We start from the raw sequence: 110,953 nt of genomic DNA, 5'->3' as shown, positions 1-110,953 counted from the left end.
GGTCGTGATTTTCATAACAATTTTTACAAAACAGCGCAGGCTAAGAGAAAAAATTGTACACTATACTCGGTGGCTACGCAATATCTTTTTTGTTTTCAGAAATCGTGGTCAAATGCTCAGAATGTATTAAATATTGTTTGTTATAGCGAAAAGCAAATTACGTTTCTGGTCCAATTTTTTTATATACCATGGTTGCCGTTTAGACAGAATTCTCGGAATGCATATTCTATCCACAGGGTATATGCATACCTACCAATGAGACTCATATAATGTTATTACCAAAAGCTAAAACTATTTGGTTATATTTTTTGGAGGCACAATGGTCAACTTCCCTCCTTTTTGCCATAAGCCCGATTAAAACATGTTTTCTAATAAATGTTTGCAAAGACAGTAGATATGAACATCGGTTATGTTTTACAGCAATTAAAATACATATGTTTTCTCCTACATATATGTTAATATAAGAGCCCTATAAGATTATTATTTGTTTAAATTGTATGATTTTTACATTTTGGGCCAATTTTAGGGTTTGTTTGTCACCCAAAGTTACCTTGAATTAAAAGGCGATAAACTTTGTTTGGTTATTTAAAGATAGTTATAGACATCTGATCTCGTAGCTCTCAGCAGTTTGCAATCCAGATTTGTTTTGAAAAAAATATACGTCGCTCAACGTTTCGCTTAGTAACCAAGTACAGTGAACATTTGTTCCTGTCTGCGCTATATTTTGTAAAAAATGATATAAAAATAACCACACTACAGCAATAATACTATCTTAATCGAGAGGTATTTTGCTTCCTGCATTTACCAAATGTGACGTCACAACCCATGGTTTGTCCACACTGTACACAGCAGCCCCATATCAATCGAGTCTGTTGCATCACATCACACATATGCAACAGTATCTACCATACAATTAATGACAGTTCACGATTCGTATTCATGTTCTGTGTCATTGTTGTTTTTTTCTTATTCCTCATCTGTGAAATGTATCATTTCCACTGAAAAAATGCCAAAGAAAGATTGAGGAGTGTTTTTGTTGTTTTAGTATGCAGTTTTAAATAATTCCATAAGAAGTTTTTTTTTTAACCTAACTATCATACCATGTCCACCAAAAACTATGATTTAACATGAACTTGTTAAAGATCTGTGAACGTTTAATTATTCAATCTCATATTTATAGCTGAATTCACTTCCGATACTTACTTGCTCTTTGTACCCCGTGTTTGTTGGTTCTGCTTTCACAGTGACAGTTGGTGTAGTTTGTATGGGCCTGTCTTGTGGTTCTGTTACCACAGTGCTAGTTGGAATAGTTTGTTTGGGCGTGGTCGTCTGGGAGAGTAACGGGCTGTTCATATTTCCTTTACTCTTTCCCGGTCCCTTGCCTTTCTCCCCAATTCGGGCAGGTTGGCTACAGTTCATATTTGTAGACTGGATTGTCCTGGTCGAGGAAGGGCTTGATACTTGTTGGCTAGGAGTCTGCAGGCCGGCAATGTGACTAGCCTGGTTGTTTGTTCTCTGATTGTTCTCCTGTTTCGACTTCTGTAATGAAGGATTGGTACCTTTGTTAAAGTTAACAACGTTGATAACGTATTTTTTGTTAATTTTCAAATATTTGCTGTTCTGGAACTATAATGGATATGAGAGTAATCTAAAGTATTTCTAACAAGATGTGAGACAACTATTAAGCTGTACTTATATTATACTAAATATTTTACTTTTATAAATAAACAATGATGTCGTTGATCACGTTATTCACTTTAACACAGTTTTGAACAACCGTCCCATACTGTCTGTGTGCACCAGTAGTAGTAGTCGTGCCAATCGTGGTTAGAATCATCTATGTCTTATCTTGATAATGGGCAGTATGTGCAAAAGTTGTACGTGTGTTACTAGTGCCCATACTGCAGGGCAAAATTATCTGTTGTACATTTGGAAGCTTGTATAAGATACCATACTTCTGTTAACCAGGATAACTACTATTATGTTGCTGTATGCTATTACCACCAGGCTTTAGTTCATTTACAACAGGAATGTTTGACATAGCTCCTGGTGCTTTTCCATATACCTTGATTTATCCTAATCACATAAGAGCCTGCATTACTGTCAGGCCCTTTTACAATGTTTGTATTCTGATTCAGTACAGTCATTTGTCCAGTGGTCTGGTCTACATGACATATGTCCCCTATGTGTACTGGATAACATGACTGACCAGGAATGATTATAGGTATTACTTTTGCTGGTGGTTCGGAAAACGTAGCTGTTTCATCGGGTTCTATTTTAGGTAATAGTGACACGGCCGCTGGGCTGTCCTCCAGAGTATCTTGATAAACGTCATTCAGAGTCTGTTGTCCAATTGCCATAAGGGGTGCCTCAGTGCTTGCTGTGTCTGGAAAGAAAGATCAAATGCAGTATTAATTAAATATATTTTTTTTCTAGCGAAACAAAATGTATACTGTATAATATTGAAATGAAGGAATGAAAATCATTTCAACAATGACAATCAATAACGTTTCAAACTATTTTAGTACTCAATGTAGCTAAGTCGAACTCCGGAGATAATCATTTTAACTGGCCAATGATATTTGATTAAGAAATATAATATATTGCTTTGATGACAAATCACCTGTTGTCTGTGTCGCCTGTTGAATGCGTAGTGTTTGACAACGGGAGTAGGGAAAAATGGATTTTGAAAAGTATTATTTATGTTGTATATACACTGCATCACAATAAAGTCAATACAGTTTGCGCCTTTCTCCACATGGGCCAGTATTAACACCAAGTTACAAACATTTGTGCGCTTAAATAATATGTTTTTCATTTTATATCATAATAACCTGTTTTAAGTTCACCATGATAACAAATGAAAATATGTTTTCTCAAAAATCAAAACTAGTATCCCATATCTGTTTATTTTTCGTATAAACGTTTTACCATACGAAGTGTCTTCCATCTTGTGAATTGTAGCAGTGTATGTCGGCCACTCTGGTTGCCTGGCAACTGTGGAATCTCCCTGTACCCTAGCTACAGTGGTAACACTGCTGGACCCCTGGGCAGCACCACCAGAGTGTCCCCGTCTTGGGGCAGGGAGTTTGTGCCCATCTTTCTGTGTTCTGAATACCAGCTTCTTGGTAAATGACTCGCATTTTGACTGTAAACTCATCAAGAACTGAAATAGAACGTGTTAAAACCTAGCTATTCATTTGAATCATTTAAAACTAAAATTTCAAGTGCACTATACAGTGTATACATGTATATGATTTACACCTATTTTGCACTGAATACACTTCTTAACCTAAAGACCTTTTAACCTATAACCTCAACTAATAAGTAAGTAAGTAAGTAAATTGTTTTTTTCCCGTGAAATGTGTTATATACATCAGTAAATGGATTTATAAAAACAAAAGGAGATCACCTATAGGTCACCGTTATGCAAAGTTAGCTAAAGATGTACAATTATTATCACCATCATTATATATAATACAGTCGATACGTTAATTTGGCATTGCAATACAATTCGCATATCAGATACAACATGGTTATTGTTATGTAATTTATTCTTATTTTAAACATGACCTCATATTCCGCGTCTCCTAATAGCAAACGCTTACACTAAGAATTTTGCATTTTTCTTAAATTTGGAGCTCTAGTGATTGGATAACTGAAGGTCATTCATGTTCGATTTTACCGCACTGCACCAATTGTTCGTGTGCGGGTTATCATATTCAATTCCAAACACCCTTTTTTATAATTCTACTGCTGACCATAGGTATGAGACTATTCCAAAAACGGAACATATTTAACTTTCTACGCGACTGTAATTGGAGCCATCTGATGTCACAGAAAATGGCAGCAGAGGGAGCGAAACGATGCACACCCAAGAAGTAACGTATGGCTCTGTGTTGAACATCATCACTGGCTTGGTAATGTTTAAATCCCTCAAATACTTGAGCAATAATCCAGTATTGGTACAATACAACTGTTGAATAACTGTTCATATGAAATAAAGCCAAAGTCTTTAAGGGTATGTATTTTGAAAATAAGGCTACCTAGGGCTCTTCCTGTTCTGCGGGTAAGCGCTTGAGCGTGAGATACAAAGTTACCTTTCTTTGTCAGGATTTCTCCAACATGTCTTTATTCAGAAACTTTTTAGGACATGTTCTCAACCATCTGGAAACGCAAGTCTGTTTATCTCGAACGTGGACGCCGGAAATGCATGCACATTTTTTTTTTGAGGACTCGCCGTTCTTGCACCAAACGTTAAGAGTATTGAGCAAGGTCTGTAAACTTCTGTTGTATGGCAATTAGCACTGTATTATCAGCATAAAGTAATATGGACACGGGATGATCACCAACTTGCACACCAATGCCAAGGCTATTAATTACAGTGACGAGGTTATTAACAAATGCGGCAAAATTTGTCGGCGACAAATTATTTCCTTTGGGTACTCCAGACTTGCAATCAAACGATTCTGTCAACTTGTTGTTAAATTAAAATTATAATTATAAATTGACTTAATGCTGTTATATTTGTTACCGTCGACATAGTTTGTAGAGCATCAGGTCCCTGTCCACAAAATCAAAGGCCTTCTTCGGGTCGATAAAGGGGGTAAGCACATTGGCGTAATTCTTGATGATTCGGTAAAGGTTGAAAATGTGGTCCTCACACGACCGGTGTTTCCAATATTCATTTTTGTTCGGGGGGTAATTTTATGGCGTCCTTTTGTCCGAACTAATATTCTATCTCTGCATAACAATTTGTGTCTGCTCATTTCTAAAATGCAAAATGTTCTTACCTTTTGCAAATGCCTGTCGGGCAACCAATGACTTAGATGGGGCCTCCCACAGGGGTTCGAAGCCCCGCCTCAAGTCTGTGATGAGGATGTCTTTCACACTCTTAACATCCTGAACTAGTTCTGTCTAGAACAAAAAAAACAAAACGTAAACAACATATAAATGCAATATTTATTTTCATAGGGTTTATTTTAAACTTCATTTGATATACAATGATTGTGAGGAGAGTTGCGTAAACTTATGCTACGGTACTGAAGTTGGCACGACGTTCCGCGAGAGTGTGGTCTTGTGTTGTGGGGGTAACCGGAGAGCTTGGAGAAAACCCATTAGTTCAGCTTGGTGACCACAAACAAAATTTACATACACCCAAGCCGAATAATGTTTTATTGTGTACGTCACTGAGAAAAAGAAAATGAATACGAGGGGCAACATTTGCACCAAGGTTCATTGGAATATCTGGAATGTTTATCAAAGGATATCAAAATGTTTCGACATTTTTTCTTTGCAAAACTGATAAGCTAAAAATCACCATCACTGACTCATACCGCCACCTATGTCAGAGTCAGGAGCCTTGATGATCATATAGTTAGACGAATTGTTAAAGAGTAAACAAACGCCGTTCAAAAGAAAACTTCCTTACTCAATATTCATTACAGTTAAGTGTTAAAATTCAGTCCTTTTCATGCTTGTAAGTCTTTGCTTTTATGCATGCAGTGTTTTCGTTTATTTGCAGTTTCCCTGTCAAGAGATTGATAACCTTTTGATAGGTTCAATTATTCCACTATTCATTACTATCAGACAATTAAGAAAGACGGTACAGCACTATTTACCCGCAGTTTCATCAGTTGTTCCATGAGCATCTGTTTTGCCTCGTCAAACATGGAGCCCCGCTTGTTGTCGATACCCTGTGCCATGTACATCTTCATGCGGACAAACACCCCTTGCCGGAGTCAGCTGCACACTGCCTATACTCGTCAAGCATCATTGTCTGTATGTGGGGCGTCACAATGCGGGAAATCCCGCTGCCAAGGCGTGACCACGTCCTTTAGGTTGGTTACCATCTCCGTCAGCTAAATATACAAGGAAAGAAAACGTAAAGGTGAAAGTTTCAGAACTGTCTCGAGCACTTTTAGCTACTGTACAAGTTCGAAAAAAAAATAGTAGTGAGTGTAAACTTGTGAGTTAAATTACTTCGTCAAGACAATTATTGTTAACTTAATATTTGTTACATGTTTCTAAATCTGATAACTATTGATATAGTTGGGTAATTAGAACAAGGTAGCAAGAAACATAGTTTTTAGTTATGGTACCATGCTTCTGGAATATTCGCAGTTTCATATCACTCACACGAATATACTGATTGGAAATGCCAGGCAAAAGGCTGTTTAAATATAAAAAAATATCATTATCTTAAATACACTTTGGGAGACATATACATGCCAGCCTACCTTGTTGTTTGCAGAGCAAATGGCCTGCGTAGCGAGGCGGTCAGTCCGCATGGCCGAAATCCCAAGTAACTCAAGCTGCTTCTGTAGCCTGTCAGTGAAGTCCAGTATCCGGGCCACTATGTCAGTATGCAGTTCATCCACCACCCGCCACAGCGTCTCACTGGAGAATTGCATAGATGCACATGTAACAAAATAACAGCTAATATTCTGCTTGAATTTCATGTTTACATTGTTAAACTGTATACCCAATAATCGGTGCTGTATGCAATTGTTAAAAAGAGCTTGTACAATACTCTCTTACCTGCTCAGTAACAATTCTGACATACTAAGTTGTAAGAACATAAACGCTATTGTAAGCAGTTAAGTGTCATTCAGACAAGAAAAAAACGCCTTAAGTAATTCAACGTGAAAGGCATTGCTATACATGTGTGTTTTGTCTCTTGCAAAACATGTACCAACAGCACAAGACAACACCTCGCCCAAAACCGTGTCAACGAGAATGACTTAGTAAAGATAAAAACAACTTGTAAAGATTGTTGTAAAATAAATACAGTTTAAACTAAGTTAATTAATGGTATTTTATTCTCGTAAGAGAGCGACTTCGGCAAGTAAGAAACATTATAAGGTCTTTGTAAACGCCAACCTGAATGCCGTATCCCAGACAATGGCCATGTTCCGATACATGGGTGCAGCAAGGTCCTCATTGAAATCAACTGGTCCAAATGTGGGTGAGTAATACACCCCATTCCGACGGGCGGTGGCTATGTAGGTTTTACAACTGAGACCTCCTTCACGCCTGTCCTTGGTTCTATCTCGAATAGCCTGAAAACAAAATGTGTTTGTCACGCTTTTGTTCAAGTCAGAAATGACTTCGTTGTCCAATTTAGTTTAAAAGTACCATTAATGCAGAATGTTTCAATTTAAATATTATTAATTCATGATCTCATTATTTTCCAGCGTTTTCTTTTTTATTTCTATCAGAAAGAAACACTTGCGGTTTCACATGTTCATATAGATCTTGAGTATCGCTCGACAAAAAGTTATTACATACTGGCGCACCCCACTTGGCACATGTATTGTTAGCCTCCTCATAGGCACTGGACGCCCTTCTCAATCTTTGGTCTAAGACTGCCGTCAAATATATCGTCTATGTCGGCAGTCAACTTCTGTAATGCGTTACCCAGGTCGTGTCCAGCCTCTCTAGCTCATCTTCAATGGCACTCCCGGCAGCTTGAACGCCTCTTTCAATCTGGTTAAGGGCATTGTTCAACCAATAAAACATACTTTTAAAGTTTTGTCTTTGACAGTGGCAGATATTTAACATTTCAAACTGGACTTTCAATGGTAACTTAGTGTTAGACGGACTAAAGCGAAATACACAACTCTGTGATTTATAATTCTATTTGTTTTGCGCAGATAGCAGTAAAAATCGTGACTGTACTTTCATTTATCATGGGAACAATTCCATGAGCTATTTAATAAAATAATTGAAATTTGCAGTTGAGTGACGTATTTTAAACTTTGAACTCGAGACACTAATAACAGGATTCCCGCTTAACGTGCTTCACCATACGAAATGTTAATGTGCATGTCGAACATCAGGCCGCCATACCGTTTTAGCCGTCGGAGATGTAGATTTGCATGCCGAAAATGAGCCTGCCTTGCCGTTTTTAATTCTCAGAGGTGTATACTGTTAAGTCGAACATGAGAACGCTTAACCGTTTCAACCCTCAGAGGTAAAGATGTGCTTATCGAAGATGAGCACGCCTTGCCTTTAAACCTACGGAGATGTGGATCTGCATGTCGAACAAAAATCAGCCTTGCTGTATTTGTACCTACGGGGTGTAGATTTGTATCTGGAACATGAGGCCGCCTTACCGTTTTTATCCATCGGACGTGTAGATGTGACTGTCGAAAATGAGCCTGCCTTGCCGTTTTTAATCCTCAGATATGTAGGAGTTAAAGTCGAACATGTCCTCTCTTTGCGGTTTTTAAACCCTCGGACGTGTAGATGTGCATTTCGAACATGTGCCCTCCTTACCGTTTCAACCCTCTGAGATGAAGATGATGTCAAACGTGAGCCAGTATTACCGTTTTTAATCCTCGGACGTGTAGATGTGTATGTCGAACGTGCGCCCGCCTTGCCGTTTTTATCCCTCGGAGATGAACATATGCATGTCGAATATAAGCCTGCCATGCCGTTTTAACCCTCGGAGGTGTTGATGTGCATGTCGAACATTCGCCTACCTTACCCCTTTTAACCCTCGGATGTGTATATGTTTTTTCGAATATGAGCCCACCTTACCCTTTTTAACCATGTCGAACATGAGCCCACCTTTCTCTTTTTAACCTCGGGGGTGTATATGTGTATGTCCAATATGAACCCACCTAACCTTTCATTAACCCTCGGAGGTGCAGACGTTCATATCAAACCTTGTCGTATTAAACCCTCGGATTTGTTGATGCGCATGTCGAACCCATCTTACCTTTTATTTACACTCGGAGGTGTAGATGTGCATGTCGATTATGAGCCCACCTTACTCTTTTTTTACCCTTGGAGGTGTTGATGAGCATATCAAACATGAGCACGCCTGGCCGTTTTCAATCCTCGGAGGTGTAGAGGATTAATACGAACATGAGGACGCCTGACCGTTTTTAATCCTCAGAGATTTAGATGTGCATGTCGCACATGAGCCCGCCTTGCCGTTTTCTTATCCTCGGAGGTGAAAATGTTTAAGTCGAACATGAGCCCGCCTGTTCGTATTCCCCCCCCTCGAGGTGTTGGGGTGCATGACGAACACTAGCCAGCCTAACCATAGTTTACACTCAGATGTAAACGATGTGCATGTCGAACTTGAGCCTACATTATCGTAATTTACCCTTGAAAGATATACACGTCATAAACGAGCCCGCCCAAGCGTATTTTACCCTCCAAATTGTATGTGTGCATTTCGAACACGAGACTACCTTACCATATTTACCCGCTCTGATGTGAAAATATTTATGTTAAAAAACGAGCCTGAATTATCGTTTTACCCCTAGGAGGAGTAGATTTGCATGTCGAACATGAGCCTACATTACCCTTTCTAACCCTCGAAGGTGTTGAAGCGCATGTCGAACGTGAGCCAGTCTCGCGTTTATAATCGTTGGAGGTGTAGATGTGCCCTTGCAACGTTTTATATCATCCTGCCTTACCGTATTCCCCTCCTTTATACATGTATGTAGACATCCTGCCTTACCGTATTCCCCTCCTTTATACATGTAGGTAGACATGCTAGCCGAACACGAGTACGCCTTACCGTGTTTCCGCCTCCGAGGTGTAGTTATGCATGTTTTGCATGAGCCCGCCTTACAGTTTTTTCCCTTCGTGGCGTAGCCGAGCTTGTTTAACACGAGCCCGCCGTAACATGTTTCCCCTTTCGTGGTGTAATTGTGCATGTAAAACACAAGCCCGCCTTATCATGTTCTCCCTTTTTAGTGTAGTTGTGCATGTCTAACACAAGCCCGCCTTACTACGTTTCCCTTTTTATAGTGTTGTTGTGCATGTCAAACACAAGCCCGCCTTACCGTGTTTCCTCCTTCGTAGTGTAGATGATAATGTCAAACACGGGCCCGCTTTACGATGTTCTCCCTTCGTTGTGTAGATGTGAATGTTAAACACGAACCCGTTTTATCTAGTTCCTCCTTCGTGGTGTTCTTGTGCATGTCAAACACGAGCCCGCCATACCGTTTTCCCATTAGTGGTGTAGTTTTGCAGGTTTAACTTGAGCCCGCCTTACCGTGTTCCCCTTCGTGGTGTAGTTTTGCATGTTTAACATGAGCCCGCCTTACCGTGTTCCCCTTCGTGGTGTAGTTTTGCATATTAAACACGAGCCCGCCTTACCGTGTTCCTCTACGTGGTGTAGTTTTGCATGTATAACACAAGCCCGCCTCACACTGTTCCCCTTTCATTGTCTGATTGTGCATGTCAAACACGAGCCCGCCTAACCGTGATTCCTCCTTCGGAGTGTAGTTGTTCATGATGAACACGAGCCCGCCTTACCGTATTTCCCAAGGATTATTTTATTTATGTAAAACACGAGCAAGCCTTATCATATTATCCTCCTACAAGACGTTGATAAATATGTAAAAGCGAACCTGCCTGACCGTATTTCAACCCTCTAAGGTGTAGATATTAGTATCAAATATGGGCCCACCTTACCGGATTTCCCTCCTCCAATGTGTAAATATTTATGCAAAAATACGACCCTGCCTTACCGTATTTCCCCCTTTACAACGTTTATATTTATTTCCAATCCCAGGTTATCTTTCATTATTTCTCTCCTCCAAATTGTAGATGTTCATGTAAAAAACGGGCCTGCTTTATCGTATTTTCCTCCTTCTGGTGTGTAGATTTGCAGGTCAAGCACGAATCTGCATCACCGTACTCAACCTTCCGACGTGTAGATATCCTTGTCACACAATAGCCTGCTCTACCCCACCACCTTGGGGGCGTAGATGTTCATGTAAAACTCGAGCCTTCCTTACCGTATTTCCCAATCCGAGGGTAGATATGCACGTCAAACATCAGTCTACCTTACCGTATTCCCCCTCCGATGTGTAGATATGCACTTCACGTTTGAGGCTGCCTTACAATATTTCCCCTCCGATGTGTAGATATGTACGTCACGTTTGAGCCTGCCTTACCGTATTTCCACTCCGATGTGCAGACATGCATGTTAAACATGTGTCTGCCTTACCGTGTTTAACCTCTCAGAGGCGTAGATGTGCATGTCAAACACGAGCCTGCCCAGGTTGTGTATGAGCCTCTCCAAGGATTGACGCTGCCGGTTGTACGTCATCTCGTGTACGTAATTCCGCAGGGCAGGAATCTGGGTGTCCGTCAAGTTACTGAACACCTGGAAGTCAGGAACATTGATTAAAGTGTATGATTCCAAATTGTTTTGTTTTTGGTTCGTCAGCTTCTTCACTACGACAAAGGTGCCAAGTTCAATTGCCAAATCATTTTTATGTTTTAATCAAATTGTCTGCTTACGTTTATCTTTAATTCAGAAGAATCTGTACCGCTAGTCACCAAGTTTTCATAAACTAAATGTATTTCTTATCAAGAAATTTTACATATTCAGCATGTTTCCACACCTGCGGAGGCCCATCATACGCGGGCAGGTTTTTCATCTTCTGATACTCAGTGGAGCTGCAGCAGAATACCCGTAAGTTGTTAGTACTGCCATCATCGTCGTCGCTGTCATCAACATATAGGTCTTCTTCCTCCTCGGGGTCTTCAGTGTTCAACATCCCATTCTGACGCTTCATCTCCTGCATAGGGTAGATATAAGGGTGATAATATATAGATTAACTTATCCATTTTGCCACCCTCTCTAGAGCATCACTCTCTGTGCTGCTAAAATAAATGTGTTGACTTTTACGACGATGTAATAGTTACGGCACCCATTACCAGTGTTACTGAGATTTTACATCAGCTGGTGTATAATCAAATAAAAGGGTTGCGGGTGAAATAACTGTTTTGTGTTGTGTTGTCAATGGCACCGTTAGATAAACAGCGTAAGGTATGCGTAACAGGCATTATAATATATGCACAAATCAGTCATAGAAGGCTCATTTTACTTGTTACCGTTTAGATATGGGAGTTCATGTGTAGACGGAAGCAACTAAAACTCGTTCAAACATGAAGGCTTATCATTACCCAGCTACCTGATAGCAAACGCTTTTGATAAAAATGAAAGCTTTGTTCTCAAGTATGTCAGGGTTGTCTCAGGGAAATTGTCAGCTGTGTTCTGTGACCTCATGCATGACAAGTTATGTCACATTTATATAAACAAAATATTTCCTTTTTATCATTAGCAGACATTTGTATCAAAATTGTTGTCTAAAGGTTACCGTTTAGACAATTTTGACATTTAAACGATTTGATTGGTTAACAGAAGATTTTTATAAACATTGACCACTTTATTATACGCATTTTGGCATACAGTTCTGAATACTGTAACTATTCTCTTATAAATTGCGTTTGATATCCATTTCTAACATAATGTCACATATTGTTCATTTTTCTAGCCTAAATACGTAACATTAAACAATCAGAAAAACAGCAACATTTAACCTACTCTTAAACCATCCTTGAAGTCTCGTTTGATATGTGAGCTAGAGTAGTCGTTCCTAGCCAGGGCGCAGATGGCGACTATCTTATTCCTCTCTTGGGAAATTGTTTTCTCCAGGGACGTTTTCTGGGGATAAAAGGTCCGTAATTATGCAAACAAATATCAACTGTTCTTGTATTTGCTAAGACATTAATATTGTACTTGTATTTAGTGTTGCTTAGAAATACATTTTCCAGTTGCTACAATCTGTATCAATACGGACAAAGCTGACGAAGAACTTACACTTTTTAAAACAATACTGTCTCCCTTTACTACTCTTATTGTATGATCAATATACTCAAAACAGACCCAGTACATTGATGTTCTTGCATTTGAATGGTTATACAAAGAGGTATTATTCATATGTAAGTCGGTTGATCGATGGTGTTGTATCACTATTAACTAGCGTTAACCCCAGTAGACCCGTGTGCGAATACACTCGGGTTTCACAGACCGTTTCAAGGAAGTAATCTCAACATTTATTGGTAAGCTTTCAGATGCATGTGTAGTATTTGTATTGTATTGTGTTTTAGTGTGTATGTAGTGTTTGTTCGTTAGTGTTTCTCGTTCAGTGTCGTTTGACCCTAATCGTGTGCCTCTAAACAAGGTTTATATTTAAATGTTTGGCTTGTCCCTGTTATATTCATTGTACTTTTATATTCAAAAGGTTTTGCAAGCAAATGTTTCTCTTTGTTCCATTAAACTATTAATTCGGCAATCTGGGCACAGTCGGGCGCAGACTTTTTTAAACACCGAACATAATGTTATCCGTCTTAGTTTTGAGCGCCATATACTAGCCATTTGTGTCAAAAAGATTAAAAAAAACACTATTCTACATTTATTATACCTTCTCACAGGCCTCCTTTTGCTGCTGAAGCAGTTCGTGTCCCGGTCCTCGTTTTCCCTGATCAGGGCATCCTTGGTCTTCAACTCTTCCTTATACTCCTGAATAATCTCCAGCTCCTCATTCTGAAACATAAAAGTCATCTATATGTAGCTTGATAATGTAAAGATCGTCCAACTGTTTCCCCTTGGTCGACAACGCCCCTCAACCTCCTGAAGGGCCTCCTGTTCCTCTCTCTCTAAATCATAAATGTCACCTTCATGTATTTTGATCATGTTTATGTTCCCTTATCAGTGCGCGCCTTCTAAGTCATCAAGTCTTCATCATACTGCTCCTGACTTTGAAAGCAAAATATGATGTACATACTAGTTTTAATTTTAAATGTTCACTATCAAGAGCCTCTATGTTCTACCTTTTTCCGTTTACTTCAGCAGGTACAATTACGCTGTCCTTTACAAAGTACCTGCGCACATCTCCCCCATGTTACAGCAATATTCGCCTCACCCTTAAGGAATTAAACAGAGGGAAGGATCTAAAAATAAACAACTTTTTAAAATTCAGAATACAGAATCTTCAAAAGTATGCAACCTGGATCAGCTTAAGTTCATAAAATACACATTTACACATACGTGTTACATACCTGTACCTGTTCTCCTTCTGCTGGTTCGAGCAGGGAGTCAATATTAGCCAGAGTGTCCTTCAGTTCCCGGGCTTCATTTTTCTGATCCTCTATACTCTTTCTAGTCCACCAACACGTTGTTGACGTTAGCGATCTCTTTGACAACAGCGGTCTTCATATTTTCCATGTTTTTCACGTTTTCCTCATATTCTTTTGTTTTCTCATTTAGATTAAGTGACCTTGAAAAAAAATTAATGAACAATAAATCCTGCAAATGAAAACTCCCATGCATGCTCAATTTTTGTTTATTCAAACCCTCGTGTACTTACAGGCAAGTCTTACTTCGATCCCTGTTGATAAGAATTTTTTTTATATTATTGATTATACATGAACAATTTACTTAAAAGCACATGAAGGAGCAAGTTTGTGATTTGAATTATTAAATTCTTAGATGTACAAGGTGCTAGTATACAGTCATGCAACCTGTTATAACAACTGATCGTACTTTGAAATTGTATGTTCTACCTGATGATTTCTGAGGGCGTGATGACATCAGTCTTGGTGCATATGAAGGCGATACTGCCGTACTGTCCATCCATGAGCAACTGGCGCCGGAAATTTTCCCCAAGCAAGTCTTTGGCCGTCTTGTCATCGATGGCTCGGTGGATACTAGACACAACCCATACTGCCGTGCAGTTCTTCAGGTACTGTAAGAGAACTCACTTTAGATTTTGTTTCTAGATCATTAAGACTTATGAAAGGCCTTTCAATTGTTGAATGTCAGACTGGAAGTGATCGTGACACTTAGCAATGAATAAGAACGAATATAAAAAACTCAGGAATATGGAAGGTATGACATGCAAGGGTTTAATTTTCGTATGGATATATATTTAAAAGAATATAGTTTAACTTCCATTGTTCTGAAATACTTGCTATCATGTTAGTAGCAAACACTTGCATAACATGTCTTGTGATTAAACATTTACAATATCTTATTGTAATTATGATCATGGATTTTCCTTACATTCTTGGCAATCTTATCCCTGGCAGCATTCGAGTCCCTCACCCCCGGCAGATCGACCAGTGTGGTCCCACTACTGCACACATCACAATGGGGCATTCGTAGTCTTACGTGCTTCACTATCGGCCAGTATTGACCTCCGGTACGTGAGTCCAGATTCGCAATGTACTTTTCTATTTGGAGGCGGAATTCCTCGGGCTAAAATATGTGATGGCATATATGATTGTATTCTAAGATGTACAAGAATATACAGTGAATGTCCATTAACAAGTTACTAGTTTCAACATATTAAAAGGTTTAATTAGTGCACTCAACTGCACGCAACTTCAAATCACTTTGGGTATACTGCACATTTTAGATTTGCATTTAATCATCCTCATTATTTTACTCACGTCATTTTCCTGGATGTGAATAATGCTGCCAAGCATGTTGGTAACGTCGGTTATTTCAGACAGGATCTCGAATGAGCCAATCCGACCATACACGGCCTTCACCTTGCAGTAGGAGGCGGACGCATCATTCTTCTTGTTTGTGTCGTCCTGTAACTCTTTCAGCAGTATCTGTAGCTCGTCAAACCATTCCTAAAACACATTTTACCGTTAGATTTAGTTAAGTTATAATGTAACAGACGTTCACATGTTATGACATGTATCTTCATCAAATAAAATGTTCATGTTTTTCCTTTAAATCAGGGATGACAATAGACCAAAAATACCAATCGTGAAAATCTGTAAATACGTTGATTATGAAGGGCTCTGAGTATAGTGGATTTGGCTCTTGTTTCCAACGTCATTTATACCACCAGAATTTCGCACCATTTTAAATGTAAATATCCAGCAAAAAAACAACACCATTTACAATCGTATGATGGCCTGATGTTAAAAGCTCATAACCCTGAACTTCATTCCTATTTGTTCTTATTGCCCGGCATTGAATGCTTGAATATATTTACAAATAAATAAGCAGGTAATTGACCAGTCGCCAGTTCTCAATCAAATAATATGTTATCAATAATAGGATTATATTTGGTAAATAAATATAAACACTTGATTGCATTATTCTAATAGATTGCATGGTAAACCTCCACTAAATGATTTCGACATATTGCAATTATTACTTTGGCGGCAATCTATTTGAGTTACAAACAATCCAAAATTTGTCAAAATAAATACTTTAAATACCTTGCTCTGTAGTAACTCGATATCTGCCTCGAAACTGTTGCTAGTTGTATTCTGATCAACCTCTACCACGACAGCTGTACACGCCCGCAGGCCGGAAGTAGGCAGGACATTGCCATGGTCGAGCACTGCGTTCATCAGGCTGGACTTTCCCTCTCCTGTGTTCCCTACCACAGCTATCACCGTCCTCGGGAACGTCAGTCCCTTCTCAACGTCAGCTAGCTCTTGCCTGTATACATTTGAAGTGATCACAAGACTAATACTGAGGCAAAGAATCAAAGACGTCGCAAATGTTTTTGAAACATGAATAAAAAGTAGCAGATGCATTAAATCAGGATACCAAGTTTTATGTATGTGGATATAAGCATTCTTCAGTTATTGAACGACATAGGATTTTAAGCTTAAGGTCACCACGACCTCGACCTTTGACCAACTGACATAACAATAGTTAAGGTACTGGTCATGTTTTAGGGATCTCTACAAAGTTCAAGGTCTCTAGGCCTTAGCGTTTTTCATATATCGATCGGAAACCGATATTCAGCTGAATGTTAGCTTAAGGTTATCACGACATTGATCTGAAGGTCCGTAAGTCGACCATATATCATTATCCGGAAGAGGTCCCAGACCATATTGATATGAAAAGTTCGATTCGACATTTTTATTATATATTTATTTTTTTATTTATTTATTAGTTTTTACAATAAATATTTATAATTAAAGGTTCAACAATATGTGTTGTTGATATCCCTACTCCAATGTGAGCAAAAATCTAAGAATTAAATCATTGATAATGTCATGGAACTTTACCAAACTATGATTTACACACGTTTAAAACGTTTTTTTCTGAGGTTTGATGAATCGGGTCCTAAGGTTCGTAAACCAAGATATAAAACATCCGTAGCCTACGAGTTTGAGGACAAATTATTAAATATCAATTACATTTGCACAATAGTTGTAATAACGGTATAAGACAACGGTATCTTGATGTTTCCTTTTTCTTTAATCAGTTTATACATTTGTTTGTTTATGAAGGTTATTTTTTTATCAAACATATTTTATAGTTTTATTTTACAATAATAATGTTGGCTGGTCCATTTTGATCACGTGATCCTTCATGATACAACATTGATACCTATCGCAAACGACGTCAATAACAGCAAAGCGTGTGAGGCTGAACATCTAACATGTATCAGGGTAATATTACCGGGATATTTAAATATTGTTTGATGAAGTTAATATGATAAATATTGTTTCAACCATCTTGACATGTGAGGAAAACAATATCATGAATATTTTAAAATCTATAATATTGTTATTACCAGTTTTCTGAAGAATGAACACGAAATAACTATTATTGTTGCTTTTAGAGAAAATGACAAACATCTTAGACTAACAAAGGTGAAATTAATACATTTTTGTAGGATTACGAAGACAGGATTTCTTTACAAACCTCCATGCCTGCTCCCTTGGAAGGGACAGGGCTGGGTGCCCATCAAACAGTCCCTTCACGTCGGAGATCATCGTTCTGCATCTGAAAAAAGGTGTTGTTCTTGTCAATGTGCATTAAAAATAAATAAACACTTTAAATTGGTCAAATACTGTTCACATCAGAATTAATAAAAATCAAAGCTCAAATAACTTTTACAAAATAACTCGAACAAAATATCAAGATAATATTCATAATCAACAATACTACACGTCTTATGAAATAGCATATCAATTATCAACAAACACAGACAAAAACAAAGCCTCTTTACCTGTTTACATGTTTCTCCACGTTAGCCAGATCCCTCTGAGCCTTGGTCACGTGCCTGTTGTATATATTCGTCTCAGTACTGGGCCCAGGGTTGGGATTCAAACTCGTGTAGTCATCGTCCCGTCTCTCCTCTTTCAGCTGTTTCTTGGCTTTCAACTTTTCCAGCAAGTCCTTGACCTTGACCTTTTGTGCCTTATCTTGCTCAGTGACTTTTGTCATCGACGGGTCATCCATATTAGTTGTCTGCGTGCTGTCAAACAGTTGGGTGCATGGACTATTCGGGGAATCGGACGATGTGTTATGTTCTGTGTTAGACATAAAAATAGATTGTGGAGTTTTAAATTCTGGAAATGAATTTATGCTTTTATTTATGTACTGTGGTTGAATGTAGATTCATTATCTAATCGTATTGCTTTCAACAGTTTGTTGGAATTTCATTATTCTCATCATCCGAAAATTGACAAGTAAGAACACTTATAGTATCTTCTAGATCAATTTTCTTCATTACTTTAATTGGCGTACTTGAGCTAATTCTGTCAATGACTGGAGACGTTGTTATCTTTGACATTTGACGTTCTGCATCCATACAAAAATGACATATTTTGATAGCAAAAAAATATTATAATAGAAAGTGCTAAAATTCGTTGTTTTCGCAGCTGTCGAAATACTAAAAAACAGGCAAAAACTGGTCGATCTGCAGTTAGTCGGGTTAATTTAGAATAATGCTTTTCCTATGAAAAAAAGAAGTATCGTCTGTTAGTTCTCCAGTTGGTAGACTTAAAGAGCACATATCAATGTGGTGTTTGGCATCCGAGGGCCGATACATAGTTAGTATTGTTAAAAATGGTAATGGATTGCCTTTAATCAGGTGAAATTGTTGTCAAAAGGAGCTATTAAGCAAGTCAATTAAGTACCAACAGTGGTTAACTTACTCACACGTGAGGGGCATAATCCAAATTAAGGTGAATGTAGAAACATTTATCCACATTGGCGTCTTTTCAAGGGAAACTTTGAAGATATAAAGGTTGTAGAATGTTTGTTTAAGCCATGTTTATATTATATTTACAAACGATCTTTAAAGTGGACATCATCATATTGATAATTGTAAACCCAATATATAGGGGGTATTCATGGGTACTCGAAGGACAGAGAAGTAGTTTCTTCCATTCGAAATCAAAACGACAGGACATATATGTTTACGAAGCGTGCCAATATGTTGAGTAGGGTCGGGGATGATGATGACTGGTTTATTTTAGATAGTTTGATTTGTTATATAGCCAGCAAATGTGGTCCACAGACAGTAAATTGTTTTGCTTCATCAAATAATTACACATATAAGCGTTTTAACTAAAAGTGGTAGTACCCGACATTGGAGGGATTGTTGTTTTTAAAATGATTTGGAACGATGACAATAACTGAAAAGTTCACATTGGTTGTACCGTATTGGACAGCGGTGCCATTTGGGTCATGTATTGTTAGAAACAAGAGTTGAAATCATGTTTTACAGATTTCAGGATATTGCCGCGTTGTTTGTCAATTAAAATAATACAATGGGTTATTGCCAGATTCCCTTTGCCTTAAAATTTAATGTCAAAAACTTTTACATTTTGCTTAAATATCTAATTTTTCGTTGCCTATATGTAATAACCTAATATCGACAATTAAATGTCGGGGTTGATCCAGCGTAGTCTCAGAATGAAGCAAATATCATGAAGGCATATTAAAATTATACGACAGAAAAGTACACTGTGAGGTTAGAGTATTTCTTTACTTTTTGGAACATTTGCTTTATAAAAATAAATTATTTCAGACGAAAACAACAGCTGAAACATAAATACGATGTTAAATCGTCGTTAAAATATTTGTTTGAAGTGTTTGTCGTTGTAAGAGACAAAACGAACTTCCGGGAATATCCACAACACAATTTACAGATAACTGATGATTTCGGTTCTAACGCTTCAAAAATTGTTAACAACCTAGCGTGGGCTTCACTCTTTACCAACGACATGAATTCAAGTTAGTTAGATTGGTCTCTGTTGAATGATTGAATACCCGTGTATCTTGAAACAACTTCTAGAACTAAAAAAAATGATTTTATCCGACACGTTCAACCTTTCAAATTACATTCAATAAATGGTGGCGTTGTAATTTGGTCATGTTTTTATACCCTGTTTAATTAAAAGCACTTTCTAAGAAGAAAACATTGCAAAAAGATGTGTTGTTTTAGCTTTAACGTCCTTGAAAGTATCAAATTCTCACTTCCGACATTTGTAAACAACAGACTGGCCGAAGGTTTTCCTTCAAAAACTTTTTTATTCCATAACCTAGAAGCATGAAAATTAATATAAAGCCAAGTAGGCATTGTTATTGTAGAGCCGTATGCGCGTCATGATATTTTGGAAATATATAATTTATACTACTTACAAGGCAGAAACAGGTTCCAAAAAATCCTATTTTGTCATTGTTTCTCCGCCATCTTGCATATCAGACTCCAAACTTAAACCGTTGCAGATTCGGAATACGTGTACCCCCCTGTTAAAGGTGAAAACTATTTTTCTCTTAAACAATACCAGGAGGCTGTTACCCCCCGTTTTGGTATTGCATATTCCCGGCCAGTTTGGGCGGTTTTAGGATGTGGACGCCGGACTCCACGGAAAGAGCAAACTGGATTTGGATTCTTTGAGAGAACAGGTAAACATTACTTAGGATACTAAAATAAATTTCATTCACAAACTAATCGTCAATATGGAAACATTGTAAAGAATAGATAATATTATTTGAAGGACAGAGGTCTAAACCCATGTAGCAAGTTTAATTATATATCATTTGGCTCATAAGGAAAGGCATTCTACAAGTTTGATACCCTAAGACACCCAACGTCAAATCTACTTCACGAATATGAACCCTTATATTACAGAAAAGGCAAATATGGCGAAATAAATATAATCACATGTACGAAAACGAAGCAATACTGGCACGTTTTATGCGTAATTTATGTTAATTGCAATGTTAACAAGAGTGGGCGTTTATTGCTCGATCAAATGTCATGCTCGTTTTGTTATTTGGAATTTAACTAGCTGACTCAAGGATGATAAATCTACACCTTGTGCATAACATTCACAATGGGGACACGGAAGTTATTTGTTGAATACAGTCATTTAAAATTAAAATGCATCCTTAACATAAAGGCTGGAAAGTACAACGAATTTGGAATAAAATAATTCAATTCTTAAAATATAATGATATTTGTGAAGACTTAATTTCATGAAATAAGAACTTTCGCAGATTATTCAGTCATAAAAAGCACATACTGTGATAATATTATTGTTATATTGATGAAACCATACATTTATGATAAAAAAAAAAACAGAACAAACTCCAACAACAATAATTTAAAAATGACATAAAACCGTTTATGGAAATGCTTTCAGAAGGGAGTTGGGGCTTCCATCGACGAAGATTCATTTGCAATATATAAAAGCAAAGCGTCAGTCACCTGAATAGTCTTTTCTCCCACCTTAGATAAGTATATCCAAATATTAACCATGCTAGAAAGTCTTAACTGTCCAACGGGCAAAAATAAGACAACTAACAGAATGGAACTTCTTTTTAATGGTCATCACATTGTATTTACCTCCCTTGTTGAAGACTGTCGTCTGTAGCATCATAGAAACAATGTCTTGTGGCAATATTTAGAATGCTAATTAATTATTTCCCGCTTCAAATGTCACCATAAAAAAGTTTTCATGCACCTTACAAGAAATAATGCTTTACTCCCATCAGCACTATTTAAAGACCGATTTGACTATCAACATAATCTGAATTACTGCGCGCATATCCATAACAACCACGACTTATCACATATCCATACGCATTTAGTTTTACTACGCACAAAAGAGATTCAGCATTTTGTTTTACTGAACTTTTTTTTAACTGAGGTGGGAAAAAAGCATCTTTCATAGCCGCTCGTGTCAAGATAGGTTCAATTCAAACCTCGTTTCACAAAAACCCTACGCTCGGGTCGGGATGAACCTATCTTACACTACCGGCAATGACAGATACTTATGATCAATAATTTATATAAAAGAAAGCATGTACCTGTCAATGGATAAAATCATATTTCAAGCAATAACAAAGCACAAAAGACCACTTGCAAAACAAATAGAATGATCTTAACAAAATTATCTAGCGACAATGTATATGCAATATATATCATAGTATTAACTGAATGTGTGAAGCAAACGGCAGTCAAAACTGAATGAACTATTTAAAAAAAAATCATGGAAAAACAACCTTATATAATGGGTGCACACAAAGTGCTCGCTGTCCCGACAGATTGAGAAAATTTCAAACTAGCCGGTCATAATACTTAAGATACTACCTATAAAATAATAATGGTAATACATACATCTGTCAAACACATCACATGTTTACCCAAACATTCAGTGTATATAATACAGCTTGAGTTAGGCTTTTATTTACATAATATACCATCAATATCGTAATTTCCAAGAAGAGTTACACGTATTTGTTTTAAAAACGTTATGAAAATCCATTGAAATACCTTCATTAACTTTATATCTTCCGGTTTATGATTTTCTGAAAATCGAATATTCTGTTTTCAAAATTATGTGCGCATTCGTTTACAATAAACTTTACTATTAATCTCAATGTCGTGATACGCTGGAGGTGTTTACTACTTTTAAACCTGGTTAATATAGACTTTCGGAGCGGAAAATTGAAATATACCATTTTAAAATCTGATATTTACATTGCACATATGGCGATTATGAATTATTTATGTTAACCTTTAATGTGTGATTATTTGTAACATACGAAGGCCGAAAGTTGGCAGTTTCCCGTACAGATCATATACTTTTTAGGATATGGTACCAGGTCACACATTGGGTGCCTTTTTCACAGATTGTGAAACTGTGTTACAAGAGCGCGATACGTTTAACCAAACGCTCTTGAACATGTTTGGCACACCGCCAATGAAAAAAAGCAAACTAACGTTATTTCAACCCCAGTACACGCATTCAACACAATTGTACAATATTCCGATGTTTATTCATCATATTAGCTTACGTCTGGCCGTCGAACAAGATCGGCGATTGACAGAGACCTCGGAGTGAAACATCATCGCGTCACATGTCCATCCCTGTGTGGGTATCCATGGGAACTTTTAATAAACCTTGTGACGTATTTAATAACCAGTTTAGGTTTACGCACCGTCAGTTTTAATTGACCCCCCCCCCCCCCACAGTCGTATTCAGATGGCCTTCTCTCGTACAGAACAGATAGAAGACATATTTAATCGTCCAGGCAGAGAGTAGCGACTACGTACCTCAAGAAATGTGCTGATATAACTGAAATTTGATTGAGCCATTTTGTTATTTGTGCACAGTAACAGGAACTGTATTAGTTGATCAATGCATGATTATTGATGTGCAAGATACTAGTTGTTGATTGTGCACCTTCTAACAGTTTGATTTAAGCTATATGTGCACTGAATGTTTGAGTTTACCTGTGATTTGTTTTATTGTATCAGGGCAAATACAGATAAGTCTGTTTGCATTGTTATTTGCTTAGTAGATAAAGTAGCTAGATAGTGCACGCGATAGAGGATACATTATAAACTTTGTGTATGTTTGCAGTCTGAGTTAAAGCTGTTTTGAAGTATTATTTAGTTGGTATTAAGGTTAAAAGGTGTGTAATTATACACTATCCGTGTAACTGTACTCTTGAAAGTGTTTATTAGAGATCTTTCAGTTTGCATGGCAATAATGAGAAACTTAATTGTTGACGATTGAAGAAAGTATTAAAAAATACCACAGTTTAGAAAGGGGGAATATATAACATATGTTGTTAAACGTGTAAATAAATTCGTCTTCCAAATTTATTTGTTATATTTCCGTCATGATTGGTTAATCAATAGTCAAAAATAAGAAGGAGTGTACAAAAGCTTTATTTTTCTTGTTAGGTACATAAAGTTAGTTGTTATCACATATTAACATTTGCATTTGGGAATAGCGTTTACAAGCCATATAAACAGCCACAGTGTACTCAGTCAAATCTGTCAGTGTATACCTGTATTAAGTTGACTGACGCTTTGCTCTTCGCATGTTAATATATACATACGCATGGGAAGTGCGCCTTTATATAGATTAACTTTACGTGGATAGTATCCACTATAAACACTTGACACATATATATTAATAAAACGCGGATAGTATCCGTTACAAGCACCGAACATATGTTGGCAATATTATGTACGGTGCAAAATTACAGGGTTCTGAAAGAGGGACACAAACGCAGACCCGTTGCATGTTCGATACGTCGAAATGACGACCATGAAAGTTAAGTGTTGATATGAGTGCATCTGAGAAATGAAAGTTTATGAGCTCTATAGTGATGCGATTACAACTGCAAGCACCATTTTTCCAGACACTGCAGACATTCCTCTATCGACTGTATACAGGGTTATGAGAATTATTAAGGATTGTCTGGTTAGCGCAGTGGTTAGCGCACTCGCTTCTCACCTAGGCGACCCAGGTTCGATTCACGGCTTGGGCGCATGTGAGTTTGGTTTTATGGTCACCGAGACGGACAAGTGGTTTTTCTCTGGGTTCTCTGGGTTCTCCAGTTTCCCCCCACAACACAATACCACACTCTCGCGTTAAATCGTGCCAATGAGAGGAGTGATTAATATAATGTTGTAGTAACTTGTTTCACAATCGTTGTAAAATAAATATGTTTAAACTAAGAAAAATTGAGAATGGACAGGGAATAGAGCATACGAAGGCAGCAGGTAGGCCTCGCAGTTTGACAGTTGGTGATCCGAGGAGGTTGGGTTAAGTTACATCCCAAAACAGGAGATGAAGTACTTCCAAGATCAGAAGTGAAATGATTTACAGGGTGACTGTGCCGGTATCCAAAGAAACCATGAGGAAAGAGCTTCATTCCATAGACTGCAACGCCATCCCCACTCATAAGGCCAGAGCAAAAACAGAAGAGGTTGGATTCGTGTTTGCGACACAGAGACTATAACTGGGATAATGTGATATTCTCTGATAACAGGAATTTCTGGCTCTACCAAAATGGAGTGAACATGTGGACTAAAGACGACAAATCTCCACTTTACCAGCGACCAAAACACTTCTCAAGTTCCGTGTGTGGGGTGGGGTAAGTATGTTTGGAGTGATGCCACTGTGTGTCTTCGAAGATAATCTTACCAGTAAGCGGTATACAAATATTCTTCATGGACATTTGCTTCCAACAGCCCAGGGTTTGTATTGAAATGAATGGGTTTTGCAACAAGATAATGACCCAAAACATGCTGCCCATCATGAAAAATCCTGGTATTTAGTGGAGGAAGTGACCGTTTTGGCGTGGCCAAGCTACAGTCCTGATCTTAATCCTATTGAGAACATTTGGGGGGCTTACTGTAATGTATCTGATAACGATTTAGGCATTCTAACATGTTTTATTCATTCTTAATTATTATGATATAAGCGGTATTCTTAGAATCGTGTATTGTACAAGATGTAAGCGACCTCTCAATAAATGGCGTCCTGCATATAAACGTGTTATTTTACATAGTGTCAGGAAATCTAAGGATTTCACGCTGCATATTGCCAATCGGAACGTAACATTTGAACGTAGTGAATGCAGAGACATTATTCTACGGTGTTAACGTATTATTTTTGTGCAGGACACATCAAATCTGTGGCAAATCGGTGAAATGGCCAGTGGAATGAATTTTGAGCATCCAAGCCTTAATTGGGGTGCATCGGATATGTACCAGGAATATTGTGCGCTTCAAGCAACACGTGGAGTTTACGTTCAAAAGTCCGATCGCGACTACAGACAAGAAACATAAATGCGGTTGGCTTGGAATGTGGATTAACCAGCAAGGTCGGGAAATATACAAAACCCTCAACTTTCAGAACGATGAAGAGGAAGATCCCGCTATAGTCTTACAGAAACTTGAGGAATACGTCCGCCCGAGGAGAAATAAACGTGTTGCAAGATACCGTGCGCAAGAGCGTAAGCAAACTAATGGTGAGACATTTGATAACTTTGGTAAGATCTTGAGACTTTTAATAATGGACTGTGGGTATCCGGAAACGGACGATGTTCTTGTTGACTTACAGCAAAGTCCAACAAAGGCTATTAAATCAAGGACAAAAACTGACCCTTGATAAGGCAATCGAAATAGGCCAGCAGTTTAAGCTGTCACAGTCACAAATGAAGGTTATGCGTGGAGAACAGGTGATGTTTGTAAAGCAACATACAAAGAAAAGCAATTTGAATAAACCCAAAGCAAACCAATCTCAGTACAAACATGGCTAACATTCGAAGTTGTGGACTTACGGCAAGAAAACATAATTTCTGATGATATTGCGGAGAAATTGAGTCTGCTGCAGAGAGTGCACAAGCTAAGTGAATTATCCCTAGAACATGAGCTATCCCGTGACTACCCTGAAATAGTGAAAACAACTGGTGTAATGCCAGGTGAACACTCAATAACATTGAGTGAATGAGCTAAAGGTGTAAATCACCCACTAAGAAGGCTGCCAGCCTCATTGAAAGAAGGAGTCATTGAAAATATTCATGGAATGGAGGAAAACGAGCACATCGCACCAGTAAGAAAACCAACAGAGTGGGTCAGCTCAATGGCAGTGTTTTTAAGAAATGATAAAGTTAGAATTTGCATAGATTCAAACGATCTGAACAAAGCAATAAAGAGGGAACACCACCCAATGAAGTGTATAGAGGACATAGCTTGTGAAATAAATGACATGAAAGTGTTTTCTGTATTAGGTGCTAAAAGTGGCTTCCTGCAAATCAAGCTGAATGAGAAATCATCATACTTGACAACTTTTAACACCCCATTAGGGAGATATAGGTGGCTGCGTTTGCCAGTTGGGATCAAGTCGGCTCCACAAATTTTCCAAAGGAGTATGGACAAAATGATAGTAGGTATTCCAGGTGCGTTCGCTATCATTTATGACATCCTGATTGCTGGAAAAACTGTCGAAGATTATGACAAAGTCTTCCGACAAGTAGTAGAAAGAGGGAAGCAGTACAACTTAAAGCTGAACTACGACAAGTGTCTAATTAGACAGTCAAGTGTACAATATATGGGACACATAATGACTGGAAACGGTCTTAAAGTAGATCCGAGCAAAGTGAAAGCACTAATGGACATGCCACGACCAACTGACAAGGAAGATGGGAGAAAAATACTTGGATTCGTATAGTATTTGGGTAAATTGGTACCAAAGCTGGGCCAGGTGGATGCGCCATTAAGAACACTAATGAAATCAGACATTGAGTTTCACTGGGAACATGAACAGGAAGATGACAATAAAGAAATTGTGCTGTACCCCACCAGTACTAGCATACTATAACGTCCAAAAACCAGTGGAAATTGAATGTGATGCCAGTAAAGATGGACTAGGAGCAGTTCTTATGCAAGAGTGAAAAGTTATAGCCAACGGGTCGCGTGCACTTACATCTGCTGAACAACGATAAGCGCAAATTGAAAAAGAAATGCTTCGCTATCGTGTACAGCGTAAACAAGTTTCAATGGTATGTGTTTGGGAAAGAAACAACAGTGTACACCGACCACAACCCGTTAGAACAAATTGCCGCCAAACCTCTATCATCGGCACCAATGAGACTACAGAAGATGCTGTTGAAACTCCAGTGGTATGACTTGAAAGTGAAGTATCGGTAGGGTACAGAGATGCACATCTCAGATGCACTCTCAAGAGCCTATCTTCCACTACAAAGCAGTTATAAAACTGAAGAACTTGACAATTCGACGATACACATTATATCAGTTAGTCAAGACAAGTACTGTGAATTTCAGGAGAAAACGAAGCTGGAACTGTCTGTGCTACAAACAGTTATTCTAGCTGATTGGACATACACAAAAAGTGAATCCCAAATTGAAGTCAGAAGCTACTGGGACTCTCGTGATCAGCTGACAGTTGCTGATGGAATCATATACAAAGGGACACGATTAGTTATTCCACCCAGTCTCCAAGAACATATGCTTAAACTCATACATTCCACACATCTAGGCATAGTGAAGTGTAAACAAAGAGCCAGAGAAGTAATGTATTGGCCGGGAATAAACGCCGATATCGAGTTAACTGTGAAAGACTCTGGAAAATCTGCGGAACTTCAAAATCAACAAAGAGCTGAACTGTTGAAACCTACACCAACACCGGAAATGTCGTAGGTTGTGACCTGTTTGATTTCGAGTCGAAGAAGTATGTCTTATTAGTAGATTGCTACTCCTAGTACATTGATGTACTCAAGCTGCAAACAGAATCCACAAATTCAGTGGTACAAGCTCTGAAAAGTGTTTTCGCATGTCATGGAATTCCTAACCGACTGAGAAGTGTCAATGGGCCTCAGTTTAACGCAAACGAATTCAGACTATTCTGTAAATCGTATGGTATCCAGCATGAAACGTCAAGCCCACACTTCCAGAGTTCAAATTGTGAAGCAGATAGAGCCATACAAACCATCAAGAAACTATGGAAAAAGGCTTAAGACAAGCACATGGTGCTTTTGGACTACCGTACAACCCATTGGCTGGAGTTAACCTATCCCCGTTATAACTGCTGATGGGTCGCCGCCCGCGAAACAAACTTCCAGCTGCTATCGAATTACTTAAACCACAAAACAACAACGCTAGTGTGGTTAAGGGACATATTGACAAGCAAAGGTGTACAAAAAACACTAATATGACAGGAGGAGAGGGGTTTAAGACCTACAACCTCTAAAAGACAATACACTTGTATGGATGAACAAGGGAGATAAGCCATGGAAACCTGCAGTCGTCACTAACAAGTATGACAAACCAAGGTCATACATCGTCCAAAGTGGTGATCGCTTATACAGGAGGAATCGGCTCCATCTTCGCGTATCGAATGCTGCCGATCTGACAGAAGGTGATTCGACCGACTTCGATGAAACTCTGGACGACCCTGTATCGCCGCCACAACAGCAACAGAGGACATCGACTTCAAACAACAGCGACGAGCCATACAAAACGCGATGAGGTCGAATTGTGAACAAACCTAAGAAACTTGACTTGACACTGATAAAGAAAGTTCATATATTTCAAGTTTTATTTAATTGTCATGTTTTCTTTTTATTTGTCTAGGCTGCAACTGTGCTTAAGGGGTAAAACCCGTTGCGCCTTAAAAGAACAATTAGTTCTTTATATCCAATTTCAGTATTAAATGTTTTTTGTTTAAACGAATCATTATTTGCCAGCTGGTTAACTCTAGTCATTATGTATCAGTTTATCATTTATTGTTTATCAAGTAGACAACTTGACTTTATAGGACTCCATACATTCAATTTGTCAACTTAGAAATGATGTGAACAGTTTTCAACATGTGGATTTAATAGTTATCAACAGTATGACAATTGACTATCGAACAAGCTTTAACAATATTACTTATTATTTATCATTTGAAGAAAAAGGGATGTAATGTATCTGATAACGATTTAGGCATTCGTACATGTTTTATACATTCTTAATTATTATGATATAAGCGGTATTCTTGGAATTTTGTATTGTACAAGATGTAAGCGACCTCTCAATAAATGGCGTCCTTCATATTAACGTGTTATTTTACACTAACGAAGAACAATATCAACCAGAAAACCCTAACCACCATATATTCTATGAAGCAGGTGTTAGTCAGTTTCTGGGACACTATGGGCCCCAATTTGATAGGATGTCCTTGACCTTGAACTTATGTGTCTGAACTTATAGCTGCTCAGTGACTTTTGTCATCGACGGGTCATCCATACCTGTCTGCGTGCTGTAAAACAGTTGGGTGCATGGGCTTGTCGGGGAATCGGACGATGCGTAATGTTCTGTGTAAGACATTAAAATAGACTGTGGAGTTTAAAATTCGTAAAATTCTGGAGTTGAATTTATGCTTTTATTTTTGTAGATTCATTATCTAATCGTATTGCTTTTAACAGTTTGCTGGAATTTCATCATTCTCATCATCCGAAAATTGGCAAGTAAGAACACTTATAGTAACTCCAAGATCAGTTTTCTTCACTTTAATTTAATTGGCGTATTTGAGCTAATTCTAGCAATGACTGGAGACGGTGTTTGCTTTGACACTTGACGTATTTTAATAGGAAGAATTTATTGTGTTACAAAATGCTAAAATTCGTTTTTTCGCAGCTGTCGAAATAATGAAAAGCAGGCAAAAACTGGTCGATCTGCAGTTAGTCGGGTTAATTTGGAAAATAATGTTATTCCTATAAAAATGGAAGTACCGTCTGTTCGTTCTCCAGTTGGTAGACTTAAAGAGCACATATCAATGTGGCGGTTGTCATCCGCGGGCCCATACATAGTTAGTATTATTATAAATGGTAATGGATTGCCTTTAATCAGGTGAAATTGTTGTCAAAAGGAGTTATTAAGCAAGACATTTAAGTACCAACAGTGGTTAACCCACTCACAGTGGCGTTTTGAGAGGGGCATAATACCAACAGTGGTTAACTTACTCACACGTGAGGGGCATAATCCAAATTAAGGTGAATGTAGAAACATTTATCCACATTGGCGTCTTTTCAAGGGAAACATTGAAGTTATAAAGGTTGCAGAATGTTTGTTTAAGCCATGTTTATATGTATTTACAGACGATCTTAAAAGAGCATATCATCATATTGATAATTGTAAACCCAATATATATGGGGTATTCATGGGTACTCGATGGACAGAAAAAGTAATTTGTGTATGATTCTCTTCCATTCGAAATCAAAACGACAGGACATAGGTTTACAAAGACACGTCGTTGGTAAGTTAAATATCTCCTTACAGCAGGACATAATTTTGTGATGTTTTAAGATGTCGATATTGAAGGTAATATCAATTAAACGAACGCTCTAAAATCAAGTCATGGTGAACGGCTAGGGTAGGTGTAAAATTATGAAAGAAACTGTTGTTTACCTGAAGGAAACAGGATTTGCAGAATTGAGACGCTTCTTTGACAGGCTTTGAGCCAGGAAAGGTTGGATAAATTTAATCTACTTCCAATTGGATATTTGATGTCAATAGTAAGCCAACTTTTATAGCTGCAGTTTGTGGCCGGCAACACAGGTTTTTATACTTGGAATTCTCAAGTCATTGTTTCGGATATGGCTATAAGTAAAATGATATTTTGGCATAAAACTGTTCTGAAATAAAACAATGCTGGTGAGAGTATGTCGACTTTGTAAACTTTTCAAATTTTCTGTGATGCCAGTACAGTTGGTTATGTGATCACATCGAAAACACTTATTCCGAGTTAAAGGATGTAGAAGTGAGTATAGTAGTAGTAGGCTCACAGAAGTGAGATATATAAGGTTCCATGAAGTGAGCAATGGTATGCTCCCGGAAGTGAGCGGAAGTAGACTTCTGGAAGGTAGCGATAGTAGGCTTCTAGATGTAAGGGATAGTAGGCTCCCGAAAGAGGGCAGTAATAGGCCCCCGGAAGTGAGCAGTAGTAAACTCTTGACTGTGAGATGTAAAAGCTTCCATCAAGTTATTGGTAGTAGGTTCCTGGAAGTCAGCGGCTATATAATCTTGGAAGTGACAGACAGTAGGCCCCCAGAAGTGAGCCGTGGTTAACTCCCGGATGTGAGCTGTGGTAAGCTCCCGGAAGTGAGCTGTAGTTAAGATCCCGAAAGTGATCGGTAAAAAGCTCCTGGAATGAGCAGTAGTAGGCTCCAGGAAGTGAGCGGTAATAGACTCCCTGACGTGAGCAATATTACATTTACGGAATTGAACACGGGTACGCTCTTGAAAGGTTCCAGCTTAGACGAACAAGTAGTTGGTTCTTGGTCTGTAAATTAAAGGACTGAGAGTTCCACTAGGAGGGGGAAAGAAGCAGTAAGCAGGGTTTTCAAAGTAAGGCTCTAATATTGTAAGATCATCAAGTCAAAGTGTATTCTAATAATAAAGATGTCAAATAAATTTTGTTAAATGAAAGTAAAAAGTGTGATATAAAGGCTATTGCTTCACATTAACATGCTGTCTGTTAAAAGCAACATAACTGTAGTTCTAGAATGGATTCCACAAACGGAAAATGAGCAAGCCGATATGTTGAAGAGGTTCGGGGATGGTGATGATTTGGAACGATTACAATAACTGGTTAGTTCCTCCAAAGAGTTGACAAAATTAAGTTAGAAAAGGTAAATTGCACACTTGATGTGCCGTATTGGACATCGGCACCAGTTTGGTCATATATTGTTAGAAACAAGAGTTGATCGGGTTTTACTGATTTCATGATATTGCCAAATACTGGCGATGTATGTCCTGGACATGGCAACAATTGAGTTTTGCCAGATACCCTTTGCCTTTCAATATAATAGTTCTATAATGTACATTTTGACTAATTATCTAATTATTCGTTGTAAAGACACCCTGGCCTAAGATTAACAATTCAATGTCGTTTGATTGGAGCAGGGGTCGTTCATCAGAGACTCAGTGTGCAACGAAAAACATGGCGGCATATGAATTAAAATCCCGTGCAGATTCTACGACAGAAAGAAATACTGTGAGATTTGATACGTTTTCCGTGTTTCTGTCTTAAAACATTTAACTGGTTAAGCGGAAAATTCGATCGTAGAGTCTTTATCACACATTTGTCTTATAGTATCATTCCTTCTGAAATATATGTCATTACATTTACTTTACAAATGATAAAATGTGCTCTTTTACTGCCAAATAAGATTAACCACTACTGTCATATTTCTCTGTACCATAGTATTTTAGAATAAATCGGTAGCGTCGTGTAGTCATAGGGGCGAAATTAGGAGTCAAGTGTAGTTGGGTAGCTAGACCAGAACTGATGTGTATGTACAAGCCTTTTATGGGTCGAGAACGGTGGAGAGTCGGAGGCATACTCCCCCGGATGCGTTTAGGTGCGTTTGAGGCTAAATCTTGGAATAAGAACAAAGCACAAATACTAAACAATAAAAAGAACAAAAAGAACGATACACAGAAAAACTGGCTTATATTCTTAAATGAAGTATTAACACCCTTTGTTTTAAGTATTCAAACATTTTTTAACAATAGCATTTCGGAAATTTAGGTGTAATCCAAGACCTATACTGTCCACGTGAAAATATGCATGTAAACACTTTGATCTTTTTTTTTATCATAAAACTTCAAGAACGGACGTCAATAGCTCTTAATACAATAGTTAACTAACCCTTTACTAGTATTCTTCGAATAGTCGAGCTAAACATGGAAAATCCAACATCTGATTCAATCGCGGAAAAATCGAGTGCAAAACTATTAATAGATCATTTTCCTGATATCATCGTCGATCAATCAAAATGCTCGTTACATTAAGCATCTTAACTTTTGATCATCTACCATCGATACGCTGTTTGCTGCTATTTTATTTTTCATTAATTTTGCAAAGTTAATTAGGCACTCTGTTTCATACGAATATGAGATATTAGCATTTATTTTCAGCGATTAAAATTTAAAACTTAAGTCATTCAGGTACTTAATTTACCAATACTAATATATTAATGGAGTATAATCATTTAATCATTTAAATGCGAAAAGGTCAATCATCAACTATTGAAATAAACCTACGAAACATTAATTTAACTTAAACAATAAATAAAGTATGCATATATTTCACAACTGCATGTTTTATAACGCAATTTATATACAAAATGCTACAAAACATGCTCAGTAGCAAAAGGTTTAAACATAAACCAGGTTTAGTGGCAATGGGCAAACGCCAAAGACATAGAACACAAATTCACAAACAAGAAACATAGAACAGCACACAACTCTACAAACAGCACAGTGCATAAATACTATATATATATATATATATATATATATATATATATATATATATATATATATAAATAATTGGTATGTTTAACAAGAATTGTTAGGTACCGCCTTGGAAGTTGTTTAAAAGCGACTCGCCCATGTTTTTGGACAAAAAAGTTTCCCTGTAATTCATCTCTATTTTATCATTTTTTTTTTACTCTTTGATATCGAAATTGCAGAAAATAGTTAGAGCATCAAACGTTTTTTGGATTAAGTGGTTATCGAAACCCATGCCGGTAAAGTCAGGAAAAAAATAAAAAGCAGCCGGCTAGTCCATAGGGCCTCCGGGACTTTAACAAAAGTAGGGAATATGTTGACCTGTTAAGGATACATTGAAAACATCACGTGAATACGTCAATCAACCAATCACGCAACACCATAGCCGTTATTAATTTTCACTTTATGAACGCTAATGAAAATTGTGGTTTTCAAATACGATATTTGAGCAAATATCAACATTTGTCCAAGGGTTCCAGCTTTTGGTATTTTTTGTTTCAACACTCCTTGTGATTTGCCTAAGTTTATTTCGCAATTAAAATAGTGCATTTTACAAACCATGAGCGAGTCACTTTAAGGTCAATATGATGTATTTTTTATCGGGAATATACCGGGGGAGGTGGGAGACAATATTGTTCGATCGTTCTTTGGGGTTGGGGCTGTGGAGGGTGGTATATTTACGTTGCCAAAATGAATTGTTGACATTCACGTAGGAATATCAAATATATATTTTGATATCAAAAATATCCGATCAAGTTCTATTTCTTGAAATACATATTTGATATGTAAAAGTTAATTACGGGATAATCGCCCAAATATAATCAATCAAGCATATTAACTTTAAAAAAATCCCTATTTTTTAAAAAACAATAATTGTGCTAATCATAGGTATATCCCTCTCGATGTCCTCTCGCATGTCATAAACGATGGACCAATATTACATTATTTGCCCCAAAGACATGACACATTGAGGGGCTATAAATCAATATCGCGCATTTCAATGCAACAGCCCTATTAAGACTGGCTACTTAATAAACGGAATTGTACATTTGAAAATACGTATTTCGAACTTTCAGTTTCCCTCGATCTAAATTAAACAGACAATTTGAAAATCATGTATGTTTAATATCGAAAGACTAATACATACCATTTATCCGTTGCTTCTTATACCTATGTATCGAGAGTTTTCAAATAAGCCGTAAAAAGGACCAAAATGTAAATATCAAATGAACATTTAACACCTATCAATCAAATATTTTCCTTTAAGTATTAAAGGAACTGGAAAGATATATATTAAATAAAAAAAGCTACGCCAGTTTGAATATTTATCTCATATTTAGATCCTCTATGAGTCAAATTGTTATATATACGGCATTATTTCGTAGTCGCCGCTATATAGGAACTTAAACGGATTGGTCATGTAAGAACAAAATGTGCGGTAAACGTGTTTGCCGACTCCAAGCGAATCTATAGATAGAAAATAGCGAAACGTCTTTGATTGGCTGAAGTTTTCGCTGTTTGCACTCAGAATTGGGGCGTTTGAACCAGAGTGTGGTATGCTTGGAATCATCACTCAGGTGAACGAGAATGATGAAAAAGAGCTTTCGATATATTGATACTGATAAAATTTGCTCACCTTATTTAAATGAAAACGGAATTTTAAAACGTTTATGATTCAAACGGAAAGTTGTTTGACAATATGACATCTTTGAAAATAAGCAAGATCTTTTTAAGAAATAATGAATCAAATTCACTATGAAATACACCATTCGACAAACAGAAGAAATCACTATAAAGCGACAATATAAAGTTTTTGTTTGAAACGTGTAAAACATGTTGGCACCTAAAATTATTCCTATTTGGTAGAACTAGTTCGTTGAAAAGCTAATGCTTTTAAACTAGACTCTATAAAAGTATTATTTCGCAAAAATATCGATTATGTAAAATGCAAGGAATGATGTAGAAAGTATGCCTAATAAGGAATTACAAAACAAACGAAATTATACTTGGATTGCCTGAATAGCACACAGAAATGGGACCTGACTTTTTGTGTATTTTCTTTTTGAACCCAAAATTACATGGTTACAAGGCCTTAACAATTCCTGAATAAGAACTGGTTTAATGTAGTGTATCCAAAGAACTATTAACTTTAAATCGCATAATGCAACAAAAGAAAGCGAAGCAGTTAGATAAACAAATCAGTGTATAAATGGGAATTACTAAGTAAGACATTACGATAGCCTTACTTTCTGATTTGCCAGCAACAGAAGACGAAGACCAGGTAACACTAAGTCCTGTGTGAACTAGTCTGAAGCTGCTTCCATCTGAAAGAGTAGTTACAATGTAAAAATTTTCATTCAATCATGCGTAGTTTATTTCGTTGATAAATACATATTTACCTTATAATTTATACCGTCTATCAGTATTTATGGGAATTCTCAAATGATTGGTATAAGGGAAGTTAATATAAGGAAGGTTGCCAAACATTACCTGTGCGGGAACGTATAGGTGTTAACCTTAATATTTAGTGCATCATCTAGGAATGCGTACTTTGTACAAGGTTAGCTTTTGCAACATAACGCTAGGACGGTGGTTTATGCCGCAAACGAATGTTAAACTCTAAACTAAATATGCAACTTTTCACTTGACGTGTAGCCTAACACGTACGTGGACATGAAGTGTTTTGCAATCTCTCTTACCCTCATTTGTTATAGGAAGAAACATTTTTGTTGTGCAGGGTATAAGAAATGCATACTTTTTTTAAAATTATTCCTTCATTAACGGAGTAGTCCAAGCTTCAATTAATTGCATCCCAAAAGTGTATAAGACAAATCCTCAGTGAAACTCAAAAGTCTGCTGTTTAAATATTTGAACACGCGTGGAAATAAAAGGAAGTACACAGAACTTATTTTGTTCCGAATCTATGTTATACTGATACGTTACATTAAAAAAACTTCCACATTGGTATCGAATCAATCGGTTTGTTTACAAACAAGTAGTGTGTTTACAAACTTAGAACATATCGTTTTTTTGCGCGAAAAAAGGGATACGGCACAACATCATACATACTGGAATATTGGAAACAGTGTGTTTGCACTTGTAGTAGTATTATTTGCTTACCAAATTTTGCGACAAAGTTTCCTTCAAATAATTTAAGTGGATATGCCTTCTTTCCCCTCGACTCGCGTACTGTTTTAATGTACGAAGAAAGTGTGCCAAATCTGAAATAAACGCCTGTCCTTTAGATAACATGAAAATGAGGTATGCACACAAATAATTTACAGTATTTTTTTAACGTATTCAAATGTAGTTCCAAAATTAGATACGGACTGCAATATATTACTTCAATGCGTTTTTGAGGATGGAAACGTCATTTGATGCGTGTTGAGTCATTCAAACAATGGAGTACGCGATAGTAACAGCTTGACGATCGGATATAGACGATTAATACCCGGAGGGCGCCCAACATTCGCGATAATCCATTTTAATAATCCTTTATCGATTTATATCATTTTTAATTCTTCAGGGGCATAACATCATAAATCAACGTCAGGCTATAATTAATTCAATCATGTGTTTATACTTATTCTTCTGTTGTTGTTTTTTTAATGTGTTGGGCAGATTGGCATATGAATTGTTGAAAAAAACATTACAGATATTTAACCATTACTAAGAATTGAAACAATTTTTTATAATATCTGATTCGGTGATTGGTTATTAAATATGTCCGAATATCCGAAACTAGTGCGCATGCGTTCGTTCCCGAAAAAAAAAAATATTATTAAGATATATATATACAGTAAATTATAAAATGCAATACTAAATTGAATTTCTATGTGTAAATCATTTCGACACTGAAATAAATTGAATGTAATATAAGTTATACTAATCTCATATAAAAGTAATTTCTAACAAGTACATTGTACGTGTGGATATCTTTGCATTAAAAGGTCGGTTATTTTTCATGTTAAGTTTTAATCGGTATCAATCAATATTTTCGCATGGGGTTGTATACATCAGGTTTGTTCAACACGAAGATAAGTGAATATATGTGTAGATACCTATACATTAAATGATTGATCACACATGTTTCATTTGTCATACTTATCAACTGCGTATTTGGAATACGTAAATCTCAATAGGAAGTATACGAGCAAATATGTTAACCCCGAACCCTCCTAAAAAAATATCCTACAAAATAAAATAGATTTAATGCGACTGCTTAACAGAAGGCTACAAGTAGATCATACATTTTCTAAAACTTTAATTAATTTTATTTGTAAAACCTTAACACAGCGTTCTCACTCATGAACTCAAGAAAATGCCATGGACCATTCAAGAAATTCATCGTCATGTACAATCGCACTGTAGGTGTATGAAGAACATGAATATTTTTCTTGGGTACGCATGTGTAAAATTAAAAAAGAACATTCTGACACTGCACGAGCCGTCATGTGTTAATATATTATTTCTGGTCAGTCACTTCTTTGGAATGTTATTGGAACGTGTAAACATGTATTTTGTATTGTCACTACATAACAGATTTCTCATGTTTACATTAACTTTTAAACTATATTTTTCCATACGTTCCGAATTGGGCGACATTAAAAGACCGGGAACAACAATGACCGCATTGTCTTACTAAGGTATTAAGTATCGTTATTTCTTGATTCTCTAACATGTTTCATTCCTAACGATTGAATGGATATTGGTAATATCAGGACATCAACTCTTAACTTGTTAGATTAAATAAGGTATCTAATACTGATTATAGTCAGTGTTAAAAGTCCCAAATCCTACCAAAACCCACCTAACTTCGGAGTCGATCTATTCGGCTTTGGATTGGTCTCGTGTGTATAGAACTACACTATTTTCGTCCGTAAACATATAATTGGATATTAGTTGAGATTAAATCTTCAAATGGTTGGAAATATTAAAAAAAAGACAATTAAGTCCAAACGCAGCTTGTACTGATTCATGTAGCTTAACGTTCAAGTGGTGTTCACAATCAGGCGAATGTCAGTAACACTGCACTTAAACCCAACGGTGCACAAGGTTTCATCATTTTTAAGAACTTACCCATTATCCTTGCGTATGTCATAATGGCGAAGCAACTCATGTATTTTATCTCTTCTGTTCACTTTCACTTGAAGTTTACTGGTTATGTCAGGTGGAACAAGTTTTCCCTTTTGTAAGATATCCAACAAATGATCAGACATCTCAAGCTCTTCGCAAATACGGCGTGGGTGCACTTGGGATAGATTTTTGGAATCTTCTCCGGTTGGATGTATGCACATTCGCTCTGGAAAATAAATCATAAATGCAGTAAAACATTACAATTCTGCTTATACGTACATACTTAATGAAAGCAGGACCAAGATGTTTTTGAAATATTATTACCTCTGAACTTCTAACCTATCTTGCTTTTGGCTTGGAAGCTGGTCAAAGACATTCTACCACTGAAATATCATGGTCCTATATTAAACGGTTCTCGAGTAAGTGTACGGACAATGTTTTCATAAACTTTTGGCCTTGGCATTTACCATTGACATACTGCCCACCTCATAAAAGGTATAATGTTGGTCAAGGGAAACCGTTTAATGCAGTTTTGTGTCTAAGAACAAACCATTTTAAAGATTTCATGAATTTGTTAACTTTGACCTTGACCACCGATAAGAAGCATCTGTTGTCAATAGCAACTTATCACTTTTAAGCCGCATACAACAATGCAAGTTGATATCACAGCTTTAATACTAAAGTTTTAGCAAATTGTGCTTTTTAATGATGAAATATGTGTCATATTTTCATGGCATCCTTTCTACTTTAAACATATTAATTATCAAACATCTATATGAAATAACACGAGCATTTGAGGAAGATAACTACTGTATTCACAATTCAGCTGCTGTACTATTACTTGTTGTCTTTATTTATACAATTAAGTTTCTTAAAACAAGGCGTTGTGATATAGTTTCCGACAAATGTTATATTGCGCATGTGTAATATCAACAAAATACGTCATCATTATCTGAAATCGAAAACAATATAGAGCATGACACACGCTGATCAAGATGTTTAACAAGTAAGTGATCGCCTTAAACCAAGACATCATAAGTAAAGTACCCGTTTAAAATATTGTACACGCCTTTTAAAAACAGTAAAATGAACTAAATATTAACAAAAGAGTAATTCAAAAGTATCGTGCGTTGATGTTTAATTGTAGAGAATTTCCTTTTCCTCAGATTGACGGCATGAACTTTCCCTAAACAGGAATCATTTCTTAAAGATTGAGTTAAAATAATTATTGAAAATATCTTTTTGGTCGAAAATCGTTCCTTCAATCTTCATTTCAACAAAGTGAGCATCTGGAAAAAACAAGAGGATCATATTTACAATTGTATTATTGCTCTCATTAACAAGATTGTTCTTTAAAGGTTTACGTCCGTATGATGATCTAACAACTTAAACACACGTTAATTGATCACTCATACTTCATTATATATTAGTTTTAATCCAAATCATAATACAATATTTATGCAAAAAGCTACAGAAACAAACTCAGTAGCAAAAAGTTTACAATACTCAAACGTTATTCTAACACGATTTGTTTCTTTACGCACAAAAAGCTCTAGAAAAAGTAATGAAATGTAAACTCCAATAAACCAAACATTTTCTCAATAATGCCTTATCTTTATTTGCAATTGCCCTGTTCATTGTACTGTAAGACTCATTTAATACAGATTGAAAGACACATTCTTATTAATAGTTTATACACATTTAAATGGTTCTGATTTGCTTTGTTTTTGATTTGTTTCTTTAAACCGTTACCTATGTAATTCTAGTTTTGTAAAAATGTTATAGTGGTTAGGTACTCTTTTTTTTGCCCGGAAAAGGAGGTGTTTTTTCTTGAATATCTTGATAAATACTGAGTATTTTTATATGATATTTTATGTGGTGAAAGTTAGGCCCCTGAACTAGAAATGAGTATGGTAAAATGTTTGATGTTAGCTTGATTGAAGTATATATTCACGTGCTAAAGATACTCAGTAAAATATATTGAAATGATAGTGTATCCTCGAACATTTTAGAAAATTGTAATAATTAAAAACAAATATTAAAATTGTTAATCATGGACAACATTATATGTTATGATTTCTATTTTCTAATGAATTAAACAAGCACTTTTTAAACTAGTATTGTTTGGTGGTATATCTCCCATTTAGTTAAGAGTAGACAATACCCCACTGAAAGAAATAGGGTGCAACCTTATCAAGAGAATGTCAAATTGCTCCGTTTTACCACAAATATGTGAATCTAATAACGAGCATGGCCCAACCCGTGACACTGACAGTGGAAATGGCCAGGACCTCAATCCCGATTATTCTATGTATATCCATGAATAATTACGACAGCAACACATATTCATGTTACGCCCTCATCACGCGTTTTGTACGACCTAGTACAGCTCAGTTGCAGTAGCTGTATGGTAATGAGTAGTCTTAGTTTATTCAGTATTTTGGGATATTGTTGAGACATATTAAAAGCGCTGAGGTTCGAATTCCCTTCAGTTAATATTTAAAAAGAGGTTTGGTCACGTTCTCCTACGGATCCCACAGGAATCCCTCAGGAAATCGTGACAGTGATAACTATCTGTCCTTTATTGATTCTCCATTCAATAAATGTTGGTGGAAAATGGTTTTAAAATACAACAATACTTCATACAGACTTAATCATGTTGGAGCAATATGTTCAAAAATTGTGAATCTGAAAGACATGCATTAATTGTCAATATGAAATACACCAAAGTTATTTCGTGTATTTCTGTCACCTTGTTCTGTTCCTTGTTGTGGCCGTATTAACACCTCTGATTCAAAGAAGACAGTTGAATTGTCACGAAACCGTTTCTAATACACGACTATCTTAAACGCAATTTTAACAATTGCGAGTTGCCCCAAGGGTTGAAAGATGTCTACAATTTGACTGTATTATTAGAGAATTGACCCGCGTAAGCAATCACAATTTTCTTTACACAGCGATGTGATGTTAGATTTAAACATCCCATTTTGCTTTACGAATAAATTGACGTATTGGATACTTTACATGAAACAAGGGCGTGTTATTACCTTCTGTAGTTGCATGGAGTTTCATTTTGAAATCGTACGTGCCAGCATTCAGTCGTTCCCGTACATCTTTTCGCTGTAATAGATCGATCAAGACATCGCCGATGCTGCCATCCTCACATTTGTCTTTTAGATTTGTAAGAGAGTGCTCCTCCGTAAGTTTCAAGATCATTACAAGCGATCCTTCATTCGTGTGAATTGTTTCAATTCCTGACAAAAATGGTAGTGTTTATTGTTGTATTCACATTATTGTACTGTAATAGGACGTTAAGAACAAGAATGGAATTAAAATTTACTGTCTAACACTTTTCTTACGTGTCCTTCGGTCGAATAAATGAATTGATAAGTATCTTGATTAAATATGTTTACACCACAAAATTAAAGAGCATCCGGGATTTTTCTGCGAAGGGTATATATCAATTATCTTAAAGTTTTCTACATAGAGTGGCGTCTTTGTAAGACTTGTCACAATTCGTTATTGAATATAAACTTTTATTCAAAGAGGTCAGGGAACGTTTACGTATTCGAGTCTTTGGCCAGCTGACTAAAATGTATTTCCTGCACGAGTTGGATAAAAGTGGGTATTATGTGATAACGAATGTCAAAATATTTTCATCAAACGCTTTTTCCTAGAGAAATAGCAAACAAAATAACAATTTAAAACGAACTACATATCCGATCGATTTCATTCTGATTATAATAAGAATGAATACTAAAATGAGATCTAGTTTGTGATTATTTTAACATAAACACTTTACTGTTAACTTTTGAATAAGTTGTGTCTCATCTTTTTATATGTCGTCATACTTTATGGGGTTTTTTTTTCATTACGTTATTTCCTGTTTAAATACGTAAAATAACTTCTTTGTAAATGCGTGTATGAATTCAAGGGGAAAAATCACGTTTACTTTCTACCATTAAGACAGAAACTTAACTTCATTATTCAAGTTCATCTTATTAGCAAAACAAAATAAGAATTAAACGTATAACCAATTAAAACATTATAAATAAACAGTATTTGGTTCCATTTCTTTAGCTAGACATAAGGAGTAAATAAATGGTGGGACAAATGTAAGGTTTTACGCATATAACCAGTTTAAACCCATTTAAACACGTGTCACTGTGAACGTGTGTTTCTCTGGCCGTTCCAATGCGGTATCCAATCGGGTATTTATAAGCTATTTCGATGAATGTTTTGTTTGTTTGCAGTGCTTGTACGTTTGTGTATCTAGTTCATCGTCGTTTGAGCCTTTAAATTGCGTTCAATAAGGTTAAAGTGCATGTTTTTACTACTGGGCTTATCCATGTAATTTTAATGATATCATTGATATGTTTATAATTTTAGTTGTACAGTCAAATTGAAAAATAAGTAAGTATTGTTTGGTAATTTTGAAACACGTATTCTTTTTTCAAGACAGCCTCTCCATGAACATATTTCTACGTAGATTTTAAATAAAGTTTTTCTTCAGTCGTATTTATGAAAACAAGAAAATTATGAGATCTGATTCTGTATTTATGACAATATACTTTGGTTGCTTACATTTTAAAACATTATCAACAAAAACTTTAATGTTCGCAGATTATTAAAAAATGCACAGTTTTGGTTCTGAATGTTTAAATAAAAAACAAATCAAAACATTTCTTTGTGCGTACTTACCGATTGTTTGTAACGACGGTGGAGTAGAAGGCTCGTCAATGATGACATCAGTGATTCTGCTATTATCTTAAAAGAAAATAGGGTACACAAATAAAAGGGTATATTTGAACTTTTGACTGTCCCTGTAGGTTTCAGTATAATATAAAATGTATTATTACTAATACGAATGTTGTTACAAGATCACGTCCACTAATAAACGATACACATTGTCGTATTCGTATATTAGGGCAGTTGGCCATTGACTGGTACAAATACAAATGTGCAATGGATCTCAAAAGCAGACCTTCTGGATACCACAACATTTAGAAGTCCATTTAAGACATACACCTGTATCATCTTATTGAGTCAATAACTCCATGACTGATTTTAAACAGATATTGGCGATGGAATTCTTACCGAGTTATTCATATAAAACAACTGAAGCCTACACCAGACGGCATCATCTCTACATATCTGATTGGGTACCCTTAGCTAACGTAAAATACCCTAGTATGGTTTGAAAACTTACTTTTATATGGAACATCGGCTTATATAAAACAAAGTTCTAATCTCAAACAGTTAGGATTGTAATGAACATAATACTTTGTGGATTAACTCCGAGTTCTACCTGATGATACCTGCTAAACAAATATATTCCATATAACTTGTTTAAAACAACATGCTTGAATACGCTTTAACAACTTGAGAAACTTAAAAGTAAAACTTAAAAGTTTGAGATTTCAAGTAAAAACAAGCAAGTTATAAATGTTTGCCTTTTAAGTTAGTCTTATAGCAAAATAAGTAAAAAAAAATACAATTCTTTCTTGAAACCTGATGCATGTATAGATAAGGTCAAACTGACCATTTATTTTCTTACTAATACTTTGCCCTCAAAGAGATTCAGAACAGTTTTCTGTTAGTTAATAGTTAAAACAGACCGAGTTTACGTGTTATCCCCACTTAATGCACATACAGAGTCAGGGCGGTTCCCCGACTACTTGTTTATACTGAATCAGTGCGGAATCCCACAATATTGTACATACCGAGTCAGGGCGGTATCCCGATTATTGTATATACCGAATCGGGGCGGTTATCCCCACTATTCATACATACCGAGTCAGGACTGTATCCTCACTATTTATACATACCTAGTCAGGGCGGCATCCCCAACATTTGTTCATACCGAGTCAAGGTAATATCCCCACTATTTATACATCCCGAGTCAGGGCGGCATCCCTAACATTTGTACATCCCCACTATCTATACATTTTGACTCATTGCGGTATTCTCTATATTTTGCATACCGGGTCAGGGCGGTATCCCGACTATGTGTACGTTCCAAGTCAGGGCGGTATCCCTACTTTGTATACATGCCGAGTCAGGGCGGTTTCCAACTATTTATACATCGTGATTCAAGGCAGTATTCCCACAATTTTAACATTGCGAATCAGGGTAGTTTCCCAACAAGTCATACATACCAGGTCATGGCGGTATTTTAACTGTTTGTTTATACCAAGGCATGGCGGTATCCCCACAACTTGTACATACCGAGTCAGAGCGGTATCCCAACTATTATCTTTCCTCCAGAGTTAGGCCGGTATACCCACTATTTATTCTTACCAAGTCAGGGTGGTATGCCCACTATTCATACATACCGAGACAAAGCGGTATCCCTCGTATTTATACGTCCCAAGTCAGGGCGGTATCCCCACTATTTTTACATACCCAGTCAGAGCGGTAGGCCCGCTATTTGTATATCCCGGGTCAAGGCTGTATCCCCAGAATATATACGTCCCGAGTCAGGACGGTATCCCCACTATTTTCACATCCCGAGTCAGGGCGGTATCCCCACATTTTTTACATCCCGAGTAAGGTCGGTATACCCACTATTTATACATTCCGAGTCATGGCGGTATCCCCACTATTTATTAATACCTAGTCAGGGTGGCATCCCCACTATTTTTACATTCAGAGTCAAGGCGATAACCCCACTATTTGTACAAACCGAGTCAAAGCGGTATCCCCACTTATTATACATCCCGAGTCAGCGCGGTATCCCAACAATTCATACTTCCCGAGTCAAGCCGGTATACCAACTTTTTAAAAATCCCGAGTCAGTGCTGTATTCTTACTTTAAATTATTCGTACTTTTAATTCATTCTGAATCAGTGAAGTATCCCCACTATATTTACAAACCGGGTCAAGAAGGAATCTCAACTATTTATAAATACCGAGTCAAGGTGGTATGCCCACAATTGTTACATCCCGAGTCAGGGCGTTATCCCCGCTATTTGTACATCCCGAGTCAGGGCGTTATCCCCGCTATTTGTACATCCCGAGTCAGGGCGTTATCCCCGCTATTTGTACATCCCGAGTCAGGCGTTATCCCCGCTATTTGTACATCCCGAGTCAGGCGTTATCCCCGCTATTTGTACATCCCGAGTCAGGCGTTATCCCCGCTATTTGTACATCCCGAGTCAGGCGTAATCCCCGCTATTTGTACATCCCGAGTCAGGGCGTTATGCCCGCTATTTGTACATCCCAAGTCAGGCGTTATCCCCGCTATTTGTACATCCCGAGTCAGGGCGTTATTCCCGCTATTTGTACATCCCGAGTCAGGGCGTTATCCCCGCTATTTGTACATCCCGAGTCAGGGCGTTATTCCCGCTATTTGTACATCCCGAGTCAGGCGTTATCCCCGCTATTTGTACATCCCGAGTCAGGGCGTTATTCCCGCTATTTGTACATCCCGAGTCAGGCGTTATCCCCGCTATTTGTACATCCCGAGTCAGGGCGTTATGCCCGCTATTTGTACATCCCGAGTCAGGCGTTATCCCCGCTATTTGTAAATCCCGAGTCAGGGCGTTATGCCCGCTATTTGTACATCCCGAGTCAGGCGTTATCCCCGCCATTTGTACATCCCGAGTCAGGCTTATCCCCGCTATTTGAACATCCCAAGTCAGGCGTTATCCCCGCTATTTGTAAATCCCGAGTCAGGGCGTTATGCCCGCTATTTGTACATCCCGAGTCAGGCGTTATCCCCGCCATTTGTACATCCCGAGTCAGGCTTATCCCCGCTATTTGAACATCCCGAGTCAGGCGTTATCCCCGCTATTTGTACATCCCGAGTCGAGGCGTTATCCCCGCTATTTGTACATCCCGAATCAGGGCGTTATGCCCGCTATTTTTACATCCCGAGTCAGGGCGTTATCCCCGCTATTTGTACATCCCGAGTCAGGCGTTATTCCCGCTATTTGTACATCCCGAGTCAGGGCGTTATCCCCGCTATTTGTACATCCCGAGTCAGGGCGTTATCCCCGCGTTGTATTGGCGTTAATGAAATATTAATGTGTCATATTGTTTCAAATGAGAGGCTGATCTACTTAAACAGTTAAGCTACCTTCCCCCATTCTAACGCGAAAACCCAATAAAACACGATAGCGATTTTCACTTCTGGCACTTAGCTGTAATTTTCATTGTATTATTGATAATGGCAGTTCATATTATGACGTTCGTCTTTTGTGATTTAGTGTTTTGCTTTTCTTAGAGCGTTGTCGCTCTTTGGATGTATAAAATATGTCCTAACAGATGGTTAATTTGTTTACCTCGCTGTGCGTTTCCATTAATGAAAATGCCATTTGTATCGCAAATGCATTTGAAGGCATCAAATACGTTTTCCTGGCATTTACGAAATGTTTCAAAAAACATGGAACTTCTATTGTATTCTTCTATGTCTGAATGTTCTTTGTAGCTGAAGAAGAGTCTTGAAAACAAGTGGTCATTTAAAATGTCAACTTCAACACTATGAAAGCAGACGTTTGGCAGCCTTTCTTCACTGATGTGGTACTGATTCCTCTCCGTTTGCAAATCTTCAAATGCTAAAACAAAACGGATAAACTTAGAATTATAAAGAAAATATTGTTTGCAACATTTGACAAAGGACTAAAGCTGTGCCTACCTTTCATTTTCTCTCTAGTAACTAATAATTGCTCCACTTCATTCGTAAATCGAATACCATCCCTTCCTTCTGTTTGCAATGCATTTAAAAACTCGTTTTCTATCTGTTGTTTACCGGAGCGGAGAACCTTAAACATGTGAAAATTGCAAACTTGAGTCCTTAAATGTTATAACAAATCCGAAACAACATTTTTTTCAAGGTGATTCATGGTATGAATTATTTGTTTATAAAATCGTAAAAATAAACAAACCATTTTAAGAAAATGTCCAACATATTGTGGTCGTGTTTGGCAATTCAGTTGTAGATACTCCAAATGACGCGCAGATAAACAGTACTGTGCAACATTTCGGGCCACGGATTCTGTCATCTCTTCTTTTAACCAGGCGTATTTCTGAACAAGTTTGACTGTAAAGCGTCGCCGTGCATCTTCATCAACAAAGAAGTATTTAAATTATATACCATCATCCATTGTTGCCATATTTTAGAGAGGCAATTTATATATAAAATTCTTGATCGTAATTGATACAAATAAACGAGTTAATTACAAACAAATTAATGCTGAAATAAAAATAACCAAGGCATGGAAATGTCACAAGTTATGGTATTCTTTCATGTTAAAATTTAAGTCTTCCTACCTGGCATTGCTTTATAAATTGCCCCAAAGTCATGACCTTCACGGTCTGGCAACCTGCCTAAAATGGAAGATAATGACTAGGCGAGACCTTGTTTTTTTTCCAATTGAACATTTTCAATGGTAGGGCAGTTGCAAATTTATTTATCATGTATAAGAAATATAATGGTTCGACCTTGACCCCTGTCCTTTGTAAAGGTTCATTAAAGGTCTAATATGTTAAAAAGTAATATCAAGCCGTGGTTCGTAAAACCTGTCCAATGAGTGCGCAATGTTGAATAACATTGGCTGATGCTTTCTATAGTTTTACTGTTTATATCATCCAAATATAACGATAGTTCCAATGCGATACAATACCGTTGTATATACAGAAAACATATTCAATAAATGACGAAATATTCACAAGGTTTTATTAATGCTATTCTTAATTATGACATAGCCAAAGTTGTATAATGGAAAAACATATATACTCAAAAGAACAAAGTACTTTCCTTATGTTTTTAATTTCGTTCAAATTTGCAAATTTAGTGCTCAGTGGTTGAGCATCCGCTACATGTGCGGAAGCGTTCGGTTTCGACCCCGGGCCGTGACAAACAGAAATATGTTTGTAGTAGGTATCAGTAGCTTCCTAGCCGGGCACCTAGCATTGTCAGTAGGTAGAACTACAACATTTGTACTCAGGACAGTTCATTGGTGCTTACACTTAGCTTGTTAAGGTACCAAATGGTTAATCGAAGCTCGGGTATCGCACGTAGATATCCTTGTATTTCATGTTTATTCTTTTCCAGTCATTCATGGCGATTTACAACATTTTAGGTCAAGATAGTGTTATGTCAGTGTTAATGCATTATGCAGCCATTAGACGGGCATATCTTCATAGAATTTTCCAAACAAACCGAGTCACAGAGTGCAAGGAGTAGAATACCGAAATCTGCCTATGTACCTAGTGGTTTTGATAGACAATTTCCAATTCCCTATGTTTCATAATTGTCATCAACAAATAAAGATATCCTACATTTTGTTTTACCTAGCAACATGCTGCCACAACGCTATAAAATCTGAGTAGTGTAAATGAGTGTTGAACATTTTATTAACTTTTGTTAGAATGAGGCAAAAAAGCAGCCACCAATGAAAATACGTGCATCTTGAAAGTGTGTGATTTAGTTACCAACAACAACAGCAATAAGTTAGTTAATAGTTAACTATGCCAAACTTTCACAATATCGACATTTATACTATCACGCTATAGAACTCACGAAATCATGTCCATATTTTAAATGAACATTTTCAACACCTTAACTGAATGTGAAAGCAAAAAAGTAGTATCGAAACTTCGAATAAAAACTAAAAGGAAACAGCTAACTTCTTAGCAACACTTACCGATACGGAAATAAGTAATCTTTTTTTCTACTTGTTGTCTACTTGTTTGAATTTCGTCTGAAAAATCTTGCTCAAGGTGAAATAAACGGTCGGCAAATTGTGATTCCATTCTAGAGCGGTTGCTTTCACATTCTGAAAAAAATGTTACAAAATAGATTTATCGCAGTTCTTTTATGTTAAGATTCGTGTTACGAACATAAAAAAGAAGGAAACAAGTCTGTTCTGTTTAAAAGTGTATTCCATAATAAAAGCAAATAATGTTTGTAAGAGTTTTGGTTCTGCAACCAAAAGTTAAGCCATTGGTCGGTCAACAACTTTTTAGAAAAATGTCTGTTAACGAACAATATACACATACATGTATATATATATATATATATAAGTTTGAAACATATCGAAAATATTTGCTAAATTCAGTGTTGCATTTTATTTCATGAGTGGCAAAAAATATAGTTGTCTACAATCACGATCGAAATACAGGTAATATTTATCACAGAAATCAACAAATTTTCAATTTATTTTATGCTTAATTAAAAAAGGTATTTTAATTAAGTTGTTCAGATATCCTTTCTTTTAATTATTCCTTTGCTACACGGTTATCCTTGGGACGCTCCTTACGCAAACTTTCGATCGTTGATGACGTAGGTTCTGGATTACTACGATGGCTCGTCGAAAAAGTGTTTTTTATAGTCTATCAATTTAACGTCTTACAGTGCAAACATATTTCATACTTTCAATTTGAATGCTCTTTTATTAATGTTTTTATGTACATGATAATAACTGTTAGTGCACAAACAAATTTTAAGTGGAACAGAGCATTTATACATTGACCACATTGCCGAGGTCAACATTTACTGAGATCGAAAGTGTAAAAAAATGTGGATATAACTTTGATATTTCAAGAAGTGTAAGAGGTAGATTCAGGATATATTGTTTCATGGCACATGGATATACGATCAACCTCACTGTTGGTGATCAGTCTTATTCGTTTGTCGTTTCCAAGATGGGATGAATACCAGGCTTAGTTGTACACATGACATGTGGCGAGATATTTTAATCAACCTGTCAGTTGCATTCGGTATTTCTCGGCCATTTTCGACCGAAAACAAACTCGGAGATACGCCAGTGCATGAATAGAAGTAGTTCGAATGAAGTATTTTAGCTTTTTTATTTGTATATCTAGGTTGAAATTGATTGCCAGTGCATTATTGCAAACATAATTAAGATTCCCAAGAGTTCAGTCATTCAGTGTATCTGCTTCATTGAAATAACTACGCGAACTACTTGCAGCGTAGTTAAAGTGAACAAATTACTGACATTGTAAACCTTCAATATACATCGGAGGTTATTTTCAATAGAAATGGGCCGAGGAGATCCGAATGTGTCAATTGTTGTTGCAATATTCGAATTACAAGTTCGTATAACAAAGTCGCACAAAAAATAAAATGAAATACATGTACAAACATGAAATTTATGTTCGAATATCTTTTTTAGTCTAAAGTTTTGTACGGAAACAAATTTAACATCTAGCTTTAACGAAAAGTTTGAAAAATGGGATTGCCAATTCCCTAAAAACCGGTTAGTTGTGTTCATTTCCAAACGCATCTTTATCCGATCATATGCCAAATTTTTTTGGAGATCTTATTTAATTTTTAACGTAATTTACAGGTTTAAAAGTAAAGTATTTAGTTTTAACCAAAAAGGAAGTTACTTAATTTGATTTCAAATAGTGTTCTAAAATTTGATATTTTCATTCCTGAGTTTTTAGTGCAATAATTTTCACTGCCTTTCTTCACTGATAAAACTTAATATCTTACCGAATAGCATTTAAAAAATGAGGATATATTTTGCACAAGTGTCACAGTACATAGAAGCCGTTTATAGCCAAAATATAGCTTTTTTCTAGAGTCACGAGTGAAATAAAATACCCTTATAATCTTATACTGAAATCAACAATGATTCTGTTTCTTTTACGCCCTTTTTCGGTTTTTATTGGTATTTCAATTAAAGCAAGATATAAATATCCTCTTTTTAAAAAGAGAGCTTGCTACGCTGGGGACGTCCCTCGCACACAGTTTTGGTCGCTGATGACATTGCTGTCATTTCAATACCGGCTCGTGGAGAAATAGTTCTCCAAGATTGTTTTTAAAGTATTTTGATAGTGTTTAAGTGCAACATTTTATGGACATTCATCATAGATTAATCAAGGCATCTATGTAACAAATATGAACAGTTAATGCCCAAGTAAATTCTTAAATTCGACCGGGCATGAAAACACGATTTAATTACACTGGTCGCTATTTACGAAATGAACAATGGTAAGGTTGAACATGTAAGTGAAACAAATATTAACTAACATTTGATTAAAAACAACTTTCAAAGTTTTAGAGTTTGTTTTATGATACATGGGTGTTCTATCACCACTCCCTGTCAGCGATCAATCTTCCAGATAAAGAGTAAAGACCACTTTTAGTGGTTGTCACTTTTCAGGCGAGGTGGAGTAAAAACAAATGTATTCGTTAATTAGTGTTTTGTTGTAATTGTTTTTTAAATTATTCCTTTGTATTTGTTTGCGAGCTATTATTTCTTCTCTTAATGATAAACATTACAATGTGTATGTGATGTTCAAACTTGACAGGTGTATATTTTGGCAAACTCCTGAAATTGTACGGTCACGATTGGGCAAAATATAACGTTAGATCTGGTGATAAAGTTGAATATCAAATGACATAGATTTTAACTACAACGATTACTGTTAGATAAAGAGTTAGGTGGCAAACTAAAACATATAGGTATCCCAAGGTTTAATATTTACACCTTAACTTCCATTCCTTAAATGAACTGCCTTTCCGCAATCGCGTTCATCAATCGATGAACGCAACATCTTCGGATATGTTCGGATCGCAATTCATCGCATAACAATAAACATGAAAACTATTGGTCTTGTTATTGTTTTTGTTGTGTCAGCATCTCCCGTAAAATATAAATCAACATTTTAGAAAGTGCTTAGTTATTATATTTTAAACGTTTTGTTGCCAAAAGTGTTTCAATTTTACATTTAAAAGTAATTTTAAATGGTTGATCTTTTCCCGCGTTATTGTGACGTCATTTGAAAAAAAATGTTTCCGGTAGCAGTCGGGTCGTCCTATTTACAGAATGGGTAAGAAAAGATCACTGAAAGGTAATCCGATATAAAATGAAGTATTGTTATAACGTTTCTTGAATAAAATAATGAACTATTGGTGTAAATATAAGGAATGAATTGCGGGGTTGATGTCATTATCGGGGTTTATGAACGCAATTCGGCGGGTCAAAGTACGCGTGGAGTCCTTCGGACTCCACACACTTAGACCAGCCCAATTGCGTTCATACCCCGATAATGACATCAATCCCGCAATTCATTCCTTAAATGAATGAATGATGGGCAACGTTTGAAAAAAAAAAACATTTGTAGACGAAAAACACTTCAAAGTGCGAAACTGATTGATTGTTCTGGAAGGTAATATATGATTCAAAAAAAGTGATAGACGATTTTGAGTTAATTTTCTTTAAACGTTTATAGAACGGATGATGATAATACAACCCTTTATAAAAAAAAATAAAAATTATAATTTTAGAAATCAATAATATAAATAATAATATTGGTGGTGTCTTAAAAACTATTGTTGTTCCAGTTAAATTGAGTTAGCAACAATATTATTTAACATAAAAAAGCGTTAAGTAAAATAAATAACCTACAAGAAACCTGCAACACTCAAAAAAATTAAATTCAACACAAAAACAGAGGTATTAAAATACTAAACCTAAAATTTGTAGTAGACTGAATAATGTTTCGCTATAGTAAATATTCGTTGATTGAATTAATGTTTACATAACGCTAGTCAATTTATTTCAGAAAAAATTATTGTCCAAGAATATAAGTTAAGGTCGTCTCTCCATTAAAATTACCAACAAAACAAAACATTTGAGGGGACTAGGTTCCTAAAATTGATTTGTGTGTTTCTTGGAAATAATTTGCTACTCTTTAAATATGCCGTTTATCCCGCAATGTATATCATATCGTTTCATGTAAATGCCGAATTTGTTGTGCATGTTTGTTCTGCTCATCTGTGTTTCAGTAATGCGTTTGTTTTGTTGCTGTTCTGTGTTTCTGTATTGTGTATGTTTGTGTTGCTGTTCTATGTTTCTGTATTGTGTATGTTTGTGTTGCTGTAATGTGATTCTGCATTGAGAATGTTTGTGTTTCTGGTCTGTGTTTCTTTATTGTGTATGTTTGTGCTGCTGTTCCGTGTTTCTGTATTGTGTTTGTTTGTGTTGCCGGTCTGTGTTTCTGTATTGAGCATGTTTGTGTTGTTGTTCCGTGTTTCTGTATTGTGTATGTTTGTGTTGTTGTTCCGTGTTTCTGTATTGTGTATGTTTGTGTTGTTGTTCCGTGTTTCTGTATTGTGTATGATTGTGTTGTTGTTCTGTGTTTCTGTATTGTGTTTGTATGTGCTGTTGTTCCGTGAGTCTGTATTGTGCATGTATGTGCTGCTGTTCTTTGTTTCTGTATTGTACATGTTGTGCTGCTGTTCTGTGTTTCTGTATTGTGCATGCATGTGCTGTTGTTCTGTGGGTCAGTATTGTGCATGTTTGTGTTGTTGTTCTGTGTTTCTGTATTGTGCATGTATGGGCTAATGTTCTGTGTTTCTGTATTGTACATGTATGGGCTAATGTTCTGTGTTTCTGCGTTGTGTATGATTGATCTGCTGTTCCTTGTGTCTGTATTGTGCATGTATGTGCTGCTGTTCTGTGTTTCTGTATTGTGCATGTATGTGCTGCTGTTCTGTATTTCTGTATTGTGCATGTATGTGCTGCTGTTCTGTGTTTCTGTATTGTGTATGTTTGTGTTGCTGTTCCTTGTGTCTGTATTGTGCATGTATGTGCTGCTGTTATGTGTTTCTGTATTGTGCATGTTGTGCTGCTGTTCTGTGTTTCTGTATTGTGCATGTATGTGCTGCTGTTCTGTGTTTCTGTATTGTGTATGTTTGTGTTGCTGTTCCTTGTGTCTGTATTGTGCATGTATGTGCTGCTGTTCTGTGTTTCTGTATTGTGCATGTTGTGGTGCTGTTCTGTGTTTCTGTATTGTGCATGTATGTGCTGCTGTTCTGTGTTTCTGTATTGTGTATGTATGTGCTGCTGTTCCTTGTGTCTGTATTGTGCATATATGTGCTGCTGTTGTGTGTTTCCATATTGCGTTTTTTGTGTTGCTGCTCTTTGTTTTAGTAATGTGCATGTTTGCGCCGCTGTTCCGTGTGACTGTATTATGCATGTATGTGTTGTTTTTCGGTGTTTCTGTATTCTGTATGTTTGTGATGCTTTTCTGTGTTTCTGTATTGTGCATGTTTGTGCTGATATTCTATGTTTCTGTATTATGCATGTATGTGCTGATGTTCTGTGTTTCTTTATTGTGCATGTATGTGCTGCTGTTCTGTGTTTCTATATTACGTTTTTTGTGTTGCTGTTCTTTGTTTCTGTAGTGTGCATATTTGTGCTGCTGTTCTGTTTATTTGAATTCTGCATGTATGTGCTGATGTTCTGTGTTTCTGTATTGTGCATGTATGTGTAAATAGTCTGTGTTTCTGTATTGTGCATGTATGTGTTGCTGTTCTGTGTTTCTGCATTATGCATGTTAGTGTTGCTGTTCTGTGTGTCTGTATTGTGCATGTATGTGCCGCTGTTCTGTGTTTCTGTATTGTGCATGTTTGTGTTACTGTTATGTGTTTCTGTATAGTGTATGCTTGTGCTGCTGTTCCGTGTGTCTATATTTTGCATGTATGTGCTGCTGTTCTGTGTTCCTTTATTGTGTATGTTGGTGCTGGTGTTCTGTATTTCTGCATTGTGCATGTTTGTGCTGCTTTCTGTATTTCTGTATTGGATATGTTTGTGCTGATGTTCTGTGTTTCTGCATTGTGCATGTTTGTGCTGATGTTCTGTGTTTCTGTATTGTGTATGTTTGTTTTGCTGTTCTGTGTTTCGGTATTGTGTATGTTTGTGCTGCTGTTCCGTGTGTCTGTATTGTGCATGAATGTGCTGCTGTTCTGTGTTTCTGTATCACACAACAGGCCGTGTGAGACGAGCCTTTAAATGAGCCCAACTTATTCTAATAGTTTTCGCACACTCTCCACAGCAGCCTTTTTTTTAACAATTTATTGATTTTGTAATAATCCACTATCGTTCAATTCCATTAGATAAGGAAATATTGAACAATCGTTTAGAAGAAAAAAATGCAGATGTACAGATTGTGTCTGCGAATTAAACTATGCAGAACTAAAGGAAAATCATTCATTTGCCTAAGTATCTATTACAATAAATTCTATGATAAGGGTTATTCCAAATTCAATTTACAAGTGACATGTCAATAACAATAAAATTTTGTATGTTTGCATTAAATTGAAATATGTGTGGTAGCCATGGATGTCATGCACAATTCGGTATTGTATAGCAGATAAAGCAAAGAATATTGGGCATTTTCGCAGTTACTTTAAACATTATATATTTTACAACGATTGTGAAGGAAGCTATGATAGCTTATACTAAGTCACTCTCGTTGGCACGATGTTGCGTGAGAGTTTGGTCTTGGGTTGTGGGGGAAACCGGAGTACCCGGAGAAAACTCACTTGTCCGGCTTGGTGACGCCTTGGTGAGAAGCGAGTGCGCTAACCACTGCGCTAACCGGACAACCGATGACTTCCGTAAACTTGCATTGCAATTTCATGTCTTTTTTGGATGGCTGAACTAACCTGAATGTGTATCAATTCCGCTGACGGGTATTGCTCGATCTTGGCCCCATGTATTATCGAGTTCTCGACGTTGATCATCTAATCTGTCATAAATCGTTGATTGTGCGTTTCTGTTATCCTCGCCACTTCTTTCATCGTCGATATCTGTAGATATTGCAGCTAGGATGCATATAAAATAAGTACAATGAAGACCGGATTGAACCTAAAAACATAGGTCCAACAATGTTATTACTGTTATAGTAGTTTTTACTTTATAATTCTCATTTCGTTTGCCATTCATAATTTATGAAGAATTCTTAATTTTAATTTGATATTCAGAGTGGTTTGACGACATAGCTAAATGGAGTCTTGTCAATAACGTATTTAAAGCATCACGGTATTCACACTCCGAATCCAATGTAGAGTGGAGTAAAAATGTGTTTATTTGTGAATGTATTTTAAGGTATTGTTACACTTTGCCCCTAAGAACTCATATCATACAAGTTATTACTGTCATTAACATATTTATATATTGACCTCGGTTAGGTAGAACAAAACCAGTCTAAGGCGAACTTGTATGGACGAAGGGAAAAACAAACACGTTGATTGAATCAAAAAAGGTCATTATTTAAAATGCCATAAATGTCACGCACGATTTCTGCATATTTCATGAGTTTGGCAGTTTCGAATGGAAATTTGGCTGTGTAAACAGCAGTGAAACGGAGGAAAGCTGTAGTCCAAGTGACAATAGAGGTTATTTTTCGGGAGCGTGTTGATGACTGAAAGAGATGATGGATATGTTGTCTAATTGTAAAGTGTATTGAGGAGTTGACAGAGAAGTGGTGGATGGCAAAAGAGATGAGAGAACAATAAAACGGTCTGCCCAAATGTCTTTACTTGTTGATTTTGGGAATTGGGTAAGGATATGTGTACTAATAGGCTCTGTAAATTTAACGCCGTTACCTGGCAACACATTTGCGGAATGGGTCGGAAGAGAGTGTGGAATGTCCTGTGGGTTATCCGATGAAACGTTCAGTGGGTTGTGGAGGCCATGGCTAGGCACGGAAGATTGTCCTGGGATAGCAAAGTTGTCCAGCAATGACCGTTGTGTAACACTCGCGGTTTGATAATGAGGTTGGTGGAGTCGAAGTTCAGAGTCGGAGTCAACAGGAGGAGCTGTAGCAGTGAACGGTAAGTCAGTGGGATCGGCAACGGTGTCCATTTGGGGGATAAGTGTGAGATTGGGTCCGTTATCGTCAGACCGCTGAAGAGTCGGAGTTGGAACAGCCGTTCGTTTCCTTGATTTTCCCTGTTTGGATTGTGTGGGATGGTCGGTTGGGCCCAAGAGAAGTGAAGTCACCAACGGGGCTGGTCCTGGACTCCTCGTGGTCGAGTCACTGTGGCGCAGCATGTAGAAGTAGGGGTGGAATTGGCCCGTTTACGTTTCTTTGTGGGCTTAATCTGAAAATACGCCCTTTAAGATGTAATATAAAAAACAATGATAGCTGTGCAATGAAATTAAAAATACGGTATAATACACCTAAGTGAAGAAATGATAAGATTACTTCAAACGTATTCAGGTTAAGCAGTAACGCGATCATCAAAAGGTACTTTTATTATACATACTTACTTATAATAAATATAATATATTTTATTAGTATTCTATGACAAAGAAAAAGAATCACAACAGACACAGGAAAAGCCTCGCATGTAAACTAAACCATATGCGAACGTAACGTGGCATGGAAACAGACCATACCAAGCAAAATAAGTGGTTATGCATCGCATGACAACTAAGCCATATGCGAGCAAAACGTAGACTTGGATAAGGAGCTATGCAAAAAGGGGTAAAAGCATCACATGAAAACTAAACCTTATGTGAGTCTACCATACCGTCAAAAGAAAGACATAGTTATATATGTGCACATAAACTAACCATGTGCATTCGAGACAAGCAAAGATACAGAAAAGTATGAAAATTTGCAGAAGAACTAAGCCATATGCATATATATAAAGAAATTGTTCGCGATGATGTGAAGATGTAATGGTGGAAATCACCGCAAAGAACGAGCCCAGTTGGGCAGAATAAAGTCCAAGTAACAACTAAAAAGGTGCGCAATTGACAAATTGTACCAACGTTAACAAATAAAACGTACCAACAAGCAAGATACGTATCTGGTATATCAATGAGTGATGGACTTTCGCAGGGCAGCGTCCACAACAGCTCTGATATTGCTTACAAGGCGAAGCTAACCGTCATTATACAGATGAAAGCAGTCCGGGGCAAAATTCCGGTGTTTACATTCAGGCGACCAGAAGTCCTTCAACCGCCATAAATAGGAACGGCGGTTTCTGTTCTGATGAAGCCCGTCCAGCAGCAGCAGCATGTTAAGTTCGTCAACTCTCGCATTGAACCAATGTTTATCGACTGGAAATCTGGTATGCACGCTACATGGTTGTCTGTGAAGCGTCTGTACTTTAAGGGTAAGTTTAACAACAATAACGTGTCCACTAAGTCAGTAAGGCTCGATGCAACAGTCAATGGGGACACATCGTTGGAATATACGTCGTTTGTTCCTATGACAAGAACGATAATATCCGGTCCGAAATCCGAAACTGCGTCCAAATGATGACGTAACGTGGACACAGTAGCACCAGGAAAGCCTGTATACTGAATCAGTGGAGAACCTTGTAAGCCCAACTAAAACTGCAACGTGCTCGACTGACGAATGAAACCCCGAAGATAAGTATTTTATAATTTTATGAGATGTGCGCCGCCATCTTGCATCTCAAATCACAAAGGAATCGCGAGAGCGTGCGAGAGCGCTGCTGTGTTAGAGAAATTGTTCTACAATGTCCACTTTGCACTCGAAATAACACCTGTTTTAAGGTCGCCGCCCTGGTATCATTAGTTCATATAACAAATAAACTACTATAAAAGTCACAAAGGAATAACTTTGAATTCCTTGAATTACTGTACAAATAATCAAAAATCAATAAAGCCTGGCGAGGCAATCGCCCACGCCGAAAAAATATCTGAGAATGGCTAAGAACAATGTCATTGGCTTAGGCGTGTCACGTGGTCAAAAGATTGGTTAAAAAATAACAATGCTAAGAAAATACCCTAACGGTTAAAAGGTGACACCCAACTAATTGTTTACTTGTTCAAGTTTATAAATGATTTTATATCTTTCCATAAAGTTTCTTATATCAAAAAGAAATTGTTTATACTGAAACTAATGAATAGTTCATATATAAAGAGAGATAACTTTCTTTGCTAAAATACATTTCCTATAGTAATGGTAAGTCCCTTTGATCGCATCTCCGATAATAATATTTTAGACAATTTTCAGTCTGCCAAAAATGTTGTCCAATTGTCTCTGTTATATAAATGAGTATTGCTACAACAGCAATTGCATTATAACCGCTAAACAATACGGTATGCATATGCTACAGCCCATAAAGAAGTATTCAATAGTACATTTGTTGCGTCTGTTTTTAAATAATCTTAAACCACACAGGATGTCTGACCAAAAACGTTTAATAATACACCACACTAAAAGAAACGCCAGTTTATCCTTCTGTAAAATATACATTTTTTATGGCGATTTTGTTAGAGCCGCGACGCATGTCTCATCTGTTGATTATTGTGTTGCCTTATACGTAGTGAGCTAATGGCGTGGCGGGCAGCACAAGGGTTGCATGATAGCTGTAGGCAGCAAAAGTCTGTCAATAATACTATTTTATTTAATCCTGTTTGACAATGCATTGACTTTGCATGTTCATTAATCCTGTTTGTTAAAATGTCCTTACACTATATAGTTAAGTACGAATTGGCCCATGGAACAAATGTGCTTTTAAAACTCGCAACAATACTGATCATCAATTAATATCACATTTCATTGAATTCAAACCATAACAATAGAATAGTTTTATTAACGATTTATTAACGCCAGTCGATCTGATATATTTATTAACGTGTCGTATATTACTTATTCGTTCGGGTTATATTGAAACTATTCCTGGTCCACAAAAAGATGAAGATTGGTGTCTTTCCATTCAACATCAAAAATTAAGAGGGATTAAAAATAAATTAAAATATATTAAAGACAATTTCTTAGATCACGATTTTTTTATGCTTTACATAGACAAAGTTAGATAATAATATAATATCTCAGAAGATTGTTTAAAAATAAAAGGTTATACCTATATGATGAGAAAAGACTTTACCAACCATTCAAGTGGCTTCCTAGTTTATGTTACATCGAACTTACGCCCTAAGAGATTACTTGATTTAGCGAGATTATTACCTGAATCGCTGTGGATTGAGATCAATGACTCGAACACTTGTTACTTACTTTGCACTGTTTATAGACCCCCTCATTATACAATAGATTTCTGAGACAAACTCAAGGTCTGTTTAGAACAGGCGTTAGAATATAACGATAAAAATCGTTAAATAACATAACAAACTGCATTTACGAACCGACCAGAGTCCACGCACGTGCTCAAACATTAATCTATCCAGTCAACATTACAAACAATGCATTAGTTCTTGATTCAGGTGTCTTTAAAATAAATTCGGATGTAAGTGACCTTTATAGCACTAACATATTTACAAAAATCAACCTACCAAACTCATTGCCTTACCAGCAATAAATATGGAGATATAATAGAGCGGATTTTGATAAATTGAATAAATAAATCAGAAATACAGATTGGTCATTTATTAACAACGAAATTATTAACAACTGGTGTTTAATCTTTTCACATAAACTTGTCGAACTTTGAACAAAATGTATAACATTCGAATTTGTAACAATAAGACCAAACGATAAACCACGGTACAACACAGATATTCGACGTACAAGTCGCCAACGTGATTACAGACATAAACAAAAGGCAATACATTCGGATAAACAACTTGATTGGCAAACATTTAAGCACTAAGGGAACAAAGTTAATAATATGAAAAACTATGCTAAGCAAACGTTTAATTGTAGCCTTGAAACATCTTTAAATGACTTAAGCACAATAGATCATAAAGAGTATTGGAAGACTGTAAAACTTTTAGCCAAAAACAACTCGCAACAAACAGATGTCATTCCTCCTTTGAAAACAGCCAATGGTAATGTTGCTTCTTCTGATGAAGAAAAGGCAAGTTCGCTTAAGGATTTCTTCGTTTCGATAATAAAAGTTGACGATTCAAATGTCACTCTCCCCTTGTTTACTTATAAATCACCCTCACAGTTATCTGACTATGTAATTATAGAACAGGATGTTTCTGATGATTTAGAAAACCTAAATGTTAGCAATGGCGAAAGTAGCCCCAAAACGATGGAAACAACATCAAAAACGATATGTCAACCCATGTGTTTATAATTTAACATGTGGCAAATTGTCTTTGATTGAAAGAAAATATCCCGAGTATTGTATTTGAAAATGCTTATGTAATGCCTCTTTTAAAGAACCTTCAAGCTATTGAATAATCTCCTTATTATCCTGTGTTGTTAAAGTCATGGAAATTTCTATGTTTAAAAATATTTATAACCATCTTAATGGTAATGACTTCATATTTAAAAAACAATCTGGCTTTTTACCAGGTCATTAGACTCAGTATCAGCTAGTTGATATTTATAACCGAATTTGTAAAGCATTTGATGACGAAGAATCCACATGTATTGTATTTTGGGACATATCCAAGGCATTTGACGGAGTGTGGTAGACAGGTCTCATTTTTAAACTAAAGCAATATGGTATAAATTGAAATTTATTAGATTGGCTTATTGATAACTTAAAAGGCCGAAGTCAAAAGGTTTTCGTAAAATCATCTTTTTCAGAATCAAGACTATTAGGAGGTTATGTCCCTCAAGGATCCGTGTTAGGGCCTTTTCTTATCTACATGTATGTAAATAACAAAGCTGATTCTCTACTGAGCAACCACATAAACTTATTTCTTTTTTACCTCTTGCCATGACTTTAGAGCGTCAGTTTAATTGATATTACCTTTAATATCGCCATCTTCAAACATCACAAAATTATGTCCTGCTGTAAAGAAATATTCAACTCACCAACGACGTGTCTTCGTAAACCTATGTCCTGTCGTTTTGATTTCGAATGGAAGAGAATCATACACAAACTACTTTTTCTGTCCATCGAGGACTATGAATACCCCATATGTATTGGGTTTACAATCATCAATATGATGATATGTTCTTTTAAGATCGTCTGTAAAAAAATATAAACATGGCTTAAATAAACATTCAGCAACCTTCCTTTATACCTTCAATGTTTCCCTTGGATCAATGTGTCTACTTTCAACAAATATTGGATTATTTCTCTCTCCAAACGCCACTGTGAGTGGATTAACCACTGTTGGAACTTAAATGTCTTGGTTAATAACTCTCCTTTTGACAACAAATTTACCTGAATTGAAGGCAATTGATTATCATTTTTAACAAAACTAACTATGTATGGGCCCGCGGATGCCAACCGCCACATTTATATTGTTCTCTTTAAGGCTACCAACTGAACAACGAACAGACAGTACTTCCTTCTTTATAGAAATACTATTATTTTCCAAATTAACCCGACTTACTGCAGATCGAACAGTTTCTGCCCGTGTTTCAGTATTTCGACAGCTGCGAAACAACCAATTTTAGCATTTTCTACTATAATACATTTTTGCTATTAAAATATGTCATTTATTTTTGTTCGGACGCAGAGCGTCAACTGTCAAAGCAAACACCGTCTCAAGTCATTGATAGAATTAGCTCAAAAACGCCAATTAAACTAATGAAGAAAGATTGTCTGGAAGATACTATAAGTGTTCTAACTTGTCAATTTTCGGATTTTGAGACTAATGAAACTCCAACAAACTGTATCTTCATTCAACGAAGAACCACAGTACTCAAATTAAAGGATAAACTCAATTCCAGAATTTTAAACTCCACAGTCTATTTTTATTATTTCCACCACAGACCATCACGCATCGTCCAATTCCCAGAGTAGTTGATGCACGGAACTGTTTGACAGCACGCAGACCATAAATATGGAAGACCAATCGATGACAAAAGTCACCGAGCAGCAAAAAGTTAAGGCACCGCAGTTCAAGGACTTACTGGAGAAGTTGAAAGCCAAAGAACAGCCAGAAGAGATGAGACGGGACGATGTCTACACGAGTACGAGTCCCAACCCTGGGCCCAGTACTGAGACGAATATATACAACGGGCGCAATACGAAGGCTCAGAGGGATCTGGCTTATGTTGAGAAACATTTAAACAGGTAAAGAGGCTTTGTTTTTTGTCTGTGTTTGTTGAAAATCTATATCCTATTTCATAAGACGTGTAGAATTGTTGATTACGAATTTTATCTTCAGTTAAGCTATTTGAGCTTTTGTTTTTTATTAATTTTGATGTGAACAGTTTTTGACGAATTAAAAGTGTTTATTCATTTGTAATGCATATTGACAAGACCAACACCTTTTTCAGTTGCAGAACGATAATCTCTGATTTGAAGGGTCTGCTTGATGGACAGCCAGCTCAGTCCCAGCCCATAGAGCAGGCATGGAGGTTTGTATAGAAACCTTGTCTTCGTAATCCTTAAAAAATATCTTAATTTCACCTTTGTGAGATGTTTTTCTTTTTTTTAAAGCAACAATAATAGTTATTTCGTGTTCATTCTTCAGAAAACTGGTAATAACAATATTATAGATTATAAGATATTCATGATATTGTTTTACTCACATGCCAACATATATATCATATTAACGTCATCAAACAATATCTAAATATCCCGGTAATATTACCCTGATACATGTCAGATGTACATCCTTACACGCTTTGCTGTTATTGACGTCGTTTGGGATAAGTATCAATGTTGTATCATGAAGGATCACGTGATCAAAATGGACCAGCCAACATTATTATGTAACATAAAACTATAAAATATTTTTGATAACCTTTATAAACAACCAAATGTTTAAACGTATTAAAGAAAAAAGAATCATCAAGATACCGTTGTCTTATACCATTATTACAACTATTGTGTACATATAATTGATATTTAATAACTTGTCCTCAAAGTCTTAGGCTACGGATGTTTTATATCTTGGTTTAGGAACCTCAGGACCCGATTCATTAAACCTCAGAAAAAAACGTTTTGGATTATGTTTTTCTTATTTAACATAATCTGATTTTGAATAAATGGGTAAACTTGAAAAGTCAATGATCATTCATGACATTTAGCATTCAATGATATCATGTAGGAATTGTACGTAATCAGCCAATCAAATCGCAGGAATTTAGTTAAGACACTTCCGGTTTGAGTTTACCCACCCAAAACAACTTGTGGTGAAAGGGGTCGGTGGAATTTCCAGAAAACAAGAAAACACTTTAATGCTCATAATTATATACAATAGAGTATGCAAAAGGGGGTTGGTACGGCTTGGGTTCATACTATAGTGTGTTAAAGGGTCGTATAACATATACCAACATTTTTACATTCTTACACAATGGTAAATGCTGATATTGTCAGACAGTTGCCGGGCAGAGGTTTGGGTGATTACCTGTGGGTAGGGATTGACCTAATTATGGGAGAACCATGCTTTTCTACGCTAAGTACTGTTTCTGATTATATAAGCAAAATATAGTTGTTTTTAAATTACATAATAAATGCAATACTCCTCTAAGTAACATTCCAAAGATTTTTCCTATCAAGCTAGATTAATAATAACATTTTTACCAACTACACATCAATGTACCATGCTGTAATTTCCCATGTATACGATGCTACATACAATTTTGCTATTAAAATGTTTACGATTATCTTTTAATTTACACTCTTGAAAGAACAAACCATTTAGCAGTGGTATGTCAACTAGCGGAACAGTGCGCGTGAGGATAGCCCGTTCAGCCTGGAAAACTAGTTAGTGTAATCACTATGTTCAGTGCTCAAATCCTTCTTAATTTTTGCAATTCTATGTATGAATGTAATAAGGAACAGCTTTTGTGAATACTGGTTCCAATATGTGTACATATTTATACTTTAAACTATATGCTTTTACTTCACAAGCTCATTGATATGTTTTGTATGTTTGTTATTCATGTCGGAAAATAGCTCATTGAGCTTGTTTTCTTGTTATCATATAACCGACCTTAAATTTTACTTATTGTATCTTGTACATTTGTGATAAGATTGAAGGTTAGTCTCATTGATATGAATTGAAATTAACTAAATAAAAGGTGAATAGATATGTATATATGCATGTGTGTAAATCTTAGTTTAGTAAAGGTCCATGACATTATCAATGATTTAATTATTATATTTTTTTCTCACATTGGAGTAAGGATATCAACAACAAATATAGTTTAACCTTATATTAACCAGGTTTTCACAAATTGAAACCCGGTCATTAGAATGACGAACGTCGTTGTTCGGGCGGGCGGGCGTGTGGGCGGGTGCCCGGGCAGCGTCAAACTCACCTATGTAACCGAATAATTTCAGTAATGGCTGACATATCTTGACCAAACTTGGTCTTTAGGAAGAGTGTATTGATACCTTTCATGGGGTCAAGGTCAAGGTCACTGTTACTAAATAAGAGAAAAACGGTTGAAACTGAATAACTTTAGTTAGGGTTGACATATCTTGACCAGACCAAAGAAAGAGTTTATGGATACCTTTCATGGGATTGCGTTTAGGGTCCCAAGGATCAAGGTCACTGTAATTATTTATAGAAAAAACGGTTGAAACTGAATCACTTTAGTCAGGGTTCACAAATCTTGACCAAACTTGGTCTAAAGGAAGAGTTTATGGATACCTTTCATGGGATTGTGTTTGGGGTTCCTGGGATCGAGGTCACTGTTACTAAAATAGAAGAATGATTGAAACTAAATTACTTTAGTCAGGGTTCACATACCTTGACCAAACTTGGTCTATAGGAAGAGTTTATGGAAACCTTTCATGGGTTCCTAGAGTCAAGGCCAAGGTCACTGTAATTAACAATAGAAAGTCGGTTGAAACAGAATAACTTTATTTAGGGTTGACATATCTTGACTCAACTTGGTCTAAAGGAAGAGTTTATAGATACCTTTCATGGGATTGTGTTTGGGGTCAAGGTCACTAAAAATGCAAAAACAGACACAGGCTTAAGTTCTTCTGTCATTCATTGAAAATCTGGTTTCGTCGCATTGCGGCGTTTTTTGTAATAAATATATTTATTGCGATCCAATGGCGGGTCGCCCACCACCTCCCCCCCCCCACAAAAAATAATCAAAAATAAAATAAAATAAATAAATAAATAAATAAATAAAATCGATTCGAACTTTTCATATCAATATGGTCTGGGACAACTGCCGGAAAAAGAGATATGGTCGACTTACGGACCTTCAGGGTCAATGTCGTGATAACCTTAATATTACCTTCAGCTGAAAATCGGTTTTCGATCGATATATGAAAAACGGTCAGGCCTAGAGACCTCGAACTTGGTAGAGATCACTAAAACATGACCTGTACCTTAACTATTGTTATGTAAGTTGGTCAAAGGTCATCTGCTACTTTTTAGTCATGTTTCAAAAACATTTGCGACGTGTTTGATTCTTTGCCTCAAAATTAGTCTTGCGATCACCTCAAATGTATACAGGCAAGAGCTAGCTGACGTTGAGAAGGGATTGACGTTCCCGAAGACGGTGATAGCTGTGATAGGGAACACAGGAGAAGGAAAGTCCAGCCTGATGAACGCAGTGCTCGACCATGTCAATGTCCTGCCTACTTCCGGCCATCTGGCGTGTACAGCTGTCGTGGTAGAGGTTGTTCAGAACACAACTAGCAACAGTTTCGAGGCCGATATCGAGTTCCTACAGAGCAAGGTATTTAAAGTATTTATTTTTAAAAATTTTGGATTGTTTGTAACTCAAATAGACTGTCACCAAAGTAATAATTGCAATATGTCGAAATAATTTGGTGGAGGTTTACCATGCAATCTATTAAATTAATGCAACCATGTGTTTATATATATTTACCAAATATAATCCTATTATTGATCAACTTATTACTAAATTGAGAACTGGCGACTGGTCAATTACCTTCTTATTTAGTTATACATGTATATTCAAACTTCTAATGCAGGGTAATAAGAACAAATAGTAATGATGACGTTCATGGTTATGAGCTTTCAACTTCAAACTATCATACGGTTGTAAATGGTGTTGTTTTTTGCTTGAAATTTACATTTAAAATGGTGCGAAATTCCTTGAAGCTGGTATAAATGACGTTGGAAACAAGAGCCAAAGCCACTATAATTTACTCTGAGCCCCTCATAATCGACGTAATTTACAGGATTTTCATGATGGTATTTTGGATCTATTGTCATCCCTGATTTAAGGGAAAAAACATGAACGACTTTATTTGATGAAGATATATTCCATAACATGTGTTCGTCTGTTTCCTTATAAATGAACTAATTCTAACCGTAAAATGTGTTCTAGGAATGGTTTGACGAGCTACAGTTACTTCTGAAAGAGTTACAGGACGGCACAAGCAAGAATAATGATACGTACGCCTCCTACTGCAAGGTGAAGGCCGTGTATGGTCGGATTGGCTCATTCGAAATCCTGTCTGAAATAACCGACGTTACCAACATGCTCGGCCGCATTATTCACATCCAGGAAAATGACGTGAGTAAAATAATGAAGATGATGAAAATGCAAACCTAAAATGTCCAGTATACCTTCAGTGATTTGAAGTTGCGTGCAGTTGCGTGCACTAATCAAACCTCTAAATATGTTAAAACTAGTAACTTGTTCACCGACATTCACTGTATATTCTCGTACATCTTAGAATAAAATCCTATATGCCATCACATATTTCAGCCCGAGGAATTCCGCCTCCAAATCGAAAAGTACATTGCGAATCTGGACTCACGTACCGAAGGTCAATACTGGCCGATAGTGAAGCACGTAAGACTACTAATGCCCCGTTGTGATGCGTGCAGTAGTGGAACCACACTGGTCGATCTGCCGGGGATGAGGGACTCGAATGCTGCCAGGGATAAGATAGCAAAAAATGTAAGGGAATCCATAATCATAATTATAATAAGATATCGTTAATGTTTAATCACAAGACATGCTATGCGAGCTTTTGCTTCTAACATGATAGCAAGTATTTCAAAACAATGCAAGTTAAACTATATATTTTGACATATACATCCATACGAAAATTAAACCCTTGCATGTCATACTTTCCATATTCCTGAGTATTTATATTCTTTCTTATTCATTGCTTAGTGTCACGATCACTTCCAGTCATGACATTCAACAATTGAAAGGCCTTTAGTAAGTTTGAATGATCTACAAACAAAAACTAAAGTGAGGTCTCTTACAGTACCTGAAGAACTGCACGGCAATATGGGTTGTGTCCCGTATCCACCGAGCCATCGATGACAAGACGGCCAAAGACTTGCTAGAGGCGAATTTCCGGCGCCAGTTGCTCATGGATGGACAGTACGGCAGTATCGCCTTCATCTGCACCATGACTGATGACTTCATGCCCTCAGAAATCATCAGGTAGAACATACAAAATTATAAGTACGATCAGTTGTAATAACAGGTTGCATGACTGTATACTGGCACCTTGTACATCTAAGAATTTTATAATTCAAATCACAAACTTGTGGCTGCATGTGCATTTAAGTAGATTGTTCATGTATTATCAATAACAAAACAACAACATTTTTTATCATAACAAAAAAAAACACATTTTTTTATCAACAGGGATCAAAGTAAGACTTGCCTGAAAATACACGAGGGTTTGAATAAACAAAAATTGAGCATGCATGGGAGTTTTCATTTGCAGGTTTTATTGTTCTTTAATCAATTTTTCAAGGTCACTTAATCTTAAAGAGAAAACCAAAAAATATGAAGAAAACGTGAAAAACATGGAACATAAGAAGGCCGCTCTTGACAGAGAGATCGCTAACGTCAACAATGTTCTGCATGGACTCAAAACGAGTATAGATGAGCAGAAAGATGAAGTCCGGGAACTGAAGGACAATCTGGCTAAGATTGACTCCCTGCTCAAAGCAGCAGAAGCAGAACAGGTACAGGTATGTATTACGTATGTGTAAATGTATATTATTATGAACTTAAGCTGATCCAGGTTGCATACTATTTGAAGATTCTGTATTCTGAATTAAAAGAGTTGTTTATTTTTAGATTCTTTCCTCTGTTTAATTCCTTTGGGATGAGACGAATATTGCTCTTACATGGGGAAGATGTGCGCATGTACTTTGAAAATTACATTACAGGTATTTTTAATAGACTAGCGCAATTGTACCTGCTGAAGTATATGGAAAAAGGTAGAACAAAGAGGCTCTTGATAGTGAACATTTAAAATTAAAACTATTATGTACATCATATGTTGCTTTCAAAGTGCGGAGCAGGAGTATGAAGAGTTGATGACTTAGAAGGCACGCACTGATAAGGGAACATACACATGTTAAAAATGCATGTAGGTGACATTTATGATTCAGAGAGAGAAGAACAGCAGGCCCTTTAGGAGGATAAGGGGCGTTAACGACCAAAGGGAACAGTTGGAAGATCAATACATAATCAAGCTACATATGGTTGACTTTTATTTTTCAGAGTGAGGAGCTGGAACTTATTCAGGAGCGTAAGGAAGAGTTGAAGACCAAGGATGCCCTGATCAGGGAAAAAGAGGACCAGAATAACGAACTGCTTCGCCAGAATAAGGAAGCCTATGAGAAGGTATTATAAATGTAGAGGTGTCATTTAAACATTAAACATTAAACAAATGGCTAGTATATAGCGCCCAAAACTAAGGCGGATAACATTATGTTGCGTCTTTAAAAAAGTCAGCGCCCGACTGTGCCTAATATTGCCGACTTAATAGTTTAATGGAGTAAAGATAAACTTTTCTTTTGCAAAAACCTTTTGAATATAAATAGTACAATGAATATAACAGGGACAAGCCAAACATTTAAACATAAACTTTGTTAAGGGGCACACGCTTTGGGTCCAAACGAAACTGAACGAGATACACTAACGAACAAACACCACATACACGCGCACAAACACAATACAAATACTACACATGCATCTGAAGAGCTTACCAATAAATGTTGAGAATACTTCCTTGAAAGGGTCTTTGAAACCCGAGTGTATTCGCACACGGGTCTACTGGGGGCTAACGCTAGTTTATAGTGATACAACACCATGGATCAACCGACTAACATAATATTATCTATGTATAGCTCTTAACAATGCAAGAACATCAATGGACTGGGTCTCTTTTGAACATATTGATCCTACAATAAGAGTAGTATATATAGCAAGACAGTATTGTTTTAAAAAATGTAAGTTCTTCGTCAGCTTTTTCGTATTGAAACAGAAAATGTATCTCTAAAGCAATACTAAATACAAGTACAATATAAATGTCATAGTAATTACAAGAACAGTTGATATTTGTTTGCATAATTACGGACCTTTTATCTCCAGAGAACGTCCCTGGAGAAAACAATTTCCCAAGAGAGGAAAAAGATAGCCACCATCTGCACCCTGGCTAGGAACAAAAGCTCTAGCTCACATATCAAACGAGGCTTCAAGGATGGTTTAAGAGTAGATTAAATGTTGCTGTTTTTCTGATTGTTTAATGTTACGTAATTAGGCTAGAAAAATAAACAATATGTGACATTATGTTAGAAATGGATATCAAACGCAATTTATAAGAAAATAGTTACAGTATTCAGAACTGTATGCCAAAATGCGTATTAAGTGGTCAATGTTTATAAAAAAATCTTCTTTTTCCCAAACAAATCGTTTAAATGTCAAAATTAGCTTAACGGTAACCTGTGGACAACAATTTTGATACAAATGTCTGCTAATGATAAAAAGGTGATACATTTGTATGTTGTGACATGAAATTAGAAAAATTATATCTATTATTGTGACATAACTTGTCAGCATTGGATCGAAAGTTGTCAACATTTTGACCATTTATTGGTTTTGTTCATGGTTATTTGGACATTCTTAGGAACCTAAATCTATAACGCATGAGGTCACAGCTGACGATTTCCCATGGAAAACCCTGACATACTTACCTGAAAGCTTTCATTTTTATCAAAAGTGTTTTCTATTAGGTAGATGGGAAATGATAAGCCTTAATTTGTGAAAAAAATGACGTTAAAAACGAACTTTTGTACTATTACACCAAAAAGCGCGTGCGACGTTGATTACTGACGTCATAGAGCGCAGTTGTTTTTTATAACTAAAATTAGCGTGTTTTTTTACGATTATTTTTTTCAATTTTAATTTAAAGTCTTGCAGACATATATATTTGACTGCGCTTTATTGAAATGGCATAATATATTTTTCATAAACCATACAATAAATGAAATAAGAAGTGGCGCGTTGTTGCGCGTGACTCATCTTACATGGGGTATGTAAGATGGGTTTTTCCAGCACTGGTCACATGACCGGAAACACACGTCCTGTATGCAAGAAAGCACAGAGAGTGATGCTCTTGAGAGTGGGTGGCAAAATGGATAAAAGTTTAAGTTTAAGTTAATCTATTTAACATTATCAACTCTTCTATCTACCCTATCCAGGAGATGAAGGGTCTTGCGGGGATTTTGAAATCTGAAGACCCCGAGGAGGGAGATGACATATATGATGATGACAGCGCCGACGATGATCGGGACATTAGCAGCACTACTGACAACCTACGGGTATTCTGCTGCAGCTCCACTGAGTATCAGAAGATGACAAACCTGCTCGCCGATGATGGACCTCCGCAGGTGGGGAAACATGCTGAATATGCAATGTTTCTTGATAAATTTGGGGAAAGCTGTACGGATTCTTTTGAAATAAAGATAACGTAAGCAGACAATTTGATTAAGCGAATCGTAGTGAAGGAGCAAACGAACCAAAATACACAACCAATTGGAATTGTACACTGTCATCTTAAATTCCAGGTGTTCAGTGACTTGAAGGACACCCAGATTCCTGCCCTGTGGGACTACGTTCACGAGATGACGAACATCCAACAGCGTCAATCCTTGGAGAGGCTCATACACAACCTGGGCAGGCTCGTGTTTGACATGCACACCTACATCTCCGAGGGGTTGGACACGGTAAGAAAGACAAATGTTTGACATGCATGTCTACACCTCGGCGGGGGAAAACAGTAAGGCAGGCTCATTCTAGACCTGCACATCTGCACCTCGGAAGGGTTAAATGCGGTAAAGCAGACTCATGTTTGATGTGCATATCTACACCACGGATGGAAAAATACGGTTAGGTAGGCTCGTGTTTTACATGAACATCTACGCCTCCGAGGTGGTGGGGTAAAGCAGACTATTGTTTGACAAGGATATCTACACGTCGGAAGGGGTGGGTACGGTGAGGCAGATTCGTGTTTGACATGCAAATCTCCACACCAAAAGGGAGGAAATACGGTAAGATAGGCCCGTTTCAGACAAAAAGATCTACACCGTGAAGGAGGGAAATACGATAAGGTAGGCCCGTTTTTTTTCAGAAACATCTACACATTGGCGGAGGGAAATACGGTAAAGCAGGCACATGTTTGGCCTTAATTTCTTCAATTCTGAGTGGAGAAAAACGGGAAGACAAGCTTGGGTTCGAAAACAGTAATACAGTAAAAGGGAAATACGGTAAAGCAGGGTCGTGTTTTACATAAATATTTACACATTGGAGCAGGGAAATCCGGTTAGGTGGGCCCATGTTTGATATTAATATCTCCACTTTATAGGGGTGAAATACGGTCAGGCAGGTTCGCTTTGACATAATCATCTACGTCTTGTAGGAGGGAAATACGATAAGGCGTGCTCGTATTTGACATAAATAAAATAAACATTGTAAGAGGGAAAGACGGAAAGGCAAGCTCGTGTTTTACCTTAATATCTATTTCGGAAAGAAGAATAAGGGTAAAACAGGCTCATGTTCGAAATGCACATATACAAATTGTAAAGGGGGAAATACGGTAAACCAATCTTGTGTATGCCATGCACATCTACAACTCGGAGGAAGGTAAACGATAAGGCGGGCTCATAATTATTTAACATGCACGACTACACGACGGGGTAAACACGGTAAGAAGGCGGGCTTGTGTTTGACATTCACGACCTCACCACGAAGGCGGGAAACACAGTTAGGCGGGCTTGTGTTTGACATGCACGACTACACGACGAAGGGGGAGCACGGTAAGGCGGACTTGTGTTTCACATGCACGACTACACTAAGAAGGGGGGAAAGACGGTAAGGCGGGCTCGTGTTTGACATTCACGACTACACCTTAAAGAGGGAAAAAACAGTAAGGCGGGCTTGTTTTTGACATGGATGACTACACAACGAAGGGGAAGCACGGTTAGGCGGACTTGTGTTTCACATGCACGACTACACAAAGAAGGGCGGAAACACGGTAAGGCGGGCTTGTGTTTGACATTCACGACTACGCCACGAAGAGGGGAAACACGTTAAGGCGGCGTTTTATTTGACATGCAGAACTACACCACGAAGTGAGAACAAGGTAAGGCGGGCTTGTTGTTGACATGCACGACTACACCAAGAAGGGGGGAAACGGTAAGCGTCGTTTTATTTGACATGCAGAACTACACCACGAAGTGAGAACACGGTAAGGGGGGCTTGTGTTGGGCATTCATGACTACACCACGGAGATGGGGAAACACCGTAAGACGGCGTTTTATTTGGCATGCAGAACTACACCACGAAGTGAGAACACGGTAAGGCGGGCTCGTGTTCAACATGCACAACTACACCAAGAAGGGGGAACACGGTAAGGCGGGCTCGTGTTTAACATGCACAACTACACCACGAAGGGGGAACACGGTCAGGCGAGCTCATGTTTTACATGCACAACTACACCATGAAGGGATAAACACGGTACGGCGGGCTCATGTTTTACATGCACGACTACACCTAGAAAGAGGGAAACATAGGTAAGGTAGGCTAGTGTTTAACATGCACAACTACACCGCGAATGAGGACATACGGTAAGGCGGGCTCTTATTTAGCATGTTTAGAAGGCACAACTCTTCCACGCAGGAAGAAACATGGTAAGCCGCGCTTGATTTTGACATGCACAACTACACCATGAAAGGGGAACATGGTGAGGCGGGCATATCTTTAGCATGCATAACTACATCACGAACGGGGAACACGGTAAGGCGGGCTTGTGTTCTGTATGCACAATTACACTATAAAGGGGGAAACACGGTAAAGCAGGCTCCTGTTGTACATACATCAAAAAGAAGGGAAACATGGTAAGGCGGGCTCGTGTTTAACAGACACCACGAAGGGGGACACGGTTTAGGCGAACTTGTGTTTGAAATGCACCACGACGGGGAAATACGGTAAGGCGGGCTCGTGTTTAACACGCTCAACTACACGACAAAGTGGAACACACTGTAAGGCGGGCCCGTGTTTAACATGCACACTTACACTTCGAGGAGGGAAACTCAGTAAGGCGTGCTCGTGTTTAACATGCACAACAACGCTACAAAGGAAGAAATACGGTAAGGCGGGCTCGTGTTTTGCATGCACATCTGCTCAACAAAAGGGAAACAGGGAAAAGCGGGCTTGTTTTTGACATGCACAACTTCACTACAAAGGGGGAACACGGTAAGGCGGGCTCTTGATTAATATGCTCAACTACACCACAAAGGGGAAAACATGTTTAACATGCACGACTACACCACAAAGGGGAGAACATTGTAAAGCGGGCTTGTGTTTGACATTCACAACTACATCACGAATGGGGAAACACGGTAAGGCGGGCTCGTTTTTAGCAAGCTCAACTACACATCGGAGATGGAAACACGGTTAGGCGGCCTCGTGTTCGGCTAGCTAATTTACACATCATGCAGGGAAAAACGGGAAGGCAGGGTGAAAGGGGCACATCTACTCTTCCGAGGGTTAAAACGGCAAGGCGGGCTCATGTTCGACATACAAACCAACACGTGGAACGGTGAAAAACGGTTAGGCTTGCTCATGTTTGACATGCAAATCTACATCTCCGAGGGTTAAAAACGGTAAGGCGGGCTTATGTTCGACGTGCAAATCTACATCTCCGAGGGTTTAAAACGGTAAGGCGGGCTTCGACATGCACATTTACACCTGCGCGGGATAATATGGCAAGGCGAACTAATGTTCGACATACATTTCTACACGTCCGAGGGTTAAAAACGGTAAATTGTCTCATGTACGACATGCACATCTACATCTCTGCGGGTTGTAACGGCAAAGCGGGCATATGTTCGACATACACATCTACATACCCGAGTATTGTAACGGTAAGGCGGCCTCATCTCCGATGGTGTAAACGGCAAGGCGGGCTTATGTGCGACATGAACATCTACATCTCCGAGGTTTACAAACCGCAAGTAGGGCTCATATTCGACATAAACATCTTCATCTCTTAGGATTAAATACTGCAAGGCAGGCTCATTTTCGATTAGCACATCAACAAGTTTAAGGGTTAAAACGTTAAGACGTGCTCATGTTCAACATTCACATCTACCGTAGGTATAAATACGGTAAGGCTGGCTCTTGTTCGGCAGGTTTATCTTCACGTTCGACGGTTAAAATTGTAAGGCTTATGTTCGACATGACATTTACAAGTTTGAGGGTAAAAACGGCAAGGCGGGCTCATGACCGACATGAACATCAATCCTTAGTAAGGTGAAATACGTTAAGGCAGGGTTCTGTTATTATTGTCTTGAGTTCAAAGTTTAAAATACGTCACTCAACTGCAAATTTCAGTTATTTTATTAAATAGCTCATATAATGGTTCCGATGATAAATGACAGTCTCAATTTTTACCACTATCTAACAAATATAACTATAAATCTTAGAGTTTTGTATTTCGCTTTAGTCTGTCTAACACTAAGATATCATTGAAAATCCAGTTTGAAATGTTGAATATCTGCCACTGTCAAAGACAAAACTTAAAAAGTATGTTTTTTTGGTTGAACAATACCTTTTACCAGATTGCAAGAGGCGTGGAAGCTGCCGGGATTGCCATCGAAAAAGAGCTAGAGAGACTGGACACCAACCTAGGTACCGTGTTACAGAAGTTGACTACCGACATAGACCATATATTTGACGGCAGTCTTAGACCAAAGATTGAGGAGGGAGCGTCCAGTGCTTCTGAGGAGGCTAACAATACATGTGCCAAGTGGGGTGCGCCAGTATGTAATAACTTTTTGTCGAGCGATACTCAAGATTCATAACTTTTGAAACAGCAGTTGATTCTTTCTGATAGAAATAAAAAGAAAATTGTTGAAAATAATGAGATCATGGATGAACAATATTTAAATTGAACCATTCTGCATTAAAGGTCATTTTAAACTAAATTGGACAACGAAGACATTTCTGATTTTAACAAAAGCGTGACAAACAAATTTTGTTTTCAGTATATTCGAGGTAAAACAAGGAACAGGGGTGAAGGAGGTCTGAGTTGTCCAACCTACCAAGCCACCACCCGTCGAGATGGGGTGTATAAATCACCCACATTTGGACCAGTTGATTTCAATGAGGAACTTGCTGCACCTATGTGTTGGAGCTTTGCCATTGTCTGGGGTGAGGCATTCAGGTTGGTGTTTACAAAGACTTTGAAATGTATCTTACTTGTCGACATCACTCTCTTATAAGAATATTATATCAGTTACCTAAGTTTAAACTGTATTTATTTTTCAACAATTTTGAATATTGTTGTATTTATTTTTACTAGGGATGGCATCGAGTAGTAAAATTGGTACTCGAGTACTCGAACAATATTTCGATCGAGTACTCGGGTACTCGATTACTCGGATAACTTGAATTGGTTTTCGGGAAAGACAAGTTTGTGTATACATGTATAGTTTATGTACTTTGTGCGTTGGTCGTAATATTTGCCATTTTCATCTTTAAATAAGACTGTCATTATGTACCTTAATAGTAAAATAAATAAAAAGAAAACAAATGTTGTTTCATGCTTTGAATATGTCCTTTTCTATTCATTTTATACATTCAATATAAATGCAAAGTAAAACTCGGATCATATTTAAGCGTTAAAATGATCGGGAATAACTCAATAGTGAACAATATTCAGAATTACAATGAACGAACATTATTAATAAATTTGTTTGGTTATTTACTCGATAAAATAATATCTAAACTGACCATTTTTCATACTGATATATTGTTGTTCACCTCATTAATATGAGTAATTCCTGAATTAAGATATACGCCAATCAATTGTTATAAGCATTGCAAAAATACGCCCATTTATGAATCATTGCTCGTAACTGTCGTTACTATTTTACTGGTCAACTTCCATTGTAAAATCTAAAAGTACATATAAACAATCAAACAAAGAGTGGTCTAATAAGGAATGTTTTGATGACAAACGAGAATTTAAATGTCGGAGGAATATATATATATAATAGAAATAAGACTGACGATAATAGAACAAACTTTATTGCAGCGAGCTCTAGATATAATAAAACCAAAAAGAAGGCATTTATGAAATTTCGAAGAGAAGAAGGTATAAAGATAAATAACTTGGCGTCAAAAAGTCCAAGACAGTTCTGGAAAAATAAAAGGGAGATCTCGCAAAACGAATGTACATGCGAATACTTTAACATTGGATGACCTGTATACTCATTTCAAAAACTTGGCCGGCGACGGCGTTTCGCATCCAAATAATACTCCGAGATACGCAGACCCTAACAGTTCTAACACGGCTCGAGATGTATTACTCGACACGGAAATAAATGAAACGGAAATAAGAAACGCCATTATGTCCCAAAATAATAATAAATGTGCAGGCATTGATCAGATACCAGCCGAAATCTTTAAAGCGTCAATAGATATAATTCTCCCATTTATGAAATCATTGTATAATCATATATTTCTTAATCATGAATACCCTGCATCGTGGGGTAGGGGTATAATTGCACCCGTTTTCAAAAAAGGAGATGCAAACGAGGCTAAAAACTATAGAGGTATCACCCTTATTAACATAATAGCTAAGATTTACTCGCAAATCCTACTTAACAGGTTAACCAAGTGGTCTGTACAAAATGAAAAACTTACAGAAAATCAATTTGGTTTCCAAAAGGGCAAATCAATCTCAGACTGTATATTTATTCTACATTCGATCATTATGAAGACTTTGAGTGAGAAGGAAAAATTATATTGTATGTTTATTGATTATCAGCAATTTTTTGACCGAATTGACCACACCTTTCTATGGCAGAAGTTGTTAACTGAAAATGTAAGCGACCACTTTGTTAAAGCTCTTCAAGCAATGTATAACTGTGTCAAATCGTGCGTCAGATACCAATCGTCGTTGTCTCCCTTCTTTGAAACGACCGGACTTGGTGTTAAACAGGGGGATCCCAGTTCGCCTCTTTTGGCAATGTTTTTCATTAATGACCTAATTAACAATATTAACTCAGATTTACCCGGAATAATTACTTTGGAAGATATCAAACTTTTTCTTCTATTCTATGCCGACGATATGGTGCTCTTTGCTAAATCTCCTGAAAGTCTTAGAAAAATGTTACACGACGTTGAAACCTACTGCAACGCTTGGGGACTAAAAAGAAATGTATCAAAAACTAAAGCTATGATATTCGAAAACGGGGGGGCCACGCATGTGAACTTGTATATCTACAATGAACCTATAGAAGTCGTTAATTCATTTAAATATTTGGGAATAAACCTTTTTAAGAACGGCAATTTCAACAGGGCTCAAAAAATGATTGCAGAGCACGCATCGTTTTCTCTTATTAAGCTATACCAGATATTTAATACCGTTGAATTACCTATTCATCAAAAAGTAAAATTGTTTGATGTTTTAGTAGGCTCTATTCTGAATTTTTGCTCGGAAATATGGGGAATGAATCCCGCAACGGACATAGAAATGATTCATGTGAGGTTTTTGCGTTATATTTTGGGAGCTAAAAAATCGACGAATCTCAGTGCTTTGTACGGTGAATTAGGAAGGGTTCCTCTTTCTATTTACAGAAAAGTTAATTTAATTAAATATTGGAATAAGGTTATTTCACTTAAGGACAACAGTCTCGTTAAACGCACATATAAGCTACTACGAAGGGACGATTTCGACAATAAGACATACAAAAATAAAAATTGGGCTTCTCAAGTTAAAACTATTTTGAACGAGTACGGCTTCTCCGATATTTGGATAAATGAGTCTATAGATATTTACACACTAGAAGTAATTAAGAGGAGAATAATGGATACGTATTGCCAAAGCTGGTATTCTGAGATAAATAATTCGCCTAGACTAAGAACGTATGCTATTTTTAAGCACACTTTTATACGAGAAAAATATTTAGATGTAATTCATGAATACAAATTCCGACATGCTTTAACAAGATTTAGAATTTCCTCTCACAGATTGGGTATTGAGATTGGCAGGTATACCAACACGCCATTAAATGACCGAGTATGTACACTATGCAACATGAATCAGATAGAATCAGAATATCATTTTCTACTTGTCTGCCCAAAATATAGAAACCTAAGAGTTAATTTTTTTAAACCATACTACTGTCACTGGCCTAATATTAACAAATTTGAAAATATTATGAATAGTAATCATAGAACAACAATATACAATTTGTCAAAATTTATTTTCTTTGCTACTCAGCGTAGACACTCTTTATTAAATCAAACGTCTTTTTATATTTATGATAATGCCTACAAATGTTTACTGTTAATGTTACTAACATTTATTCAATTGTCGCAGGATGTTATATCTTTCCTGTTTGTTTATACTCTTGAAAATTTTCAATGTACATGTACATGTACTTTTCTCCATTCACTGTTTGTTTTTGCTAAAAACGTTGTATAATGTTTTCATGCAATAAACATATATATATATATATATATCGTATGGTGAAAATTCTCTAATAGGTAAACAATACAATTGTGTAGGCGATGTACCTCTATCAAATCTTCGCTAATTGACACCAGTGCTATTTGCAAATTAGGGCCCTTTGTTGACAGTTTGCAACTTTCATAACAACTGTCAATTAATTTATTAGGGTCCATTGTGTACACAATGTGGATTAGAGGGACCGTACATTGTCGTCTTGGAAACGCGCGAGATCTGATACTTACGTCTGTAAATCATGTGTTTTGGTGAATTTTATAAAAAAAAGTACTCGAGTAGTGATTTGGTACTCGGGTACTCGGTTGATTGATCGAGTACCCGGGTGCTCGTTGCCATCCCTATTTTTTACTACAGTAAGTCATTCTCGTTGAAACGAAGTTGCGCGAGAGTGTTGTCTTGTGTTGTTGGAAAAAACGGAGAACCCGGTGAAAGCCTACTTGTCCGACTTGGTGAACACCAACAAAGCTCACATGCGCCATGGTCGAATGATGTTAAATTTTGTTATGAATTTTAATGCCAATACCATCACACTGTAAAATTCATAAGAGAAGAAACAAGAGAGGCGATATGTATATCAAGGTTCATTGAAATATTTTTGAGTAATAGCCGACACGTGTTGGTTGACGTTTTGCAAGAGACAATACACACATATACACGCAATCATACTGAATTTTATAATTGTCGAGTTATTTAAGGGAAAAATGGCATTTTGTCCGGAGCACTCTTGTCAGAATAAACAGTTAACTGCTTACAATAGCGTTTATGTTCTTACAACTCAGTATTAAAGAATTTATGAAAATGTTAACAATGTCAACATGAAATAAAAAACTGTAATTATTGCATGTTCGTTATATTGATAAGATCAGACCCTAGGTTATAACCTGTTATACATTTTGTAACATATTTATTTATGCCATTTTCCAGTGAGACGCTGTGGCGGGTGTTTGAGGGTCTGCAGAATGACATCCGGACCTGGATACAGGACTCCACTTGCAAACTACAGAAGCAGCTTGAGTCACTTGGGATTTCAGTCATCCGTATTGACCGCCTCGCTACGCAGGTCATTTGCTCTGCAAACAACAAGGTAGGCTGGCATTTTTTCTGTCTCCCAAAGGTTATTTAAGATAAGGAGAATTTGTTTATATTTAAAAAGCCTTATGTCTGGCATCTCAGTCAGTATTTTTGTGTGAGTGATGAGACTGTGATAATGCCAGAAAGAACGGTACCATACCTAAGAACTATGTTGCTTGTTACCATGTCCCAATAACCAAAGAATAGCAATAGTTATCAGACTAAGAAACAAGTAACAGAGAATAAATTAACAATTAAAGCTTTGACGAAGTAATTGAAACTCGGAAGTTTACTCACTACTTGTTTTTAAGAACTTGTTCAGAAGCTTAAAGTGTTCCAAGCAGCTCTGATTTTTCACCTTATCGTGTACTTTCCTTGTATTTTAAGCTGACGGAGATGGTAAGACACCTTAAGGACGTGGTCACGCCTCGACAGCGGGGCATTTCCCGAATTGTGACGCCACACATCCAGACAACGATGCTTGACGAGTATAAGCAGTGTGCAGCTGACTCCGGCAATGGGCTGTTTGGCCGCATGAAGAAGTACATGGCCGAGGGTATCGAAAACAAGCGGAGCTCCATGTTTGACGGGGCAAAACGGATGATCATGGACGAACTGATGAAACTGCGGGTAAACCTTGTAGTACCGTCTTTCGTAATTGTCTGAAAAGTAATTAATAGTGGAATAATTGAAGCTCTTGAAAGGTTATCAATTCCTTGAATGGGAAACGGCAAATAAACGAAAAGCTTGCATGCATAAAAGCAAAGACGTACAAGCATAAACAAGTCACTGCATTTTAACACTTAATTGTAATGAATATTGAGTAATGAAGTTTTCTTTCGAACGGCATTTGTTTACTCTTTAACTATTCGTACAGTTATATGATCACCAAGGCTCCTGACTCTGACATAGGTGGCGGTATGGGCCAATGATGATGATATTTAGCTCATCAGTTTTGCAAAGAAAAAAAATGTCGAAATATTTTAATAGCCTTGGTGTTAATGCATTAATATGTTGTTTGCGTTTTTTTGTTCCAGGCGGAACTATTTCAGCATGTGAAGGGTGTGAAAGACATCCTCATCACAGACATGAGGCGGGGCTTCGAACCTCTGTGGGAGGCCCCATCTACGTCATTGGTTGCGCGACAGGAATTTGCAAAAGGTGAGAAAATTCTCAATTTTAGAAATGAACAGACAAAAACTGTTATGCAGAGATAGAATATTAGTTCGGACAAACGGACGCCGTGAAATTACCGCGCGATCAGCCATATCTCTTGCATTAGCAAGGTATACAGCGCACTGGTCTATAAAAGACTTACCCGTTGCTTTGAAGAAAACAATATACTGGCCGACGAACAAAATGGATATAGGAAAGACCGGTCGTGTGCAGACCACATTTTCAACCTTACCAGAATCATCAATAATAAAGCCAATGTGCTCACCGCCTTTATCGACCCGAAGAAGGCCTTTGATTTTGTGAACAGGGACTTGATGCTCTACATAATATTACTTCTGGGTATCAACGGTAACAAATATAACAGCAATAAGTCAATTTATAAGCGTATGGCGTCCACCATTAAAATTAACAACAAGTTGACATAATTGTTTGACTGCAAGTCTGGAGTACCTCAAGGAAATAATTTGTTGCCGACAATTATTGCCGCATTTGTTTAAAACCTTGTCAATGAAATCAATAACCTCGGCATTGGTGTGCAAGTTGGTGATCATCCTGTGACCATATTACTCTATAATGATGATACAGTGCTAATTGCCAACTCAGACAGAAACTTACAGACCTTGCTCAATACTCTTAACGTTTGGTGCAAGAATGGCGAGTCCTCATTAAAACAAAATGCATGCATTTCCGGCGTCCACGTTCGAGATAAAACAGACTTTCATTTCCAGATCGGTGAGAACATGCTCGAAACTGTTTCTGAATAAAGAAATGTTGGAGAAATCTTGACAAACAAAGGTAACTTTGTATCTCACGCTGAAGCGCTTAGCCGCAGAACAGGAAGATCCCTAGGTAGCCTTATATGCAAAATACATAGCCTTAAAGACTTCGGCCTTAAATCATATGAAAAGTTATTTTACAGTTATTTCTCAAGTATTTGGGGGATTTAAAAATTACCAAGCCAGTGATAATGTTGAACACAGAGCAATACGTTACTTCTTGGGTACATCGTTCCGCTCCTACGGCTTCCATTTTCGGTGACATCGGATGGCTCCCTGTACAGTCGCGTAGAAAGATAAATATGTTCCGTTTTTGGAAAAGGCTCATACCTATGGACAGTAGTAGAATTATAAAAGTGGTGTTTGGAACTAAATATGATAACCCGCACACGAACAATTGGTGCAGTGCGGTAAAATCGAACATAATTGACCTTCAGTTTTCCAATCACTAAAGCTCCGAATCTAGGAAAAATGCAACATTTTTAGTATAAGCGTTTGCTATTAAGAGACGCAGAATATGAGGACATGTTTAAAATAAGAATAAATCACACAACCTTTCTGATGTGCTCACTGTATTGCAATGCCATATTAACGTATGAACTGTATTATGTATAATGATTGTGATCATAATTGTACATTTATAGCTAACATTGCATAACGGTGACATATAGGTGATCTCCTTTGGTCTTTATAAATCCATTAACTGATGTATATAACACATTTCACGGGATTTGTTTTACTTACTTACTTCCTTACTTGTTAGTTGAACTTTTAGTTAAGAAGTGTGCATTCAGTGCAAAATAGATGTATGACATATACACGTATACACTGCATAGTTTTCTTGAAATTTTAGTTTTAAATAAATAGCTAGGTTTTGAAACGTTCTATTTCAGTTCTCGATGAGATCACAGTCAAAATGCGAGACATTTACCGAGAAGCTGGTATTGCGAACACAGAAGATGGGAAAAAAAACGCAGCCCCCACACAGGGGCACCTTGGTGGTGCTGCCCAGGGGTCCGGCAGTGTTACCACTGTTGCTAGGGTACAGGGGATTTCCACATTTGCCAGACAATCAGAGTGGCCGACATACACGGATACAATTCACAAGAAGGAAGACACTTCGTATGGTAAAATGATTAATCGAAGAAAAACAGATATGGGATATTTGTGTTGATTTTGAGGAAAACATATTTTCATTTGTTATCATGGTGTACTTAAAACAGGTTTGTAAATTGATGTTGATATTGGCCCGAGTGGAGAAGTCCGCAATCTGCATTGACTTTATTGTGATGCTGTGTACATATGGCATCATTAATACTTCAAATACTATTTTACCCCACGCCCGTGTCCATAATACTCCACATTGAACAGGAAAATCACAGAACAGGTGATTAGTCATCAAAGCAATATATTACATTTGCTAATCACATATCATTGGCCAGTTAAAATGGTTATCTCAGGAGTATGACTTATCTACATTGAGTACTTAAAACGTTATGGATTGTCAGTGTTTAAATGGTTTGCATTGTTTCGTTTTGATATTATACAGTTTACACTTTGTTTCGCTAGAACATTTTTTAGATCTAATTAATATTGCATTTTATCTTTCTTTCCAGACATAGCAAGCACTGAGGCATCCCTTATGGCATTTGGACAACATACTCTGAATGACTTTTATGAAGATCCTATGGAAGACAGCCCCTTGGAGATTGTTAAATCTAGCCCAGCGGCCGTGTCACTATTACCTAAGATAGAACCCGATGAAACACCTACGTTTTCCGAACCACAAGCAAAGGTAATACCTATAATTACTTAGTCATGTTATCCAGTACACATAGGGGACATATTTCATGTATACCAGACCACTGTATTGAATCAGAATTGTAAGTGGGCCTGGCATTAATGCAGGCTCCGTAGTGAATAGAATAACTCAGGTGTATGGAAAAGCACCAGGTGCTATGTCTAGCATTCCTGTTGTAAATGAATTTAAGTCTGGTGGTAATAGCATACAGCAACAGAAAAGTAGTAATCCTGGTAAACAGAAGTATGCTTTCTAATGCAAGGTTCTTAATGGACAACAGATCATTTTGCCCTGTAGTGTGGGCACTGGTAACACACGTACAACTTATGCACACCTTGCCCCTTTACAAGATAAGAAATAGATGATGCTAAACACGACCGGCACAACTACTGCTACTGGTGCACACAGACAGTGTGGAACTGTTTTTCAAAACTGTGTCAAAGTGATAAATTGAATAGCGTAATTAACGACATCATTGTTTATTATTAAAAGTAAAATATTTGATTATATGCTTATATATTTAAATAAAACAAGTACAGCTGAAACAGTTGTCTTGCATCTTGTTAGAAATACAATAGATCACTCCCATATCCGTTTTAATTCCAGAACAGTAACGATTTGAAAATTAACAAAGATGATGTTGTCAACGTTGTTCACTTTAACAAAGGTACCAATCCTTCATTACAGAAGTCAAAACAGGAGGAAAATCAGAGCACATACAACCAGGCTAGTCGCATTGCCCTATCAAGCCCTTGTTCGACCAGGACAATCATGTCTACAAAGATGAACTGTAGCCGATCTGCCCCAAGTGGAGGGAAAGGCAAGGAGCCGGGGAAGGGGAAAGGAAAGATGAGCAGCCTGTTACTCACCCAGACGAGTACGCCCATACAAACCACACCAACTACCACTGTGGTAACAGAACCACAAGACAGGTCCATACAAACTACACCAACTGTCACTGTGAAAACAGAACCACCAGTCACGGGATACTCCGCAAGGCCCAAAGAGCAAGTAAGTGTCGTAAGTGAATAAAGCTATAAATATGAGATTGAATAATTGAACGTTCACAGATCTTTAACAAGTTATTCATGTTAAATCATAGTTTTTTGGTGGACATGCGTGATAGTAAGGTCACAATAAAACACTTCTTATGCAATTATTTTTTTTTTAAACTGCATACTAAAACTTGGAAAAGGAAAACAAAAAACCAAAACGCTACAATCTTTCTTTTGCATTCTTTCAGTTGGAATGAGAGATTTCACATATGAGGAAAAAGAAAAAGAACTATGACACAGAACAGAAATACGAATCGTGAAGTGTCATTAAATGTATTGAAACTACTGAAGTTTGTGTGTGATATGCCACATTTGGCTATTGCAGGAAACAAAATACCCCTCGATTCGGATAGTATTATCGCTGTAAGGTCGTTATTTTCTTATCATTGTTTACAAAGTATAGTGCAGGCTAAGGGAAAACAATGTTCACGATACTCGGTTACTAAACGATACGTTGAGCAATTTATATTTGGTTTGTAACCTGCTGAAAGCTAAGAGATCAGATTTTTATAAATATCTTAAAATAACAAAACAAAATTTAGCTTCCTTTAATTCAGTGTAATTTTGTGTGACCAAGAAACCCTGAAAATAACCCAAAATGTAAAAATCAACAATTTAAAAAAATCATCTAAAAGGGCTCTTATCGTAACATATTTACACCTCAACTTCCATTCCTTAAATGAACTGCCTTTCGGCAATTGCGTTTATCAATCGATGAACGCAACATCTTCGGATAAGTTCGGATCGCAATTCATTGCATAACAATATACATGAAAAGAATTGATACTGTTATTGTTTTTATTGTGTTAGCAGGTCCCGTAAAATATAAATCAACATTTTAGAAAGTATTATTTTTTTAATTTTTAAATGAATACTTGCCTTAAGTGTTTGAATTTTACGTTTAAAAGTTATTTCAAGTGGTTGATCTTTTCCCGCGTTATTGTGACGTCATTTGAAAAAATGCTTCCGGTTGGTTTAAACATATTTTATTCAACATATCTCTATATACATATAATACACGTTAAATATAATTTAAGTATTTGCATTAATATATTGAATCGGATTGAAACGAAAGCATAGCTTTCGGTTACAGTCGGGTCGTTCTATTTACAGAATGGGTAGGAAAGAGTTACTGAAAGGTTTTCTTAAATGAAATTAAAAGTATTTTTTCAACAATTATTTAATGAAATAATGAACTGTCGGTGTAAATACAAGTAATGAATTTCGGGCTTGATGTCATTATCGGGGATATGAACGCAATTTGGCTGGTTTAACTAAGCGTGGAGTCCTTCGGACTCCACACACTTTGACCGGCCCAATTGCGTTCATACCCCGATAATGACACCAAGCCCGCAATTCATTCCTTAAATATATGTTGGAGCATATATATATATGCCTTTAAACTGCTGTAAAACATAACCGATGTTTATATCTGCTGTCTATGCAAACATTTGAAAAAATGTATTGTTGGACCAGACACGTAGTATGCTTTTCGCTATAACAAAACATATTTAATACATTCTGAGCATTTGACCACGATTTTTGAAAAATATATAAATTGTTCAAGATATTGCTTAGTATCCGAGTATAGTGTACATTCTTTCCATAAGCTTGCGCTATGTTTTGTAAAAATTGATAAGAAAATAACGAACCTAGAGCGATAATACAATCTGAATCGAGAGGTGTTTTGCTTCCTGCAATAACAAAATGTGACGTCACAAATCACGTGGTATATTCACACTGTGTGTACGAACTTAAGGTGGTCTTGTTCATGGTAAATCTGTTGCAAGCGCCACGTGGTTGGACAATTCATTACAATTGAAAGCTTGACCAGCAGAAGTAGTTCTTGAAAATATTACTTGCTGTTGATTTCACAAACTGCTTGTTGCAGTAATTGTTGATATATCTTTAGTGATCTTATCATTTTTGCTGACAATGTTATGATGAATATAAAAGAAAGAAATGATGTTTTTTTTGTGTATATCGCTTCTGCAACATTTTATGTTAAATGTGCTTTATTTGTATCACTATAATTTTTTTGTTTTTTAATGAAGCTTTTTTATATTTTCTTTGAAAAGAACAATATTGAATGTACATGTGATTTAACCCACTTCTTACAATTGAATGAATGTGAACACTTGGAAAGCAGACATGCCTTTCTTATATTAGTTTTATGGTTCCATTGATTTTATATACAATACTATAGCCAAACAGGTGAACTGATGTTTTGCAGTTATTTTTCAACTAGTATGTTTTATTACAATCGTTATTATACTTCTAATAGGATGTTGATTAGTTTTAGTTTTTACCATTTAAACTTTAGCATTAAATGAAATCACGTGATTTTTTTCCAGTTAAAATCGGTTCTATTATTCTTCAGAAGTAGTGATTTTAACTGTTGAAAATATTTTTTTAGTTGTAGTTTACCAAAGTTCGGTTACTTTTCAAGATTGAATTGTTGTTTATTTTGCTCTTTAATCGTTACTTAGTATGTGGTATTAATTTGGTATATATTGTTGCTGCTTTGTCATATATAATTGTGTACTTTTGTGTTGCACATTAAACTTGTACCTGCCAAATACAAGAACGCTTCGAAAGACTCCTTATTAATTATTATTCACTTTAAATTGTTTGTTCTATAAATCGAAAGGCGTTCCATTTTGTACAAGTAGCTTAACATAACAAGTTCCATGTTAGTAAAGTAAGGCAATTTGAGTATAAATTTAATAATTCGAATCAATCTGTTGAAAAATAAATAGATAATATTATTAATAGTATCTTTATTAATAAAACTGTTTGGAAATGCATTCCGCAGTATTTCAAAAATATATAAAAACGCCCATTCGCAGTTTAATGTTTAATTATAAAGTCGTTAAACAGACCGACATATATGTGAGTACATCGACCTCCTGCGACTTTGTCAGCGATTAATACTGCTACAATAAACTTGGTCATATAACTTATGGAGATTTTAAGTTTGTACAAAATATCTGATATCAATTTTGATACTTCATTCTTAGAATATAGAGTTTTAAAATACGTATCATTCTTACAATATATTTAATGGAAGTGGCGTGTATTGATCAATACAGACAAAACCAAGAGAATCCACCTCCGAAATGGGCGGACATCCGCGACATCAGACGAATTGGTAATAAACTGAAAGAAGTTGTTGACACTTACAAATATCTGGGTCATCTTTCAATCTAAAGACGATTTTACAAACAAGGCAAACGCATTGGCGGAAGAGCCTATGGAAGCCTTATTCATAGCACTATTCATACTTTGTGATGTTATATTTGTATATATGTATGTGTATGATCATGATTGTATATAGCGCATGGCAAGTCAATAAATATATACTAACTTACCTACTTATATCACAATTACCCCTTAATTAATTACAGATACGAAATATTTACACAGGAAGTTTGTTTTTGTTTCAGCACACAACGCTGCTTATAGTATTGTTATTGTCTCTCAAGCATACTTTGTTAAGGCTCCCATTCATGACTAACAATGTACTCGTATTTACATTCCCAGCCAACTAATATAATTAAACACCATACTGAATCCTATGCTCAATTCCAAGTAATGCTGAATTCCTAGCCAACTAGTGTAATTAAACACCATACTGAATCCAATGCTCAATTCCTAGTAGTGTTGAAATCCTAGCCAACTAATGTAATTAAACACAATACTAAATCAAATGCTCAATTCCAAGTACTGTTGAATTCTGAGCCAACTAGTGTAATTGAACACCATGCTGAACCCAGTGCTCAATTTCAAATAGTGTTGAAATCCTAGCCAAGTAGTGTAATTAGACACCATACTGAATCCAATGCTCAATTCCATGTAGTGTTGAATTCTGAGCCAACTAGTGTAACTAAACACCATACTGAATCCAATGCTCAATTCCAAGAAGTGTTGAATTCCTAGCCAAGTAGTTTAGTTAAACACCATACTGAATCCAATGCTCAATTCAATGTAGTGTTGAATTCCTAGCCAAGTAGTGTTATTAGACACCATACTGAATCCAATGCTCAATTCCATGTAGTGTTGAATTCTGAGCCAACAAGTGTAATTAAACACCATACTGAATCCAATGCTCAATTCCAAGAAGTGTTGAATTCCTAGCCAAGTAGTGTAATTAAACACCATACTGAATCCAATGCTCAATTCAATGTAGTGTTGAATTCTGCGCCAACTAGTGTAATTAGACACCATACTGAATCCAATGCTCAATTCCAAGAAGTGTTGAATTCTTAGCCAAGAAGTGTAATTAAACACCATACTGAATCCAATGCTCAATTCAATGTAATGTTGAATTCTGAGCCAGCTAGTGTAATTAGACACCATACTGAATCCAGTGCTCAATTCCAAGTTGTGTTGAATTCCTAGCCAAGTAGTGTAATTAAACACCATACTGAATCCAATGCTCAATTCCATGTAGTGTTGAACTCTGAGCCAACTTGTGTAACTAAACACCATACTGAATCCAATGCTCAATTCCAAGAAGTGTTGAATTCCTAGCCAAGTAGTGTAATTAAACACCATACTGAATCCAATGCTCAATTCCATGTAGTGTTGAATTCTGAGCCAACTAGTGTAATTAGACACCATACTGAATCCAATGCTCAATTCCAAGAAGTGTTGAATTCCTAGCCAACTAGTGTAATTAAGCACCATACTGAATCCAATGCTAAATTCCATGTAGTGTTGAATTCTTAGCCAACTAGAGTAATTAGACACCATACTGAATCCAATGCTCAATTCCAAGAAGTGTTGAATTCCTAGCCAACTAGTGTAATTAAACACCATACTGAATCCAATGCTCAATTCAATGTAGTGTTGAATTCCTAGCCAACTAGTTTAATTAAACACCTACTGAATCTAATGCTCAATTCCAAGTTGTGATGAATTCCTAGCCAACTAGTGTAATTAAACAACATACTGAATCCAGTGCTCAATTCTAAGAAGTTTTGAATTCCTAGCCAACTAGTGTAATTAAATACCATACTGAATCCAATGCTCAATTACATGTAGTGTTGAATTCTAGGCCAACTAGTGTAATTAGACAACATACTGAATCCAATGCTCAATTCCAAGTAGTGTTGAATTCTTAGCCAACTTGTGTAATTAAACATCATACTGAATCCAGTGCTTAATTCCAAGAAGTGTTGAATTCCTAGACAACTAGTGTAATTAAACACCATACTGAATCCAATGCTCAATTCCAAGAACCGTTGAATAAAAATCATAAAGAAATCCCAATAATACCCTGGATCCGTCAAAATCACAATGTGCCATACAAATCGCGGTTTGAAGATAATTCAATCTCTTACTCAATTAAACAAGTTATGTTTTTGTGTTTTTTTCACTGCGATTTAATAGCGAGTTAAAACTATGGTAACCGATACTAAGAGAACACTGGAATAAACCTATTCTGGCCCATCAATAATAATTTAGACGTTGCTTGTAGTATTGAAAGTAAAAGGTTTGTCGCCCCATTAATAAAAACTTATGTCCTTCCAACAATTTATATCTCTTGCCTCAACATTTTCTTATCAAATGAATACTTCATATTGAAAATAAAATACATTTGGGCGAGTAAAGATTTGGTTCTTAGCAAAAATAATAAAAACGCATGTCTTCGTCATGTAGGAATACCTATTTGTGCTAACTACTAGTATACACATTTACTTGCCGACCTTTTTTATATTGTAATTTCTCAATATCAATAAATCTGATGATCTCGCTCTTGAATATTTTCAAACGAAATATACCTCTATTAAATAAAAATACATATATTAAACACATCTGATCAAGATGCTTCGTTATTAGATCTTCATCTTGAAATTACAGATGGGAAATAGCAGGACAAGCGGGATGATTTTAACTTACGGCTGTATTCCACTCTTGTTACGTCACGTCATAACAAGTATTGTAATGCGATGTTGAAATGACCTCATAAAACGAAATAGTGCGTCGTTAAAATGGCATTTATTATGAAAACATTTGGCTTTTAAGTGATCTAACCAGTATTGTATATAATAAAAGGGTTATTAGTACTGCGTTGTGATCCGGAATGTCGTATTCGACCCTATTTTATTCGCTAGACTATTTCCGAACGTGTGTGATTGTGATTCTGTTTTAAATTACTGACAGCTTAACAGCTAATACAAGGATAGAGATGTCATAAATTAAGGAAAACATTTTCAAAGTTATTCATTCAGCATAACGACGAACAAAGTTATTACAATTAATGTTTCAATTCGCCGATCGTTTGTAGAATTACTCATCCTTATTTCTATTGCAATTTTCTCAAAAAGTTTTAAATTTAATTTTAAAGTTCTACCTCAAGTAAGACTTACTGATCAGCTAAATCACTTTTTAATACTTATTTGAACCAACGTTATATTTAACGGTATTATTTTATATGGAACATGTCTGTTAGTATTTGAAAAAGAATCTCTTAGATATACCGTACATTTACTTTAGTTCGTGAAGCATCAACTTATCTGTAAACAGGCAGATCCAACGACAATCATGACGTCTTTCTTATAATACTTACATTGTATATGGTAAACCGTTGACGGGGAGATCGCTTTAAAATGTTTCTGAACGCAAAATACAAACTTATGCAATTCATGGCATTTAAATACAGACTGAAATGTTTCCTGGCCACTGCAATGCCAACACGGTGATCTAAATGAGGTTTTAAAATTACCCCTTCCAATTCAGTTGTTAACAGTAAAACGTTATAACTAATAACATTAATAATACAATACAAAACTAAATAAAACATTTATGACACTACGATATTACACTATATTCTTTATAGCACAAGTACAAATAACGTTGTTTAGGTATCACAGGGGATATATTCCTTTCAGCACAAATGAAAATAACTTTTTTGACACTACGACAGGAAACTATTTTCCATACACGACTACTAGAAACTACATGTTTGACAGGCAAAAATGTTTCTGAAGACACTAAAGAGAAACGATTTATAATTGCAGCACCGAACACAACCTCCCGGCTATACGGCACACAGCCAACTGACTGAAGTCTGAAAGTAGACTTCGATTTCGACTCTCCAATAGTTAAAATGTGAAAGCAGACTTAGATTTTTGCTGAACGTGGTTATAAGGGTTTGTCCAATATCTGAAATTCGAGCCAAATGGCCAGCTATATTCATTTCATTGAACCGTGTCGTTCTAAAACAGACGATACGTTTTTTCTTGCTCAACCACTCCAAAACAGTTGTGTTGATCTAAGTGAAGAGTTTTTATTCATGATCATGTTCTCAATGTACTGCTTAAATAATGCAGAATTACCGTGGTTTTATTTGTACATTTTTCGCAGACAGCAGTTTAGAGGGCTGCTTCAATCCTTACACTACTGAATCTGTGTTCCTGGAGTTCCTTAAATGAGAGTATGTTTCCCTTTACACAAATACTAAATTCGTGTCCCCGGAGCAGCTTGAATAGGAGATTAAATGAGATCAGGAACAGTTAAAATAGGAGCCTACTCCCCCCTTACACAAATACTAAATCCTCCACATTCCTAGAGCAGCTTAAATAGATCGCTTGCTTTCCCCTTACACAAATACTGTACCCGTCCTAGAACAGCATAAACAGGTATATGTTTCATTAAACGGATATTGAATACTTGTTCCTGGAAAGCTTGAATAAGAGACTGCTTACCCATTATACAAATACTAAATTTGTGTTTCCAGAGCAGCTTAAATAGGAGCCTCCTTACACTAAGCCTGCTTCCCCCCTTAGACATAAACTGAATCCGAGTCCCGGAAGTAACTTAAATAGGAGCCTGCTTCCCCCTTACACAAATACTGTACCTGTCCTACAACAGCTTAAACAGGAATATGTTTCCCGATTATACGAATATTGAATCCTTGTTCCAGGAGCAGCTTGAATAAGAGATTGCTTCCCCCTTACACAAATACTGTACCCTTCCTACAACAGCTTAAACAGGAATATGTTTCCCGATTATACGAATATTGAATCCTTGTTCCAGGAGCAGCTTGAATAAGAGATTGCTTCCCCCTTACATAAATACTGTACCCGTCCTACAACAGCTTAAACAGGAATATGTTTCCCGATTATACGAATATTGAATCCTTGTTCCAGGAGCAGCTTGAATAAGAGACTGCTTCCCCCTTACACAAATACTGAATTCGAGTTTCTAGAGCAGCTTAAATAGGAGCCTTCTTACACTTATACAAATACTGAATCCATCTTCATAGAGCTGTTTAAATCGCAGCCTGATTGCACCTTACACAAATAATGAATCCGTGTTCCAAGAGCAGCTTTAATAAGTGTCTGCTTCCCCTCTTACTCAAAACAGAAGCCGTGCTTTTTTAGTCATGATACTATAAACACAGAACTGTATTTGTTCGTTTGAGAACCCATATTAAAAAACAAATAAGCAACTTACGGCAGCTTAGAAAAAGAAGTACCATCAAAACCATTCTCAAAACAACGACATGCATCTGTCCTAGTTCGAACTTGAAGAGCGCATTGCTCTTATTATCCATTAATTTCCTATCAAAAGTCGTATCAACAAATTGTGTACAAGTTTAGTTTGTAGGCTCTTATACTAAATAAACAGGTATTTAACAGGTTTTCAGCTTTAAGTTGTTCACGTACTAGATGAATTTGTTTAGCTACGTTTATTCTAGGACTCTTATTAATGCCTTGTAAGCCTATCTTTTGAAGTGAGTGAAAGAGTAGAGTCAAAAGCCATATGAAATTATATTTATACATTAAAACAGTAAAAACGCTCTGTATCTTGAAATGTATTCCTGTGCCATGTCTTGAAGACGTAAACATTATCGACTGTCGAATAGTAACCACGAAAACCAGCTTTACATTCCTCAATCTTAGTTTTGTCGTCAGCCAACCGTAAAATCTTTTATTAATGACACTCAAAATGACTTCATACATGATATTTGTCATAAACATCCTTAGGTAATTTCATACCACAGTATTAGGTCCAGATTTGTGACAACCTTTCAACTTTGAGTTAAAGATAAACCACTCAACAAATTCACACCATTTTACTTCCACCTCGGAGTAGAAGATGAACAACTTATCATATTCGTACCCCTCGATTCAAGCGACCAAAACAACAGCTTCCCAGTTGCCACCAACGACTGTTAAGTAAATGTTAACAACTGGTTAGTATGATCTTGGTTTGGATTGTGAATGCTTATAAGTTATGAAATAATAATGACATTGCCACAAAGCTTTTTCGAAATTAGGAAACAGAACTACTAAACACATTTAGCACATATTTATTGCCAAATGTTCAAACTAAGATCTCATCATAGTGGTGGAGTTGTGAAGTTCGTACTAGATATGTTCTGGTTTTCAATTGGGAATATCCTGCATATTCAAATAGACATTGGCGAGATATTTTAACTTGCTATCTTACTTTTTGCGCAATTAGTCAGCAAAAGGTTTGCCATGTGAAGCGGACTCGGGTTTTCAGCATAACAGTGCACCGACCACTAAACGGACATGTTTAAGTGTGAACATTTCAACCGTACATACAACGCATGTAAAAGCAGCCATTAATCTATAAATAACATCGTACTTTCAAAATAGCAGAGGCATTGTGAACTGTGCGATGCCACTACTCAAGATTCACTGGATCTTACATCAACAAATAATTAACCTGGCACCACGACTGACACAACAACACAAAACAACTTGCATGACAAAACCACTGGAAAGAACGTTTTTGACACTACGACAAGGAACTATTTATATCACATATCTACTGAAAAACAAATCACATTTCCACAGCCTAAATAAACCACTCATCTACCCGTCAGACAGACAACTGATTTCATTGTGACCGCAATCTCCGCTATTCGACACCAGACTGCTGATACCACCTCATCTCTTCAACCCGATGAGTTCGATAAACAAGACTATTTAATTGTCAAAAAATGACACATGTTCAAAATTTATTGACTATGTCGATTACCGTATTCCGGTATAAAGAAAGAAGGTTTTTAAACATTACCATGCGTGCAAATCGTATTGGAACGGAGTCAATGATAAACATTCAAGCGAATCCGATTTACAATAGACTAATCATATTATTATTCGATATCATGTCCACTGATTTCATCATATCGATGGTTATAGTCGATAATACAAAGTTTAGATGCATGGTAACATTATATGGTATTGGTATTTGTTAAAGGATATTACATGCTGATTACTAAAATATGAAACTATTAAGCAACAATACATTATAGGAAACTTTAATGCAGTGAAATTACAGTTTTTGGATATTTAAAGGCCAGTAAATGTTCTTTATTATTAAAAAAGTATAATTTCTTACATCTTTGCATAATGGTACAAAGATTACCTTTAATTGACCAGAATATCAATATTCAACACAACACGTGATATCTTGATAGATCTTTAGAGAATTTGTGTTGACCGAATTGTGCACAACAGTAACCTCAATGTCGTCTGAGTTTACAACTCCAATTATTAAGGTTTTTTTTTTAAATATTTGCAAGACCACAGACAATTAACACCTTGCTGGCAAGTAATGACGTTCGATCACCCTCGCATGCTGTATCAACACACTCGATGTTTCCTAGCCGAAATAGCGTAACTGTGTCAAACACTACGACTGGCGCCGCGATTACCGCTACAAATCGCTCCATGAACACATTTTCTTAAACAGATGCTACAACAGCTGTTGATTCAACAACGACATTTCCTTCTTAATCAACTTCAAGCTCCAACATAACGAGAGTAGGCACTCACTGATTTCAATGGTGATCAGTACCACATATTAGATTAATGCAAACCTAAGTCTTACTGACATTAAAATTAGGAGTGTTGTTGAAATTTGCGTTTCTGTTTCTTAAATTATTATACTATAATGTAAATAATGCTACTATTTGCAGTCTAATAGCAGTTCATATATATATATATATATATATATATATATATATAACAAAGTCGTTATGAGAACATGAACAATACTTTGTATGTATTCTTTCAAACTCATGTACTCAATTATTAAAGTACAAGCTTTAAATTACCTTTTCAGCCAAAAAAGAAAAGGTTAAGTTATTTCTAAGAAACATTTCACCACACTTAAAAAAACAGACTCTTAAGATATGACAGTCCTTCCAAAATGACCTTTCAACTTTAAGGCTTTAATCTCTATTCCAAACGATAGATTTAGCAATTTTAAGCAGATCCTCAAGGTATCAAATTTTCAGGATTAATGACAATATTTATTTACAGTGATTGAGCATGTCGAAACATATCGATCATTAATAAAACCTGAGACTTTTTACACATCAGAAATATATATGACGAAATGGTGACGTCATAATATATAAGTGTTTCAAATGGGGAGCAACCCATACACTGATGTACCGTATCATCCTTATCTTCCTTATATGTTTCCTCTCAATACTGCACAATCGTCAGTAATACACTACCTGCTATAATAAACACTCCGGTACAACAGACTCAGTAAAAGCAAAAAAAATACATTGCGGTCCACTTGACCGAATTATACACATAATAACAAAAATAAATATTGCGAAATCGTGATTTATCAAGTTCACAGAACATAATTGTTGCTTAAAAAGGGGAATCAGCCAATACACAGTATTAAACCATATTCTCGTAGTTACCTTCCTTATAATTTTCAATCATCAACATGCTCTCAAGTAATGTAATTTCTCTTCAAAATACAAAAACGTGTACTTTTTATCAGATGCCAAATTATATTTTATAAAAATAAATGTTTAATACATAGTAACTTATTTATTTCATACTTCAATTTGTGAATTTGTTTCATTCTTAGAAAAAACTTTTCTAAATTATTTATAAGAAAAAGGACTCATGTAAAAACAGTAAGATGAAATTTACAAATGGGACTAAAATAATAACAATTATAAATGAGAAACCGCGAGAATGAAAAACGCTATCACTCCTATCGAGATTGAATGACCTTATCAAACGGTAACTGGACAATTCGGCACCAAACAAATTCGGCATAGTCAATTTGGCACCAACACATTCGGCACCCAGTCGACTCGCCACCATAAAGCATAGTCAATTCGGCACATAATTATAATTATCTTTAACTGAACTTTTCTCACTTTCATTCGTTATATGTTTCGTTTATTTCAATTAAATTACCTTTCAAATAAGATTCGATCATCCAATATGAGTATCATATATCTTTTTTTTTTCAGTAATAACAGATGGCTCAAGATTATGAACATCTGGTTTTTTTTTGTTACAGTGTATTTTGTTGTGTTTTCTATATCTTTCTTTACGTCTAAATTTATTTCAGCGGTTCTTATTTTAACAGCATTCGCATACATTTGTTTATTGGAGGATATTTTGCTTCTTATTTTTTTAACTATAACTGAAGTCAGTATACGCGTGAGCTTTGGGTAAGTAATGATTACCAGAAACGTTCATTTTCAAAAATGTTTCTCAAAATTTAAAAGCAATTCATAAATTATCATAAATAGTCATTTTCAAATACATTTTTTAGTTAATAATTCTATTTACATGAAAGTAAAGATTGGATCTTGAGCTGATCTTCCCTCGAGGCGTAAGTTCCTTCGTGTAGCTAAAACGTAACACCAAATGGATCTGAAATGAATGGGTAAAACATGAAACAACGTTAAACCTATTTTCTCCATTTTGATGTCTTGTATTGGTTTGACTTTTTAGAGGATTAGAACAGATGTAAGCGAACATTTGGCTGTTTAAAACCTAGGAGGTATACTGAAATGCTATTTTGTAGTATTCAAAATGAATGCATATTTTTTAATTTTAAAACAAATTATTTAATATATAGCTTTTGTCTTTAAAATAAAAACAGAGATAAAATTACACGTTGGTTTATAACTTAAAGTTCACTTGTTTGTTTTTGTGACAATTTTAATGTACTTTGATTTTTGTAAGTACATAAAGAGTGATAATCCGCTGTGCATTTTCAAATGGGTCGATACATTGCCCCAATTGACTTAAGAAAGGCTGAAGCGCTAATTTCCCCGTCGTCAAAAGAAGTCCATAGTCCTTGCAGCTTCACGTCTAATTCCCCGTACACTGTCCGGTTATGGCGGGACACGGTGTGCTCGAACACAAGCTGTATTCGTCGTCCAACAGTCTCGGCCTCACGCTGCAGCAATGACACAAGAACGTAAAACTGCAAATTACTGCGACCCACATTACTGTTGATCCGTCTATGCCATCCTTAAATTGTATATATTGGTTTTAAACTATTTATCAAAATTTAACAGACTGATTTATTAAGTTATTTTGCAATTGAATTAAAACTAAAACATGACATCTTGAATATAAGAACGATATTAATAATGATAATTTATCAACACGATTAAGGATGAAAAACACAACATAAACTTACACTAATTTCCAAAAGAGGGGGTTTGTCAATGATATCGTCGGCATTTATGCATGATTCCCTTTCCGGAATATTTTCTTCGCATGGCCCGCACACAAAAGAACATGTCTCAGCTCCATCTGTAGTTTAAGGCAGATAAAACATAATTATTTTATGTATTTCTATATAGTATAACATATGTGTATGCAGAAAAGAAAACACATGAATAACAAGTACGTAAACTAAAACAATCACTTATTATACTAACAAAATACCCATTGGAAGTTTTTATGCAACAATATAATAATTAAAAAAACAACTAACTTTCATTTTACATATAAAAAGAAAGATTTTACCTTCAAGGCACTGTTCATGTTGTTTTTTCCACATGATATACATGCCCTTCCCTTTTGCCTAGGTCTCACAAGACGGCGACACTTTATGCACAAATCGTCGATCATTGTTTATTCCAATACAGTTTTCAACAGCTAATCGGAACGTTTACCATTTAAATATAAAAATTCTACAACTATAACTGAAAATCAGTCTGACTGAATATATACGCACACAAAAAACATTCAGAAAGTTGCCACGCGACCCCCGTGTACTCAATTAAACCATATGGTTATCAAAAAAACAATGGTATGTTCAAGATTATTATTAATTTTCACACCAGGGGTTGAACGGATATGGTTGATTAACGAGACACATGCCGACACACAATGGCATGTGTTTCAACAGATAATAATCTCATCACACAACAAATAACTCTGCAATAAATTTAAAGTCGTCTGTTTATTTAAATGATGTTTTTAGTAGTTCATGAAGATATTCGATTTAAGTTTTCTATGTATACGGAATAAGAAACAATTTTTCAATACAATGATTTAAGTTTAAATAATATATATGTTCCTTTCCGTGTAAATGAATTTACGTTTAAAATCAACTTTAACGAGTTCATTTTTATAAAAAAATTGGGTATTACACCATAGCATCTTTATTTCATTTTTGCAAAATACTTTCATTTGTTTTTGTTGTTTTTTTGTTTTTTAACAACGAAAGTTTCAGCATAAAGTTTTAATGTTAACATTTTTATTATGTCACGTATATTGTTTGTTATCTCGAACATTCCTTTTGAATTCAGTATAACAAAAAACCCGGCTTTAAATGCTTTTAAAATATTTGTAGCGGTATTTAAAATTAAGAATACGGTACGGTATATCAATGACAATGAATACAGGAATAAGAATTGAAAACAAAATAATAAAGTAGCTCTATAAATATTTCCGTGAATAATTATTTTTCTTGAAAAGCATTTAAACCCTTAATGCTTAAATGCATGAGCAAAAAATAAATTAAAACAGTGCCGAATTATCTTGGTATCTAGTCGGATGGTGCCGAATTGGCGGTGCCGAATTACCTTAGTGCCGAAAATGTATGTATGCCGAATTCGTTTGGTGCCAAATTGTCCGGAAACCTATCAAACCCCTAGACCCCACAAACAAAGTATTTCGTCTTGAAACAATGTTAGCAGAAGTACAGCACTTGGATTACTTGGAATAAGTAAAACTTAAGTTCCATGTGCCGAACATGCTTATTGATTGAAAACAGCTCTATTAATAGATAAATAGATGGAACCAACGAGTGAATGATGTGATGTTAATTATTGAATTGGACCAGCGTGATTTCTTTTTACTAGAGTTAGCAAATCTGTCAATCGTAAACTGTCCCCATATCCTATTCATATAGCGAAAACGTGAGGAGTAACCTCCCATTAACCAGCATTCCTGTACTTACTTATATCATCGGCTACGATAGTTCAAATCCACGGTTACAATTATTTAATTGAAATCTTCTACTTCAATCCAGAATCGTCTCTCAGAAAGGCAATGACAGTCCGTTTATTGTGTATGCGCGGTCCCAACAGTTCCATGAACATATTTCTATTTACATAATCTTCGCCATTAAACGTGCGTTAGTGTCAATAACCGACATTTTGGTACCGAGCTTGTTTCTGTAGTTTTTCACATAAGTAAATAAAGTAATCATATAAATAACTTTACCAGTACACTTCGCTAGATTTATAGCAGTAACAGTAGGAATAGAAAATGTAATTTAAAATTTACACATTTAAATTAGTGATGCTACATGCGGGAATACTAAAAGAACAATCATTACTGTTTATAACCGTTCCATTCTAGATTTGAATATGTGCCAAAATATGTGTCTTTTCTTCGTTAATTTTATGATAAACCAAGCTGGATTAAGACTATCATAAAATACAAAGTGAGAGGCTAATTTATGACTCTTATAAGCACCCCATCCGTCACCAAGAAACTTATTAATTATAATGCGGTAAAATTTCCCAAACTATTTCACGGAATATGTTTGTGAAAACCTCAGAATCGAGCTACAAACCAAAATAAACGGCAAAATAGCAGCGTTTGAGACTATTTTTAACAACACATGGCCTATTGATGTACATGTTATCCGATTCAATTCAAATCAATGCTGTTCAGTGGCTAATTAAAAAAAATACTTATCATTTAGAGGCAGGTGTTGTTGCGCTGAACTTATCATCAGGATTGGCTGGCTGCTGAAACCTGATTGACCACTCACACTCATGCCGAGCGTGTCCCTTCTTTCCACAGGTAAAGCAGTTGGGTTTGCCGTTAGTTCTAAGCGCATATCAGGATACGAATTTTATTCGATTTAAGTTGTAGATAGTTTACAGTTAAAGATACACGATACATTCTCTTAGTGTATTTTTAAGTCAGAATTTGAATTGTCTGATGAAAAAGTGTTTTATTTTTTTAGATGGCTTTTTTCAATAGGATACTTTTATTTCAAAAAGCTTCGAATTTTGTTACCAATCCCACGTTCTGCTAACAACAGTTACAACCATATAATCCTTATTGTCACACTATGACGTTTTTGAGAAAATATGAAAATATAGGTCAAGAATAATGTTAACACGCCGGCATACGCCCAAAACTGCATCGTCAATTTTACAGCATGATAAATTATATATGTAAATAGTTGTAAAAATTCAAAAAATAACTTTTGTTTTGTATAAAATCAATAAATATTAAGGCTATTAAAGCTATTATTATAAAAAAGGCTTTTTAAAACAGACAGCAAAAGCATTTGATAACATAGGGTGTGTTGTTAAGGAAATAATAACACATTTGCTTAAATTTAATTTCTTCATTATTCCGTATCACAAGCTCGTCATTCAATTTTGTAACGTGTGAATGAGTTGTAAACCCGTGACGTATGTAAGTCTGGTTGGTTGTCACCAAGCGGTACATGATGTTTTCTCCGCGCACTGCAATTTCCTCAACAGTATAAACCACACTTTCATGTAGGTACAGTAATAAATACGTTTGACATGTCTGTGTATACATAGCATATCGTTCGAAAATTATTTTCTGAAATATTACAACTCGACCTGTTTGTGCTTACTTTGGGTTATTAATTTCTAACGATATTCATTTGAAATTAATTGTTTGGAAATACAAATTTTAAATAGAAAGTATGTTTACTAACATGATTAAGCCTTAAAATTCTGATTTATAAATTAAGTTAATTAACTCGGACTATACTGGTTTATTTTTGTTCAAGAACATGTTTAAACATAACCGTTATTATGAAATAATGTTTAATATAAATCAAACGCGTTTACGGTCAGTATTTTTCTGGAATCGTGTTCATAGGACGTTTTTTTACTACGTCTCGTGGTATTCATTCAATACGATACCTAACATATGAAACTGCTACGGTTGACCGGCTCACTATGTTTGATATATATAATATGTATACGTCATTGTATTAGGCGGCGATATATATGCTTATATATAAATATCATATGGAAGCATGTGTGACGTTGATATTGTCAACCCGAGAGCTGAATGTCACCCGAGGCGATAGCCGAGGGTGATATTCTGTTTCGAGGGTTGACAATATCAATGTCACACATGCTGCCATATGACATTTTTTTTATTATACCGAACAAAATTAAGTACATAAAATGTTTTAAAATGTTTTAAATTCCTTTATTTAAACAGGTTTAACAAGGTAAACAAAATATAATATAATAAAATAATTATATCTAGAACAAAGTTCCACCGTTAATAATGCAAAAAGTCCTTCTAAAAACTGACAGTTCCTGTCGTCTGATGTTTTTGTGTACACAATGATCAGTGACGTCACAGCTGTATGTGTATACGGAAGGCAATCACGTCATGATTTAGCTAAACTATTGAAGCAGTTATTTGCCCTTATATGCCATTTAAAATATCACTGCGGTCACAGACCTGACAGTGACTTTTCGCTTGATCATGTGTCAAGAAGGTTGAAAATGTTTCTAATAGTCAAACTATCTATTTTTCGGGTGATGGGATTTTACCATTGTAGACAAAAGTGAGGTATAATAACCCCTGTTATCTTATAAGGAAAAAATGACTTTTAATTGTATCATATTGACCTCTGTGTTTGTGTACATGTTTTGTATTTAAATAATAATAATTAAATCAGTTGTTTTAAACAGGAAAGAAACTCCGCACAAAATGCTTGGCTGACGGCAGAACACGGTTGATTACTTCTTCAAGACGCTGGTATGGTGGTACTTACATGTATTGGCTCAGTAAGTGGAAACCAGAAAAGTTTGTCACTCTTTGGTTATAAAATATCGTTCAAGCCGTATGAAATCATTGGCCTCTTTTCAACCTCAAACAACCAATGAAAATCAAAACGGAAATATTCGATAATAATACGTCGTCACCTTTTGTAAACCATTGTATAAACAAATTATTCGAGATCTTAAGCATCATTTACTGATTTAAATAGTAAATTGGAGTATGTATATCAAATTTATTGCTAAACACGTTGTATGTATCCTTATTGAACCTAATCAGATTCCTTACATACATACTCATTTTTACTTTGTTTATAGATAAAACTTTGAAACTAATTCAATTAAATTTGTACACTATTTTTTAAATGTTTTAGATACCTCAATGAACGGCCGTTATTTGTTCGAAGTATCTTCATCCTTTAAGAACATCCAAATAACTATTTGGATTAGAAAATTAAACAAATGATGGTAAGAGTGTGCAATTTGATAAAGTCAAGAATGTATATAAAAGTAACCACATGTGTCTTTTAATTATCACACTAAAATACAACGTAATTGGTCTGGAATGTTAGTACAATGTACATATTTGTTTAGTTTAATTTGGTGTTTCCATACATAAGTTAAATCTGTATTACAAATGTATGCTTCTTTTTCCCTGTCTACGTTTATTCTTAATACATACGACATTGACATTACAATGACGCATGGGATGGGCTGAAAAATATGTTGGTATAACTAGCCAAACCCATTTGTTCTTTGAATGTAAATTGTTTGTATGTGTATGCATACTATGTATGCTTTGATGGTAACAGAAAATAACTATAACATATGATTATATTTAATTTTATTTATGAAAACTTAGTTCATTCAGACAACAATAAGAAAATGTTAAGTATTATATTTAATGATGAAACATACAAAATTTATGAATCTAAATACAGTTACATCAAATGTACATAAAATAATATGATATTCCTTACAGCAGCCTTTACTTTTGATTGTTTGCGGACAGAAAATATCGTTCACCTTATAAGTGTGAATTTAAGATCTTGAGGCTGGACTGAGTGCGAAGTGGTATATCAGTAAGTAAGATTTAAAGCGTTGTTCACAACAAAGTTAATTTTATGTAAGTGTAACGTGCAACTTAATAAACACCAACAGGTCCCTTCAGAGAAAAGAATGCTCAACCCTGAAGGGGTCAGCTGTTCTTTATATACAGTTAATTTTCAATCCATGCAGAACCCATTCTTTGCTAATTTGCATATTACCAACCAAGTTAACATACGTACTATGAACGTACTTCCGTCTATAACGGAATGTTATACTATGAACGCACATCCGCCGCCTACAGCGGACCGTTACACTAAATTGCCCCCTACAACGGACCGTTACATAAGTTTTTGACAGTTTCCTTTTTCTCTTGCAATTGTTTCATCTTGTGTCAAGCCACTTAAAAAATCGCCAGCTCGTAAAAGTGTTTTGACAATGATCATCAGTATTAGACGCCCAAATGTTATCTGACAGAGATCTACATTATTGAAAACCTAATCTTGTCATTTACAGACGATATCATATATAAACAAGATAATGCGGAAGGATTATAAAAGTTTAAAAAGCTGTTTTTTGCACTTAAAACAGCATCAAATATCAAAATTATTCCTTTTTACATTTTTTTTTGTTCATAGGGCTGTCCTAATGGAAAAATACAGTCATTTTATTGACACCTTCTGAGCAGAAGTTTGTGATTCCGAACATTAAATAATTCAACATTACGTATTTACAAAGGCGTTAATAGAGTTAATGAGCCTTTAAGTTTTCAGAAGCTTCACTAAAAATATTCGGTCAAATATCACTTTTTTCTGTCACGTGTTTATTTCAGGATTTAAATTCGACCTTTTTCATTTTATTGTACTAAGCTAATACCTCGTATTAATGATGTCAACATGTATGAACAGTTGCTGTTTTTCAAGTAAATTCAATTTTGCCGCTTCCTTTGTTTTGTTTTTTGAATGTCAACGCAGAATAAAAAACGCCGCCCTAACGGTTCACACTGGTTATCAAACACTAGCATATATTCCCAAACTTTAGGATTTTAGTAATAAATATGTTCGAGCAGATCAATAAAATTTTATTTATTTAGTCAAGACATTATTTTGCAGTCGCCAAAATTGATTTTAAGGCGAAAATTGAATTAACGTGCGAACGTTCTACGGGCCGCAAAATAATAATCGAAAATCGGCCCGGGCCGCAAAACTGATTATCGCTGAGTCATGCAAATAATCGCGGAATACCTGCACAAATGTGTTACTATATATAGTGACATATCTTTTAATAATTGATAAATTGATAAATTTATCGGTTGCGTGAACGATGGAGAATAAACGGAACGCCGTTAGGGCCATCGCCTATGAATGTGTTGATCTGAAACGCGATACTCGATAGTACGATGATGAAAACGCGAAATCCCGAAACTGCGATAGTACGATGATGAAAACGCGATAGTACGATAACGAAAACGCGATAATACGACAATACTTTCGCGTTTTCACCATCGTAGTATCGTGATTTCGCATTTTCATAATTGTTCTGTCGCGTTTTTATCATCGTACTGTCGTGTTTTCATCATCGTACTTTTGTGTTTTCATCATCGTATTATCGCGTTTTCATCATCGTACTGTCGTGTTTTCATAATCGTACTGTCGTGTTTTCATCATCGTACTATCGCGTTTTCATCATCGTAGGTGATGAAATTGCGATAGTACAGGGTGTTTCATAATATCTGTCCTTATAAGAAATTGTCATAGTATTGCCATTTTATATGATAATCAAACTATATGAGCATCATTTTTAAGCAATTGAATGATATTTTTTTATCAATGTAAAAGTACGGGAAAATGGCAACGTCATGACGTCATCAATGACGTCATTTCCTTTGGGCTTATAAGCATAATTGCACCGACCAAATATTAGTGTTGTGAAGTTGTAAAACTATACTACGAAAGTATATCACTTAAAACTGTTGTGAAAACGATGAAAAACACACTCCGACCTCGGACAGTTAAATATTAAACAGATACAGAGAATTGTTAAGAAATTTGAAGAATTCAATTCTGTAGAAGATATGCGACATGCAAATCCTGGACGCCCGCGATCAGCGAGGAATGAAGAGAATATAACCATACCCCTGCAAATACTGATGAACTGAAAAGTGCAATCAGGAGGGAGATTCGCGCAATTGACAGAGAAACGTGCAGTTATGTAATCAGCAACTTTAAAAAAGACTTGACGTCATAATTTCCCAAAACGGACGTCACATGGAACACTTTTGATAATATTTATACCTGCAAATATTGACTATAATACATTCATATTGTATATTAAATGAAAATTTAATATATATATAATATATAAAACACGATTTCTTATTGTTTTTATATTGATGTGGTTAGGATATACAACGGTATAGAATAAGGACAGATATTATGAAACACCCTGTACGATGATGAAAACGCGACAGTACGATAGTACGATAAATGAAAACGCGAAATCACGATATTACGATGGTGAAAACGCGAAAGTACGATGGTAAAACACGATAGTTTATCGCATTATCATCATCGTACTGTCGTATTATTGCGTAAGAATATGCACATTTACGTCGCGATGATCATCGATGAACTGTTACCCTGACACAACGCTTTTCACCGGGTGATACGCTCATGTTCCCCTTGCGTGGGTCAAAAGGTAGACACTTAATTTCCAATAGATCGAGTCGACTTTTAGTAGAAAATAAACTTTTGGACCAACACCGTGAACTGATCAACAAACTTGTTATTAAATGTTTCATTAAATTTAAAATGAATGAAGTTACTCGATATCATTATGTGTTTGTTGAATTTCTTTATAGATGCACCAGTAAATTTGTTATTTTGAAAAACCGTGTTAGAAGACGCAAAAATGTAAAAGTAGGGATTTTAATAAAACGGAAACAGTTTACTATATGACGTTATAATATCGCCGGAAAATCACTTCATAGTTTACATGATCTTGTTGTCTCCTTGCAGATGTAAACAATAGTTGTTCGGTATAATAAATTAAATATCAGATGCCATGGAGGGTGATAGCATATAATGTTAACCCTCGAAACGGCATCTGATATTTATATACTAGTTATCATCAAACGAAGCTCCAGGTGATCAAAAGTCCGATACACGACCCACTCGACCTTCGCCACCGATTGAATATCATCTATATATACATTGATACATTTACAGAAAAAAATCCGATATTTATTTATTTAGATTTTTGTCTGTTTGCTTTTTTCATCACATATCTGAATCCTTCTAATATTCTTCTGCCGCTTTCTCAAATGATTGATATAGCAGTTTTGTGTAAACATTGTGTTAGCGATTGATGCAAGATTTCGGTGTAGCTCGGAAACACTATCCACTTAGACACACGCACGAATACGTGCACGCATGCACATACACGCACATCTGCGAACGCGCTTTCGCACGCGCCGACATGAACGCACAATCACAGCCAGTCTCGTTGACTGAAACGTATTTAGCTCTAAAATGTAATATAAGAGTTATTAGTTAATAGACTATTTCGATAAAATGGTTTATGTATTTTTCTGAAATGTAATAATATGTTCTGGAAAAGTTTGACATAGCAGGTTAAAATAATAGCCATCATCACCAACTATGATATGCATTAGTTAGATGGCAATAAGTGTTATTATTGAATTTTGAATTTAGTTCTTACAGCTGATATTTAACTTCTTAGTTTACAGCAAAAATATCAATGTGATATTTTCACTGTTGTTATTTCATTGATAAAACTCCATAAACATCATTTGAAAGAACAACAGACACGATAATACATCCATTACATATTGCAGTGACTTATCATCTTTCTGTTCATATTTTGCTCTTTCAAAATGTTAGCGATCAACACAATACTACTATATGACCAACGTTCCTGTGATAGCGCTTGTTTTTACTATTTTATTGTAGTCGTTGAGTGATAATGCTCGGGGGCGCCCTTAGCTGCTGCTGGTTTGGACACCTAGGTCCTGCGTTTACTAATATTCTATACTAGACAACATTGACAAGCTATGAGGATGTATATACCTTAAAACCAACTTTGACATTTGTGCTACCTTTGTGTAGTTGATATATGGACGATAATCCACATTAAGTCTTATAATGGTATAAGTTTTATTTTACAGAAACGTTCGTAACAATGAACCTTATGTAATTATTTGATTGTTCGAATAAATTAAACGATATTTAACACAAAATCATCAATCCCCGCTGGGGCGCACGTAAACTTACTTTTGATAATTTGTTTTTGATAATGCATGAATTGGATCCAGCTGAAGATAAAAGGGGTTCTAGAATAAGCAACCTATGTATATGTAATTATACGCATTGTTAGTTATATAAAGTGCGATAATAAAGAGAGAATCGTTTAACTTGCACAAGTTTGTTATCGCCCTTTGATGTTGACAATGTACATTAAGGTAGCAATCGATAAAAAATCCTAGGTTGACGATGACAAAAAATAGCATTTGCGTATAAAACGTTTTAATACTTAATACACCCGGTGACTTGGCTGGTATCATATTACAAAATCAATATTTACGTGCACTTAATCGACCAACATATTATGCCTTCCTATGATTTCGCAAAAGCATTCCTTGTGCTTACATTGAAATAGCAGTACGGCCTTAACTTTGGGTAGATTGAATACATTTTGATAACCTGCGTGAGGGTCGTTCTAGCTGCAAGTCAGGATTAGAGTGAATTAATAGTTCAAACATAGTATGTTAAATCTAAATGATTAGGAAAATTTAAACTCAGACGTTCTTAAAGTTCTAGAGTAGTACCTGTTTAACCAGCCGATAAACCAAATTATGACGTCACGTCCGTTAAGTTGTAAAAGTACAAATTTTACCGCTAAAGTGTAGTACTGATTAAAGAGATTTTATTGAAGGGAATGTAGGTTACAATCTAAATACAATAGTTCCTGCCACAATACAAATGGTAGCATTTAAAATAATGCTTGCAATGTTTCATGTCCATTCTACGTTTTTGTTTGCTCCCAGAAATAGGAGCATATAGTTACCACTTGATATTTTGATGAGAGGAAGTGCAGTACACTAGAACCATAATAATGTCATGCATATTTAAAAAGTGAAATCGCCTGAATCATTTTTTTTTATAATTTGTGCTCCTCCGAGCCATTATTTCCAAACTACTGGTTTGATTGAAATAAAGCTAAATAGAAATAAATAGATGACTATAAGAGAAATTGCATGCGTATTTATTGAAATATATCCTCTTAAGCATTTTTTTTTATAATGAGTGCTTGTCCATGCCATTACTTCAAGTGCAGTTCACCAGTCCGAAGGACTCCACGCGTACTTTGACCAGCCCAATTGCGTTTATATCCCCGATAATTATAATGATAATCAACCCAGCAGTTCATTCCTTATATTTACACCAATAGTTCATTATTTCATTCAAGAATTGTTAAAAAAAAATCATTTCATTTAAAATAAACTTTCAGTAACCCTTTCTTACGCATTTGGTAAATAGAACGACCCGACTGTAACGGGAAACATTTTTTTCAAATGACGTCACAATAACGAGGGAAAAGACCAACCACTTGAAATCACTTTTAAACCATAAAATTGAAACACTTTTGGCAACAATACATTTAAAATATAATAAATTAACACTGACTAAAAAGTTGATTTATATTTTACGGGACCTGCTGACAAAATACAAACAATAACAAGATCAATAGTTTTCATGTATATTGTTATGCGATGAATTGCGACCCG

General features: G+C 36.2%; 6 protein-coding genes across 6 annotated transcripts in view; 2 read left to right on the top strand and 4 right to left on the bottom strand.

Moving 5' to 3' along the window:
* The window catches only part of LOC128243181 (uncharacterized), a 10,317-nt gene extending 3,262 nt beyond the window's left edge, over nt 1–7,055 (bottom strand). Inside the window, exons 1-8 of the mRNA XM_052960781.1 lie at nt 6,883–7,055; nt 6,240–6,399; nt 5,622–5,861; nt 4,794–4,917; nt 2,932–3,166; nt 2,232–2,386; nt 1,204–1,539; nt 1–998 (exon numbers count right to left, since the gene is read on the bottom strand). The exon at nt 1–998 is cut by the window's left edge and continues 3,262 nt beyond it. Coding sequence (XP_052816741.1) covers nt 990–998; nt 1,204–1,539; nt 2,232–2,386; nt 2,932–3,160 — 729 coding nt within the window. The 5' untranslated portion in view covers nt 3,161–3,166; nt 4,794–4,917; nt 5,622–5,861; nt 6,240–6,399; nt 6,883–7,055 and the 3' untranslated portion in view covers nt 1–989. The remainder of the gene's footprint in view (nt 999–1,203; nt 1,540–2,231; nt 2,387–2,931; nt 3,167–4,793; nt 4,918–5,621; nt 5,862–6,239; nt 6,400–6,882) is intronic.
* A 3,748-nt stretch (nt 7,056–10,803) lies between these two features.
* LOC128243182 (uncharacterized) lies at nt 10,804–13,984 on the bottom strand. Its single transcript, XM_052960782.1, has 5 exons — nt 13,882–13,984; nt 13,245–13,366; nt 12,365–12,484; nt 11,379–11,555; nt 10,804–11,137 (listed from the first exon to the last, which is right to left on the bottom strand). Exons 4-5 carry the CDS (start codon nt 11,550–11,552, stop codon nt 10,958–10,960), a joined length of 354 nt encoding a protein of 117 aa, XP_052816742.1. The 5' UTR covers nt 11,553–11,555; nt 12,365–12,484; nt 13,245–13,366; nt 13,882–13,984; the 3' UTR covers nt 10,804–10,957.
* Nucleotides 12,356–39,162, bottom strand: LOC128244401 (uncharacterized). Its single transcript, XM_052962410.1, has 13 exons — nt 39,126–39,162; nt 38,790–39,012; nt 36,831–36,931; nt 35,957–36,034; nt 17,817–18,120; nt 17,510–17,590; nt 16,063–16,288; nt 15,274–15,462; nt 14,885–15,079; nt 14,386–14,567; nt 13,991–14,099; nt 13,253–13,366; nt 12,356–12,484 (listed from the first exon to the last, which is right to left on the bottom strand). Exons 1-13 carry the CDS (start codon nt 39,160–39,162, stop codon nt 12,356–12,358), a joined length of 1,968 nt encoding a protein of 655 aa, XP_052818370.1.
* An 821-nt stretch (nt 39,163–39,983) lies between these two features.
* LOC128244400 (uncharacterized) lies at nt 39,984–57,604 on the bottom strand. Its single transcript, XM_052962409.1, has 10 exons — nt 57,157–57,604; nt 56,215–56,373; nt 49,436–49,567; nt 48,060–48,116; nt 47,675–47,850; nt 47,425–47,551; nt 47,072–47,344; nt 43,488–43,553; nt 41,834–42,040; nt 39,984–40,075 (listed from the first exon to the last, which is right to left on the bottom strand). The coding sequence occupies exons 1-10, from the start codon at nt 57,602–57,604 to the stop codon at nt 39,984–39,986; spliced, it is 1,737 nt and encodes a 578-aa protein (XP_052818369.1).
* Nucleotides 57,605–63,244: 5,640 nt separating this feature from the next.
* Nucleotides 63,245–69,962, top strand: LOC128244399 (nuclear GTPase SLIP-GC-like). The gene is made up of 8 exons (XM_052962408.1): nt 63,245–63,477; nt 63,684–63,764; nt 66,833–67,058; nt 67,677–67,865; nt 68,061–68,255; nt 68,572–68,753; nt 69,073–69,292; nt 69,831–69,962. The coding sequence occupies exons 1-8, from the start codon at nt 63,245–63,247 to the stop codon at nt 69,960–69,962; spliced, it is 1,458 nt and encodes a 485-aa protein (XP_052818368.1).
* A 735-nt stretch (nt 69,963–70,697) lies between these two features.
* Nucleotides 70,698–86,952, top strand: LOC128243066 (uncharacterized). Its single transcript, XM_052960565.1, has 12 exons — nt 70,698–70,823; nt 71,813–72,001; nt 72,179–72,337; nt 76,232–76,432; nt 76,658–76,836; nt 81,073–81,232; nt 81,607–81,849; nt 82,257–82,380; nt 84,065–84,298; nt 84,788–84,966; nt 85,660–85,983; nt 86,216–86,952. The coding sequence occupies exons 2-12, from the start codon at nt 71,816–71,818 to the stop codon at nt 86,222–86,224; spliced, it is 1,998 nt and encodes a 665-aa protein (XP_052816525.1). The 5' UTR covers nt 70,698–70,823; nt 71,813–71,815; the 3' UTR covers nt 86,225–86,952.
* The last annotated feature ends 24,001 nt before the right edge of the window (nt 86,953–110,953 follow it).

Source organism: Mya arenaria, chromosome 8, assembly GCF_026914265.1.
Source record: "Mya arenaria isolate MELC-2E11 chromosome 8, ASM2691426v1".
In the NCBI taxonomy this organism is placed as follows: Eukaryota; Metazoa; Mollusca; class Bivalvia; order Myida; family Myidae; genus Mya; species Mya arenaria.
Note: the sequence above shows the minus strand (reverse complement) of the source record. Positions and strands in the feature narration are given on the sequence as shown.

Bases quoted from the DNA above. Each gene is read 5' to 3' on its own strand.
- LOC128243182 (XM_052960782.1), bottom strand. From the start codon at position 11,552: ATGAAGCGTCAGAATGGGATGTTGAACACTGAAGACCCCGAGGAGGAA. The intron at 11,138-11,378 runs GTGTGGAAACAT...CCTGACTTCCAG, and splicing joins CGTATGATGGGCCTCCGCAG to GTGTTCAGTAACTTGACGGA.
- LOC128244401 (XM_052962410.1), bottom strand. From the start codon at position 39,162: ATGTCTTTGACCAGCTTCCAAGCCAAAAGCAAGATAG. The intron at 14,568-14,884 runs GTAAGGAAAATC...GTTCTCTTACAG, and splicing joins GGGATAAGATTGCCAAGAAT to TACCTGAAGAACTGCACGGC. The intron at 13,367-13,990 runs GTGGACTAGAAA...TTTATGTTTCAG, and splicing joins CTAACGTCAACAACGTGTTG to AATGAGGAGCTGGAGATTAT.
- LOC128244400 (XM_052962409.1), bottom strand. From the start codon at position 57,604: ATGCTGCGCCACAGTGACTCGACCACGAGGAGTCCAGGACCAGCCCCG. The intron at 48,117-49,435 runs GTAAGTGTTGCT...CTTCCATTTTAG, and splicing joins GATTACTTATTTCCGTATCG to GCAGGTTGCCAGACCGTGAA. The intron at 47,552-47,674 runs GTTTGTTTATTT...CACATGTTTAAG, and splicing joins TTGGACATTTTCTTAAAATG to GTTCTCCGCTCCGGTAAACA.
- LOC128244399 (XM_052962408.1), top strand. From the start codon at position 63,245: ATGGAAGACCAATCGATGACAAAAGTCACCGAGCAGCAAAAAGTTAAG. The intron at 67,059-67,676 runs GTATTTAAAGTA...AATGTGTTCTAG, and splicing joins TCGAGTTCCTACAGAGCAAG to GAATGGTTTGACGAGCTACA. The intron at 69,293-69,830 runs GTATGTATTACG...TTTATTTTTCAG, and splicing joins CAGAAGCAGAACAGGTACAG to AGTGAGGAGCTGGAACTTAT.
- LOC128243066 (XM_052960565.1), top strand. From the start codon at position 71,816: ATGAAGGGTCTTGCGGGGATTTTGAAATCTGAAGACCCCGAGGAGGGA. The intron at 72,002-72,178 runs GTGGGGAAACAT...CTTAAATTCCAG, and splicing joins CCGATGATGGACCTCCGCAG to GTGTTCAGTGACTTGAAGGA. The intron at 82,381-84,064 runs GTGAGAAAATTC...GTTCTATTTCAG, and splicing joins GCGACAGGAATTTGCAAAAG to TTCTCGATGAGATCACAGTC.